Source organism: Aedes aegypti, chromosome 2, assembly GCF_002204515.2.
Source record: "Aedes aegypti strain LVP_AGWG chromosome 2, AaegL5.0 Primary Assembly, whole genome shotgun sequence".
NCBI lineage: Eukaryota > Metazoa > Arthropoda > Insecta > Diptera > Culicidae > Aedes > Aedes aegypti.
Window position 1 is genome coordinate 285,404,794 of NC_035108.1, and position 144,179 is coordinate 285,548,972.

General features: G+C 37.2%; 1 protein-coding gene, 3 long non-coding RNA genes and 1 pseudogene across 13 annotated transcripts; 2 read left to right on the forward strand and 3 right to left on the reverse strand.

The window, feature by feature from the left end:
• Positions 1 to 3,987: 3,987 nt before the first annotated feature.
• LOC5564854 lies at positions 3,988 to 15,606 on the reverse strand. Its single transcript, XR_002500583.1, has 4 exons — positions 15,282 to 15,606; positions 15,191 to 15,227; positions 14,296 to 15,084; positions 3,988 to 4,161 (listed from the first exon to the last, which is right to left on the reverse strand). It is a non-coding gene; the product is annotated as an uncharacterized LOC5564854 (long non-coding RNA).
• A 1,479-nt stretch (positions 15,607 to 17,085) lies between these two features.
• LOC5564855 (RB1-inducible coiled-coil protein 1) lies at positions 17,086 to 102,274 on the forward strand. Of its 10 annotated transcripts, none has more exons than XM_021845257.1 (16): positions 17,087 to 17,228; positions 36,616 to 36,748; positions 36,823 to 37,194; positions 37,255 to 37,460; positions 44,662 to 44,950; positions 45,010 to 45,451; positions 45,542 to 45,831; positions 45,893 to 46,082; positions 46,145 to 46,337; positions 46,399 to 46,633; positions 46,694 to 46,847; positions 54,017 to 55,120; positions 55,188 to 55,476; positions 63,598 to 63,971; positions 91,277 to 91,331; positions 101,777 to 102,274. In XM_021845257.1, exons 3-16 carry the CDS (start codon positions 37,127 to 37,129, stop codon positions 101,782 to 101,784), a joined length of 3,897 nt encoding a protein of 1,298 aa, XP_021700949.1. In that variant the 5' UTR covers positions 17,087 to 17,228; positions 36,616 to 36,748; positions 36,823 to 37,126; the 3' UTR covers positions 101,785 to 102,274. The 10 variants fall into 10 exon arrangements, with proteins under 10 accessions (XP_001649174.2, XP_021700953.1, XP_021700949.1 ...); XM_021845252.1 differs by lacking the exons at positions 17,087 to 17,228; positions 91,277 to 91,331; positions 101,777 to 102,274 and adding exons at positions 31,673 to 31,910; positions 31,978 to 32,094; positions 90,553 to 90,865; XM_001649124.2 differs by lacking the exons at positions 91,277 to 91,331; positions 101,777 to 102,274 and adding an exon at positions 90,553 to 90,865 and having other exon boundaries at positions 17,086 to 17,228.
• Positions 85,237 to 86,405, reverse strand: LOC5564818. Its single transcript, XR_002500584.1, has 2 exons — positions 85,818 to 86,405; positions 85,237 to 85,739 (listed from the first exon to the last, which is right to left on the reverse strand). It is a non-coding gene; the product is annotated as an uncharacterized LOC5564818 (long non-coding RNA).
• A 10,326-nt stretch (positions 102,275 to 112,600) lies between the features above and the next one.
• On the reverse strand, positions 112,601 to 113,126 carry LOC5564819 (annotated as a pseudogene).
• Positions 113,127 to 124,040: 10,914 nt separating this feature from the next.
• Positions 124,041 to 124,855, forward strand: LOC110675684. The gene is made up of 2 exons (XR_002499710.1): positions 124,041 to 124,388; positions 124,450 to 124,855. It is a non-coding gene; the product is annotated as an uncharacterized LOC110675684 (long non-coding RNA).
• The last annotated feature ends 19,324 nt before the right edge of the window (positions 124,856 to 144,179 follow it).

A 144,179-nucleotide genomic window follows, 5' to 3' on the forward strand; every position in this document is an offset into this window, starting at 1 on the left:
AGATAATAGACATCGAATGTATTCAAAAAGTCGTGAATTATGGAATCGAATCACAGCACCAATTTGTTGAGGTTAGGTAAGAAGCCGGAACTATGCACAACCTAAGACAATCAATTTGTTGCCGATTTTCAATTCCTTTCAGAAGTAACGAGCTTAAGGAATTCCTCATATAAAATCATAATGTAAATGGTTTGGATGTTCAGGGTGATGAATTGGGAATTGATAAACAAAAATATGGACTGGAAAGGGAGCTCTCATTCAAAGCTTAAAAAATCAGCAAGTTATGGTAAACAAATAGGTTTAGTTTACCGAAAAATTCAGTAAATGGCTGTAGAAAGTTTTTACTGACTAAACCAGCATTTTTTATGACAGCTCGAGAATCTTGTCAATTTACGGAGTTTTCAGTTCTTCAGGAAATTACCGAGAAAACCCTGCTGTTCAAAAACCCAGTAAAATTTTACCGACTTCGGTAATAAATTCTTAGTGTGTATGTTTACGGTACACACTTAAAAACGACATCGCTGTTCGGTAAATTATTTTACGGTCTTTGATCAGTAAATCATAAAAAGTACTGAGATTCCAGTTTCTCTTAATAAAAGTACTGGTTTTTCGGTAACATTTTACATTATTTACAGAATACAGTAAACTCTGGTGCTGATAGCACCGTAAAATTACAGATTGCCGAAAAGTCAGTAGAATGTTAGTACTGACTTATCAGCATCGAATGAATTGTACCGAGTTTTCGTTAAACTGCAACGAAAACAATTACCTAACCACGTTTGTTATCTGCCAGCAGAAAATGTTTTTTTAGTAAGAAGCTCTTGCTAAAGAATGTCTCTCCATGATATTTTTTTTTTTTTCAATATTTTCATCCTGCCTTGTCGCTGCTCATGGTAAGTATTGGAATATCTTTCGACGGACCAGAATTGTAACGGTCAGCCGTTGCGCATCGAAACCCGCACTGCATTGATCGAACTAGCAGGAGCTTAGATAGCACATCTGTTCTTGCAAGGATTTGTTACCTTTCCGTGGTATGTCCATATTGAACACAACACTAACAGGTCATTCCAGCATAATAAACCCTTTATTTCAAACTTCCGAAAGGCCGCTCCGATTCTGGTGGAAAGATATTTGATATTCGTCATAGCTTTTAGTTCTATTCGCGGTGACCCAACTTGTTAGAGCCTAAATCGGACTGCATTATTAGGTGAACTTCCAACAGGCCAGACGCCGTAAAAACGGTGTTTGGGATGCGTTTCAATTGAACACCAGACTCCAACCACGAGCAGTCGACAGAGGCGAAAAATGAAAATAGAGTGGAAATCAATAAAATTATGATCAGATTGGGGATATCCTGAAGGGATTGGGCCGTTGAAAAAACTGTAAAAATCAGCGAACTAAAGTAAACAGAAAAAAACTTTACCGAAAAAGACAGCAAAGTATTGGACAACTTTTTACTGACCTCATCGGTACTTTTTTGACAGCTGAATATTTTCTAGTTTGCGGAGTTTTCGGTACCCATAAAAAAATACACACTTAAAAACGACATCGCTGTTCGGTAAATTATTTTACGGTCTTTGATCAGTAAATCATAAAAAGTACTGAGATTCCAGTTTCTCTTAATAAAAGTACTGGTTTTTCGGTAACATTTTACATTATTTACAGAATACAGTAAACTCTGGTGCTGATAGCACCGTAAAATTACAGATTGCCGAAAAGTCAGTAGAATGTTAGTACTGACTTATCAGCATCGAATGAATTGTACCGAGTTTTCGTTAAACTGCAACGAAAACAATTACCTAACCACGTTTGTTATCTGCCAGCAGAAAATGTTTTTTTAGTAAGAAGCTCTTGCTAAAGAATGTCTCTCCATGATATTTTTTTTTTTCAATATTTTCATCCTGCCTTGTCGCTGCTCATGGTAAGTATTGGAATATCTTTCGACGGACCAGAATTGTAACGGTCAGCCGTTGCGCATCGAAACCCGCACTGCATTGATCGAACTAGCAGGAGCTTAGATAGCACATCTGTTCTTGCAAGGATTTGTTACCTTTCCGTGGTATGTCCATATTGAACACAACACTAACAGGTCATTCCAGCATAATAAACCCTTTATTTCAAACTTCCGAAAGGCCGCTCCGATTCTGGTGGAAAGATATTTGATATTCGTCATAGCTTTTAGTTCTATTCGCGGTGACCCAACTTGTTAGAGCCTAAATCGGACTGCATTATTAGGTGAACTTCCAACAGGCCAGACGCCGTAAAAACGGTGTTTGGGATGCGTTTCAATTGAACACCAGACTCCAACCACGAGCAGTCGACAGAGGCGAAAAATGAAAATAGAGTGGAAATCAATAAAATTATGATCAGATTGGGGATATCCTGAAGGGATTGGGCCGTTGAAAAAACTGTAAAAATCAGCGAACTAAAGTAAACAGAAAAAAACTTTACCGAAAAAGACAGCAAAGTATTGGACAACTTTTTACTGACCTCATCGGTACTTTTTTGACAGCTGAATATTTTCTAGTTTGCGGAGTTTTCGGTACCCATAAAAAAATACCGACTTAACTCTGCTGTTCAAAAACCCAGTAAAATTTTACCGACTTCGGTAATAAAATCTAAGTGTGTACCGACTTAACTCTGCTGTTCAAAAACCCAGTAAAATTTTACCGACTTCGGTAATAAAATCTAAGTGTGTACAATCCACTTTAAATGGTAAAATTATAGAAATGGCATTAGTTGTTGATGTTACCGCAATTACTATGGTATACAAACAGTAAAACCGTTCACGCTTTGTGTAACTGTTCACGAAGATAATCGAACCATAACGGCTAATGTATCTGTCTGAAATAAACAATACGGCTAATTTGCGAAGTGTTCATTTTTGTCCGCGAAATTTTGTTAATAATTTGTTCCGATCTCGATCCTAAAAGGATGGAAAAGTTCCATACAATGATTTGTGGTAATCAAATCCGTTCACGGTAAGTAATTAAAGTGATTTTCTAATAGTTTTCTTGATAAATACTCAATCTCTGTGTAAATTGCTTCCAGGAGAACAAAGGATCATTGAAGGTAGTTTTTGCAAGTGCTCACCGCATCAAAACAACGGCGCCACCACAGACAAACAGACGTAACACTTAGATCAAATCCCGATCAAAATCATAGTCACGATGACATGTACGCCCAATGCTAAAATCGGTGTGTTTGGAGGATGGACCAACAGATGGCGGTAGTGTGTAAACGTCAAACGCGAACAAAAACGATGCGAGCGCAGCGGGTGGTGGATTGGCCACCTACCATATATTTGAATCGGCCGTTAAAAAGGTTGTCGATGGGCATCGGTGAGAGTGTGACGTCTGTTTGTCTGTGGCGCCACTGTATATGGGATTAAACATTGTGACAGCATTTCTGTTCTGCTACGCTCGTGGTTACCAATGGCTTTTAGGGCGTTATCTCAGAGTATGCGAGAACTGCACCAACGATTTTCAACCGACTACAAAAATCTGTTAAGGTTACTATTATCTGGTACAAATCACTGAGCAGTGCAGTAAATGTGACCATGTCCATAGTAGCATCCACTACACAGCAAAAAAAGTTGTTGAATATTACATCGAAACTGCTGCAACCAAGTCGTTCCCTCGGTTGTGGAATATTACACGGCTCGACGTACTCGCGGGCAATTGGTGTAATAAATGCGATCGATGTAATTTTTCCGATGTAATATATTCAACGTACGCGATATGATGTAATCGATGCGATGTAATATGAAAGCTATGTAATCAAAACGATTTAAGCAACAAAATGATTGCAAATTCTGCTCAATGGTTGATCAAATTGCCTTTTTATCCATTTTTGCACCTAAATCTCATTTATGATATAAAACGCGTTTTACTCGGAAACAAGAGTTACCAATTAGTATTTTTTGCATATTCAAAAATGGATAAAAGGTAATTTGATCAGCCATTGAAAAGAATTTGATGATATAAATAAAGAATGTTTAAACGAAAAGTATTAAATTGTATTTATTTGTTATATATTATCGTTTTTAACAGTAATAGGCCTTCGTATCGATAACCAGAGTGATGATAGCGAGAAGACGCTCGATCTTGTGTGCTGACTTCCTGAGTAGACTGTGAACCATTTTGAGCTGGTCGTTTGAGCCTGTACAAAAAATAAAATAAAATATAACGTTAGTAAAATGTACTGTCTGGTATTTTTTTAAGTGTTAAATGTGACATTTAATAATAAATTGTATTTAATATAATTATGCAAAATGTTTTTAATTTCTTTGGAGATCGACGCGTATCCATAATCCAACAGTGCACTTCTTAGTTTAGCTTTGTGCACTAGTAGCGAGGTTAAAATAAGAAGATTGAGTCCATTTGCTGACGGATTAATCAGTTCAGTGCTTCGGAAAACGTAAATAAGGGTAAAAGTTGGCCATTGTGACGGCCATCTTTGGATTTCGAGATGTTTCACTATAAACATCTCAGGCTACAAAATTTTTGTCATGTTCGGTTATTCGTTTTTCAAAACTAAAGTAGAATATGAGACAATTGTGAGAAAATGAATCAAATTGGTATCATCTATTTTGAGCATTTATTTTTCTCGTAAACCAACTACTAATCTGAAAACTCTAAAATAGATAATTTTGATAATCTTGAAAACTCTAAAATACATGATTATGCAATAATCTGAAAATTAGACTCAACGATATGTAGGGGGAAGGCGGGGCAGTATGGTCATATGGGGTATTATGGGCCACCCTTCATTTGAGCTTAAAAACCGATTTGGATCCCGATAACCTTTGGACCTAATAAATTATGCTTCAACTAGGCACAACTGTGAAAACCGTGCAAAAATTTTGTTTTATACTTCATATGGAAAATCTGAAATGCTTATACTACTACGAAAATCTTATAAGATTTTGGATGTTAAAATAAGCTTTGCATAAAGTTTTGTCTATTGTTTTCAATTTTTTCACAGCAGTTCACTCTTCCACTATATATAGGCATGATGTGCACGAAATTGGATTCTAAAAACAGAACTTATATAAAACATGTAGGAACGGGGCAATATGGTCATTCCCAGTGAAAGCTACTTTATCACAAAAATAAACAATCAATACATGGCTTTTTTGGCAGTTTCATTGCAATATTACATAACCGCACGTGATTCCCTGGGCTTGGGATTATATTTTCCAGGGAGCAATGAATTTCAACTAGATTTTTTTTAAACAACAAGAGAGAAGCTTTACGTCAAAGAAAAGTATATTTGTTTTGATTTCCTGCATTATTGATTCTAATAATTATGCATGTAGCATAAAAACTGTCCCGCCATTTTGTTGCTCAGTAGAAAACGGTGAACAATGTAATATTTCCGTTACACTAAATTATATTGAAGTACATGGCGTTAGGATAAATTTTGTTCAAGAAGTTCACTGCCGTTCTACGCATATTTGTCCCGCGGTCCATAAGGTTTACATAGAACATGGGATAAGTAGGTGTAGAAGGGCAGTTTAGGTCATCGATTTTTCGTAACAGTTTTGGAGTATTCGAAACTACGATCATAATTAATTTTAGTAAGTTTTGACCATCTTTGCTGCCTAAGTATTTTTCAGTATTGTAATCAACTTCTACAATAGCTGATGACCTTTTACATTGTCGCGGTTAAATAACATTCTTCTGTTAAATGGATTGGCGCAAGTTCCCTGTACTTCTTTTTACATAAAAAGAAAGTAGAAAAGTTGTTCTAAAGCGATTATTGTTGTTTATTTTCTAAAAGGAAAAACAAGTTCAAGAGAAGTGGGACCAACAAAAAAGTGCTTTTATTTCCAACAAAAACATTATCACATCTAAAATAGAGTATTTAGTTTTTTTTAAGGAAGATTTTATTTCAATGCAAAAATGTGTTGTTTCCAGTTGAATGTCGTTTATAAGCATTTGATAAATTGAAAACATTCAGATTTTTTTTTAAATGTTTTTTCGTCTATTTTACAAATATAATAATCTCTGTAGGAATAGAGCAAAAAAACACTACAAGCACGAAAAATAGTACGTTTCTTAAGTAAGCGCATTTTTTAGAGTTTTGATCTCTATTAATGCAAGTATTTTTTTTGGTTAAGCTCTCTAAAGTCTCTGTTTAAATAAAAATTATCTCTAAAGTTACTTTTTGGATATGATGCAAAATTCTAGAGGCTCCAGAGAAATCTACAGAAACTATTACGCGATTATTCCACAAGTTATGATATTTTTCTCAGATCTCGAGGAATGTTTCAGGAATTCTAGTAATTTCCAGATTTCTTCTTGAATGCTTTCAGGAATTTCTCCAGCGATTTTTCAATGGATGCCTATAAGAATTTCTTCTGAATCCTTGAGCACTTCAACGCTTCCATGAAAATTTATTCTAGAGTTTTTGAAAAAAAAACCTTTCGACATTTTTGCACGAAATTCTACAATAATTCCTAAGTCGATTTTTTATTTATTCTAGACATTTTCATAAAAATTCCTTCAAATATTCATCCACGATTACTCTTAGAAATTGCTCCAACAATCCTTCAGACATTGTTCGATGATATATTTTATAAACTATTCCCAAGAATTTCTCGATAAATTTGACCTAGCATTCCTCAATAAGTTCCAATTAACTGCGGTTCAAAAATTTCTCTAATAATGTTTCGAATAAAATTGTTTGATCACCATGGATTCGTCAAAACTTTATTCAAGGTTCAGGGATTCGGTCCAAATTTCTTCTATTTATTTCTTCAAAACGTCTTGTAGGACATTATTTAGAGATTCTATTTTTTTAGTTATCTTAGCAATTTATCAAGAACTAGTGGTCCCGGCAAATATCGTCTTGCCATCAAGTAGGCTGTTGGAAAACGCTATGAATCGTCCCATACAAAATGACAGTTCCGTTCACGCTCGTTTTTCCGACTTTCCCGGTGAATACTCTAGGATTTTTATACGCACAAACACGTCGGAACACTTGACGAACAAAACGGAAAAATAATCATTCATATTCGTTGACCCGTTCGGAAGCCATTTCGTGACATACAAACACCATTCCATTTTTATTTATATAGAAGGTATTCTAGGAAGAATTTCATCAAAAATTTAGAAGGTCTTTCAGAGATCTTTGTAGGAATTCAGGCGTGCTTAGAACTCTCACAAGTTTAATCTGAGGTTATTCTAGGAATTTCTTTCAAAATTCCACGCAGTTTTTGCAAAACAATCTAAAAAAATTGCTTGAAATTTCCCTTGATGAATTTGAATGAAATGAACAAAGCAAAAATATTTGAAGACTTCATGGAGAAATAAAAAAAAAATGAGGAGTACCTGAAGGAATTTTAAATTCTCGAAGATGCTCTAAACGGGAAGCCTGGTGGAAGTCATAGGGAAATAATACTAAAAAAATGGGATGGATGATATCCATAGAAAAATTCCAGATTGAACTGTTGAAGATATCTTAAACGAAATTCTTGAGAGAATTACTCAGAAAGTTAGTGAGAAATATCGAAACAAACTAATGAAGAGATCTTCGGAGTAATATACAGTCAGTAAGGTAAGGTAAAGTAAGTTGTTTGAAGTTGGTGTGTTCTGCAAGCTTGCGTAACTTCTGAAAGTGAATAACTTTGCCGAACAAACCACCCACCCTCAACTTACCGTTTTTAAATTAAATCAAAAACCTCTTGGTTACTTGCTTTTGTTTTTGATATTTCAGCTCAAGTACTGCGTTAGGAAAGTATCACAGACAAACATACGTAACACTTAGAACAAATTTCTTCAAAATCCATCGCCCAGTTTACACCATCATCATCTGGTGAGCATGTTGCACGAAAAGGTGTTTCGTGCAACAAGACCGGCAGATGGCGGTAGTGTGAAACGTCAAACGCGAAGAAAAACGATGTGCGCGCCTCTGGTTGTGAGGTTTGTAACATAGCGAATTTGAAATGATCGTTAAATGAGTGGTCGATGGAAATTTCTTCAGTGTTACGTCTGTTTGTCTGTGAAAGTATTATGTTGAAATCAATTTCTGAAGGATTATTCTGAAAAAAAACTATAAAGATTCTCTCTGGGGCCTTCCTTAGCCGAGTGGTTAGAGTCCGCGGCTACAACGAAAAGCCATGCTGAAGGTGTCTGGGTTCGAATCCCGGTCGGTCCAGGATCTTTTCATAATGGAAATTTCCTTGGCTTCACTGGGCATATAGTATCCTCGTACCTGCCACCAGTGTTGTGAAAAACTCAATTTCTCACAACTCACGCTTGAGATTTTTCATGCGTGAGTTGTCAATCATGCAACTCAGCAGTCAAAAAATCATGGATGAGTTGGCTCATCTTTTTAACTCATTGTCTCGTATTTCCACAGTTTACCCACACACGGCAGTAATTTCTTGTTAGTCTGGTAAAATTATGTTAATCCTTTCTAACGTAAACCACAACATTCGGGTTTCACGAGTTTTTGCCGGGTTTTGCGACTGAATCATTTTTTACGGTTTGAGTTGATTGAGTTGATTTTGCATCAAAATCTCAAGCGAGAGATTTGCGAAGCAGATCTCTAATGAGTTTACTCCCACGGGAGAGCGTATTGATTGAGATGTTGAGTGTGAGTCTATCAACACTGCCTGCCACACGAGATACGAATGCGAAAATGGCAACTTAGGCAAAGAAAGCTCTCAGTTGATAACTGTGGAAGTGCTCATAAGAACACTAAGCTGAGAAGCAGGCTCTGTCCCAGTGGGGACGTTAATGCCAAAAAGAAGAAGAAGAAGGATTCTCTCTGAGAAATTGTAGAATTCTCGAAGATTTTTAAATATATTTCTTTTTTAATAGAAATTTTGGAGATATATGAGAGAATTTTAAAATAATTCCTGGCACCAAGAGAACAATGTTAGGAGGAGTCCTTGAAGCAATTTCTAGGCGTTCTTGAACAATAAACTTAAGCGATTTCTAGTAGTGAAATTACAGTTTTTTGCAAGACCTAATTGAGACATTCCTTGAGTAACTACTGGAAAAATCGTTTTCAATTTTCTTAAGGGTTTTTCTTACGGGTATCCAATAAATGCAGTTCTTAAATTTTTTTCCCAAAAGTAATCTAAAATACAACTTGGAATATTTAAATGAATACGTGGAGAAATCAATATAAGAACTAAACTTCTTCTTTCTGGCATTACGTCCCCATTGGGACAAAGCCTGGTTCTCAGCTTAGTGTTCTTATGAGCACTTCCACAGTTATTAACTGAGAATTTACTGTGCCAATGACCATTTTTGCATGCGTATATCGTGTGGCAGGTACGAAGATACTCTATGCCCTGAAAATTTCCAACCCGAAAAGATCCTCGACCGGTGGGATTCGAACCCACGACCCTCAGCTTGGTCTTGCTGAATAGCTGCGCGTTTCCCGTTACGGCTATCTGGGCCCCCTGAACTAAACCTTTTTAATTAATTAAGGGGAGGGATTGTTAGAGTATGTTTAAGAGAAAAAAAACTACTAATTGAACTTTAACACTTTAACAGCTTACTAGCGATTTTATAATTTTTTTTTTGCAAAAGTGAAGTGTCAAAGTTTAATTAGTAGGTTTTTTCTCTAAATAAATAAAATTTTTAAAATCATTCCTGGTAAAATTTTTTAAGAACTCTGTTGATAAATTGTGTTAAGAATTTTAGAGAAATTACTGTAGATAATCTAAAAAATACTAGTAAACCCTGAAAAGAATTGCACGAACCTATTATGACATTTTAGGAAGAATTTAATTCTTGGCGGAAAGTTAGGATGAATTTCTGAATGATTAATCTGAAGAAATCACTATAAGGATTCTCTCTGAGAAATTGTTCGAATACTCTGATTTTTTAAAGATTCACAATATAAATTCTAGTGATATCTGAGAAAACGTAAAAGAATAATCTTATAAGGAATCCTTAAAGCAATTTCTAGAATTTCTGACACAAACATCTTTAGCGACTTGTAGAAGAGTAACAACTTAAGAATTAACTGAAGAGTCACTTACAAATTTTCCATTGTAATTTGTAAAAAAAAAACGTTTCAAGTTATCTTGTTGTCTGAAGAATTTTTCTTACGGGTATCCAATGATCGCAATTCTTATGTTTTCTTTTAAGCATTTAAAAAAATATACAACTGGGAATACCTGAAGCGAACTCTAAAACAACAATTTTTGAAATCATTCCTGGCGGAATTTATTATCAACTCTGAGGAGGAATTGCGTGAGAAATTTTAGAGATATTACGATATAAAATCTAAAATTACTCATTAGAAATTCTGGTGATATCTGAGAGAATTAAAATATATTTCCCGGAACAAATTTTATTGACCAATACTAAGGGGAATTCATGAAGCAATTGCTAGGCGCTCTGAAACAACAAGTTCAAGATACATAAGAATATTGTTTTGCTAGAATTTAATGTTTTCTGAAATAAAAAAACGTTTTAATTAAAACATACATTAAAACAACAACTGAAAGAATACTCGAAGAAATCATTCCTGGTGGAACATGAACAACTATGTGCAGGAATTGTGTTGTAAGAAATATTTGTTAAAATTCTAGTATACCTATAGATTATACACACTTAAAATAATTCGCAGTATCCTGTGAAATAAATCACCGAATTTGAACTGTAAACAATAAAAATACAGATTTTCTTGTGAAATCTACTATTTTACCGACAAAATCTGTGAAATTAAATATTTTACCGGAGAAAATCGGTGAAATCTAATATTTCACCGGAAAAAATCCGTAACTGTAACCCTGTGAAATACTAACGAACAGTTCGGTAAAACATTATTTTCACCGAACTGCTGCGAAATAGTGTGACAGCTGCTCTGGCAGGCATGAGCTTCCTTTTGTTTCAGTTTTTGCCCACCACTAACAAGCAGTGAATTCTGGCTTAGAGGTAAAATTTCACCGTAATCCGTATTTTTTTTGAGTGTGTTCTTAATAGAAATTCTAGAGACATCTAATTTTAATAACACCTTAAAAATAATTCCTGGAATCATCTTTGGAGTACAATCTCAGTATTGATAGACTCACACTCAAATCTCAATCAATACGCTTTCCCGTGAGAGAAAACTCATTAGAGATCAGCTTCGCAAATCTCACGCTTGAGATTTTCATGCAAAATCACTCAATCAACTCAAACCGTAAAAAATGGTTCAGTTGCAAAACCCGTCAAAAACTCGTGAAACCCGAATGTTGTTGTTTACGTTAGAAAGGATTACTATAATTTTACCAGACTAACAAGAAATTATTGCCGTGTGTGAGTAAACTGTGGAAAAATGAGACAATGAGTCAAAAATATGAGCCAACTCATCCATGATTTTTTGACTGCTGAGCTGCGTGATTGACATCTCACGCATGAAAAATCTCAAGCGTGAGTTATGAGAAATTGAGTTTTTCACAACACTACTTGGAATCAACTTTAGAGACAAGAAGAGTAGACTAGAAAAATTACCATCGGTGCACAATATTCCGCTTATTTAAGACATGTTATGTGCTTTCGTAAAAATAACTGTTTAGGGAGTTCAAGAAAAAATCGTCTTAATTCTCTTAAGGATTTTTCTTACAAGTATCAAATAAAGTGAATTCTTTAGTTTTCGTTACAAAAAATGTAAAAATAACAATGAAAGAATATTTGAAAGAATCTTTGGAGAAATCTACAAATTTAGAAATTTGCAAACTCTGTGCAAGAATTGCGTTAGAAATTTTGAATGGATTGCGGTAAAATCTAAGAACTACTGGAAGAATCCAGAAAATAATTGCATTACCAAACTGTTATAACATTTCTGGAAGAATTTAATTCCGAAATGAATTTCTTAAGGACCATACCGAAAAAATCACTAAGAGGATTCTCTGTGGGAAATTTTTGTTTAACTTTCCTAAGATTTTTGAAAGATTCCTAATTATTTTTTATTTTTTTAGATATCTTTAGAAGTTTTGATCTAAAGAAAATAATCTACAGTGGTCACACTATTATGGGTCACCCATTGATATAGGTCATTTGCATTTACATTGCATGTGGAACAGAGTGACTAATAATCGTGACTAGGTGACCCATAATAGTGTGGCCACTGTAATTAAAAATAATAATTCCTGGAACCAATATCAGAGATCTTAAGATGAACCATTGAAAAAATTTCTGGGTGTTCCTGTCCAAAATTCTTAAGCATCTTCTAGAAGACTTATATAACAAAAAAAAAACGAGAAAAAAAGATTTTTTTTTGCGAAAATTACATACTTGAGAAATTTGTTGAAGAATTTCTAAAAAATATCGTGGATAATTCTCTTAAGATTTTTTCTTACGAGTATCCGCAATAAAAGCCACGCGAGGTTTTTCTACCAGTGTTGCACAAAATACAACAGCGCGTCTACAGACGTGATAAAAAAAAAACCAGAAGAATATTCCAATGAATCGCTGGAGGAAGCTATAGAATAAGTTCCCGAAATCATTTCTAGTCGAATTTATAAACAACTCGGTGTAGGAATTGCGTTACTAATTTTAGTGAAATTACAGGAAAAAATCTAAAGATACTGAAATAATCCGGAAAAGGCATTATCAAACTATTATGACATTTTTGAAAAAAAAACTTCAAATGAGTTTCTACAGGATTATCCTGGAAAAATGTCCAAAAGGATTCACTGTGAGTAGTTTTCGTCCGAAGATGATAGAAAGATTTTTAAAAGAAATTCAAGAGACATCTTGAAGCATTTATTAAAAAAAAATGAAAAATAGGCCTTGCAGCAATTTCTAGGCGTTAAAAATCATAAGGGATTTCCAGAAGAGTTAGAATGATCAAAGTATTTTGGACAGACCGTTACGCGTATGTTATTTAGCCACTTCCATTTGATTTTGCCCTAAATGTCCAAATTATATACGCGTAACGGCCTGTCCAATATACTTTGATTACCCAACTTGAGAAATATATGAAGTATTTTTTTGCTAGAATTACTTTAGATATTTTGAAAAAAAATCGTTTTCAATTATCTTAGGCATTTTTATTACGGGTATCCAATGAATACATTTTTTGAGTTTTCCTTAAAAAATTACATTAAAAACAGCTGGAAGAATACTTGAAAGAATCTAGGGAAAAATTGCGAAATCATTCCTGGTGGAATTCATAAACTTTATTTAATAACTCTGTGGAAGAATTGCGTTAGGAATTTTAAAGGCATTGTGGTAGAAAAGCTAAAAATTACTGAAAGAATCATGAAAATAACTACATTAGAAAACTGTTGATATTTATGGAAGAACTTATTTTTTGGTCAAATCCTCAAATGAATGGACCATCCAAAAGGATTCTATGTGAGAAATATTTGTTTGAATTCGAAAGATTCTTAATTATTTTCAATTTTTATAGATATCCTTAGAATATCTATCAAAAAATATCTGAAAATAAAAAAAAATCCGCAAAAATCAACAATACAAAACAAAGATCTTAAGAGACTTCTAGAAGAATAACTTGAAAAATCCAAGGAGAAATTTTACTCAAGAAATTCCTTGAGGGATTTCTGAAAAAAAAACATCGTGGTTAATTTTCTTAAGGGTTTCTTCTGACGAGCATCCAACGAATTCAGTTCTTGAGTTTTCTCAACTAAAAATCTTAAACATCAACTTATAGAATACTTGAAGGAATCTCTGAAAGAATCTAAAAGAAATCATTTCGGGCGGAATTGTGGATGAATTGCATTAGGAATTTTAGAGGAATTACGTTAGAAAATCTAAGAGTGCGACTTGAGTGGACGCGAAACGCATAGCAAAGCGTAAATTGCATGGGAACGAATAACAATGATTAAATAATGAATTATAAAGACAAATGCTTCTTCTGGGTAAAGTCTCTTCAAACAAAAAAAAAATCGCCAAACTCCAATGGATTTTTGATTAGCTTTGCGTGTCGCGTCTACTCTAGCCGACACCTAAGATTTACTGTAAGAAGCTTTAAGGTGAAGATGCATTGAAGCCAAACCTGGAACTTTCAAGAGCACAAGTCTAGAGAACCAGACAATCGTTTGTGCTGAAAATTTAATTCACTGGTTACTCGGTGGTGGTCTGGATCTGCATCTTCACCTTAAAGAATTGCATTAGAAAACTGTTGATATTTTAGGAAAAAATTGAGAAAAATATTTTTTGGATTCCAGAAGTTTTTTGTAAGATTCTTAATAAATATTCTGAAGGTATCTGAGAGAATTTAAAAATAATTTCTGGAATCAACTATAGAGGACAATATTAAGAAGAATCCTTGATAAGAGTATAAATCTGGAGAATGTTATAAAATTGACTTGCTTACCCAATACACCAAAGGTGTCTCGTGACATCCCATGCAAAACGGTATTACGGTCAGGGATGGTACTTCTTCTGCCATGTCCGCAGCGCTAAACCGTGGATCCTTGTCCGACTGGTGCACCAACCCGAACAACTCGCGCTGCAACATCCACTCGGCGCTTCGGTGGATCTATATGACAAGATGTCCTTATGGGCCCCGGAATGGTATATAAACTTCGGCTGGATTCCTGATTCTCCTGCCTGGTGACGGTCTCTGTTCGGGCACGTATGTCGGAGCAATCCCGTTGTGGTTTTCTTTCCGAATCCATCCCGATGAAAGGTTTTCAGTCAGCAGGAACCACCGCCTTGATTCTACGATTCGCTTTGACCGGTGCTATTGCGATGGAATCGTTATCTTCATCCAAACGGGTTGAGTTTCCCGGTATCTGTTGACGGAACGTTGCTGTGGGGGAAGTTGTTTACATAGATATCTCCATCTTCCAGTGATACTTTCTTTTTATTTGTTCTTCCGGATGATTCGAGGTCGAGAATTTGTTACCGCAACATGGTACAGCGAGCGGCTACCGTAGCACGATCTCCGATCCATCGCTGGTCCGAAGTGCAGCAGGCGGGACGTAGTTGGTGCCAACGCATTTGGTGGACTACCTGCTGATCTGGTGTTTGTGGCGGTTTTTCGTACTCGAACCGTTTTCCTTTCGCTCGATCTGGCATTTTCCCGATTCTCGCAGATTCATTCCTGACGGCGTTCTCTATGGCTTGTAGGCTGATTTAGATGTTTCTTTATTTAAGAATGCTGAAATTTAAAAGAAAAAAGTTTCTAGACAACATATTCCCAATGAAGGAAGGGGGATGGCAGATTTATTTCAATGTTCTAAATAAATTATATACTATTTACTTACCTGATTACAATGTATAACATTGCCGTCGATGATTTTCCTGCAAAGTAATGATAAATTAATTGAAATAACAACATAAAACGCAAAAACTTACCAAACAAACAGCATTCATCGGTTGCGGTAAAATAAAAATGGCAGCTTGTTAGTCCGAGCCGTCCGAGCACAACAAAATCAGAACTGTGTTGCTAGATTCAATATCGCATTTCAAAAATATGCGATCATACATCGATTTCGTGTAATTCTACCCAACTTAGTCGGAACCACTTGGTTGCAGCTGTTTGTGTGTAATATTCACATTCCTTTAATGTAAATATTACATATTCCCAACATAATGAAAAAAATTTAATTCAATTTTTGTGTAATTTCAGAATGATGTAATATATCATCGAACCGGTGTGATTGTGTATCTGGAAAACACGATTACATCGGAATTTTTTTACATCAGCAGTATTACATCGAGCCAAATTACATTATTTTTTGCTGTGTACAAAGCATTGTATTTCAATCCGTGACACCCACCGTACAACACAGTGTGGTCAAAAGTACAATGCGAAACTTGTCTAATCAAGCATGTTTCTAGTCATAAATACTGCAACTGTGGTTAAATAAACCACAGACAAACAGACGTCACACTCTCATCATTGTCCATCGAGCACCTTTTTAACGGTCGGTTCAAAAATATGTTAGGTGGCCAATCCGCCACCCGCAGCGCTTGCTTCGTTTTTGTTCGTGTTTGACGTTTACACACTACCGCCATCTGTTGGCCCGTCGGCCAAACACGCTGATTTTAGCATTGGGCGTACATGTCCTCGTGACTATGATTTTGATCGAGATTTGTTACGTCTGTTTGTCTGTGGTAAAACTATACCCCAACCATTTTTTTCCATTTTTGGTTATGCAATTACCAACCATATGTGGTAGGCTATTGTTACGGTCGTCTTTCAAATTTTGTATGAGAAGAACTTGATTCTCGAACGGTAACATTCTTAACAACCCGTTGTTGATGTGGTCGAATCTCTGAAAACATTATTCATTGAGGTTTAAACATTACCCAGGAATGGTTCAGTTATGGTTAGTAGTACCACATCGAATATGGTTGTTAATGGAACATACACAATAATGGGTGATGTTTTGGTAAGGTTCGGAGGTATGCGGGTAGTCGCCCCCGTTAAAGATGCTCGAAGATCTCGAGAGAAAAATTGTTGTGGGGCTCATTCACAAATTTCATAACCCTGAAGGGGGTGGGTGGGTGTCCTTGCGATGTTAGGATTCGTACAAAACCAGAAAAATATCAATACAAAAAGCGTCACAAGGGGGTGGGTGGGTGTCCAAATTGGTCATTTTTAGCGTTATGAAATATATGAACAAGCCCGTGGTTCTTCTCAGGTTGAATCGTGTTTCCGTGTAGATTTGAACAAGAGTGTCACCATTTAAGTTACAGGGGTTCCTGTTCATCGAGTAAATGTCAAAATGGACATCCCTTTTGATCGAGTCTATCCGCGCACATTCACAACAATCGATCAAAATCAGCTGTCAGCATCGGTTATCTCACTCTCGCACATAACGGGCTCTGCTGTTTTGCTTCCCTCTCTTTCTTGTATTTTTCTGCCTTTGTCCGTTGATACGAGCAGTGCTGTCAGTTTGCGTGATAGAGGATCGCATTAGAAAAAATAATACAACTAACTTGTTCAGGTGATTTCAATTTGATAAGAACAACTTCTTCGAATTTATGTGTTCTTGTAGTTTTGGGGTCTTTTTTGATCATTTGAATCTATTAATCATAAATTATGTTGGGTGTTTCATTCATCGTGGGAGTAATAATCGTAATATGGCTTTATATTTGATTTTTCATCCTTACCCGCATAACTTCCAGCACTGTCAAACTGACGGTTCACTGCGACTTGGCTGGATGTGGTTCATAATTTATTTTTCCTGCTATCCATTTTGAAAAGCAAAAGTTTGTGGTGTTATTGTTGTGCGAAGAAAATTGAAATTTTCGCTTCCAAAATCGCAGAATTTCGGTGTTAAATCATTACTAACAGTAAGTTGATACCGTGGGTGTTCTTTTGCGACAGTTCGTTTGTTCGGTAGTACGTTTTCCCGAGCGAAATCGTCGAGTGAAAAAATAGTATTTTCCATCTTTTGTCATACTGCTGCTGATTTGTGGTGCTTCTTCCTGCTTCCTTCGTTCGGTTTTGGTGTTCATCCGGAGGTGCGAGTTTTCCGCAAGTGGCCTGGCGAGGTTGCGGCGGGGAGTTTTGGCTCTGTCTCGCTCGTTCTTGTTTGGCTGGTTGAAAATTACGGATTGTACGGAATACGGTCCGATACCTGAGCCTGGTGCTTTGATCAGTGTGTCATACGAGCAGGGGCGAAACACCATCTGCGTCTTTTTTTATGTGTGATTCGGAATCGTGTGATGATGATTGTGTAGATTTTTAAAATATTGAATGAACTGCAAAAATCATTCAAGGTTAGTGGCAGTAATGAATGGGATTACATACGTAAAGAGTTCGACAGATATTAGCAATTTGAAGATTGTAACAAACTATTTAATGATTCATATCCCATTTTTAAAGAAGGCACTCAAACCTCATGGAAATTTGTCCATATTTTTCACCTAATACGAGATACTTCATCTTGTGTTTTGCTTCCTGTGAATACATCGCCAAAAGTCCCTGAAAAAAGTGTGTTTTCGTTCGAATGTGCGTCTGTGCGAAAAGCAAAAAACAAATTAAAAGCCATAAACATCACAACTACCAGTAACCGGACCAGAGCAGAAAAAAACTTTGAAAATCGTCATGTGCTAGCTCAATAAAAGTGCATAAAACCGGGGAGGAATCAAAAACTTATCAGGATATCAATTGACGTAGTTGGATTACCGAAGGCAGCTTATCGCGTCGTGGAAAGACTCAAGCCTTGGGAAAAGTTGCGACTCGGGTAACGTAATTAGATTCCTGTTGCCATACACATATGTAACGAGAAGGTACGTGTGTTTGTGAAAGGTAGTCTATTCACGAACTGCGAATTAATATTGTCCATTCAGCATGAGGAATATCGATTCAGCGGTGTGTTTCGGTGTTTACAAATAAAACTAAGTTTCGTCATTCTATTTGTCATCAACACCGTTGCAGCACAGTGGTCCGAATGCGTGCCCTAAGTGAAAAAAGTCTGGTTTGCATAAAGCTTATTTTGTAAGTATGAACAATATCAGTATCACCTATACCTATATCATATCTTAGAGCTGGCCAGCGTACGGCCCACAAAGAGCAAAGAGGCTGTTCTCAGAGGCGTCCCGTGAGGAATTTGATTACCTGTGCACTGACTCGCACAAACCGTTTATTTTGAATTATGAATACGAATTTTTCAATTGATTTTTTAAAATGTATTTCAGCTTGAAATGTAATTTCTTATTATTAACACCTTAAAATGTAATTTTCAATACTGTATGCAATCTTGAAGTGTCTGGAAGCTATTATATTTGTAGTTGTAGTTTTAAGTTGTAAGTTTTAAGAATTTTGGATGATTCCAATATACAATGTTTAGGGAAAAGGAAAATTCTCAATATTTCGCTGATACCAAGGCGATGAAAGAAAAATTTTGCGTATTAATCGCGGTCCCATAGTTTGATAATATTTGACATAAAAATGTATATTTACAGCAAAAATGACCTTTATATGCATAAATTACAATCATTTTTCGTATTTTGCGAACTGAGATAATAAGTTTAATATCATATTATAAAATTTAAAGCAAGAAGAAAGACGTTTAACTTGAAACTAAACGATTAGCACCTTTTTTGTATGAAACTCGGCTTACAAATAAATAAACCATTCTTATGAGCAAAAATATGAACTTTTCTGAGATTATCATATAAACCTTCAGAATTCAACTATTTACGCGTTATTTTCCAAGTTTCGCGATGAAGTTGTGACAGTTGTCGGTCTGTTGAGCAGGAAAAACTATATTCACACATAGTTTATAAATCAATTCAAAGCCACATGAATTTTGTGTATTTAATAAGATAAAACATAATGAATTTGGCCAATATGTTCATAACATCTAGTATTGGTTCAAATCAATATTGCGTCTACTATCGCGCGACACCTGGAAGCTCCATGGAACATATATACACACAAAGCATGTATGGCGTTGACGCTTTCTCTTCCAACAGCAGACGTCGTGACGCCAGTTGCGCGCGCTTTCTCAATTCTTGCAAACCAATGCGAGCGTCATGGTCAATTTCTCTCTCGGGTGCACAAATTGGAGTGAACCAGATTTTACCTATACAACGCCACTGTTGCTTTAGAAATGTCAATACAAATGCACATTCCTGCTGTGTCCATACACGCTATTTTCGTGCACAAGAAAGAGTGCACGGCTGAAATGAACATTCTCAGCAATACGATGGAGACGCATGGCAGTTTGTCTTGTTTGCTTCGCTGTTTTCGCTTGCTGGTTGAGCAAGACCATGGGGGGGAAAATCAAACGGTTTGTTCACTGAGGGCGATGGACCAGTTGAAGGTAAAGAAATCAAACAACATTTTCAAGCAACTACACATTATGAATGTTGGAAGTATTGAGAATTATAATATATATATTTAATTTGTTAGTTTGAAATCTTTGACTGTGCAGTGCACCAAGTGCACCTTAGGACGGGACGCCACTGGCTGTTCTATTTATTTAAATTTAGGACACACCAAGTCTAATAATTTCCACTTTTAGGTCCATTTCAAGAAAGATTTGCGATTAGGTCTTATCTAACAATTTAATCACAAAAGAAAATAACGAATGAAATTTGCTAGTATAATTTTAAATCCCAATTGGCTTCTTTAGGAGTATTCTGTTTTTTACATATTCTGATTCCACGTTAAAAACTGAACCAGAATCCAAAGTTTTATAATTTTCCGTGTCCTGGAACTATTTTTAATACACATTTGAATTTAGTATGGAAATCGCGTTTGAATCACCCCTCGGCAAATTTTACTTTGGGACGAGCTGTTATTATGTAAATTGAAATGTCGTTTAGTCGACGGAACTAAACCTTTTTAATTATTTACTATATTAAAATTAAGACATTCAAGCGCAATAAAATCGTGTTACACTTAGAAAAATGTGCTCTTTCGATCAAGTTACAAAAAACTGTGAATTTTTCATCCCTATACAACCCAATTAAAAAACTTATCCTCAAACATAAATCTTTTTAGGAAATTCACATTTTATAAATCTATTTTTAAAACTTCTGTGAATACCACACATCTCCTTTATAAGTGATCAGACATTCCTTATTTCTCGAGACAATCCCGCATTTTGACCATTTGTCCGGCACTGAGGCAAACAAACTTAATTATTTCTTAAGGAATAATATGATTCGCACAGTTGAAAACCGGAATTTTCGACACGCGAAAAACGGATGTTCTCCAAAGCCATGCGTCGGAGCTACGTCGGGCAAGGTGCGCTGTGTAGCACACCAGATCCGCTGTCCAGCGCACTATGCCCGACGTGGGTTAATTGCATAGATTTAGAGCAAAATCGGATTTCGCGTGTTGATGATTCCGGCTTTCAACTGGAGACGCGATAATGATTTGGCGCCACAACAATTACTGTTGAAATTTTTAAGTTTTACTTATGAGTTTGGTGAAGAATTTTATTACTAAATTTCATAAGTCAATCAATGAAAATTGATAATAAACGTGGAGGCTCTTTGCAGAAAAAATAACGACACTGTAACTGAATTTTGCACGTTTTATTACCACTCTGTGGCACTCCTCAACTCAGACTGACAATCGTATTCTTTTTTGGAGGGAAACCTAACATTCAAGGGGTATAACAATGATCAATTACTTTTTTGCTCTAAATACAAGGGGATATCAAATGCTCTCTTCTTTCACGCTTACAGCTCGGCCATCCTGTACACCTAGGAAACTAGCCAACTAACTCATCTTCTTCCTCTAAATACTCTACATCTTCGTATTCAATATCCGATTCCGTATCTTCGCTTTTTTCTCGATTCTCTGCCTTTCGATAGAGTCGCATATTTAGTGGATCAAAAATTCCTTCAAAACGTATGTTTGACACCTGGTAATTATCTAAATCAGCAACCACGTAACGATTGTTATCGAGGACCTTCTTCACCACATATGGACCTCTAAACTTCGGTTTGAGCTTATTTCTTTCTCCTACAGTGTTCATCCTTCGCAACATCACCAAATCTCCCTGCTCATACAATGTATTCCGTTTGCAATGACTGTCATAAACACGTTTATTATACAGTTGCTGTTTCTGCATAGTTCGGCTTGCTTCTTCTCGAAAACCTTCCAAATCTCTAGCGCTGTTGTTCTGATCCTGCAAATATTGGGTTAAATCATAATCGATGCGTTTCCTCTGATTAACCCCAAACAATAGAGTTGATGCCGTCTTGCCAGTAGAACGATTCGCTGTATTGTTCAAAAGAAACTCCGCATCAATAAGTACTGTGTCCCAACTTCTACCTGATTCCTCAACCAATTTAGCCAGCAGTGGTACCAACGTTTTGTTGTATCGTTCCACCTGACCGTTTGACTTAGGGCATGCGGTAGCAACCTTTACGTGTTTAAACCCATGATCTTCCACAAACCTTCCAAATGCAAGGGACGTGAACGCGGTTCCTCTATCCGAAACCAGCACCTTCGGAGTCGAATAAGATTGAAAATATCCTTTCAAAGCTTTCATCACTTCTTTTGTGCTCGTGGTCTTAGTTGGGAAAAGTTTCACAAATTTTGTGCAAGAATCAACGACTACAAAAATGTGTTCATTTTTTCCCTTACTCCGCTCTAATGGGCCCAGATGATCTACATGAACTACTTCAAAGGGTACTTTTGGCTTGTCGATGTCTTGCAGATTTCCGTCAAACCGTTTGTTTTTGGGATTATACGCAATGCACGTTATACAAGACTTTGCGTGTTGTTGTACGTGATCACGCATTCGTGGAAACCAATAAACTCTTCTTATCAGCTCACACACTTTATCAACACCGAAATGTCCCATTTGGTTATGGAACTTATTAATAACCGATGGTACCATTTTCTCCGGAACATATACCAAAGATTTTCGTCCCACTAGTTTATACAATATAGCATTTCTTACTTCGAAGTCTTTTGCTTGCTGCTCTTCGACAGAAACCACAATCCTTCTTACTTCGGGATCTTGTAGCTGCGCAACACACAAAGCATCATCAAACACGTTTGGACCGTATTTTTCCTCTACTAGTGTATGCACATTCGAACGAGAGAGTGCATCCGCATGCTGCATTCTGGCCCCCGAACGGTGAATGATAACAAACTCATATTGTTCGAGATACATGGCCCAACGGGAAATCTTCGGGTTGATATCCCTTTTCTCCAGAGTTTGCTTGAGAGAATTGCAATCAGTAACTATGCTGAACTTCATACCGAATAAATAGGGCCGAAAACGCTGTAAACAGTAGATAATCGCGAGGGTTTCCAATTCGAAACTGTGCAACTTGGACTCCGGTACGGTCGACTTCCTGCTATGATACATGACCGGGTGCATCATACCATCATCACTTTGTCGTTGCAACAATACTCCGCCGAACCCTGATGACGAAGCATCGGTGTGCAACTCGGTTTCTGCATTCGGCGAATAAATACGTAGAACAGGTTTGGATATTAACGCCTCCTTCAAACTCTCAACAGCGTGGAGATGATCAGCGGACATTACAAACTCCCTATCTTCCTTTAGTAGTTCATACAGTGGGCCTGCTTGTACATTAAAACCTTGGATGAACTTTCTAAAATAGTTGACAAGACCCAGAAAACGTTGCAGGCTTTTCCGAGTGGTAGGGATTGGAAAGTTTTTAATTGATTCCACGTGTCGGTCGCTTGGCTTAATTTGGTTGCATTGCACCTCGTAACCCAAGTAATCCAAATGTGTTTTGACGAATTGGCACTTAGCGAACTGTAGCTCCAAATGGTTGTCTGCTAACGTTTGAAACACTTCGTCTAGCGTTCGAAAGTGTTCACTCAATGTATTCGAAGCGATGAGCATATCGTCAATGAAAACTATTACTCGACCCTCTTTGATATAACGTTCCAAAACCTTTGTAATGAATTTGACAAATATTGCCGGAGAATTGGCATAGCCAAAAGGCAAACGATTAATCTCATATTGTCCACTGTCAGTCACAAAGGAAGTGTACTTCTTTGATTCTTCGGTTAAATCCACATGATAGAACCCATTTTTCAAGTCTAACGAAGTGAAGTACCGTTTACCCTGTAGTTTTGCCACTTGGTCCTCAATTACTGGCATAGGGAAATGGTTTCGCTCTACTATCTTGTTCAAAGGCTTATAGTTCACACACATCCGAAAGGTGTTGTTGCGTTTCCGCGTCAGAATTACTCGCGACGTGTAGGGTGAGTCACTTTCACGTATAATTCCCTGTTGCAGCAAATCCGATACTATCTTATCCAACTCCTTTCTTTCAAACACACTAAGGCGTTGAGGAGAAGATGAAAACACTTTGTCCTCCTTCAAACGTATTTCCGCTTCAAACGTCACCAAAGGCTTGTTGGGTCGTGGTCGATTCAAATAACTTCGCTGCAGTAGGTTTTCCAACTGAACACGACAAGACATCGTCTCCTTATCATCGCCTACATCTAAATCCATCCCCAACGCAGAGTCATCGCGTAACATACACTTTCCATCAATATTGCCAAGCATAAACCATTCATAGTCTGCCGCATGAACGGTATCGTTAGGTTTTAGGTATAATCGTTGTATACGATTCACTATCAAAAAGTTTCTCCCCAAAATAACGTCTATCTGCATGGTATCATCAGACACAACCAAAAATCGCGCTTGGAAAACTTTACCTAACATATTCAAAGCAGCATCGAACTGTCCTAGAATCCTAACTTTGGAACCGTTCACACCTACAACTTCCTCACTGTTTACATTTAGAATCAAATGCTTAGGTAGCAGTTTTCTTTTGATTAAATTTGTATAGCTACCTGTATCGATCAGAGCCATCGATCGAAAACGCTCTCCTGCTGCCTCGATCTCAATTTGCTGCTGCGAAGCCTGGTCCACGGTGATTTGATCGTCCGCTTCTTCGCCCTCGAATACCGCATGTGTGGTGGATCGTTTCACTCCGTCGAATCTACTGGTGACATCTTGCTGTGCCGGTCGTGTAGCTGCTTCGCGGGCTGTACAAACATTGGCTGTATGACCAACACGTAGACACTTGTTGCACCGTTCTTTGCGCTGTGGTTTTGGACATTCCAGTGAGCGATGACCTACTTCACGGCAGTTGTAACAAATCACTTCTGTTCCCGGGGCTGGTGACACTGAATTTGCTTTCGGTTGTTTGTAGGTGTTTGTGGGAACCATTTCCATGTTTGAGGCAATCCACTTTATGTGTTGCAACAACTCCAGCGTAGACGTATACTGCTTCGCAAGCAAACTGCTGTAGACCTTATCGTGACGTAACCCTCTAATCATATACTTCAATGTAGCTGACACACTGAAATCGCTCTTCTGTGCAATGGCGTCTACACGGTACACGTACGACTCATATGATTCTCCTTTCTCGATTTTGACTGCTTCCAATTCACGGTGAACATCGGCCTCATCATACGTTTCGGGGAAAGCGATAACGATCCTATCCTTAAACTGTCGCCAATTGAAAATCCACTCCTCATGCCGTCTGTACCAATTTGCAGCCGCACCCGCCAATCGTGTTGTTGCGTACAGCAGGCACATTTGCTCCGACCAGCCATAGATCGCACGGAAATGGTCGATTCGTCGCAACCACTTACACACTCCATCTCCCTCTGCATATTCGGGAATTAATCGCCCAACGTCGTAGGGATGCAGGTTCAATGCTTGCGTCTCGTGTCGTTTGGCAGCTCCAGCCACTTGCGTCTTGGGTACAGTTTGATCGTTGTTCTCCTCGTCTTCCACGTCGTCTCTCTGCTCGTCGTTTTCAGCGTCATAAAATGGCGGATCGGTTTGCTTTCCGGTCGCGTCTTCCGCCAGCTTTGCAGCCATTCGTCTCGTCAACGGCATCGTCGCAAAACTCGTTGAAGCGCCAATCAATCCGTTTATTCGTCGTTCTGGTCGTTCCGCAGCGCTTCAGGACATCCGGATCCCACTTCTGAAGCTGGAGGCTCTTTGCAGAAAAAATAACGACACTGTAACTGAATTTTGCACGTTTTATTACCACTCTGTGGCACTCCTCAACTCAGACTGACAATCGTATTCTTTTTTGGAGGGAAACCTAACATTCAAGGGGTATAACAATGATCAATTACTTTTTTGCTCTAAATACAAGGGGATATCAAATGCTCTCTTCTTTCACGCTTACAAACGCAATGATAATTGCTTAAATAAAATTATGTATCATTACTAATGTTTACCTTTTATTTCGGGCGTTGATTGATATTGACATGTTTTGATAACATGTGATCTGCTCTCAAAACATCGAAAACGGAGCAGTTCTTCTAGCGATTGTTATGAAAATTATTTCAAGTATAGTTCTTATATAATTCAAAGCTCTAACTTATGAAACTTATGATCCCATTTTCGAAATGGTTAAGCGTTCAATGAAACTATAATTTGGACGCTCCATAAGTCAAGAATTATGGAAAATCTAAGTGTTTTTTCCTCAGTGCGCGAAACCTCTCGCATTTCACTAATACAGGTCTGACTCGATTATCCGGTGACTAAATTATCCGGGATTCGATTATCCGAAATATATATTTTGATATTCTTGTTTTTCAGCTTTTATGTATAGTTTTGAGATAATTTAGCATTGTAATATACAATATGAATGTTTTAGCAGTTTTGGACGTAGGAAAGAAAAGGGGCGTTTGAAAAAGGTTTTTTTTTTGTGTATGCCGGTCAAAAATTTATAATTTTGTGGCTACGCCAAAGCATCATATAATTAAAACAATAAAAACAGAAAATATTTAAGTTCATTTATCGCAGATTTTAATATTTTTTGTAGTGATTCGATTATCCGGAGTGAAAAAAAAATCGATACTCCGGATAATCGAGCCCGATTTCTATTATGAAAATATCCCTCATTTCAAGAGAAAATTGTATTGATGCCTATTTTGCTGCTTTTATTTTGAAATGTATTTTAAAAATGCTTAATATTTCAAGACATTATCATACATTTAATATGTATGACGTTCGCCTTCTTGACAGCTACCAAATAAATATTTTAGCAACAGAACAGTTTTCAAACTTCAGTTATAAAGACAAAGTAGGGACAGTGTACCAGTTATGGTTATAGTGGTTTCCTATTTGGCCATATTTGTATTCTCGAAAACTTTCACCATTTGAATACTTTTGTATGCTTTAACATCAAGATATATTTGATATCAAACTCACTACTAATTTTTCTTCTGGAAAATTAATTAAATTGATTGAAAATCGGAATTTGACCATTCTACGCAAAGGCGCATATTACGTTAAAATAAACATTTCAACGATAAGCCAACAAAACTTCAAAACAAAGTTTGTGAGGGCTGCTAACAACATATGTGTATCCCCGATACATGTGTTATCATCAAAATTCGAAAAAAATTGCTCATTCAGTTAAAGTAATTCACTCCATATTTCTGTGATTACACGTCCAATTGAAACTCTTTAACCCGCATTCGAAAGGCAAAGAGTTATTCTTACTTCGTATGTATTTTCCCAAAACCATTCTTTGAACTTTGTATACTAAATTCTTACTTAAAATTGTGACATTTTTCAAAAAACACACTGAAAAATTATATCTAATTTCCTCAGCATTGGATCGACCAAAATTTTAAATCAAAGTGTCATTAGAATCGTGATCTTATATTCTTTGAAGAGACCCCACGAAATTTTGCCGGCAAAATCTGGAAAGTATTTAAAATCAATGAAACATTCAGTCAAGTCATCGTGCAAAAGTTTGGGTTCACCCCTCAGTATGGTGTATCGTGCAAAAGTTTGGAGACACCTGAACTTATTTAAATCTGTGAAATTTCAAATCAGCCATGTACGCGCCATTATTTGCGCTCAAAAAAGCTTTAAACTATTAAAATCGGTTGAAAAATGGCAGAGATATTAACAAAAATGATGAGCGTGCGGCTCTGGTGCACCCAAACTTTTGCACGATTTGCATCATACTGAGGGGTGAACCCAAACTTTTGCACGATGACTTGACTGACTGTTTCATTGATTTTGAATACTTTCCAGATTTTTCCGCCAAAATTTCGTTGAGTCTCTTTAAAGAATATAAGATTACGATTCTAATGACACTTTGATTTAAAATTTTGATCGATCCAATGCTGAGGAAATTAGATATGATTTTTCAGTGTGTTTTTTGAAAAATGTCACAACTTTAAGTAAAAATTTAGTATACAAAGTTAAAAGAATGTTTTTTGGAAAAATACATACGAAGTAAGAATAACTCTTTGCCTTTCGAATGCGGGTTAAAGAATTTAAATTGGACGTGTAATCACAGAGATATGGAAAGAACACTTTTGTATGTTTTTTAGGGAGTGAACCCAAGCTTTTGCACGGGAGTGTATAATATTCATTTGCGTAACTTAAACTGAAATCTAGTGGGGGCTTGATACATTCGAGGAAATAAATATCTTAAGAATACATACTTAGAATGAGAATTTTAATTTTCTAGGGGGTGCTCGAACTTTTTAAAGATAGGAAGGAAGGGGTACTAAGACTTTCCTACTCATCCACCCCCTATTTACGCTAATGATTATATTGTTAAGAAATTAGCATGCATATTCGGATTCAGGAAGCTCAAATTAAGTTAGTGAAGTTAGTTTCAAAACTAACAATTATCGCGTTGATAAGTGATCAATTTCACCCCGAAATTGGATCCCCCGATTTTTTTTATTTTAGAGATGATTTTTAGCATTGAAAGTACATTGTTTAGAGAATATGTATATATGAGCCATGAGGTTTATCGTCGTACTTGTTTTACTGCACTCAGATGTTTGACATTCTTCTTCTTTATTGGCATTAACGTCCTCACTGGGACAGAGCCTGCTTCTCAGCTTAGTGTTCTTATGAGCTCTTCCACAGTTATTAACTGAAAGCTTTCTTTGCCAAGGTTGCCATTTTCGCATTCGTATATCGTATGGCAGGTACGACGGTACTCTATGCCCAGAGAAATCAAGGAAATTTCCATTACGAAAAGATCCTGGACCGATGGGCAATCGAACCCAGACACCTTGAGCATGGCTTTGCTTTGTAGCCACATTACCAACACAATACACTGAAAATATATATTGTTTTATACTACGAAATCGTTCGTTTGAACTACGAAATTATTCGTTGTTTTCTGCAACGAAACAGTTTCGTAAATTGTATGCAACAAGCTTCGTAATATGATTCAATAATGTACTAAACATTTATAATAATGTACTAAACATTTCGCAAAATGTTGAGAATTGGTTTGGACGTAATCAATAAAAGACGTTTATAGAGGAATTCTAATAGCGAATAAAAAAGAGCTCATGTTCAAAAGACTTTGGACATGGTTAAAAAATTTCTGGTTCCTTCCTTCCCGTCGCATTTATCCAATATAGATATTTCCCAAGTAACCATGGAGCATTATATCATTGCATATATAATGCAGCTGCATTGCCGTAAGCCTATGTTGATATGCAGTAGAATACGTGCAATGTTATAATGCTTGTGGTTACTTGGGTTGTCGATAAGGGCATATAGTCAATGACACTAGCCCTTCACAGCGCGACAGACAGTTTGTCAGTCGCGACCAGAGTTAAGAAGAAGAAGAAGAAGGGTTGTCGATAGCTAAGTTCAATCCCTTGAAGCCCCACGTGTCCTTAACATCCCATGTTAAGGTATTTTGAACAATAGTTCTATTGTGCTTACTTCACTGTTATAAAATTTTGCTCAGCATGGTGTAGGTATCCCTTCCAAGATTCTGCGATAAACTTGCTTAGAATCCTGTGAAATTAGGTCCAGGATTCCATCAGAATCTCGTCTTTTGAAAACTCTCAATGACTATGTGAGAATGCTGTGTAGGATTATTTGGAAATTCGTCTCACAATTTTGTCTAGAAACCATTGGGATATAAGTAGAAATCGTTGTCTGATTTATTTTGTAATTAGGATGACGGTACCAATGATAGTAATGTATCAGTAGATTGAACTATGGAATAAAACGTATATTTTTCGATGAAAACGACGTGCGCTATTTTTTGGTGGATTAATCGCCTCTAGTTTAGTCGATTTGCCAAATATCAGCTTTTTATCTTATCAAAAAGTCACATAAATAATTCGGGTTTTGCAAAAATGTATCTCCCTTGCACCAGTAGTTGCAAGGATTTGGTTGCTGCTCCGAGGAAAAAAATTAAACCTGTGCAAAAATCAGTTATTTTGTTCCAAAATGCTTGCATCATTACCGAATGGCTATTACTGGAGAACTAGTGCAACTACCAACTACTAGAGCATGTATACCAATAGTGGCTCAAACAATTTTATACTCTAAAAATGATTTTATCCCAATTTTTCTATATTTTTCCATTGTAGTAGAAGTTTATATCTTACGATTGACGCTAAAAACCTCATTTAGATCTTTCAGTTATACAGTATGGCCCATAAAAAAAATCGAAAATCGTCATATCATGTTTAATGGTAATTTTTACATAGAAAATGTGAATGAAACATAAATATTATTCATTACTTGTATTTTTTGATCTATTTAGACTCAGTTTTTTGCTTTGGACATGATTTTTATCTGTTACTTTCACCTTACCAGAGAGGAATTGGAAGCATACCTTCAAATTTTATCATGCGGACGTCGAGTTCAATACCTGTGTGATGAAAGCGTCTAAAACATCAACGAAGGCTTGAGATTCTTCACAGACCTTGTCTCTAGCATACGCCCATATCAAATGATAGAATTGGTTCATACTTGGGTCATTAGAGACTTAAACATATTTTTGAAAAAAAAAAAACGGCTCATTTTGGAGAGCTTTCATTGAACCTCCATATAAGTGTGATAAGCGGCTCCGTTTTGCTCAAAACCTATGAGCTAGTATTTATATAAGTTGTCTCTAACTGAAGGAACAAATTCCATCCTCAAAAATCTGTTATAGGCCTCCGTATTTATTTTTTACTAAACTTTAACAAAAAATAAAGGCATATCAAACCTATAAGACGCAAATGCCCTAAAACTATGACCCTGGAAAAATATTTTATTGTAACCATGAAAAATACGTTCTCTAAGAACTCCTCCATCCTCTGATACCAAACAAACTAAAATTTACAACAATAAAGTGTGATTTTTGAAGGTGGAAAGTTTATCACCAGAGTACACGACAATCAGACGCTGTTTCTAGCTTTGGTTGGACAAAACTTTTGAACTTCTTTGCTTTATTACATTATTTAGGACAGTAAGAAAAATATGACAAAAATTGTTCTAGATAGCGTAGTTATGTTAGAATATACTACAATAAGCAGAAATTACATTCACTAGCAAAAACAATGAAAATAGCGCTTGTGGATGCTAGATTCACGTTCAAACAATTTTCGCATTTTTTATGGGCCATACTGTAATGTTATGACTCTTTTTGGGTTAGGTAATCCACTATTGGCACCCTCACCCTATGTCAGGAATCATTCCTTCAATTTTGTGGAATTGTTTGGTGATTATTATACACGAGAGATAGTTGATTCAAAAGAATCATAAAAACAATTTCTAGTCATTTAATCGTAAAAAAAACTGTGAGGTTTACTTTGAGTTTGTAGCTTCATAGAAGTTATTGGCATTTCTAACAAGTTGCAATCATTTTTGTATCGTTACACGTTAGAAACAAAAATTGACGCCGTCAGAAAATTTTCAAATGCAAACAAAAACTTTTTTCAAATTTCTGAACTAATAGTGTAGAATTTCTTCGGTTTTCCATTGTCATTCCGTTGATTAGACTATGGGCAAGCATATTATACAACCAGTATCGTGGACTTTGTTACCAAACGATAAAAAATGCTGGGAGTCCAAATTGTCAAAAATAATGAAAAACAGTGCTTCACAATTCAATTATTTTATAGACGTTTTTTGGATCCTTCATGATTATGGACATTTTTATCTCGTAGAGGAAGTTTTTCTCTACATTTTAGCATGTCCTTTGAGTTGGTTACGCTGTGCAATTAATTAATTGGGACATTAAACTAAAATCACTTCCTTAGGGGGTCCAAAATACGACCGTTACCCTATATCCTACATAAAAAACGCCATAGCCAAATTCTGCTACTCGAATTGGTGTAAATATTTTCATATTTAAATGAAAAATCAGGCACATTGATCGATCATGTTATTGAAATTAGCGAATTTAGTTGCAAAAAACACGAAAGTAAAATGGTACAATTTTTTCGTACTTTTGCGCCACTGTCTGCCGGCCGTATGTCGCGCTGTGCTATTTTCACATCGTCATTGTGGTTTGTAGTGCTATACCGGATGGTGAAAGGAAAGCAGACGGACAAAGACCAATTGAGCGCGTTGTTTTATTTTGTTACGTGTTCTATTCATATGCAGTGACAGTCTGGAACAGTTACTTAACCAATATTATCAGGATCAGCTGATGTTAATGCCCATCTAATGTTAATGCCACATCTAAAACGATCGTGAATACGAGACACCAACGAATGACAAGTCCTAACCAACTGTTCCGTCAAGGTGAAATGTGCTGTTTGTTTCAGTAAGTTAGTCCAGCGGCCGCTTCTGCGTTGTGTCTAACAGTCTGGTGTTCTCATTGTTGTGATTAGGTGTTTACTTTCAGTTCAGACGAACTTGAGCCAGGTGTGTTGTAAATCGAGGATCATCAGCATTTCAAATTATACTCAACTCCACGTGAGAAAGTCATGGCTAAATGTAGCTATAAGGTAATAATTTATTCCTTATTAACTGTCTTAGTGCGACTATTATTATTATCATAAACGGATGTCAAAATGGGTTAAAGGCAAGGTTGCTAGAAACTAAGAGCACTAGCCTCGTCAAGCAGTAGTCCTAAGAAGTTGAAAATACCTCTCCGTTGCTTAGATACTCTATCCAAAACAGCAATGCAAACGTTCGTAAAATCTTCCAATTTGTGCACGGTACAATATTGCAATGTGAAGGAGTGTGTTGTTTTTATAGACCACAGTGATTTAATTCATCGATTTAACGACCATAATAGATTAACTTCAAAATTATTGGTTCTAGATCTTTGATATCTTCGATTAAGTTTCTTGATATTGAAAGGTGTTATTAGCTTTATTAACATATTTTTTGACGTTTTCATAACGTCTTACGGCAACATACTGGGGTACAATTTCGAAAAACGAAAAATCGCTCGCGTCACGAAAAGTGGTCAGATTTTGACTGTTAATAACTTATTGACGTCCGGATAGATTTTCAAGATTCTTGCACCAATCGATTGGAAATCTTTCTACGAATCTACTTGAAAAAATAAAAACTATTGATTTTCATAGCTAAACTATTGAAAAATTGGGAAATATCGGGGTACGTCTTATTTTTCATAGAAAAGCACATTTTTCTTACTGTCATAAGGTTTTCACGTTTTGAAGTTCGCATGCACCGTAATTTCGTGTGAAATTGATAATTTTTCATGGTTTTTATTGACTGTTTTCAATAATGTTGAAAATGCTAAACAACTGAATGCAGAAAAACAAGTACGACGGTCAGCCTCTTTGGTTCATGTGCCAAAATTTTATAACAAATGTGTGTTTAGTGCAAAAAATCATCCCTTAAATGAAAAATCGAGGATCTCATTTCGGGGTAAAATTGGTCACCTGCCAATGCGATTATTGTTATTTTTTTCAACGACTGTACATGATGAATATGAGCTCCTTGAATCCGAGTAATGTAATATTTAAAGAATATAATGAATAATGAAATAATGAATAATGAAATAATAATGAATAGTTAGTTTCAAGAATTGCAATGAAAACGCCTAAATGTAGGCAATTTCCTAAGAAAATCTCTGATATCTACCAGAAATTTAATTATTTTAACTGTATGAACTAATTGGTACGAGTTTAGAAGATGAAATCGGGCTCGGGATATATTTTAAGCATCCTTACAAACTTTACTTACTTTGAAAAATGCCGTTGTCGTCGTCGCTACCTACATGTATGCATGTAGAGCGATCAGAGTATCAACTTGTCAAACAAAGAGCTAAAACTAATCAGCAACAGTTCCGTTGATGTTCTGATTTAGTAAGAAATTGTCGATCGAATCGAAATATGCACACAGAGAAGACTGCAAAAATGTCGGGGGTTTGTCATCTAAGCCGAAAGAGACATGGAATTACGAAAAGAGACGTGTTAATGCAATGAGATTATATACCGAGGTGTGGAAGAAGACATTTAGTGTGCGTGACATTCGTGTACGGTGCAAAATGTTTCACAACTACAAACGAGTGAGCTCCCGTAAGAAGCCGTGTAAATTAGTAACGTAGTTAAGTTTTTTCTCTTTACTAATACATAGCCATTGCTTCTTCTTCCACACCTTGGTAATATATTGTCATTGGTGTTAATGGTTTAATAGGTATTCGGATTCAATTTGGTTTTCTATTCCAGAACCATAAGATGTTCTGTAGCCTAGTTGGTTAAAGTGCCGGTCTACCTACACGGAGTCGTGAGTTCGAGTCTCAATAAAACGCGTATTTTTTTTCGCAAATTCATGTCTCAATTTGTCAAACAAACACACAGTGTCTTCTGATTGCAAGTTCCCAAAAGTTAGTATGACTAGTATATTTGTCAAAAAGTTGTGTTTTGCAATTGTTCATTAAAAATATTGAATATACAAAAATTTCCATTTTATTATTTATTGTCTTCCCCACCTCGCCTCGACACATTCTGATGGAGAGTGCAAAATAATAATAAAAAAAAGATTTATTCCGACCTTATTGATCAATTATTCAACACAAAAATCTCCGACAAATCTGTATAATTACGTATTTATCTCATATAGCTATGTTTATTGAATCTGTAAATGTTGCCTGGGGAACATTCTCTCACAAAAAATCTTTGAAATAAATTTTAAAACGCTGTCTCTAGCAAGGCGTCTATAGGCACACGTCTTACAAAATTGGCAACAAATACAGGCGCCATTTAGAATAATTCAGTAATATTGTAGGTTTATACCGAGATCAAGAGCTTCTCTAATTACATAAAAAGCCTTGAAATGGCTAAACACATTGTGTAGCTTGTCAGTAAAAATGATCCTGATGATGTTTTGTAATAAGTTTGATAAATATTTCGTCTTTCGAAATCAGCTGATTCAAAAATTGTGGGTAATTCAATTGTGTGAGGTGACTGTAGTCATTTGTTCAGAAATTATATAAACGCTCAGCATCTTCCAGTTGAGATGTTTTATCAAAACTTGACCAATTCCTCGATATGTCCTCTCGTTTTTTGGATGAATCTTGAAATTCTTATCTTGCATCTTAACTTTCTTCAACGGGTGGAAACTTAATTATCGTGTTATATGTGGTGACTCAGTAGCTAATTTACGCCGTTGAATTTGTTGGAAGACTGTTGCGGAAGCATTTATAATAGTACCACATTGATTGCATACTAACCGTTATGCACCTTGTCTTAAAGCTACGCTAAATATTGATTGTAAAATGCTACACATAGGTAGGTATATCTGATACACACACCGAAACAATTTGATCTATTTTCTTGCTGATTGGCTTGAGGTACACTGAGGAAAGCAAACGTAAGACTGTCATAAGATTTGCTTATGGAATTACGACACAAGAAAAATCTTTGAAATTCATAAGACCATCGTATGGTTTTCGGCAGATGTTGTTTCCATAATACACCTCGAAGGAATTTCGTAAGATGATCTTATGAACCAGCATTGACTTGATAACAAAATCCATAGATAGTCTTATGAATTACGTTCTGATCCATTCTTGGTTCCATAAGACTGTCTTGTGTAATTTGAGCTTTAGATTATAAATTTCAATGAATGAATAATACTAATCCGCGTTGAAAAATAGGTTAACCAACTTGGGAAAATAAAATTTTCATCCATTTTGTCATGTCGCAATTCGCTTAAAGCCCTTTACTGTAAGCATCAGAATCGATTTGCGATACGACAAAATGGATGAAAAATCGATTTTCTCTAGTTGGCTAACCTATGTTGAACGCGAAGAAGTATATTACAGCAGCGAAACATTATTGAGAAAAGTTGTGAAGAACGCCTGAATTGGTGCAGGTTTACATTAGGGGCGGATTAATGGATGAGGGGGTTTGTGATTTCTAACGCGTCATACAAATTGTTTTGAATTTTCAGTCAAAAATCTTATTCTTTGGATCCAGTTCCTTAATCTGATCGAAAGAAAGTTTTAGTTACAGCGGAATTGATGATAAATAGAAAATATTTACCCTTTGATGCATTAGAAACGGAGTCAGCCAGCGACAAATCAGCAAACACGTCCATTTCGGAAGCCATATTGAATTTCTGATAGTACCGAGAAAATTTGCCTCACGTGGTTCTTCACAATGATGAGCAATGGGGTTCATAAGCGTTCTTATGACATTGACAATTGATTGTTATGAAAAAATTACACTTGTCTTATGAATCTCAATCTCGTCGAATGAAATACGCAAGTGTCTTATGAACCAACAAAAAAATAATAAAAAAACGCGTTCATTAGTGTGATCTTATGAAAATCATGCGAGAATTTTGCCTCAGTGTACGAGTTCCTTTCGGTTTCCCGTTCATCTGAGATTCACTGTTGCTTCTTGTGAACAAAGAAAGACAACACATTCGATCGCGTGTGAGCTATGGATGGCTGAAACTGCAAACAGTGAAATTCTTGGTGGTGTAGGAGGACTGGGTATTTACAAGCTTAGTGATTAGCTAGAAGCACGAGTAAAAACAAAAATCCAGTGGTCGGGTGTTGATGAAAACGGCGTGGCGGTACGACAACTTCGATTTCCCTTTCGCTGATGCCAGGGCTGATGAGATGTAAAATAATAATTGTATCATCGGAGGTTGAGGTGATTGACGTCTGGAGATGTGCATAGTATACATGCATACGAACAGCTAGAGCGAAGCCGGAGAGTAAAATTCTAGAGGAAACAACCTCGAGCGAGGTCACACGGAACTGCTGTACGCCATGCTTCACTAGTAGCGCACGGTAATTGAATGATCAAGAAGGCGGATCGAGCTCTAAATCAACTGTCTCGAGCAGTGTTGATCTTCGAAATCACATGGTTTTTATGTGCACAGTGATATGCACAGCAGTTCGATGAACAAACTTGAGTATCCTGAACGATTAGTGACGGAGTGCGTGAATTATCTTCCATTTAATGTCAAACATACTTTTACTAGAGTAAGTTTCAATCTAATTGAAATATGTATTCCTATTTTTTATATATTTTCAGCTTGCAAACACCACAGTCGTAACGATAATAGAGGATAAGCCTATAAATAATCATACACATTCGTGTGTTTCTGTATGACTGCATTGTATATATAGTGATAATGTGAGACTTAGCTAAAGGAAAGAATCTTAAGGTTTGTTACCAGCAAACATACAACAATACCCAGATAACACTCAGAGCTCAATCGTTTCCATTCACTTCGATTAGATCTGCTTTCAACGTTAACTGCTGCCGCTTATCGTGCTGGACGACAGGTAGCTGGTCGATGCTACATTCGAGATAGAACCCTGTCTCCCAGTTCCGACAAACGGTTTCCTATGAATCGATGAGCCTTGCCTAATGCAGAGCGAAGAGTGAACAACCAGTGTCTCGGCGGTACGACTGACATCATTCCGCAACCGAAATTCAAGCGCAATAGATGTCGCTGAATACTCTATGGTAGCCATCGTATTTTCGGCTAATTAGTTCCACCCCTTTTTGCAAAAGAAAAGTCACACGACTAGTTGCAACCATGCTGTACGTTTTCCATGTCGACATTGGTCGGATGCTCAATTTTGAGATGAGCAAAGCTTTCGAGAAGTATGATTGATACACTAAGAACAGTAGCAAAATTCTAACTTCTCCCCTTTCTTTTTTTAGCGTGCGCTCTTTAAAGGAAACAATAGAACGGCACTATGGAATCCCGAGCAATAGCATTGTGCTTCTGGGCAGTGGCGGGGAACAGCTGCAGGACCACAATCGTGTGTGCAATTATACAGCCGGGACGGATACCAACCCGATATACATGTTCAGCACCTGCACAACGGAGGCCAGAAATCAACCTCCATGGCCTAGTATAGACACTGGTGAGTAGGTTTTGGAATTGGAATGAGTCGTCAGTGCACGTTGAAACACGTTAAAAAAGAAGATGATATAGTTTTAAATTGAGTTTTAAACAGCTAAGAATAGACAAAAAGAGTCAATGCATTTTTTTTTGTACAGGATTGGAGCAAGACGCTTATTAGAGATTCAGCCCCCTGCATCTCTTGAAAAACTTCTTCACCATATTTTTCTTAAGAATTTTCATCTGAGATTTCTTTAGGCTTCCCTTTTTCCCAGACCGGATTTTTTAATAGAATTCTTTCAATAGTTCAAAACACACTTTCATTGACAATTCTTTGGAGAAATACTTGAAAGAATCTATCAATAAATTCCTTGTGAAAGTTTTTGAGGAATTTTGGTAGAATCTGTAAGAACTTTTACAGGAATCTGTGACGAACTCACCAAGGACAAATAGCCATTTTAACAAAGATAAATGTCTAGTAATTTTCAGCGTAGTTCCTGGTTGAACTTATGAGAAGTTCTAAGCAAAAAAAGGCAAACGCTTGCTGTATGCGCTTGTTGGACAGGATTCATAGAGGATTCGACAAACTAAGAAATAGACGATTAAAATGTGGAAGCAATTTCGCTCCATTTTGAATTCTATTTGGCAAAAAATGTGTTATACAGTGAAAACTCCATGAGTCGATGCTCCATGACTCGATATCGACTCATGGAACCATACTAAAAACAAAATTTCATGGTTACAATAATGGTCCCTTCAAACGGATTTCCAAGGCATTTGTTTCCACGACTCGATATTTCCATGAGTCGATGATCCCTTCAGATATCGACTCATGGAAGTTTTACTGTATTTCTACGAATCACCATTATTGTTGAATACACGAACAAGCCTAATAAATTTCTTTTGAATTTAAATTGAAAATTTGCTTAAAAATGAACAAAAATCATAGTGAAACTGTTATGCAAATATACACAATATAATATACCGTCGATGGGGGTGACAATGGGTCTGGGGGGTGAGATTGGGTCAAAACGGAAAAATATGATTTATGAAATATTTCAGCTAATAACGGTGATATTAGTAAAATTAATAATTCATATGTTAGGGAACATATTATTACACATAAATCATCACAATATACATTTTTAGAAATAGTAGTTTTTGTTTACTATATCAATAAACTTGTATGTTGAAATTAGATAAAATTTACAACATTAAATTTCTCCTGTGCAAAGTATCACGCATGTACTTTAACCTCTACCGTTATATTGATAGAAGGTTTAAAGTCTTTTCATTACACTTCATACGTATTTTCCGGAATCTATTTGATTTTTCAACAAAAATTTTATTTTTTTCGGTACGGTGTCTAAAACATCAAAAATGGGGGTGAGATTGGGTCAAGCAAGAACGACAGTAAATGAAATTGCAACTTCACTTTTTTGACATTTTACGGTGCTTGTAGTTCTCTTTTCCATTAAGATGTGTTTATTCTTTCTAAATACAGCATCTCTGAAACATCAAACTAGTCTACTTGAGGATTCCGTACATTGAATAACAATGCAACGCATTTTGACAACTTCTCAATCCAGCTACTGTGTTTCGTGCGCAGCAACATCGTAAATTTTTTATCAAATGGATTGTTTTTTTTTAATTTAATTATTTATCAGTATTTTCATATTATAGAAACATCTTCTGGAAGTACAAATGAGATGGAACACTGAAATATCGTGATTATGACGTCAACATCTGCCTGAAATGTATTGATCGTTGAATGTCGCTCCGAAATTTAACTATTTGCGAAGAATTAAAATAATCACTGTTTCAGTACACCTTTGGGGAAACTGAATAGGCTTCATGGCAATGGGGATGAGACTTTGAAGACAATTCGAGGGAAAAAAAATAGAAAATTTATGTAAACTTGACGATGAATGTTGTGTTTACATATTTTTTCTCATAGCTCTTCATTTTTTTGGTATAATCGTTCTTTTATGGTCGTTTATCATACTTGTGAAACACCTTAGATATCTTTTCATCTTGTTTGCATCGCATTTCATCAATATTCTTCAGCTGTGAATGGTTTTACATTCAATATATGCGGTACCAATATATACCTATGCATATCAGTCCCATTGTGTTCGTGTGAATCGATAAAATTTCATACAAGTGTAGCCACAAATGTTTCTTATAATTTAAGCTGAATTGTCTCCGTACGTTGAGTTCAGTAAGTTTTGCATCAATCACAATGTAAAATTTATTAGAAAATATAGAATTTCAAAGAAAAGCAACCTTTTTTGTAAACCATTGCATGTCCTCTGTGGTCGGACACCTTTTGTCCTCTATGACCGGACAGTGAAAATGTGACTCCCTGATCTCTACCTTATCCCATTAACCCAATATACTTCCCATGACAACTGTGGAGTTGCAGAAGATACTTCGGTCTCTAGTAACAATGGTTGTCTAACTAACATTCCTTCCCTTCCCCAATGACCGTGAGGACGTGGCCGGCGCCTTTATTGATTTTAAATATGCTCTCGATTTGTGCACATTGAGGAATGGTTAGCTAATCCCAAGCCCCATTCATTAAATCTGTGCAACCTCGATTGCTCTGGTCAATCACGGAGTAGTACTACGAATTGTACGGTCATTTATGCTCATGCTCAAAATAATGTGTTATTTTTACATTGTACAAAAATTGACGATAAAACTAATGTAGATTTTGAAATATTACCGAAAAACAAAAAGTGTCCAGTAGACCTGTTCATATTTAAAAAAAATGTCTGGAAATCTACCGGTCAAGCAGTATTCGGAATTCTCATGCTAAGAACAATGTCTGGTCAAATTTTCAGCTCATTTGATAAAGATTTCAGTATGCTTCAAGTTGAAAATGTGTTTTTGGGCTTATTTCAAGGTTTGAAAAACCATAACTAGCATGTGGAAAATCAAAACCACTTACTATTACCATTGTTTGAAAGCTAATTCTATTCTGTTAAAGTTTGTCGAACACGCTAACAAGATTAAAGTGAGTTTTAACCTTGTTTGATCCAAATTTGTACTCCGCTGTACCCGGAAACTACAGTTTTCTCAATATATATGGTATATAAAACATGCATTGATATTATTTTTTCAGGCCCTAGTCAACGGGAATCAAACATAATACATTTATGAATTCATTGACCATCAACAGATTACATGTTGCTAAAGGCAATAAATTATAATAAATGCCCAAAGATCGAGCACCGCATCGCAACCTGATGATTGTTAAATCATGCATGACACATGTACCGGAAACGAATGCATTGAACAAGTTAGCATTGCTTTTCCTTTCCGAGTGATGATTGTTTTGATCGCATTTCGCTGATCATTTAGAACAATTTGAAAACAATCATCATCATCGACTGAGAAAAGGCAGTGCTAACGTGTTCTTTTTTTGTATTCATTGAAGCTCACGGTGGTGCTCTTGGCTCACACACAGTGGATTTACAAATGTGCTTCATAATTACCTATTTTTTACAATTTATTTTCGTAAGATAAATGGTTACTTTGAACGGGATTGACTTTTAGATATGCATTGTCATCATGTCTGGAAATTAAAAATCCGAAATTTTTATGCAGGCATGCTGTTCAGTGAAAACAATTCCCGAAAAAAGAGATTTTCAAGAACCTCGAGATACAAACCTCAACCAAACTATGTTAAAACTTGCTCCAACCATAAAATTGTGTTCGGCAAAAGTTCGTAGAATTGGATAAACTACTATGTAGAAGTATTTCCGATAAATTTTGATGTTTTGTTCGGTAGTTATGATTTTTTAAAGCTTGAAAATAGCCCAAAAACACATAATTGATTTGAAGCACAACCAAAATTACTCTTAATTGAGTGAAATTTTGGCCAGAAGTTCATTTTGCAATGAAAAATCAAAGTATTGGTTGACTGGGGAGTTTCCAGACATTTTTGAAAATACGAATAGGTCTAGTGTCCAGGCATAGAGGACTTCCCCCTATACAAAGTTGGAATAAAATTAAGAATTAACTGTTAAGGAACAAACAAATTCCTTATTTATTTTTATAGCCCCCTCGTATAACACTGTATGATTGATTTACCTTTACTTCGCTACACATCAGTGAATTACTATTAGTACCGAGTAACCGAATGTAGTACTAGAAGTGGTACCCATTTTGAGCCCGACTACTATGTCTTTATATCGTCTTTGATGTGACTGTTATACGAATATTTTAAAGATGGCACAACACAAGCGATGATTTTAGATATTTGATCGCTGTATTTTGTAATGTTGATTAGAGTTAGAATGAACTTCAAAACAGGGGCAAAGTTTTTATGTTTATTGAAATCATTTCAACGCCAGGAAAATATAATTTCAAGTTAGGCTGCTTGGGCACGTCAGGAGTTAATCATCAATATTAACCTCCTTTTTCTGAGCAGCCTAGATATTTAGTCGCGTAGTGTCGGTAGCGGTTGTTTCAACTGGCTAAGAATTAACACTACAGACTGCTTGTTCCGGTGGTACAAGTATACCTCACAAAAGACTCCTAATTTATGGTGTGATGCGTACCAGGGCGCCCTCCACAGTATTGAGTCCTTCCTGTGCTACCAGGAGCAATGGTGCAGATGATCTTGTGTTTCTCCGAGATAATCGGCTGCCCTTCTTCAGTCTCTATCCTGAGGCTAATAAGGGTTGGATTATGAATATGTTGTTATGCAATTTAAAATATCACCTATATAAAATCGCATTATGCGTTTTACACAGTGTATTCTGTGCTTATTCGCACATTAGCGATTTTTAATGGATACCGATCTGGTGTTTTCGTTGTTAGTCTTTTTTCGTGCCGAGATTGCAAAAAGCTTAACCCCAATGTGATATACAATGTGTATTATATCACATTGGCTTAACCCTGTCTAGTTTAGGTAGTGGCAACTGTTGGGATAGCTCAGATCTATCTTCAGCATAAAAGAACAGCAACGATCAATCTTTGCAGACTCATGCCAAATGGTACAGCCCATGTGGCGCTAGTTCAAGAACCTTACTTTCGTTACGGGAACTTTTATCTAGGTAACCTTGTGGACGCAAACATGATGGCGAAACATGAAATGGCGAACTCGCGTGCCATTCCTCGTGCATGCGTGCTCGTTGATGCAATCGTTGCTACACTCATTTCTGAGTTAACAATCAAAGAATTATGTGCTATTACAATTGATGTTTCTGTTGCTGACTTCAATAGGAAATACGTTTATACCATCAGTGCACCAGATTCCGCTCATTTAAGGGAAGTTATGTGTTCAAATGTTTATTATATGACAACTATTGTGTCTATCAATATTATATTTTTGTGACAATATAGCTCCAAGTATAGGAAATCAGCGCCAAAATAAAAAGAATTTGAAAAAAAATCATAAAACAATATTTAATTGCATTTGTTACTGCATTTAAGTGTTCCTATTTCCGCTCACGATAAACAGATTTCGTGACGAACTTACTAAGAAATGCATTATTTCAAATTTCGTTATTTATCCTGGTAGGTATTTTTTATGGTAAAAAAAATACTTCTTGGAAACCTCACATTGATTTCAGAGTCAAAAAACTTGCATGGCCTTCGGTCAATGCCGGCGAACCCTTGGGTAAATTTTGGGGCCTCAAACCCAAGTATATCAAATGAATTTACGCAACAGTTGTTCGACCAATATTGGCACATGGATGCCTTGTGTGGTGGCAAAAGGATGAAGAGAGAACAATCCAATCAAAATTGGGCCATCTCCAAAGGATGTGCTTGATGGCGATGTCCGGTGCGTTATTTACGACTCGCACAGCAGCGCTCGAGGCTCTTTTCGACGTTGTGCCACTACAAATACATCTAAAACAAAAATTACTTTCTTGCTCTTACCGTTTATGGGTATTGGATCTACTGGAGAAAAATCCAGTGAATCGTAGATCTACACATCCTTCGTTGTTTTCACTTTTGGTGAATTGGGACAAAATTGTCCTTGCTCCAAGTGATCTCACAATTGCTTGTCACTTTCCTTACAGTATATTCACAGACAAACAGACGTAACACTTAGAACAAATCTCGATCAAAATCATAGTCACGAGGACATGTACGCCCAATGCTAAAATCGGTTTGTTTGGCCGACAGGCCAACAGATGGCAGTAGTGTGTAAACGTCAAACGCGAACAAGAACGATGCGAGCGCTGCAGGTGGCGGATTGGCCACCTACCATATTTTTGATTCGACCGTTGAAAACGTGGTCGATGCACAATGATGAGAGTGTGACGTCTGTTTGTCTGTGGTACATTTATCACATAATTCCCTTCAAGGGGAAAGTGGACGTCTGGCTATTGTGACATTTAAAAAGTAGTATATCAAACAATATAGTACCTATGTTACAATGATGGCAAAAAGATCATTTTGGCGTAATTATATTTAACCATGAGTGATAATCAGACTACCGTACCTCAACTGTTTTCAAATCAAACTAATATGCTTTGCCACAATGATGTAGCCTTCCTATTCTTCTTCTTCTTTCTGGCCTTACATTCTAACTCGGGCAGAGCCAGCTTCTCAGCTTATTGTTCTGATGAGCACTTCCACAGTTATTAACTGAGAGCTTTCTGTGCCAATTGACCATTTTTGCAAGTGTATAACGTGTGGCAGATACGAAGATACTCTATCCTGTGAAGTCAAGAAAATTTCCTTTGCGAAAAGATCCTCGACCGGTGGGATTCGAACCCACGACCCTCAGCTTGGTCTTGCTGTATAGCTGAACGTTTACCGCTACGGCTATCTAAGCCCCTAATGATGTAGCCTCTAACTGTGTAAGATAATTGAAATCTTTCGGATCCTTATCAACTGAAAAAACACTGTAGGGGGTTAGTGGGTGGTATCAAAGATGAAATACTTGGGTACCTTTTGCAGTACCAAGGGATCAAATGCAGTACTAGAAGTGGAACCCATTCTGAACCCTACTAAGTACTATGTCACTATTCGTCTCTGGTGCTCTGTTGTTCCAGGTACACGGAAGCTCGAATTTCTATGAAAAATAATTGCTTGTATTGTTTGAATAAATCGAACTATGAATCAATGGGTCTCAAATGAATCAAATAAATTTAGGCATTATGAAAAAAATGTCACAGTTTATAGCCAAACATCCGCAAAAAGCTATTAGCTAGGGCAACTATAGGGTGACCGTATACCAACGTTTATTTTAATTGCAGATAACGACCTAAACGCTCAGGTGGAAAATAGCCTAAAGCTGCCAGCCACCTATGGTACGGTTGTGACGAGAGCCGCACTAGCTCAAAAGATGTACGAAATGGCCAAAGAGGAGGCTAAGACTTGCGAAACGTTAGTCCACGAGCAGCACTTACAGCAGCAAGGCTGGGCGGCAGTCGTTGCCAACATGGAAGACGTGGTGCAGGAGTTCCAGGAGAGGGTGACCGATTTCTTCCGGCGGTACGAAGAACACCAACAGCGATCCAAGGATCACGTGGACATGTTAGAAACGTAAGAAAAAGAGATCAGGTATTGACGAAAAACGCTGTTAATATATGTTTATTTTACAGATTCGATGAAGATCTAAGGCAACTTTCGGCCATTCCAATTCTGCCCAATTTGATGGACAACGCAGAATTGCGACCCTTCGGAGCCTTCAACGAGATGTACGCTGATGTTTGTAATACAGCAACTAGCACGTCATCGGGCAGTGTCAAAACAAGTGGCAATCAGTCTAGCGCCGGAAGCGAAAAAATGGAGGCTTGCACCAGCAATACGTATAGTGGAGACGGAACGAATGACACCATTGCTGTCTCTGAGCCTAATGAGACTACGATTTCCGAGAACGATAGAATCGGAATTTCCTTGCTGGATTGGATTTCGGCAGACAAGGGTCAAAATGCACTGAAACGTTTGGCCGCCGAATGTAACCGTGGATTGGATCAGTTAGAAGAGACCAACATGAAAACCCTGAAAGACAACGTCAACAAATCTGTAGGATTTTTTCAGAGGGTGCGTTTTTAGATTCTTTATTACTGAAAGTCGTTCAGATTAACCAGATTGCTCCAGTACCTAATATTAATTGCAAACTTTTCTCCGCAGGAAGATATGAAAGAAATTAAAGGGCTAGAAAGGCGACTGTATGACTTAGAACGTAAAATGGTTGATGTCAGAAAATTGGTTCAGGAACAAAATGAGCTTGCACAGTCAATCCAGCAGAATCAAAACCGCGCTAGTACCCTGGGAGATACGTCGATACTGCCGGATCTGTGTGCGTCGCATCAAGGCCAACTGAAGGTAATTCTAAAAAACCAGAAGGAACTGCATGAAATTCGACGGCAGTGTGCTAAATCAAAAGAAGAATTAGGAAAAAATCTGTATATTCGGCTTAGGTATGCGGTATAACATTCAATCGATTAAGGCAGTCATTCTAATATTGAAATCCGTTTTCAGACATTGCATAATACCCGTGCAAACAAGAGTGTACGAATTAGACAATAGTCTACTATTCTATCATACCTCTCTGAAGCGTCTACAGAGACATTTGGGAATCATAGAGCAGATTCATATGGCGCCCAGCATGTACGTTGGTGCCGTAACGGAAGTGGTTCGTCGAAGAATATTTTCCAGTTCATTCCTACGAGTAAGTACAAAAATATTAAAACATTCCGAATGCTGTTTTTCATTTGATGCTTTTCTTTACAGTGGGCTTCCGATTTAGCTTGCCGTCTAATGGCGATATACAACGAAGAAGTCATGCGGCGGCACGATTTTGCCTCGCAGTTCGAGGGCCACTTTCTAAGTACGTTGTTTCCCGGGATGGACGATTTGCCACCGCCCTTCGCAATTCAAGCGCCCTCAATTTTTGATTCTAGTCTACCGGCGTTGAATGAGCAAGGTGAATTATACAAACCCTTTCATATATTTTACATATTCTAAATATTCAATATCCTCTATAGATCTGAAAGAACTTGCCCGATTTTTACCCGAGCTAACGGAAAAGATCCAACTACCGAATATAGATTCTGTGATAGACTTCTTTTCATCTAGATTGGTGGATGGTAATCAAAGCAAGAGCAGCGGGCTGCAAGAGTTCCGAACGGACATGGGTGAGGTTATAAGTGGTTCGGGTAGATCGGGCAATGAGGATAAAACAACGGATTCGGCTAATAATGCACAATTGCCCATAAGAGAGTATGACAAAAAAACACTGGAAGATCTTTACTATTGAGTATGACAATTCTGTAATTTTAGGGGTTGCGAGTCTGAAACTGACACGGAAGAGTTCGAAAAAGTAGGCCAAAGCCCAATTGATCGCCGGAGGAAACTACGTTCGAAAGTGGAAACTTGCAGCTTGGGTACATCGACCGAACAAGTGCTGCAAGCTAGCGCAGAAACACTGACAGAGGTGCGATCAAACAAAAATACTACCACTACTAACCTAACTTGTACTACTATGTCAGCTATTACTAGCGCAGGATTGCAAAACTGCAACAATATCAAAATTACTTATAATCAGGAATTACTTTTAATCGACAATTATCATAAAAAATCCGTATCTGGTGAAACAAGCCAATCTTGTTCTGATGAATTGGCTATGCCAGTTGCATCGCAACAAGATGATTCGCGTCAATTGCTCCAAGGCAGTGGTAGTGTTTTGCCGTCGCTGCCTATTGCCGGCAGTCCATGCGCCGACGAAAATGTATCATGCTCGCGGAAGCCTCTCTCATTCAAATCTACTTCGATGATGTCCAGAGCGGCATCGTCGTCTTCGGAGCGGTCAACCTCCCAAGATCGACTTGGTGGTGGTAGCTCTTGCTATCCGGGTGACGATGAGTTCATAAATTCGGAGTTTTATATCGATGAATCATTGCCTTCCAGCGGCACAAGCGCAAACCACCAGCTCCAAAATCAGCTGCAGATACAGCAATTAGAAGTAAGACAGTCTTTAATTGGTACGCTAAGCAGCTGCCATCAGGCGGGCAGCTTTGATGAAGAAACCATCATTTTGCTGCTGCAGGTACTATTAAATCAAAAATTATACTTTTATTTTCAAACCTTTAGATAATCCTTGTTTGTATAAGCAACAACCTACAAAGTAAATCATCTATTACTAGAATAAAATTATCAAACTAATTTTACTTATCTCACAACCAGACTATCAAGCTTTTGTAACATTTAAAGACAAAAGACAAAGACGGTTGCAAAAATATGAAGATAATCGTCGTGATTTGCGCCGCATTTTCTTGAGCAAGAAATTTGTTATCCGGAAGACCTTCAAAGCTGAAAATGTTTAAACTTGCTTACATACTTGCTCAAAACATTTTATAAAGAACTAAGCTGTAATGCTTCCAGTAGACGATAATGTCTTTTGTGAGAAGCACCACATTAGATAACTTTCTGATCGCGGGAATTGAATCCACACTCATTGCCAGATCACTGAGGGTCGAATGCCACCGATCAAGGAACTTTTCGGGTTGGAAAACGACATGATTAGTGTAACCATAGTTACCATAAGCACTAGTAATAAGTCCCAAATCAGCATCATAGATGTATGCAGACATTATAATAGCACTACAAATGCTAACACGCCTAATGACAACAGTTTCACGTATAGAAACCCTATTACTGCATCATTAATGCTTCTAAGACTGATGCTTACATGCATTAAAAAAGCACTATGTTTGCTCTATATTCGCATGTAGGGAATGCTACTATGCTATCCAGTGTTCTGACGAATAGTGGTTTCTGCGCTCGCGTACATAGGGGGTCTGTACCAGTGATAGTGGCAATAGTAACGGGTTGAGAAATAAAAAATCGCCTGTCAATAACGGAAGCTCGTTTTTCATATCTGAATTATACGAAAGCTTTTCTATTCTATTTTATATAAAAAAAATAATCTTAGAAGGATAAAATCGTTGAATCTTTCAAAAAAGCATTTCCTCCATTACTGGAACATGTTCCAGTAATAGTGGTTTTTGCAAACGTCTGTTCCTATAATGGTGGTTTACATTGATTTCCCATTGAAACCCACTATTATAGGAACGTCCCACTATTACTGGTGCAAAGGAGCAAAAAAGTTAAGGTTTTTAATTGTTTTCTACTATTTCCTTACTAATTTCCAAAAAAATTTTATACACATTCATATCAATTTTACAAGGGCCATGTTAGAAAAATACACATATAATTAAAAATTACCAATAACACGTTTGAATCCCCACACAACCATTATTATTGGTACACACACTACCATGGGGGTGACGCCTACAGAGTGGTAATGGCTAAGACCAAAGGAGCCATAGCGCCCCAAGAGAAATCGCCCGAGTTGCTGCGATCGATAATCGATGTACTCTTCCCGCACCATCCCATAAGCCCATGGCCCCCAGCGCCGTATGCGGCAGATGAAGAAGAAGAAGTGGCGAGAGTGACGAACGAAGAACTGGCAGAAGTCGTGAAATCATTCGCGTCAAACAAGGCACCGGGACCCGATGGTATCCCGAATGTTGCCTTAAAAGCGGCAGTGAACACGGATCCGGACATGTTCAGAACCACGATGCAACGCTGCATTGATCAAGGAATCTTCCCGGATGTATGGAAGCGACAGAAATTGGTGCTACTACCAAAGGCGGGGAAACCACCAGGTGATCCGTCGGCGTATAGACCTATCTGTCTACTAGATACGACGGGCAAGTTATTGGAGAGGTTGATTCTCAACAGACTAGTACCGTATACGGAGAGTGCGGACGGCCTGTCCAACAACCAGTTTGGATTCAGAAAAGGTAAATCTACTCTGGACGCCATCCAGTCGGTCGTTCAGACAGCTGAGGTGGCAATCGAGCATAAAAGGAGCGGCATCCGTTACTGCGCGGTTGTCACTCTGGATGTGAAGAATGCGTTCAACAGCGCAAGCTGGGAAGCAATAGCACACGCGCTTCACCGCCTCAAGGTACCGGTGCAGTTGTGTAAGCTTCTAGAAAGCTATTTTGATGGTAGGATTCTACTGTATGACACAGAGGAGGGGCAGAAAAGCGTTCGAATTACCGCGGGAGTACCTCAAGGTTCAATCTTGGGCCCGCTGTTATGGAATGCGATGTACGATGACGTACTGAGGCTGCCCCTCCCGAAGGGTGTTAAGATTGTTGGCTTCGCCGACGATATCACCCTAGTGGTCTATGGTGAATCGATGGAGGAAGTAGAGTTGACAGCAGCGCACTCTATTTCCCTGGTTGAGGAATGGATGAAATCTAGGAAACTAGGACTGGCCCGTCACAAGACTGAGGTGGTGGTGGTCAACAACCGCAAGTCCGAGCAACGGGCGCTTATCTCGGTAGGTGATTGCACCATAGAGTCCAAACGATCCCTTAGGCATCTTGGGGTAATGATCGATGACAAGCTGAGCCTCGCTAGCCACGTTGAATATGCCTGTAAAAGGGCATCTACGGCTATAGCGGCGCTTTCGAGGATGATGTCTAACAGCTCTGCTGTAATTGCCAGCAAACGCAAGCTGCTGGCAAGCGTGGCGCTATCCATACTAAGGTATGGAGGACCAATCTGGTCAAAAGCGCTTAGAACAAGAAGAAACCTAAAGCGGTTGGAAAGCACGTACAGGATAATGTGCTTAAGAGTAGCAAGTGCATACCGGACGGTATCTAAAGAGGCCGTGTGCATCATAGCCGGGATGACGCCCATCGGGCTCATCATCAAGGAAGATGTTCAATGCTTCAACCAAAGGGGTACCAGAGGAGTCCGCGACACGTGTAAAGAGGAAACGCTCAGAAGCTGGCAGCAGGAATGGGATAACTCCACTAAGGGTAGATGGACCCATCGGCTAATACCAAATGTGTCAGATTGGTATGGTAGAAGGCATGGGGAAGTGAACTTCCACCTGACGCAGTTTCTGTCAGGACATGGTTGCTATAGACAGTACCTGCATAGGTTCGGGCACTCAGAATCTCCTGCGTGCCCCAATTGTGCTGGTGTAGAGGAAACAGCGGAGCATGTCGTGTTCGATTGCCCCCGTTTCACTGTTGTGAGAGGTCGCATGCTCACTACATGCGGAGGGGACACGTCCCCCGACAATATTATAGAGAGAATGTGTGCGGATGCCGAGTGCTGGAATGCAGTAACTACGGCTGTCACTCACATTATGTTAGAATTGCAGCGTCTATGGCGCGCCGACCAAGAGTTGGCTGCAGAGGATTAGCCCTGCCGAGGCTGGTCCCTTGTAACATTGTTTAAGTCGGCTAGGAGAAGCAGTTTGCCTAGGCTACTTCTGCTACACGTGTTGTGCTATATGCACTGGTCCCTTCCCGAAGAAATACCGTAAGGTGGTTCCGGGGAGATGAGGGTCTGAGTCCAAGGGTCATGTCGATGCACTTTTCACCACTTGAGCAATTCTAAATGAATTGCTCATGCACAGTGCATAGGCTGGTTTTAGCGGGTCGTCGTTGGTGCGTCATCCCCGCATTCCCTGAGTTATCTTCTCAGGGGATCTGTTTGCAGATTTCCCCCTTGTAAAAAACAAAAAAAAAAAAAACACACTACCACTGGATCAGCCACCCTACACGTTCCATGTCACCAACTTTACTTAAGGGGGCAGAATCCGCCATTGATTTCGGAATTTTCAAAAGCCGTTTTTTCGTTCAAAATCAAGAAAATATACAGAACAATATGTTCACTGTATTCTATTCTCCAACCGAAACACAGTGAACACATTTTCATCGAATAATTTTTAGTTTTGAATAGAAAAACTGCTTTTGAAGTTTCGATGATTACGATGACGGAGCGTTGATCGTTAAAGAGTGCTGGTGGAAAATATAAACAAAGATCAGCTGTTTTCAGCAAAATAAAACGGCAGTATTTTCCACCAGCAAATTTTCGCATGTGTACGTGTCAGTGCTCGGCGAGAGCTCAATAAACCACGTGCTTAGTGTTTGCATGGAGTGGTAAGAGAGAGCACAACATAAATATCGCGTTACATATCTAAAAGTAAACAAATCTAGTTTTGACACCATAGCATCTCCCCGGACTCACTAACTATGGAAACATTGTCAACGTAATCATAAAACTTACTCTTTATAAACCCGATTTTCAGAAGGGTTTTTTTTTCAAATCATTCATAAGCTCCCTGTTTATCTGAGACCTGTTCTTCATCCGAATATGGGATCGATTCAGGGAAATAAGTTCTCATCATTACTTCCAGTGTTTCAGAAGAGTCAACACTGTTGACTGTAAAACTGCCGTCTTCTTTTTTAAGGCTACCTAGACCATTTGAATGGTCTTTTGAAAGAACTTTGTCCAGCCTTGCAGCTGCAGGAGCGTTGTTGATGCTTTCATATACCCGTCTCCAGTCCTTACGTTCGGCGTGCCTTAGTTCTCTGTTGTATTCTGTTTGGGCTTTTTTGTATTCAACCCAATCTAAAGTGATCTTTGCACTATTGTACAATCGCCTAGAACCGCCTTCCTCAATCCTGCCAGTTTGTCATTCCACCAAGGCACATCCCTGTTAGATGACCTTTGTTGAATAGGACAGCTAGCATGATAAGATAAGACCATTTGGTAAATGATCCCATTCGAGGCATTTTCCAGTTGTGAAACAGTCGTGAGCTGTTCACCGTTATACGAATTCCTATTCGTTAAATGAAAAAGATAGAGATCCCAATTGGTTTTCTTTGGGTTTCTATAGCTTTCTGTTATGTCTGATCCAGCTTCAAAAACGAAACGGATTTTTTATTACCTAACAATGATTCTTCATCAGAGACATACCAGTCCACAATCTTCTCCTGTAGCTACAGATCGTGAGATCAAGAGCCACTTGTCGGGTAGAGTTTACAAAAGTAGGAGGATCCCCTCTATTACATATGTCTATGTTGTTAGACGACATGTAGTTTAAAAGATCTTCTCCTCTTTTATTAATATCGGTGCTGCTCCAATGGGCGTTTGCATCGCACCGTCCCGGGATCCATAATAGGGATGTTTATTTATTTATTTATTTGACGTTTCCTATTATGGACCCTCCATTTGATTCCCATGTAATCCGGCTCGCTGCCGACGTACCTATTATGGACTTACCTGGAAATGCGTATTATGGACCCTCTTGTGTAGTTTCATTTACAAAACTGTTCGAATATCTGTATTTATGCGTCTCAAACCAAATATTTTGTCTGCAACTGCTGACTAACAATGCGATCGAAGTTCCCCCGGTGGATTTTCATAGGAATACGGTGTTAATTTTATGTTTTTCTGTAAGGGGTCCATAATACGCAAAGGGTCCATAATTGACATCGACTCCCAATATGATAACTCTGCGTTATCAAGCTTTCAAAACACTAAACTTTTGAATGGCGGGTGAAGATTCGGATTGTACAGTTTGAATTACCTAAAATAAACAGAAATTAGTGATCTTTCCAAGATTCTTATTCCGGACGCAACCTCACTTTTCTTCCATATTGCTGACACTTTGTTTCGAACTCCGGACAGCTCACAAAAAGCAAATCTAAAATAGTTAAATTATAAATTAAACTATCTCATCCGTTAGACTCTAACGGTTAGAGCAGGGCTGCCCAACGTAGGCCCGCGACCTCATTTTGTGTGGCCCGCGGATGGTTAAAGATTTTTCTCATATTTGGCTTGTTGATTATTCTACCAACCCGAAGTTAGAACATACCAAGACTATTTAATTTTCAATTTAGTTTCAACTTAATATTTTAGCTTGGTTATTATTTAAATTGTTTTTTAATCATCTTAGTACTCAATTTTATGAATGATCAAATTCTAAATCTCAAATTCTGGATGTTTCAACAATGTTCTACCATGATTTCCATCGAAATTCAAAAAATGCTGCCTCAAAAAACTTATGGACGAAAGGCTAAATTTTCGTATATAATTTCACTGAATTAAAGACTAACATTCTCTCAGAATCATAGAAATAAATCTGAGAGTCAGAATACTTGACAGTATAATAGGTTTTCCAAGAATTCAGGATACGAGATTGTTACAGAACTTTCACTATGATCCTATAGACTTCTGGCCAGAATTTTCAACAAATAAAAGACGTGATTTTTGGAAATCCTAGTCAATTACAATGTAATGCTATGTACGATTTTGCAGAACCTTAAGCAAATTTAAAATAAAATTTTGAGCAGGCTTCTTTTGAAAAACTTTTAGCATTCTGAAAGATTTCAAACGGTACTTGGCTAGATCTACAACCTGCAGTAGACAAACCTCGGTTGTCGATTCTTCCTTATAACATAGTGTAATTAAACTGACTACGTTATGATTTTCAAGTCTTTTTAGTCACTATTTTCTTAAATCATTAAAATAACTAGTTTTTGAATTAATTTTGGCTACCAGACCTTATATATGTTGCAGCAATGGTATTTAAACAAAAAAGACACGGACACCGTCTTCGTCCATTTATTACAGACTGTAACTTAACACTAGCATGCTCCAGTGCCACATTCATAGAGAGTTAATGGCATAGAAAATATCTTATTTGAAAATGCTCAAAAATAGTCCACGTTTTACATAAGCCGCCTCCTATCAAAATTAAAACTACAACATTTTTCTTTTTTATAGGAAAATCTTGGCACCACGCGTCTGGAGGTTGAGCAGCTGAAAACCACCTTGCGAAATGTGTACCAGCTTTCCCAATCTTCGATCTCATTTCTGCGGGAACAGTTATCCGCCCTTAAGTCCGAAACTGCTGCTCGTCAAGTAGATTTTCGCAGCAAACTTGAGGCCATCAATAAATGTTGGACGGACCTGCAGGACGAAGCCCGCAACCGAGAACGGGAAACGATACAGCGCATGACCGTGGATCACGAGCTGGAGATGAATGATCTGCGGAAAAGCATCCATCTGAAGGACGATGAAATCCAATCTCTTCGATCAGATAACGCCACGATAAAGTCCAGTCACATTGACACGGTATCCAAGTATGAAAGTGAGAAGAAGGAACTGAACAACAAAATTGATCAAATGAAGGAAGTGGTTAGCAAACTAGAAAAGCAACTGGCTGATGTCGACGTGGACAAAAAGAAAGCGATTCAGGAAGCCGTAGAGCAACTAGAACATAAGCACAAAACTGAGATCGAATCATTACGATGTAGATACAAGTTAATGACAAGCATGGATAGATCTCCATCGGACACCAGCTTGGAGAAAATTGAGAAGCCTGACATGATTGATATTGTCATCCATGATCAGTTGCTAGCACAGGCTAGAGAAGACTTTAATCGCGAAAAGGAACGTGCAATCAAGGCAGCAATTGAAGAAGAACGACAACGATGGGAGTCTGTACAAACGCTGAAACCGCAATCCCGTTCAATGGCTAGTTCACCAGGTACACCTACGGGGAGCTCTGACATTTATAGGAGGATCCTTGAGGAAAAAGAACGACAGCTAGATGAACTAAGGGACAAGGAAACACTTTTGTTAAGAGAAAATCAACGATACAAAGAGACTATTCAATCTCTGACGGACCCAGAACTGTGTTCTAACCAATCAAATTTCAAAGACCGAATCGAAGCACTAGAGAAGGAGAAGCAACAGTTGACAAAAGAACTAGAGAAACAGCATAATAGAACCGCCAGTGGCGGAGTGTCCATCCAGTCCTGTGCTAAAGGAGACCTTGTGATGTTTGTCTACAATGCTACTTATGATCAGTACACCATTGTACAGGTAATTGAGTTCCTACGTCAATCTAACGATGTTAGTAGTGAATAATACCGCCTCATTTTTTTTTCAGAATGCACCGGTGTTGTATTTTCTTCATGCTGATAGTTACGCAGCTTTTAGCCTCTCACAACTGGTACCGGGCATAGTACCAAGGATAATCCATTGCATAGGCACAGTGGTAGACAAAGAATACTGTCATGCTCGCAAGGATGAAAATCGGTACAAAGTGTCTCGTGGTACGCGTTTCTATCGCGTAAAAGTGAAACCAGTGCCTAGTAGTAGTGGAAGTGGCACGAGTACCAGCAGTAGTACATCGAAGAGTGTCGACCCAGATAAGCACTCTCAAAAGAAAGAACGAAGTAAGTTTTGTAGTTTTATGATAAATTTCTTTGGACTATTTGTGTTTGTATATGTATTTGTATTTGTATCTAAAATAATTTATCTGGCATCATTCGTCTTAATAAATAAAAAACGTACCGTGGGGCAAGTGGGTAACGAAGATCGTATAGATGAGGTTCTTTGAATCATAAAGACTCTAAATATAAATGAATAAGGTCGTGTATAATTTTAGATAGACTCCCACAAATTATAAGCGGTATTCTGAATTTGTTTTTTGTGCAAAACTTCAAAAAATATATAGAAAAGGTTTTGAAAAACGTCTCCTCCATTTTCGCGTGCCCCAAAAGTGAGACTGTACGTAGGAGACGGCTCCATTGCCCGTCGCCAGCTACGCTTTCTGTGAAGGGTCCGCAAATCGTCCTCAATTTGATCGACCCATCTTGCCCGATGCGCATCACGTCATCTTTGCAAGTCGAAATGTTTTCGAGAACCATCTTCACTGGATTGTTATTTGACATTCTGGAGACATGCCTGGTCCACCGCTAGCTCCCAATTTTTTCGAGGTGGGCGATAGTTGGTTCTCCCAGCAGCTGGTGCAATTCATGGTTCATCCGCCTTCTCCACGTTCCGTCTCCCATCTGCACTCCGCGGATGATCCGCAACACCTTCCGTTCAAAAAAAAAAACAACCCAAGTAACACCAAGCATTATAACATTGCACGTATTCTACCGCATATCACCAATATTGGTGCGACATTGCTTTTATTCGACAAGTTACAAGAGCTGTCAAGCAAAAGAGCATTAACGCTACATTACAAATGTATCAATGCTCTAATATTACTTTATGAATTGCTTGATTGCTTTATAAACATTTTTGCATTAGTTCGACTATATCAGGGCCTTTTTCCACTTTTAATCTACTTTAATGGCAGGCTTACGGCAATGCAGCTGCTTTATACAAGCAATGATATAATGCTCCATGGTTACATGGGAAGGGCGCGTTGACGCTCTACTCGAAGGGTCCATGTTTCGTGCCCATAGAGGAGTACCGGTCTAATCAGCGTCTTTGGTTAACTTCGTGCGATGACGAATTTTTACTCGATCGAAGAGTTCTGCGGAGTCCATAGTAGGCACGATTTCCAGCAACGATGCGTCTCTGGATTTCTCTGCTGGTGTCGTTGTCGGCCTTCCGTTCACTCCTCTGGTAATGCTTCCTCCTCCCAAATCTTGGGAATAACCCATTGCAGCGCTTTGCCAGTGCATCACCACCGTATTTCAGTAGCTCACATAGTATATTGGTCCACTCCAGCGGCTTTGTTGTTTTTCAACCATCCAATCTCCGTTTCTACCTGTTGGAGATCTGGAGGCGAAAGTCTTTCGTTCTCCGCACGTTTCATTTTATGTATTTTCTCTATACTCGGTTCTGCCCCACGCTCGCTAAATCGATACGCACTTGATCCGCCCACCTATTTAGCTGCGCTAGTAGAAGCATTAACCTAAGAATGCTAATGTCGCTGCTGTTCGTGTTACCAACATCTAGTTTGCCACGAATTGACAGCCTGAGTACCGGGCATCAAAGTGTCAAATCAATTATAAAAACATAAACAACAACAAGGCATTGAACAAACAATGAAAAACCATAATTAAAGGTAATAATAATTAAAATCAGTTTTGTGACATTAGCGCTACTAGCGTTCTACTACTAATATTTCTATTGCTGCGCTCCACGCCTTCTTGTAACAACCGAATCTGACGCGAACACTATCTTTGCAGGGTTGTTGTCCGGCATACCCTGCACACACCGTTTTCCTGCACACCGCCCAAGATCATCCTAAGCACCCGACGTTCGAAGACTCCAAGTGCTTGCAAGTCCTTCTCGAGCATCGTCCACGTTCCATGCCCGTAAAGGACTACCGACTGTATGAGCGTTTTGTACATGATACATTTGGTGTGGGCGTGACCGCAGCTTCTTGTGGAGGCCATAGTAGGCCCGACTTCACTGATGATGCGCCTCCGTATTTCACGGCTAGCGTTATTGTCAGCCGTCAACAAGGATCCAAGGTAGACGAACTTGTCGACCACCTCGAACTTATCCCCGTCTATTGTAACACTGCTACCTAGGCGAGCCCTGTCGCGCTAGGCCTCACCAGCTAGCATGTACTTGGCTTGGTCGCATTCACCACCAGTCCAACTTTTTCTGCCTCGCGTTTCAGGTGGATGTACAGATCTGCCACCTTTTCAAATGTTCGGCCGACAATGTCCATATCAATCGCGAAGCAAACAAATTGACTGGATCTCGTAAAAACCGTACCCCGGCTGTTAAGCCCAGCTCTCCACATAACACCTTATAGTGCAATATTGAACAACAGGCACGAAAGTCCATCACTTTGTCTTAGTCCCCGGTGGGATCCAAACGAACAGGAGTGTTCGCCTGAAACCTTCACACAATTTTGAACACCTTCCATCGTCGCTCTTATCAGTATCACGAGCTTCCTGGGAAAGCTGTTCTCGTCCATGATTTTCCATAGCTCTACGCGGTCGATACTATCGTATGCCGCCTTGAAATCAATGAAAAGGTGATGCGTTGGGACCTGGTATTCACGACATTTTTGGAGGATTTGCCTACAGTAAGGGTCTGGTCCATTGTAGATCGGCCGTCAACGAATCCGGCTCGATAACTTCCCACGAACTCATTTACTTCATGTGACAGATGACGGAAGATGATCTGGGATAATATTTCGTAGGCCGCATTTAGAATTGTTGATCGCTCGAAAGTTCTCACAATCTAGCTTGTCGCCTTTCATGTAGATGGGACATATCACCCCTTCCTTCCACTCCTCCGGTAGTTGTTCTGTTTCCCAGATTTTGCCTATCAGCCGATGCAGACAAATGGCCAGCATCTCCAGGCCCATCTTTATGAGTTCAGATCCGATACCATCCGTATCAGCAGCTTTATTGTTCTTGAGCTGGTGAATGGCATCCTTAACCACCCTCAAAGGTGGGACTGGTCACTGAACCAAGAAATATCATAGAAAGTATTAAAAATCTCACATACCCTTGCAATAATTGAAATCCGATTCATGTTATGTGCTTCCATTGATATTCATTTAAAGAACACATGAAACACATTATGAAATTTCATACCATTCATTTATCAACACTGTGGATTGTATATGAACAAAAGTCATGTATGTTATACGATGAATGCTATGTGATTTGCCGATGGGAAAATCCAGTCTCATTTTCGTACTTTCATGATGGCGGTTTGGCTCTCAATATTTAATTGTGGTGGTTTAAAAAAGTTTTAATTTAAACTGAACATGAACTGGAATTGTGAAATAGTTAGCGAATGTATGAAAGAAGGGTAAGTTAAATATTTATTAATTGAATGTAAATAAATGTTAATTAATTTAGACTTGTATTTACAGGAGATATCACTTTCATTGGAAGTTGGCTGGCTATCCGACGTGTTTAATGCATCACTTATTCACACATTATGATGATAATATTGAAACATTATATTTTCGAATGAAACCTAGGACAAGCTCAATTGATTGTAACTAATCCCTTAGGTCAACGCAGATAATTTATCAAATAAACTTTTCTTCAATTATAATTATATTGTTTTCTTATTTCTATTAAAAAAACTGATAAGAAATCATCGCAAGCTTATTAAACTATAATGTAAAAAATCACTGACAATACTAATACTTGTCATCGGAATTCAACATAACATTGATTGACAACATCCAATGGTTTTCATTTTCAGTTTGCATAAAGGGTATGTGTTTTAACAGATGAATTTGATTAAAATGAAATCTCGCAAATTTATGTGATAAATTGATGAGCGTTATGTGAAAAGCTATATGGAAAAAAACTATATATGTTTTCAGATAGATCTGACATGAATAATCGGTTCAGTGGTTGGTTTCCATCGCCTGCAGTACTGACGAAGGTACCGTAAGGACGCCATTCACCGCTCATTTAACAGCATTTCAACACATTAAATTCTGTCAAAAATCGGTTTTTCGATATTTTTAGCAACTTTTTGCGCTAGACGCAAGATAAAACATTTGTTTTTGTAGGAAAGAAGTTGAAATGTTAACAACGTATAATGGTACCAAATAACATGTATGCCAATGATACATGTGTAGGGCGCCATTCACCGCTCATCCTAAGTATGAGGCTCTATATACACAACTAGTTGGAATTAATTTACTTTCATTAGCTAGTTGATATCTTTGTACTATAGTACAATAACATATTGAAGCGTGGCAGCTAAGAAGCATTTTTCGATCTGTCATAATAAAATCATTGTTCAACTCATGTTTACCGCCTTAAACAGCCTAAAATTATTTTTTTATAAATAGTATATAAAACTAAATCATATGAATTTCATTCTGATACAATCCATTATGGTATACTGATACATGTTGATGACTTTTATTGCGAAAATATGTTCAGATTTTTCAAAATAATTCAATGAGCGGTGAATGGCGTCCTTACGGTATTTCCTTCTGTCCCGTCCTTCATTACCTGTGCCCTCAGCGCCATTCAGGTGTTTGTCACGCTCGTCCGTCAAAATGCTCCCATTTTTATCCCTGCACATCTCAGCTCGCGGTACGAAGCCGTTTTTTTTTCTCGGCATTTTTTTCTCCTGAAAGAGGCGGGTCTGCTGTTGCCGTTTCCGTCTATAACGTTCCACGTTCTGTCGGGTCCCTTGCTGCAGCATGTCCGCTCGCGCTGCATTCTTCTCCTCCAGAACCTGCCTACATTCGTCGTCAAACCAATCGTTCCGTCGACTCCGGCTCACGTACCCGACGTTGCTCTCAGCTGTATTGTTGATGGCTGCTTTTACTGTTATCCAGCAGTCCTCAAGACGGGCTTCATCCAGCTCATCCTCTTGCGGTAATGCAGCCTCGAGGTGCTGCGCGTACGCAATTGAGACATCCAGTTGCTTAAGCCGCTCTAGGTCATACCGGGGCGATCGTTGGTACCGTACGTTGTTAACGATGGAGAGTTTTGGACGCAGTTTAACTATCACCAGATAGTGGTCAGAGTCAAAGTTAGCGCCACGATAGGTCCTGATGTCGATAATGTCGGAGAAGTGCCGTCCATCAATCAGATGGTTGCCGATTTGCGATTCTGTCTGCTGTGGTAATTTCCAGGTGTATTGGTATGGAAGGCTGTGCTGGAAATAGGTGCTACGAATGACCATATTCTTGGAGGCGGCGAAATCAATTAGTCGTAAGCCGTTTTCGTTAGTCGACCGGTAGGCGCTCAACTTTCCAATAGTCGGTCTGAACTCCTCCTCCTGGCCAACCAGAGCGTTTAGATCTCCTATGGTGATTTTGACGTCGTGGCTTGGCCAGCTGTCATAGTCGCGTTCGAGCTGCGCGTAAAAAGCGTCTTTATCATCATCAGTGCTTCCGGAGTGAGGGCTGTGTACGTTTATTATGCTGAAGTTGAAGAACCGGCCTTTGAGCCTTAACTTGCACATTCTCACATTGATCGGCCACCACCCGATAACGCGCCTCTGCATATCACCCATCACTATAAAAGCTGTTCCCAGCTCGGGTGTGTTACCGCAGTTCTGGTAGCTGGTATGGTTACCTCTAAACGTTCGCACCATTGATCCCTTCCAACACACTTCCTGCAACGCTACGATGCCGAATCCGCGGTCCTTCAGCACGTCGGCGAGTATGCGTGTGCTCCCAATGAACTTGAGAGATTTACAGTTCCACGTACCGAGCTTATTTTCTGGTTGATTATTCGTTGCTCGATTTTTTACCGCTGGCTTGCAGGGCGTGACACCAACCCCCTAAATTTCCGGAGGACCATTCCCCCTAAATGTTGGGTGGACCATAGTGCGCTGGCACTCGGACAATGATCAGCCGCCCCCTCATTGATCTAAATGCGTTCACTTGTGTCTCGCAGATACAAGTGTATTGGTATTCATTTCTCTTCGTGTTCCTTCCGGTTTTCGCTTTTACACAATCGGTTTCGACGCTTCCATGTTACACTCCACTCAGTATGGTTCAGCTATCATAGAATGTTCGGTAGCAGCAGATTTTTTGCTATATTTTATTGGTGGCGTTCGGATCAGTTAGTGAGTTTTCTCATGCTTGACGTCTCCGAAAATGTTTAATTTGCTTATCTCAGTATGAAGCAATCATTTCGAGATTATTTAAAATTCTATTTTGTGTTAAGGGGCAATTACGTTAGAGATTATATGGGGAGGGCATGTCTGAGATTTCTTACGCACCATACAATTTATTTTTCATTTTCATTCCAAAAATCCTTTGAGGGAGGGAGGATTGAAAAATTTTAAAAATTATCTACCTTCAGAAGTACACGATTGATCGATTGGTACATGCGCTCACTTTCATGTTTGAGAAAAGCTCGACCGGCATCTCGTTCTTCCCAGCAACTTTACAGTTCTTCAGCTCGATCGTGCTGAGCTCGACTGTCATCATCTATGTTCATCCTGTTTCTGGCTCATGTTTTCAGCTCTCGCTGCCCTGGACCGATCTCTATTTTGTCGGGTACCAGCCATAGAGCTAAGTGACATTTTAACGAACGAAGACTAGCATACGCTCGTCATACACAGTTTGTTTTTGTTTTCCTCAAAGAAACTTGCACACGCTTTCCAGACTCATCAAAATGCATATGGAAATATTACCCAATTTGAAAAATTTACACCCGGATTGTGGGTGTTTTTCGAGACAGAGTGCATATTGTTTTTCTCTAAGGTTCACAACCACATCTAAACTACGGCACCCATACCATTAGGCGTGATAACCACTTTTGTCATCTGTCTGTCATTCTCTGGCACTCTTCATCGAAACAGTCGTCTTCGTCGTTGTCCAGTGCCAATCGCATCCTCCATCGGCGTGGTCACAGTTTCGCTGATAGGGTCCCACAAGCTGTTGGAATCTCCAAAAACGCTGATTCTTCTCAACTGCTCGTTTAGCTGCAGATGGTACTGTACAACCATACCATCCCTTGACAAGCGCTGGGCCTCGGAAGGGCCTTACATTAATCGTAATTATGATGTGCCTACGAACTGCTATTCTGGATTAACATTCACAGGATATCTACAAGAATATTTTTTTCAAAATACATCTGTATAGATTGAATGGAATAAATATCATTATATCTTTAATTTGTTTCCTATTCCTAAACCTATGAAAATCAAGGGCGGCTTCTATAAATTTATTCCGATCAATAGCAATGGAAAAGCATCTGGGATCTATTGAAATCCTTCGTAGAAGCTACGGGAAAATCATGTAGTTGTTACGTGAAACATTGATCAACCGATGAAGCTCATTAGTTCATGCGTTCATTCAGTGCTACCTATGATTCACGTAAGTGCTACGTGAAAAGTGTGATGGAAAAAAACCACGTATGTTTTCACGTAACTGTGACGTGTGGATTATTTTGAGTGTACCATATATTCGAATCGATCGTTAAAAAAGTGGTCGATAAACAGCGATGAAAGTGTGACGTCTGTTTGTCTGTGGTATAAGTGTAAATGTGACACTTTGTTACTGTTTGTGAATGTACCGCTTTGATGATATCACACTAAAAATAATCTTTTCTAATGCTCTATTTCTCGATATATCAGACACGGGAACGTTCATCAGAGCCACAGGACTAACGAAGGACCGCGACAATTTCCAGCTAAGTAGCACAACTATCCAGCCAAACAGCCCGATTTTGTTCAGACTTAAACAATAATTTAACATTGACATTTAGGACTATAATCTCACATAAGAAAATAAGAAACTCTTAACTAACGAAGACACTTAATGACAAATAATTTAAAATTATTTCAAATAGACAGTACAATAGAGACACTACTGTTTCAAACAAATTCTGTATTGGCCGATTATTACAATGCTTACCTTTTTTTTTTCTAAGAAGCAAGGGAATATGGATATTTTTCAAAAACTACCACGTCATAATACTGATGAAAAAACAGTATTCAAATGGGCGCCATTGTCTTATCCTGGTAGAGGGAAAAATTGCATTAGTAAATTAAAAATATACAGCATGCTCAAGACATGAACAGTCCTGACTATACTATTTGCATTATCATATTTTTGTTTTAATTCTTGTGATCATATGTTCTCTTTCTAGGTAAACCTTCTGAACTGAGCCGCTCTTCGTCGACGATTACAGATCAGAGCACGACGGCTGGTACCCCAGGACTTCTGATCGATTCGTTCGCACAAACCGAACAAATTATCTCCCCTTTGATGGAAGATTCTGCGATCAAGAGTAGCACTAGTCGAGATATGATTGACTCGGGTGTCGTTGAGCAGCAGAAAAGCACCTATAAAGAACGAAACATCAGTGTAACTGACGACGAGGACGTGGTATACAGTGCGAGTGGCAGTTTGGACGACGGAGATCATCAGCAACAACGACTCCGCTATGAAAGTGTCTGTGAGGAAGAACACGATAATCCATCGGATCCGTCACAGCAGGATAGCAACAATAGTAATACGACGGTAAATTTCTATTTGTGATAAGTAAAAGCAATCACAATGTCACTCCTCACCCACCAACTTACGTACATCTACTTCTCAACCACTGGAACGCTTACAAAATTTGAACAGCATAGCAGTAGAGTTGATACGCTTTTTGAGAGGGATTTTTTGGATAATTGCTTCCATTAGATGCTTACTTCATGAAATTTGATAACGATCGCATTAGACCATTCATTATTTGAAACTACTACTAATTGGAATCATCAGATAACACTTCACATGAAGCGGTCCATGTTACTTAGATTCTATTCATTATTACTTATTCATAGTGGCTTACTGAAACGAACGCTTGACTTCGACTGGCTATATCATTTGCATATTTTACGTGCGACTTTTGAACATCTAAAATTATGACAATATTATCGTATATTTTGATATTCATTATACTATTGTCCTCTAAAATATGTTTGCTTAACAGCATCTTAAACGCAATCAAAGCTTTCTTGCTTCATTGTATTCTTCTTTTTCTTTGTACCTTTTTGGCGCGCGCCTTGCTCGATGCCATGATATCAAACAAACCCAATCGAAACGAACTGAATCAAGCTGATGCTGTTGAGAGCTTTTCTTCTTCTTAACGACGACGAGTGAATGGGATACACACATACACGCAGGGAGAGTGAATGCGACTTTGGCGGATATATTATGCTTTTTATTTCGCTTCTATTTTAAATTACCATTTGTAGGCAGGTTGTACCATAGCTGACGTGAGCATAATGATCAACAAATCTCATATATTGTGAGACACGGTTTATTAAGGGAAAGGACTTAAGAAAACTTTATATGTTATATTTAGACCAAATTAAGGACAACAAAATAACGAACGGCAAAAACTGTGAAGAATATGCGAATAAAGTTTTGAATGTTTAGAAAAATGAATCGAAAATTGTGTTATTAATTCTCAAAGTCCTTTTGCTTAATGCTGCCCATCTTCATTTCGTTGTGCATGGCTTCCATATGTTCTGTTGTTTGGATACGTTAGTTCAGAAGGTTGTATTGTGTCTTTGTTTGTCCCCTAATTGTCATGATTGTTTAACAGAACCAATTAACAGTACACGAAAAAGCAGAAGCACCTTAGTCTGGACAGTTTCAAACTCCAACTAAAAGTGGCAATTGTTATACTGTGTCTCACTGCCTGCCACTGGCACAAAAATTGGGAGTAAAAAATTCATTACTTTTGAGGTTGTGCATCCACACTCGGGAAAACATGTTGCTAAATGAGCATTTCAGCGCCTACAAAGTTCAGCAGTTATTTTTGAAGATGATTTTTTGAATTATATTGAATTTGCACTTTAGTATTTGAATGGTACTAAACTTTCCAAGATTTTGCGCCATCAAAATTTGGCAGACTGCTTGGTCTGCAATTTCGTAAAAAATGAAATTTACATCGGCTTTTGACCGCGGGATTTCAAAATAATCTTTCAGGATCAGGGGTAGTTCATAAACCATATGGTCAAATTTTTAGATTTTTTAACTTCTCCTCTTGCCCTTCCAGGTGGTCTATAAAAAAATAGTATCTTGTAGTAATTCTTTTGGGAAATCCCCCTGAATCCTTCTAGGAATCCCTGTATCAATCAATTTGCATAAAGGAATTGGGGTGGTATATGTAAAGTTTTATGAAATGGGCGGGCTTTAACATGCGAAGCGATCTTCAATAAATCCAGCCAGTTCACTTCAATTTTGAGTTTCCCTCTTTATGAGCATGATCAGTTTTTTTTCCTCAGAGTAAGTATCCCTAATTGTTCACATCATATCATGAATGCTATTGGTTTTTCCACGATTATGCCAAATGTTAAACGACGTGTGCTTAGGACGATCTTTGGCAGAGTACGTGAAAGTGGCGTATGAAGGAACAAAATGAACCACGAACTTACGCAACTCTCCGGTGAACTCAGTATCCAGAAAGTCGTCAAAGCTGGAAAGGTACGATGGGTGGGGCACATTGTGTGAATGTCCCGCAAAAATAATGTTCACCTCGCATCTTAAGCTAGATGGTTTGACCAAGTGGAACAGGATCTTGGAATTGTAGGACGATCGAGAAACTGGAAACAAGCAGCCGTAGACCGAAAAATGGCTGTAGTTATGGACATAGTGGTTCCTTATTTCGCCATACGGGATTAATTGAATGTTTTCACACTTTGAAAGATTTTTCGTGTAGTACCGTCAAACGGGGCTTCTTTTGACATTATTTCCACATTCTTCAACTTTAAGGATTTTTATCTCGAAGAATTATGGATAAATTTCAATAATTCTCGAAAACTTATTCATACAGACTCAAGTGAAAAAAGTTAGTAAACTTACTTTATCAATCCTACGTATTTCGCAGACGAAATTGTACACGTTCCGCTTTAAACCAACTTGATTTTTCACTTTTAGAACGAGGATTTACAAAACGGCGAAAGAAAGATTTTCAACTTTAGCAACGAAACCATTACTTTCGCTACTCCGTTGTATGGAGTGACAAAATGGCTTAACCTCGAATCAAAACAAAACACTACTTGAGTCGATTTAACGCTGATACAAAAACGTTGTAAATAACTGAATGAAACGGCTTATCATTTTGTCATACAATTTTTGTGAGAAATGATAGGAACTAGCTAGTAGAACTAACGCGAGCTGATTGCATGCAAAATTTAAGCGATGTACACGGTAAAAAAAATGTTGAAAAGGGGATACAATTTAAAACAGTTTTAGAACCCAAGTAACATTTTCAGCTGTATAACAGTTTATTCAGCTAAAGTATACTCATTTAAGCTGACTAAGCTGTTACTCAGCTACTAATGTTACTTGGGAAGACAGATTGTGATTCTTCTTAATTAATTTTCTCAAAACCGTATGAAAGTTACTTACGTCGATTTGAAAGAGTAATCGAGAATTCTTGCATATATTTAAGTTGTATATGTACGTAACAAATGTGCAAAATATGAAGCAAATCCATCAAGAAATAAAAAAAAATGCTTGAATAGCGAAAAATATGTGTCCTTCAAGACAAAACTGGGGCTACTTTGGACACTTTTAAATAGCAATACGATTTAATAATAAAATGATTATTTTGCATAAGTTTTGAACTTATTCTATAGATTATCGTCTATTATGATGTTATTGAACGTTTTTCGTTGATAAACATATTTAAGGCTAAGTAGCCCGTCATTCGTTTCGGCAACAATGATGACTTTTCAGCTTGCAGTTCAAAGTGATATAATTCAGCCTTGATAGTTCATATTGACTCGAAAAAGTATCACTGTACGCGCTAACATACATAAAGTATGCTGATACTTTTTCAGCTGTGTCAGTGCAAAACCAACTGATTTTCTTTGATTCGAAATTGTGAGATGAAATAGCAACAATCATCAACGTCGCGTACAAATTTCAATGACGGCCTACTTCGCCTTAAGAAAATTGTACAGCGCGAAAAACCGATACCTATATAACACTTTTCCGCAAAACATGCTTTTCATAGTTTTTAATTTCCAGTTTGAAATTTCAAGTTTACTTCCTTTTAAGTGAAACTGTCAGGTACGGATGCTTGATTGTTTAAGTTGATCCAACGAATGATGTAACTACGATTAATAAGGTCTGATTAATACTGATCAACATTCGTTATGATTCTTAATGTTATATGTAGAAGGATCCCATTAATTCATGTAACTTAGACCAATTATTATTTAAAGTGCAATTCATGAAGTACAGGTCGGACTCGATTATCCGGAGTATCGATTTTTTTTTCACTCCGGATAATCGAATCCTCCGGATAATCGAATCACTAAGAAAAACATTGAAATCTTCGATAAAAGAACTTAAATATTATCTTTTTTTGTTGTTTGATTTATATGATCCGGTGGCGTAGCCAGAAATTATTTCTAGGAACAGTAGGGCTCTCTACAAGAAAAAATAAAATTTCGACCAGCATACACAAAAAACCACTTTTTTAAACCCCCCTCTTCTGAAATACGTTCAAAATTGCAAAACCATTCATATTGTATATTGAAATACCAAATTATCTCAGATTTATGCATAAAAATTGAAAAGCAAGAACATCAAAAAACAAATTCCGGATAATCGAGTCTAATATTCCGGATAATCGAATCCCGGATAATCGAGTCCCCGGATAATCGAGTCTCCGGATAATCGAGTCCGACCTGTATAAGAATAATGTTTCGCAAGATCGTAATCAATTAAAATTTTACTTTTGTTAGAAGTATTTTGGTTCTCAATAGATTTGAGATGGCTTAAGGGTAGTTTATTTCTAGCAGATGAAGGCTGCAATTGCTTTGTACTATAGATTCATGTAAAATATGACCGAGAAATATTTTTCAAGGAATATGTTGTGAGATTACTATTTATACGTATTGAAATACACATGTTTTATGACTATTGACTTTTCTGAATTATTGGTTAATTTTTTTGTGTTGTACAATACACTAAACAACACTTTAAAATTAAATAAAAGTGGTTAAATTAACCCCTTTGATCAATTATTTTTGCACAACAACAATTTTTAACAACAAATCATCACAAATTTCTATGAAACATGACGATTTGATAGTTTTACGACGCTTTCAACAACTTTCCATGATATGTGAAAAATTCGAACAATGTTTACATAGCAAATGTTTTGTTCCTTGTGAATATGTGTTCGGAATTTTTAAATATATTTTCTTGTTTACCTGCTATTGTTGATGTTTTTAAAAAAAATCATGTCTGATTGTAGAGCATGTATTGAACAATAAAAGTGCTGAAGACACAAAATAGCTCAGATTAGTATTTATGCTGCAAATAAATCATAAACGTGAGTGTCCAAAGTAGACCCCCAGAATCGAAAGTAGCCCCGTATCACAGTAGTAGTAAGATTTAAGATATATCTTGATGTTCGAACATTCAAAAAGATTTAAAATGTGAAAGTTATTGAAATTTCCCATATGGTCTAATAAGGAACCACTATGGCCATAACTGGTACACTTTCCCTATATTGTTATATAGATATAGAAAGTGCTGGGATAAGATTGGCTAAATTATTCAAAATAAGTTAGTCGATTATTTATCTATACAATTATTGTAAATCCACTTAGTCCTGTATTGAATGAGATAGGTACTTTACAATCATTATTAAACTATCGTAACAATTTGATTCAGTCAGTATTTGTCAAAAATTGGTGGATCACCTGTGTTATCATGAGAAAGAGGTTAACCTCCCAAGTAACATTATTAGTCGAATACCAGTCAATTCAGCTGAAACGTGCTTAAAAGAGATTTGTTTAATTTGTATTTACCAAAAATGTTTGTTGGGCTGATTACTTCAAGAGGTTATTTGATAATAAATTTTCAAGCTGTTTACTGGAGTGCCTATAACTAAATTTTAAGTTATTTGATTTGTTTAGCAAAACTCTGTAATATCTGGAAAAGAGTACATTTGAGCCCATTTAGCAAAAAGGAATAGTACAGTCACCCCACAGTTATGGATAGCACACAGATATGGATCAGAGATGGATTAAAACGGGAATATCTCGTCAAATAGAGTTGCAATTACGCAGAACACATTTTTCCTACGTGAACCATAGATCTGTAAAGCATCGAAATTAATTGTAACATGCTCAAGCATTTTTTCCCGTCTGTAGTAAATAAAATGTCAATCGTATTCCCAGAAGCGTTGATTCATAACTGTGGGGCACTGAACACCATACCACAGTTATGAATCAAAGATAAGACGATTCCGAAACAAACGCCAAAAAGTATGCTTTCACTAGCACACCATTCGATTACCTCGCAGATAAATTGCTGTTATAGGGGTTTGATCCATAATATGAGTCGATTTGATCCATAATACAGATCCTCCTCTCCCTCTGATCCACATCTGTGGGATGGACATCGTTTGAAATTTCTATCCAAATCGACACTTTTTCATACATAACCGCAAATTTTGAGGTGTATTCTCAAAAACAACTATATTCTGCAGTACCAGGGAGGTTATTCTGTTTTATACAGCGTCACCATGTTTTTGAATCTTATTTTGTTCTGAAAAATGACCCTTAGTTGATCCATAACTGTAGGGTGACTGTACACCAATTTTAAGGCAAAAAAGAGTACATGTACTCTAAAAAGAGTACGTTTGGTAACCCTAATCGGAATCAAAATACCACTCTTGGTCTTCACGTCACCGAATGCTACACAGTCCTCTTTGCTTTCTTACCTTCATCGACGATTTCTTGGCATATGGACACCTCGCTGCGAAATGTCCCGGCTTCTCGCAGTTGTAGCAAAGCTTATCATTCGTGCTACCTACTTCCTTTTGGTTCGAACTTCTTTCCTACTCGTCTTGCTGTACAAGGCAGTTTGACATCTTGTAAATTTGTTGCCTTCATTGCGTCCGCTGTCAGTGCTGTCCCGGAAGCTACCAAACACATGACTATCAGGAGAATCGCTGCGAGCCAGGAGTCGTGCACCTTGAAACCCACGAATGCAAGCTTGTGGCTCGTGCATCGACGTACGCCTGGACGCTGGAACAGTCGAGCAGCCGCACGAATGGAATTTTCGTAGCAGGCCAAATTTCCTTGTCAATCCGCTCTCCTGGAATGCGGACCGTACTCCTCTGGACTCCTTCGGCGTGACCGCATCTTGCACAAGACTGTAGTTATAAGTCTCCAGACTGAGGCAGATCGTGGCCAAGGCTTGTAGTCTTACGTCCTCAGGAACGCCATTGCCGTTTCCGTCCACGACAGACCAGCTTCCTTCGCGGATCAGGATCATCCACATCGCAAACGTCGACGTGGAATAATTTTCGCTTCCTTTCAGCTTCTCGTTACGGTTCCGCCGGTGGCCGCTCCATCCTCTTGCTGGTCAAAATTTCTTCTTCTTGACATTTTCGATAAAAAAAAATCTTGAATTCTTCAGATTAGAAATCCTGAGCCCATTAGCTATTGCAAAGTTAGTAAAAGACTTGTAACTTGGTTAACGTCTAACGAAAAAATGAAAATTTTATTTCTGACAGTCGCTTATGGGCCGATGCACGGGTTCACTATTTGACTTTTGAGCAGTTCCATGTTATTTACGTAACCATGACAACGAGTGAATTTGGCACCGCTCAAACGTCAAATTATTGAACTCGTGCATTGGTCCATATAGTGCGGCACGGATTACTGTGATCCAACCGACTACTGTGATTTACAATACATTTTTATTCGCGAGCTGAAGGGTGCGGTCTAGAACATTTTGGTCATTCAATTTGAACACATTTTTTTCCACCAGTGCTAATCGCTGTTTGCTTGTATCGCAGGAAGCCATTTTCAAGATGCACACTTGAAATGCTTCAAACTGAGCTTCTGAAATTTGATGAGGGCGATAAGTCTAATGAATCAGCTGAAACAGATAATTTCTGACCGTCTGTTAGCATAAATATATTTCACAAAAGTTCTGAAAATATTACGCATCAATAAGACCAAGTAAAACGTTTCTTCAACAATTGATACACGCAAACAAACTTTGTTGTATAATCTACCGAATCCATGGTAGCATTAACCCTTATCCTCTCTTGATACGTTTTTAGCATTCGTAAAAAGACTCAAAAAATCATATCTCCGTTATTTCTGGAGCGATTTTGAAAATTTTACCACCAATGCAACCGGTCACTTCTCTAGTTTCCATATGTCATACCGAATATGATATTGGCCACATGGTTCCGGAGTTATTCCGGGGTGCAGTGGGGTAGGTTTTTCCCGGATGATGATCCACTTACAAAGTGCTTCAGAAACTTGGACTTCGACATGTCATTCTTCATGATTTATCAAGAAGAGGTCACTTTGAACCACTTTGGGCCTTTCTGGCCACTTTGGCTGCATTCCGGTAGTCTTCCGGTCACTTGGTTCCCCTGGGGAAGTGGCCATTTACGGACTGGTTATGAAGTAGGGCTTGCGGCATATCAATCTTCAAGATTGAACGAATCAAGTATGTTGAAGACTATATCAATTGATTTTGGTCACATTGGCCACATTCCGGAACTCTTCCGGGCACCTCGTTCCCTCAGGAAAGTGGCCATATATGGAACGGTAATAAAGCAGGGCTTGCGACATATCAATCTTCAAGATTTTACAAATCAAGTATGTTGGCGACTATTTAAATCATTTTTGATCACATCGGCCACGTTCCGGAAGTCCTCCGGGCACCTGATTCCCTCAGCAAAGTGGCCATATATGGACCGGTTATGAAACAGAGCTTGCGACATATCAAACTTCAAGATTTCATGGACCAATTATATTGGTGACTATTTCAATCGTTTTTGGACACATTGGCCACGTTCCGGGAGTCTTCCGAGCACCTGGTTCCCTCAGAAAAGTGGCCATATATGGACCGGTTATGAAGCAGGGCTTGCGACATATCAATCTTCAAGATTTTGTGAAACAAATATTGTGCAGACTATTCCAAGTATTTTCGGTCACTTTGGCCACGTTCCGGAAAGCTTCCGGATACCTGGCCCCGCGGGAAAGTGGCCATACATGGATCAGTTATCAGATATGGCTTGCGACAAATCAATCTTCAAGATTTTGTGAATCGAGTATAGTGCAGACTCTTCCAAGCATTTTCGGTCACTCTGGACACGTTCCGGAAAGTGATACCTGATCCCGCGGGAAAGTGACCATACATGGATCAGTTATCAGATAAGGCTTGCGACATATCAATCTTCAAAAATTTGTGAATCAAATATAGTGCAGATTATTCCAAGCATTTTCAGTAACTCTGGACACGTTCCGGAAATCTTCCGGATACCTGGTCCTGCGGGAAAATGGCCATACATGGATCAGTTATCAGATATGGCTTGTGACAAATCAATCTTCAAGATTTTGTGAATCGAGTACAGTGCAGACTCTTCCAAGCATTTTCGGTCACTCTGGGCACGTTCCGGAAAGTGATACCTGATCCCGCGGGAAAGTGACCATACATGGATCAGTTATCAGATAAGGCTTGCGACATATCAATCTTCAAAAATTTGTGAATCAAATATAGTGCAGATTATTCCAAGCATTTTCAGTAACTCTGGACACGTTCCGGAAATCTTCCGGATACCTGGTCCTGCGGGAAAATGGCCATACATGGATCAGTTATCAGATATGGCTTGTGACAAATCAATCTTCAAGATTTTGTGAATCGAGTACAGTGCAGACTCTTCCAAGCATTTTCGGTCACTCTGGGCACGTTCCGGAAAGTGATACCTGATCCCGCGGGAAAGTGACCATACATGGATCAGTTATCAGATAAGACTTGCGCTATATGAATCTTCAAAATTTTATGAATCAAGTATACTGCAGACTCTTCCAAGAATTTTCAGTAACTCTGGGCATGTTCCGGAACTCTTCCGGATACCTGGTCCTGCGGGAAAATTGCCATACATGGATCAGTTATCAGATATGGCTTGTGACAAATCAATCTTCAAGATTTTATGAATCAAGTATAGTGCAGACTCTTCCAAGCATTTTCGGTCACTTTGGCCACGTTCCGGAAATCTTCCGGATACCTAGTCCCGCGGGAAAGTGACCATACATGGATCAGTTATCAGATAAGGCTTGCGACATATCAATCTTCAAAAATTTGTGAATCAAATATAGTGCAGACTCTTCCAAGCATTTTCGGTCACTCTGGGCACGTTCCGGAAATCTTCCGGATACCTGATCCCGCGGGAGAGTGACCATACATGGATTAGTTATCAGATAAGGCTTGCGACATATCAATCTTCAAAAATCAAATATAGTGCAGATTATTCCAAGCATTTTCAGTAACTCTGGCATGTTCCGGAACTCTTCCGGATACCTGGTCCCGTGGGAAAGTGGCCATAAATAGATCAGTTATCAGATATGGCTTACGACATATCAATCTTCAAGATTTTGAGAATCAAGTATAGTGCAGACTCTTCCAAGAATTTTCGGTCACTTTGGCCACGTTCCGGAAAGCTTCCGGCTACCTGTCGATGTAATGTGAATGAATGTACACTTTATCTGTTTCTTTTTCAGTTTTATTTTATTTTGTTTTATTACATTTCCATACAATTATTACCCAACAGTCTTACACATCAAGACAGCTATAACATATGTTGTAATGAACAACAGTTTGTAAATGTTTAGAGCACATAAATATACCGCAGTTGTGGCAGTATACCGAGGTCTTCCTGTCCTTTTTTCTTGCGCACAAACTGCAACGTTTACTACGCTCTGCAGTAAAATTGTTGTTTTTGGCAGTATTTATGCATTTGTCACACTTATAAAATTATCGTTGTTTGGAGTGCTTACTGCAGCATGTAGATTTGCATCTATAACATTCATTGAGGGATTCTTTACCTCTACATATATCACATGCTGCAGTAGGCCGTGTAGTGTGTGAACAGTTCTGTTGATAGTTGTCAATAAACTTATCGATGATATCGACCATATCTATGTGCAGCTTGGGATCGCTTTTCCTTCTTCTTACGTTATTTATGGCTAAATCCTTCGCCAACCATTCAATATATTGCCTTTTCGATATGTTGTTTTCGGGGTTTGCCCAACAGAAAAGCACATAGGAATTATTGTACTGACAAATCAATTAAGTTTTCGAACGTTGCCTTCGACCATCTTCTGGTGGCTCGCTGACAGGTGAATTTTCCAGTAATTTGGATCAGTTGCGTCCACTCCACCTTTGTATTTATTATACAGAAGTATAACTGCTGGTTTCTAGGAAAAAAAAAAGAAAAAAAGAAAAAAAAGAATGCACATTGAAAGAAATGATTTTGAAAAATATAGATAATATTAAATATATGGGTTAGAAATATATATTATACTTTACTTGTGTTTCTTGATTCTCAGCAGCGGGTGTATTGGTATGGGCGATGGAAGGCATGACCTCTGGATCTGTAGACAGCATGAGAATGTGCTTGCCTTTTTTGGCTATCCACGAGGTCATCATGATCTCGTCTCTGTAAACGACGACACTCGATCCGATTTCTCGTTCTGAATTGAGAGCAGAATTGAAATCTACCGGAATTTCCCTTTTTATTTTTCCGGAGAGTTCCAACGCAGCGCAAATTCTGAGAAAACAAGTTCTTCAGCCAGCGGAATCGAGGTGAAAAATTGTCGAAAAAAATCCGACGACCGGAATGAGAAATATGGTTCAGTCAGTTGCCAAAACGACTCTTTTCCTTGTCCTACTTCCGGTGCACCATTTATTTTTCCTGAAATAATTTCCAATACATTGTATTTCAATTCTAACATGGTTTTATTCTCTTACCTGCATATAATTCGAAATTCAGAAAATAGAAATTTTCTGCGTCGGAAATGCCGAATAACTTAAGTCCGTACGGATCTGGCTTGTTTTTGTTGGTATACTTTAAAAACTACATCTACCTCGGAAGCTAATCATTCGCTCATCGACCGTTGCAATTTTCCCCCTGGGGCGATATTTGTCACGAAAATTTTTTTTGAAAATTTCCAAGATTGGTCGGATAAGTTCCAGTCGATCTTTCGGACGCTGGTAGTCTTCGGCCTGCGTCTGACCTACTTGTCGAGGTAACCTTCTGGCCACAGAATCGTCGAAACGAAGTTATAACGACAAATCGATTGGTATTGTTTTTTGCTCATGACCGCTCTGTAGAAACCAGTACCATTCACGGGTATCGGTGGTCCAAAGAGCGTCAACACTTGTATGGTTTGCTCGAATAGGCCCAGCATTCAGCGAGCATGCGAGCCATGCAAAAAGCAAATCTCCATCAATCGGTTTGAATTCTGTGTCTCCCGCTGCATCCGCTTCCGTATTCGTGTAGTCTATTAATCAATTTGCACATTTACCATCTACGAACTGAACAAACGCATCTTTGGGGCTTCTTATGTTCCTTGCATCGACCAAAAACCCTTTGTCTTCTGATCAAACTTATTTCGCGATTCGTGCCATCCGGTTGAATGGTAAATCGAGCTCCATGCGATATTTTCGGCTTTGTTCAAAAAACTCGTTCGTCACTTTCATCATCATCCTCAGAATCGTCTTCTCCAAACGGAAGTGGTTCGTCAACTTCGTCCTCCAAATCATACTCGATCCTGCGTTTCCGCTTCAACACCGGAGAATCTTCCTCGGAGCTGCTTGAATCCATCACTCACTTTTATTATTACACTACAAATGAAGCATACGAGTAGCTTCGTGTGATCGTTTGATATACGTTTTAACATGTAAACACGCAAACAAATATACTTTGTTGCATGTTTCTCGCACACATACGCAAACAGCCTATGCTTACAAATGCACTCCAATTTTGAATAACTATCTAAATATGAAATGATTCCGTAACATATATGGCTTGAATATAATGTGTTCTTCTCCAATTGGTTGAATTGTTAATTCAGAATCACGATATTTTTGTGGGCAATGAAAAAATGAGTGTGGAATAATCTGCACTAAATTTGATTCACAAATATTGAAGATTGGTATGTCGCAAGCCATATCTGATAACTGATCCCATGTATGGTCACTTTTCCCGCGGGGACCAGGTATCCGGAAGATTTCCGGAATATGTGGCCCAGACTGACCGAAAATGCTTCGAATAATCTGCACTAAAATTTGATTCACAAAATTTTAAAGATTGGTATGTCGCAAGCCTTATCTGATAACTGATCCATGTATAGTCAGTTTCCCGGGGGGCCAGGTATCCGGAAGATTTCCGGATTGTGCCCAGACTGACCGAAAATGCTTCGAATAATCTGCCACTTAAATTTGATTCACAAAATTTTAAAAGATTGGTATGTCGCAAGCCTTATCTGATAACTGATCCATGTAATAGTCAGTTTCCCGGGGGAGGTATCCGGAAGCTTTCGGCCAAAGTGACGCGAAAATGCTTGGATGAGTTTACACTATACTTGAATCACAAAATCTTGAAGATTGATTTGTCGCAAGCCATATCTGATAACTGAATCCATGTATGCCATTTTCCCGCAGGACCAGGTAACGGAAGATTTCCGAAACGTGTCCAGAGTTACTGAAATGCTTGGAATAATCTGCACTATATTTGATTCACAAATTTTTGAAGATTGATATGTTCACAAGCCATATCTGATAACTGATCCATGTATGGTCACTTTCCCGCGGATCAGGTATCCGGAATGAATTCCGGAACGTGCCCAGAAGTGACCGAAAATTCTTGAAGAGTCTGCACTATACTTGATTCATAAAAATTTTGAAGATTCATATAGCGCAAGTCTTATCTGATAAACTGATCATGTATGGTCACTTTCCGCGGGACTAGTATCCGGAAGATTTCCGGAACGTGGCCAAAGTGACCGAAAATGCTTGGAAGAGTCTGCACTATACTTGATTCTCAAAATCTTGAAGATTGATTTGTCACAAGCCATATCTGATAACTGATCCATGTATGGCAATTTTCCCGCAGACCAGGTATCCGGAAGAGTTCCGGAACATGCCCAGAGTTACTGAAAATGCTTGGAATAATCTGCACTATATTTGATTCACCAAATTTTTGAAGATGATATGTCACAAGCCATATCTGATAACTGATCCATGTATGGTCACTTTCCCGCGGGATCAGGTATCCGGAAGATTTCCGGAACGTGCCCAGAGTGACCGAAAATTCTTGGAAGAGTCTTGCACTATACCTTGATTCATAAATATTTGAAGATTCATATAGCGCAAGTCTTATCTGATAACTGATCCATGTATGGTCACTTTTCCCGCGGGACTAGGTATCCGGAAGATTTCCGGAACGTGGCCAAAGTGACCGAAAATGCTTGGAAGAGTCTGCACTATACTTGATTCATAAAATCTTGAAGATTGATTTGTCACAAGCCATATCTGATAACTGATCCATGTATGGCAATTTTCCCCGCAGGACCAGGTATCCGGAAGAGTTCCGGAACATGCCCAGAGTTACTGAAAATGCTTGGAATAATCTGCACTATATTTGATTCACAAATTTTTGAAGATTGATATGTCGCAAGCCTTATCTGATAACTGATCCATGTATGGTCACTTTCCCGCGGGATCAGGTATCCGGAAGATTTCCGGAACGTGGCCAAAGTGACCGAAAATGCTTGGAAAGAGTCTGCACTATACTTGATTCATAAAATCTTGAAGATTGATATGTCGCAAACCATATCTGATAACTGATCCATTTATGGCAATTTTCCCGTAGGACAAGGTATCCGGAAGAGTTCCGGAACATGCCCAGAGTTACTGAAAATGCTTGGAAGAGTCTGCAGTATACTTGATTCATAAAATTTTGAAGATTCATATAGCGCAAGTCTTATCTGATAACTGATCCATGTATGGTCACTTTCCCTGGGGGCCAGGCATCCGGAAGCTTTCCGGAACGTGGCCAAAGTGACCGAAAATGCTTGGAAGAGTCTGCACTATACTTGATTCATAAAATCTTGAAGATTGATTTGTCGCAAACCATATCTGATAACTGATCCATGTATGGCAATTTTCCCGCAGGACCAGGTATCCGGAAGAGTTCCGGAACGTGTCCAGAGTTACTGAAAATGCTTGGAATAATCTGCACTATATTTGATTCACAAATTTTTGAAGATTGATATGTCACAAGCCATATCTGATAACTGATCCATGTATGGTCACTTTCCCGCGGGATCAGGTATCCGGAAGATTTCCGGAACGTGCCCAGAGTGACCGAAAATTCTTGGAAGAGTCTGCAGTATACTTGATTCATAAAATTTTAAAGATTCATATAGCGCAAGTCTTATCTGATAACTGATCCATGTATGGTCACTTTCCCTGGGGGCCAGGCATCCGGAAGCTTTCCGGAACGTGGCCAAAGTGACCGAAAATGCTTGGAAGAGTCTGCACTATACTTGATTCATAAAATCTTGAAGATTGATTTGTCGCAAACCATATCTGATAACTGATCCATTTATGGCAATTTTCCCGTAGGACAAGGTATCCGGAAGAGTTCCGGAACATGCCCAGAGTTACTGAAAATTCTTGGAAGAGTCTGCAGTATACTTGATTCATAAAATTTTGAAGATTCATATAGCGCAAGTCTTATCTGATAACTGATCCATGTATGGTCACTTTCCCTGGGGCCAGGCATCCGGAAGCTTTCCGGAACGTGGTCAAAGTGACCGAAAATGCTTGGAAGAGTCTGCACTATACTTGATTCATAAAATCTTGAAGATTGATTTGTCGCAAACCATATCTGATAACTGATCCATGTATGGCAATTTTCCCGCAGGACCAGGTATCCGGAAGATTTCCGGAACGTGTCCAGAGTTACTGAAAATGCTTGGAATAATCTGCACTATATTTGATTCACAAATTTTTGAAGATTGATATGTCGCAAGCCTTATCTGATAACTGATCCATGTATGGTCACTTTCCCTGGGGCCAGGCATCCGGAAGCTTTCCGGAACGTGGTCAAAGTGACCGAAAATGCTTGGAAGAGTCTGCACTATACTTGATTCAAAATCTTGAAGATTGATTTGTCGCAAACCATATCTGATAACTGATCCATGTATGGCAATTTTCCCGCAGGACCAGGTATCCGGAAGAGCCGGAACGTGTCCAGAGTTACTGAAAATGCTTGGAATAATCTGCACTATATTTGATTCACAAATTTTTGAAGATTGATATGTCACAAGCCATATCTGATAACTGATCCATGTATGGTCACTTTCCCGCGGGATCAGGTATCCGGAAGATTTCCGGAACGTGCCCAGAGTGACCGAAAATGCTTGAAATAATCTGCACTATACTCGATTCACAAAATCTTGAAGATTGATTTGTCGCAAGCCATATCTGATAACTGATCCATGTATGGCCATTTTCCCGCAGGACCAGGTATCCGGAAGATTTCCGGAACGTGTCCAGAGTTACTGAAAATGCTTGGAATAATCTGCACTATATTTGATTCACAAATTTTTGAAGATTGATATGTCGCAAGCCTTACCTGATAACTGATCCATGTATGGTCACTTTCCCGCGGAACCAGGTATCCGGAAGATTTCCGGAACGTGTCCAGAGTGACCGAAAATGCTGGAAGAGTCTGCACTATACTCGATTCACAAAATCTTGAAGATTGATATGTCGCAAGCCATATCAGATAACTGATCCATGTATGGCCATTTTCCCGCAGGACCAGGTATCCGGAAGAGTTCCGGAACATGCCCAGAGTTCTGAAAATGCTTGGAATAATCTGCACTATATTTGATTCACAAATTTTTGAAGATTGATATGTCGCAAGCCTTATCTGATAACTGATCCATGTATGGTCACTTTCCCGCGGGATCAGGTATCCGGAAGATTTCCGGAACGTGCCCAGAGTGACCGAAAATGCTTGAAATAATCTGCACTATACTCGATTCACAAAATCTTGAAGATTGATTTGTCGCAAGCCATATCTGATAACTGATCCATGTATGGCCATTTTCCCGCAGGACCAGGTATCCGGAAGATTTCCGGAACGTGTCCAGAGTTACTGAAAATGCTTGGAATAATCTGCACTATATTTGATTCACAAATTTTTGAAGATTGATATGTCGCAAGCCTTATCTGATAACTGATCCATGTATGGTCACTTTCCCGCGGGACTAGGTATCCGGAAGATTTCCGGAACGTGGCCAAAGTGACCGAAAATGCTTGGAAGAGTCTGCACTATACTTGATTCATAAAATCTTGAAGATTGATTTGTCACAAGCCATATCTGATAACTGATCCATGTATGGCAATTTTCCCGCAGGACCAGGTATCCGGAAGAGTTCCGGAACATGCCCAGAGTTACTGAAAATGCTTGGAATAATCTGCACTATATTTGATTCACAAATTTTTGAAGATTGATATGTCGCAAGCCTTATCTGATAACTGATCCATGTATGGTCACTTTCCCGCGGGATCAGGTATCCGGAAGATTTCCGGAACGTGGCCAAAGTGACCGAAAATGCTTGGAAGAGTCTGCACTATACTTGATTCATAAAATCTTGAAGATTGATTTGTCGCAAACCATATCTGATAACTGATCCATTTATGGCAATTTTCCCGTAGGACAAGGTATCCGGAAGAGTTCCGGAACATGCCCAGAGTTACTGAAAATTCTTGGAAGAGTCTGCAGTATACTTGATTCATAAAATTTTGAAGATTCATATAGCGCAAGTCTTATCTGATAACTGATCCATGTATGGCCATTTTCCGCAGGACCAGGTATCCGGAAGAGTTCCGGAACATGCCCAGAGTTACTGAAAATGCTTGGAATAATCTGCACTATATTTGATTCACAAATTTTTGAAGATTGATATGTCGCAAGCCATATCTGATAACTGATCCATGTATGGTCACTTTCCCGCAGGACCAGGTATCCGGAAGAGTTCCGGAACATGCCCAGAGTTCTGAAAATGCTTGGAATAATCTGCACTATATTTGATTCACAAATTTTTGAAGATTGATATGTCGCAAGCCTTATCTGATAACTGATCCATGTATGGTCACTTTCCCGCGGGATCAGGTATCCGGAAGATTTCCGGAACGTGCCCAGAGTGACCGAAAATGCTTGAAATAATCTGCACTATACTCGATTCACAAAATCTTGAAGATTGATATGTCGCAAGCCATATCTGATAACTGATCCATGTATGGTCACTTTCCCGCAGGACCAGGTATCCGGAAGAGTTCCGGAACATGCCCAGAGTTCTGAAAATGCTTGAAATAATCTGCACTATACTCGATTCACAAAATCTTGAAGATTGATTTGTCGCAAGCCATATCTGATAACTGATCCATGTATGGCCATTTTCCCGCAGGACCAGGTATCCGGAAGATTTCCGGAACGTGTCCAGAGTTACTGAAAATGCTTGGAATAATCTGCACTATATTTGATTCACAAATTTTTGAAGATTGATATGTCGCAAGCCTTATCTGATAACTGATCCATGTATGGTCACTTTCCCGCGGGACTAGGTATCCGGAAGATTTCCGGAACGTGGCCAAAGTGACCGAAAATGCTTGGAAGAGTCTGCACTATACTTGATTCAAAATCTTGAAGATTGATTTGTCACAAGCCATATCTGATAACTGATCCATGTATGGCAATTTTCCCGCAGGACCAGGTATCCGGAAGAGTTCCGGAACATGCCCAGAGTTACTGAAAATGCTTGGAATAATCTGCACTATATTTGATTCACAAATTTTTGAAGATTGATATGTCGCAAGCCTTATCTGATAACTGATCCATGTATGGTCACTTTCCCGCGGAACCAGGTATCCGGAAGATTTCCGGAACGTGTCCAGAGTGACCGAAAATGCTTGGAAGAGTCTGCACTATACTCGATTCACAAAATCTTGAAGATTGATATGTCGCAAGCCATATCAGATAACTGATCCATGTATGGCCATTTTCCCGCAGGACCAGGTATCCGGAAGAGTTCCGGAACATGCCCAGAGTTCTGAAAATGCTTGGAATAATCTGCACTATATTTGATTCACAAATTTTTGAAGATTGATATGTCGCAAGCCTTATCTGATAACTGATCCATGTATGGTCACTTTCCCGCGGGATCAGGTATCCGGAAGATTTCCGGAACGTGCCCAGAGTGACCGAAATTGCTTGAAATAATCTGCACTATACTCGATTCACAAAATCTTGAAGATTGATTTGTCGCAAGCCATATCTGATAACTGATCCATGTATGGCCATTTTCCCGCAGGACCAGGTATCCGGAAGAGTTCCGGAACATGCCCAGAGTTACTGAAAATTCTTGGAAGAGTCTGCAGTATACTTGATTCATAAAATTTTGAAGATTCATATAGCGCAAGTCTTATCTGATAACTGATCCATGTATGGTCACTTTCCCTGGGGCCAGGCATCCGGAAGCTTTCCGGAACGTGGTCAAAGTGACCGAAAATGCTTGGAAGAGTCTGCACTATTCTCGATTCACAAAATCTTGAAGATTGATATGTCGCAAGCCATATCAGATAACTGATCCATGTATGGCCATTTTCCCGCAGGACCAGGTATCCGGAAGATTTCCGGAACGTGTCCAGAGTTACTGAAAATGCTTGGAATAATCTGCACTATATTTGATTCACAAATTTTTGAAGATTGATATGTCGCAAGCCTTATCTGATAACTGATCCATGTATGGTCACTTTCCCGCGGGATCAGGTATCACTTTCCGGAACGTGCCCAGAGTGACCGAAAATGCTTGGAAGAGTCTGCACTGTACTCGATTCACAAAATCTTGAAGATTGATTTGTCACAAGCCATATCTGATAACTGATCCATGTATGGCCATTTTCCCGCAGGACCAGGTATCCGGAAGATTTCCGGAACGTGTCCAGAGTTACTGAAAATGCTTGGAATAATCTGCACTATATTTGATTCACAAATTTTTGAAGATTGATATGTCGCAAGCCTTATCTGATAACTGATCCATGTATGGTCACTTTCCCGCGGGATCAGGTATCACTTTCCGGAACGTGTCCAGAGTGACCGAAAATGCTTGGAAGAGTCTGCACTATACTCGATTCACAAAATCTTGAAGATTGATTTGTCGCAAGCCATATCTGATAACTGATCCATGTATGGCCATTTTTCCGCAGGACCAGGTATCCGGAAGAGTTCCGGAACATGCCCAGAGTTCTGAAAATGCTTGGAATAATCTGCACTATATTTGATTCACAAATTTTTGAAGATTGATATGTCGCAAGCCTTATCTGATAACTGATCCATGTATGGTCACTTTCCCGCGGGATCAGGTATCCGGAAGATTTCCGGAACGTGCCCAGAGTGACCGAAAATGCTTGAAATAATCTGCACTATACTCGATTCACAAAATCTTGAAGATTGATATGTCGCAAGCCATATCTGATAACTGATCCATGTATGGCCACTTTCCCGCGGGGCCAGGTATCCGGAAGCTTTCCGGAACGTGGCCAAAGTGACCGAAAATACTTGGAATAGTCTGCACAATATTTGTTTCACAAAATCTTGAAGATTGATATGTCGCAAGCCCTGCTTCATAACCGGTCCATATATGGCCACTTTTCTGAGGGAACCAGGTGCTCGGAAGACTCCCGGAACGTGGCCAATGTGTCCAAAAACGATTGAAATAGTCACCAATATAATTGGTCCATGAAATCTTGAAGTTTGATATGTCGCAAGCTCTGTTTCATAACCAGTCCGTAAATGGCCACTTCCCCAGGGGAACCAAGTGACCGGAAGACTACCGGAATGCAGCCAAAGTGGCCAGAAAGGCCCAAAGTGGTTCAAAGTGACCTCTTCTTGATAAATCATGAAGAATGACATGTCGAAGTCCAGGTTTCTGAAGCACTTTGTAAGTGGATCATCATCCGGGAAAAAACCTACCCCACTGCACCCCGGAATAACTCCGGAACCATGTGGCCAATATCATATTCGGTATGACATATGGAAACTAGAGAAGTGACCGGTTGCATTGGTGGTAAAATTTTCAAAATCGCTCCAGAAATAACGGAGATATGATTTTTTGAGTCTTTTTACGAATGCTAAAAACGTATCAAGAGAGGATAAGGGTTAAGAACTGCACCAACGATTTTCAACAGACTACAAAAATCTGTCAAGTTTACTACAATCTGGTAAAAATCACTGAGCAGTGCAATAAATGCGACCATGTCCATGGTTGCATCCACTACAAAACATAGTTTTTCAATCCGTGACCCCCACCGTACAGCACAGTGTAGTCAAAAGTATAATGCCAGCCTTGTCAAATAAAGAATGTTTCTAGTCATCAATACTGCAACTCTGGTTAAATATACCTAACATATTTTCTTGTGTAGTGATGTTGACTATGTTTTAGTAGAGTTGACAGATTAATGTAGTCGGTTGAAAATCGTTAGTGCAGTTCTTAATTCTACCATGGAATCAGTAGTTTCTACAATAAAATTCATTTCAGTGCACTGAAAACAGCATTGTGGTAAAAAATACCATGTTGATGGTTTAAATTAAATGCACAGCACCACTTTATTTGTGCAGACTTCCCAATGCATTCATTTCGAAAACCTTGTGTCGTTGTTTTTACCATGGCGGCAACGCAAGACCGAAACAGTCAAAATTACCATGTTTCATAGTTATATTGATGACGAATAAAAGTTATTTGTTCAACCATCTCTTGCATTAAAAATTACTACAATCGTGTAGTAATTTTTAATGTTGGGCCATGGTAACTATAAACGCAGCTATAAGTGAAATTTTCAACCATCATTTGCATTTAAAGTAATAAGAGTTGTGTAGTAGGTTTAACTGGACGCTTCTTTTATTGAATATCATCAAGTGCGATGCCGAGGTCCACGCATGATGCATGATATAGAATTGTAAATATGTGTATAATAATAATTAATTTGAACTGATCAATGGCAATTTGTACAAATTTCAATTCTAAATAAATAATGAGTTCACGCAAATAAATAAATATTTTGCACAAATAAAATTTGCGTTTTGTCAGATCCGGAGATATGATCCGGATACCACTGAAGGCAGTTGGCCATCCACGGTCGCCGGCATGACTCTTGGCTGACCTTCATGTACAGTGACTGGCTGTCATGTTCAGACTGATGCGATGCTGAAGAAGATCTGCCTTGAAGAGCGCTACTCCCGGCTCGATGAATCCGTTTTCCGTCAGCTTGTAGAAGCGATGTTAAATCAGGAAGAACGCTGGTTAACGCTGATCTTCCGTTGCCTTCTTGATGGATAATTCACTGAAGATGCCAGAGCATGAAAACCGATCCGAGGGATTTCTGTAATTCACGATAAAGCACACGAATTCACAACATAACACCAAATCTCTTAAAATAACTATTTCAAAACAAACAAACCTGCAACATGCATTGAAGAAAACGAAATACATCCAACAGCAGCTCAGTCAGCTCAATCTTAAAACTATTGGTTCATGAACTCGAAAAACAAATCACCATAAATTTCTGTATTGTTAAATGTTTCCGATTGTTCTATTCATTTTGGATATACCAATTCTAGTTTGCTTCCAAATAGCTACTGTCTTCGTTACTAAATCAATGTACAAAATGGCGTCCTTCAATGGGAGTTAGGGATATAAATGCACGGTAGTAAAGATTACACATTCTCTGTTTTTATTATTACCATGAGCATGGTAAAATCGAAAAAAATTTGCTGTTGCTTGTTACTGAACATGTGGTCAAGTCAACTTCAAGAAGAATATCTCTTGACTACATAAACATAGTTGAAAGTACAGTGCTATAGCTTTGTGAACATGGTAATTTGAACAACATTGTTTTTATTAATATGATTATTTCATTCAATTTAACAATATTTCGAAATAGTTGTGGTAACAACAATGTCGTGATTAAAGTTACTACAACATTATTTTCAGTGTGTAGTTTCTGTGACACTTTAACCCTTCAGCCGTCGCGCGGTTTGTCACCGTCAGAACCACAACGCTGATGCTGTGTACGATAAGCGAGGTTTTTTCATGATTGTTGTACAAAATACAACAGCGCGACGACTGAAGTGTTAAAATGTATAACATTTTTTAGCGTGACGAAATAATGACCGCACACTTCTAGGCATACTCGGATCATTTTGACGAAAATTTGAGCTTGACAGCAGCCTGGCACCCCCAGTTCGCGAGTTTTTGAGTTTTGGTTTTTGATGTTTGATAGTGATCCTTTTTCATTTTTTCTCTATGTCATTTCTGGTTACTGATTTTGACAACGATAAAAAATAAAGTTTTACGGTACTCTTGAAATAATAAATTTTTAATTTTTGTTCTGGAACATATTTTATTTTATGTGTAACTGAGGGCAAACAAGGTTCGAAATTATTTTAATACCACCAGGTTTTTTCAGTGATAGGTTGATCGTAGTTGAAAAAATGAAAATCGTTCAAATTTCCGAGCTACGAAAAAACATACAAAACTTTAAAGTGCATCCAATCTAAAGGCGAGGTTTGGTCGTCTACCAGGGTTATGTTCACTTCCATTATTTCCATTATGTAACGTTCATTTATAAGATTGAGCTAGGTACTTAATAATACATTTTTTTATCCTTTATATTTGTTTATATTTATTGCGAATTTGCCAAGAAAAAATGCTATGTATGATAAAAAAGCAAATAATAGAAACAATAGTGCATTGCATATCTCTACATTGAGAATAAATTGAATAATTTTCTGCTCATAATAAAACATAAGCGCCGTTATTCAAGATTGCTAAGGCCGAACAATATCCTCAGATACATAAGCGTAAGTATAGTTACTTAATGCTGACAGGGTGTCCATTCAAAATCAATTTTCCAATTCTCGGATTTTTCCCGGATGCTTAAAATCAGATGACAAAAGGTTTCTGCTTTTGATATTTTCTCATTTTGATAGAAAATGGTTAAATTTAGTGAAGTTTAACTAAATTATTTGGTAAATTATGTTTGATTATATTTATAAAATACTGGTAGCTCCAAACAGAGTATCGAAAGTGTTTTGGAAAAAGGTATGTATCTATATCTTTACTAGCTGTCCCGGATTCAAGTAGGCCATTGAAAGACGCTATGTAAAACTCCCATACAAAGTGCCAGATAAGTTTTAAGATGATTTTCCAGCTGTTCATGAGAGGTTTCCAAACACAAACACGTCGCAGCACTTGGAGAATACAACAGTGAAAGAGTCATGTAAGTCCATTGGCTCTTTCTTATGTCATTTCGTGTTATACAAACACCATTCCATTTTTATTTATATAGAAGATAAATAGATAGATATAGATAGATACATTTCTATTTATTGATCGTCCAGCTGCTAGAATTCATATGAAGTTTAGAGAGGTTTTGAAATTATATGAACAAATATCTGCTTTGTGTATCTTAACGTAGACTAAATTTTCACGAAAGGGCCAATTCATTAACTTCTAAGAATGCCTTCGAAATTATGCGTTAGACATGGTCCATGGCTGATTCATGAAAAAAATCTTGATCTGGTGAAATTCATGTTCATGGGACATACAATGTAATCCTTGAGACACGCAAAAATGTCGTTTTGTTACGCTGTGTAATCTAACATTATCCTCAGTGTGATCCACAATGGGCGAGATTCTCACAAAATCAAGGGCAGGATTCTATGCAGAGCTCTTGCTTTATCTTGACCGGTCTTTCACATAATTATAGGTGTGATTCTGACAGAATGTTGTGCAATTTTTGAAAACTTTGACCATTTTTTTCAAACTATTTTGCAATAAAACTTTTAGAGAATATCTTGACTAAACCTACACGAAATTTCTAGAAAATATCCCTAAAAATCTTAGAGAGTTTACTTTGATTTCTCTATGAATTTCCTGAAAAATTAAATTAAACAATTTAACCATCCTATCCTATCTCAGAACCGTCCTATCCTGTCTTTGTAAAACATTCTTAATTTTGTAAGAAGTTGCTATGACTTTCGGATCGTATTTCAGGCAAAAGCTCCTAAATTCCTTCCAGTTCTTCAGGGCAAAAATTGATTTTTAAAATACTACCTGGAAACAAATGGTTGTGTAGGAGAATTTCTTTAAAAACATATTTATTCTGCAAAATTTGCAACGAAAAACTTTGTTTGAAACATCTAGTAGGTTCAGTAGATTTGTTTCTAGTCATATTAACTGTAAATTTCTTCGGAATTTTTTAAAGCATCTTTCAGATAACATTTAAAAGTTCTCAGATAATTTCCATTAAAAAAAGAATATACATATTTTCTAACAGAAGTTTAGTCAGTAATTTATTGTGTTCTAAAGATAAGATAGTGTTTCATTTATTTATGATACTTTTGATGATTTTCATATAAATTCTTGTAGCTCAAAATAAATAAAAAAATCAAATTTTTATGATATGTTTCGATAAGCTTTGACTGAGAGGCGCTGAAATGGAGGTTCGCCAAGGGCGCCATGAGGCCACGCTACGGCGCTGAGAACACCCACCCACCCCCTTCAGCGTTATGAAATTTGTAAATGAGCCCTATGATCGAAATTGGCAAGAAATCAACCAATGACTGCCCGCCCAAGAATACCCAAAAGACATCGCTATTAAATTATCCATAAAAAATTTGCCATGAATTCACGAATAATTTTACAAGAAATGTTTGGGATTTCCAACTTGGTAATGATTGGAAGAATTAACTGTAAATCTGCAGAAATCGACATAAATCTTATCAGGGACCTCATAAGAACTTTGTCATAGATCTAGGACTAGTTAAACTAGCAATCCTGAAGAGGCTTCACCATGAATCAGTATCATCAGTAAGTCCAATCCTGCCAAAGGGAATTTTCGATGAATTTGTCTAAGAATCTAGTAAATATTCCAAGAAATTTGCTATATATGTGTTGGCTCTGCTTTTCGCCAATCTCTACGAATCTAATAAGAATTTCAAGAAAATATCAGTCAAGAATCTTTCCTAGAATTTACTAGAATGGTGAACTCGCCTTGGGCGAAAATATACTTAAATGAAGATAAATAATAATAATATAATCCACTAGAAACTTTATTGGCAATCCTCTTATAACAGGTTCAGTTATCTTTCGAAGAAATTGGTCAATTATCGCCTTTATTCCCGTTAAGATTACTGCAAAGATCTCATAACAAAATTGTCATGAATCTAAATGGAAATCTATCAAGCATCCTACCAAGAATCTTGACAGGAATCCCTGTGTAACCCTTCTAGAGACGTTTCAAGGATCTTATTGATGTTCCATAGAATCTTCTTTGATTTTTTGTTTTTCAATAATTGGCCGCCAAAAATCTACACAACATTTCACAAGAAATAAATAAAATTTTTCAGAAAACACAACAATATCCCTGGAAATCAACGATTATTTTAAAGGATTTTGGTAGAGAAAACACTAGAAATCGTTAACTGGTACTTTGCATAATGACTAGTTGGACTGATTTGGTAGAGAAATAGACCAAGTCAGTCCAACTTGTCATTATGCAAAGTACCAGGCAGCCTTTTGAAAGCCTTCTGTCAAAATATTGTTTGGAATTGAAGCAAACCGGTATTCTTATGTTCAAAACACATAATTTCCCGGTGTCTTCTCCAAATTCACGGGTATTTCCCGTATTTTTCCCGGCCATTTGTAATTCCCGGGTTTTTCCCGGTTTTCCCGGATTTCCCGGATGGATGGACACCCTGGACTGATGTAACACGTACCAATGCTAGACTGTTTATTGATAATAATTGACAGAATGAAATAGGGAATGCTAATAGCATTTCAGAGCCAACCAAAAACATCCTTGAGTAAAAAAAAATAATTTTAACAATTTTATTGTTGGGCTTGGATAAATTATAGAATACATGATAGAGGAAAACAGGTCCATGTAATTTAATGTAAATATAGGTGATCTCTTCTTCCAAACATCGGTTTATCCATAAGGTGCTCATCTTGCCTCGCTCTACCTTAGTTCATTATCGCCTGATTTGCCATACCGTTATATCCTTTTTCACTAATGTTACAAAATTCATTTTCAAACACATACAATTTTCTGATTACTAACAGCATTTGCTCTCTAGTCTATAATCACTCCTTACCACTCATTACCATTTCACATCACCAACTTTTAACAGGCAGCAACACAGCACAATCAATGCCCAACCATTGCCGAAGTAACTGATGTAGTTGATGGTGTTATGTTGAACACCAGCACCGGTAGTATTGTAGTGGACATTCCCGCCGCCCCGACTGGACTGGTCAATGTTGGCTTCCGTGGCACTGCGGAGGACATCAGTGGTGCAATGGCCATGTTGTCGGTAGTAGCTTCCAGTGATCCCCTGTCAGACGACGTGAGCGACTCGGCTGAATCGGAATATCGTTCACTTGAGACCAAGGACGACGATAGTGATAATCTCAACTAATACACTGATATCTTGTTAGAAGAGAGCGCTTTGCGAGTTATTTTAAAAATCGTGTTTTACAGAAAAGCCCTTTACTCGTTTCTTGAATATCGTAAACCACTATGTTTCGTGCTACTTGATCATATCGAACTTTTCGTATTAGGAAACCATATATTTAAAATGCAGTTTTCATAAATCATGCTTTATAAGTGAAACTAGAGAAATGGATTGATGAATACCAATAAATTTACTTATTTTTGCCAAACGTTCTTTCAATTTATATTCACAGTTTTGATATAAAAGTTATATAACAATTCATTCGTTCATAAATTTCTGATCCATTCAAACAGTATCCAGTCTCCATACAATTGTTTAAAGTTACACAACAAACCCGATCACTATTGTTTCAACGGTGATACTGATTGCAATTTTATTAAATCTTGTTTTCAACTTCAAGGGATCACCATTATCATTTGGAGGGCTCGTACTGCATTATCTCATGCTCCCAAAATGTAAGTTGTACTGCAGTGAAGTGAGTGTGCTGTGTATTTGCTTTCTAACTAATAACTCCGTGTCATACTGAAAACCAACTTTTCCTATCAGCTTTCGACCTAGCTGGAGGCTAATTTTATTTATGTGGTGAAATTAACGGCGAAATTGTTATTGACACAAAAACGAAAGAAAATTTTAAAATTACTCTAGAGTTTCTGTTGAAGCTCCTAGAAAAGTTTCTCAAGAAAAATTGGTAAAAATAATGGAAAAATTTGTGAAGGAATCCGCTTTCGGAAATTATGGATCATGTTCCTTGGTCGAATTTGTGGCTAAATTAAACTGGTAGAATTCCTTATGATTTTTTACAGAGAAAACCTTGAAGGAATGAAAGTGGTCCAAAAACACGGTTGCGTTCGAAAGTTCTTTCTTTGAAGAATCCCTCGAGAAATTTCTTGGAGAATCTCTGGAGGTTTTCCAGAAGGAATACTTGGAGGTTTTTTGAGAGCTCCATCTGAACCGGTCCCAAAACTGCGGTTGTGGTCAAATGTTTTAATTATTCCGCGATTCTCAATAATCAGTTTTTGATTTTTATATGAGTTGGAAATCTTCGACGAAGATTCAGATGATAAATGAGCACCGATGAAGTTTTTCCGATTGGATATAAATCAATAATCAATTACTGAGTCGTCCAATTTGGAAGTGGTCTTCGGCAAAGTTGTAGCTGACGAATGTATCTAACATAAAGTGACCAGACGTCCCGGATTATCTGGGACAGAGCAATTTTTAACTTGACAGTACAGTGTCAATACTTTTTATTTCAACTAACTTAATATGAAGTACATGTCCTAGATTAAATATGAATGTAAATTACACATCAAACATAGGCAGCGCTTAATTGGGGATGAGATCTGACAAGCGTTCCGGATTATTTCCGGGACACATCTGGTCGCATTAATCTAACAGTATCAGCATAGCTCTAACCCTCAAGAGTACATGGGCAAACATTATGACCGATTGAATGAATTACATGCTTTTCATATAGTAATTCCCTTACAAACTTTGAAGGGCTTGTGCAGTCTCAGTTTTCATCCAAATGAGCTCAAATTTTGGGAGGTTACTCAAAAATTGGTTGAAGGGCCCATCTAGCGAATAAGGAGTTGTGGGTTCGATCCCCACCGGAGTTCGTGGTTTCTTTTCGCAGTTTCAATTTCAATTTGTACATTTGACACGTGGTCGTCGTGTACATGTAAACCTCAAAAGCTTACAAAAGCAAAATTCTTTAGACTGGAATTGCCTAGTGATCCTTTATAAGAGAGATTCGCGGAAGCTGATATTTCTGTCAAAGTGTGAGCCAATCCAGCAGCTAGAACTGCCAAAGCGTCTTTGGAGTGATGTAATCCACTTGAAATTATTTCGGTAAAATTTGTTTTACATAGAGAAAAATATATGAAATATTTTTCTTTTTTAGTATTTTGGTTATGCGATATTTAGTTGTTGTTTTTTTTCTGCTGTTTATTAGTTTAGAAATGTAGCTCAAAGATCTACAACGAAACAAAATACACTTTTCCGCAATGAGGAAGTCATGTTTGTGTTACAATGTTATTCTCGAAGCCGAGCAAACTCAGCACTGCTGGTCTGTTGCCAACTCATTCCATTTTACTTCCGCTTATCTCTCATACAAAGGATCACTAGAATTGCCTTGAGCTTGACAGTTTTAACTGTGTATTTTAAAAATATGGCCTAATTTATAACAAAACTTTTTAATAATTTTCAACCTGGCTAAATTTTCTTTAGATGGATGAAAGAAATTTAACCTGGTGTGGAAAAGTCCAATAAAATCGATAATAGTTTTTTTTTATTCCAGCAATAAGGCTGATACAAATATTAATTTTCATTTATATGGTACCGTGGGGTAAGTGGATACAGAAAAATCAATGGTTAACTTCATTGTTATGTACAGCTAACGTGAATAATGTAACTCAAACTTTTTTCTGTGGATAACAAATTAGGGACTATTATACTTCAAATCGTCATTTATTTCGATTTTTCTGATTGTTATGTATTGAGTATGGGAGACTTAAAAATTTTCGCCAAATGATCCACTTGCCCCACCATGGTGGGGTAAGTGGATCACCATTAAAAAAATCTGTTCTCGAAACAAATGTAGTGTGATTATGTTTAATAAGAATGATATTACCCTCGTTCTTGTTATTAGTGCTAGTAATGTTACATTTTAATACTTTAAAATTAAAAAGTATATTTATTTAATCAAGATATAATAAAAAGTATGTATGTACTAGTTCATACTAATTTGAACAAAAAAAAACATTGTAACTAGAAAAATTTGGAGAAAATTCATCCATTTATACGCATAAGTTATACAGAAGTATTGTAGGATTATTCCTAACGATATTTTCGAAAAACACTTTTGGTTTAAAATATTAGTTACATTTACTTTTGAATACCAAACTGAAATCCTACTATTTTATTTATGAATATATGTGTATCATCTGTCTAGAACAATTTATATGGTCAAATAAGGTACGATACTATGCTTTCGATAGGAAAATTAGTATATTTTGCTCTTTTACAACTAAGCTTAGATAAACCACGAAAAGTTTCGTGTAAATTTTGAAATTATTATTCTTTTTTATATTTTTTTATACCAGAAAGGTTGAAAAAGCTTTTAGGTGGATTAATTCAAATTTTCTATGGTCAATTTGACAAATTCAAGCTGGGAACGGAACAAAATAAAGGAAAACAACATTGTCGGATATTAAAGCTTATTAAAATTCACGTAAGCAGTCTGCCAATAGATGATAATTATTCTTGATCCACTTACCCCACCCCATTGAAAAGTAGGGGTAAGTGTACCATTAGGGTGGGGCTTATTTCCAAAAATCTTCCGTAGTCTGGATTTACAAAGTGGAAAATAATCATCGGTCCCAAAATAACATCCTGTGAAAAAATGAGAATTTTTGGTGAAGGTTTAGAGGTGGCGCAAAGGGCGTAATTGCAGTTTTCCCATTTTAGTGAACTCTGAAAATTTTTGGTATGCTTTTCAGCTTGTTTTGGTGATTTCAGGACCCTCAAAGGCAAAAAATCACCTCAAAATTGCGATATCTCCACTCCTTTAGATGATATTTGATGAAATATATTTATGCATGCGATTTTTGGCCCTTGAATAGGTTACGCTTACTGATTACTATGAACCCGTATAAGCATATGAATAGCTGAGGAGGATTTCTATGCTAGTAGAATGGAACAAAGAGCAAAGAAGAATGAGAGAAAGAACAAGAACACAGAAGAATGTAAGGTGGGGTGGGTGAAACAGGTGGGAGGGTTTAACTGATTATATTATATTAGATTGAACTGCGGAACCGTGAAAATGTCTCGGTTGGATGTATGAGATGTGATTATATGCAAGTTTAACACTAATTTAGTATTTTAGAATTTCTGTTTAATATAAATCCAGCAATTGCTTTTATAAAATGAAAAAAATACAGAGGAGGGGCTATAGAGGCTCAAAATCCGTACACTTCATACAAATAAAAGGCGTTTTATATGAAGTGGAAGGGTTTAGATTCATTTCTTAGGTGTACGGATTTTGACCTGCACGATATTTCCTTATTAGGTAAATCCATAAACGATTTCTGCTCTCTAGCAACAACAGTTCCTCTTAGAATTCCCACAGGAATTTCTGGATTATGATGCCATTTCAGAAATAAATTTGGGCTTCCAATACTTCACTTTCGCCACAACACCTTCAACATAGCTTCGGACAAACAAATGCAGTTGCAATACATCGTTCTACACCTGTATTTGAAATCGATGTATATACACAACAGCAGAAGGAAAAAGTCGGTAGTCAAAATTCAAATTAGTGCACGAGCTTCTATAGGGTGCAAGAAATAAAGGTTGAAAACCTCTCGAATAAAACCAAATCTCCAGGATGTATATTTTGCAACGATCCCTTTCCATAAATTGCTATCAACATTCAGGAAAAAAAAACAATCAAACGATTATTGAACTAAAGCAGTGAAGTGTATTTATTGACATGCATTTATTTATATCTACCAGGAGAATAATGATGAAACTTCGCATATGGAGTTGATGACATTTTAGCCGTTACTGCAATTTTTCCATAAAGAGTAATCTAAAATCGTATGCATGGGTTGAAAACTAGAGATGGGTCAAAAATTGGTGCTCTTCCCCTACTTGAAGAAAAATTGCTCGAAATATTTCTGAAGTAGAACATATTAAGAACTCAATATTATCATCGTTTTCTACTGGAATTTTTCTACATTGCGTAAAATCGAGATTTTTCAAGATTCCTCAGTTACACTCAAGATATCACCTCCCTCCCCACCTTACATTCTTCTGTGTTCTTGTTCTTTCTCTCATTCTTCTTTGCTCTTTGTTCCATTCTACTAGCATAGGAATCCTCCTCAGCTATTAAAATGCTTATTCGGGTTCATAGTAATCAGTCAGCATAACCTATTCAAGGGCCAAAATTCGCATGCATAAAATATACTACTTCGCGACTTAAAATGGGTGAACCAACGTGCGAAGTTTGATTTTCCACCAATTTCACGGCGTCGCAACTCGATTCTTAATAGTGCGCATAATGCACACGGTGGATGGCATAGATGCGCACTATAGCGAAGTGACTCGCGACACGGCAAAGTTGGTCAAAAATCGAACTTCGCACGTTGGTTCACCCATTTTTAGTCGCGAAGCAGTATATATTTCCTCAATTAGCATCTACAAGAGTGGAGATATCGCAATTTTGAGGTGATTTTTTGCCCTTAAGGGTCCTGAAATCACCAAAACAAGCTGAAAAGCATACCAAAATTTTTCAGACTTCACTAAAATGGGAAAACTGCAATTACGCCCTTTGCGCCACCTCTAAACCTTCACCAAAAATTCTCATTTTTTCACAGGATGTTATTTTGGGACCGATGATTATTTTCCACTTTGTAAATCCTGACTACGGAAGATTTTTGGAAATAAGCCCCACCCTAGTGTACCATGTCCAATATATTTGTATTTATTTACATAAATTACATATTTTTCATTGTGAATCATTCAATTAAAAAAAATAATAGAATTCGATTTAAGACAGAGATACAATGGATTTTTGATTGATGGAAAACAATTTTCAAATTTATTACTTTTTGCAGCTAACAAGTTTGCTTGTGTTAGTGTACGTGTAGTAACAGTTTTGCAATAGTATCAGTGTGGGCGTAAGAATATAACCTAAAAAGAAGCAATGGTGCGAAAACTTTCATCATATTCAAGTATTTATGCTTAACGATCAACGCTCCGTCATCGTAATCATCGTCATCATCGAAACTTCAAATGCAGTTTTTCTGTACAAAACTAAAAATTATTCCATGAAAATGTGTTCACTGTTTTTCAGTTGGAGAATAGAATACAGTGAACAGATTTTCCTGTAAATTTTATTGATTTTGAACGAAAAAACTGCTTTTGAAAATTCCGAAATTAATGACGGATCCTGCCCCCTTAATATTGACAAATGGTCCACTTACCCCACTGATACACTTCCCCCACCGTACCTTACTCTTCTTTGAAAATTTAGAAATCTAAAAGGGGAGAAAAAAAGACCCATTATTTTTTTGATTTTTTGTAAGGTATTTAATATTGTTCAAGCTAAGAAAAATATCGCCCCTCATACCTTCCAAGTTGTCTTGAACATAAAAGAACATTAATATTTGTATTAGCCTTAATTATTTCTATGATTTTGCTTATTTTTTTAAGAAAACTTCAACTCTAAACTACATTTTTCCAATAAAAAACTTGTGTTTTTTAATTTATACATATTCTAAAAAATATTTAATTTACTTCCAAGAATATTGTAGTAAAACTTCTGAAGCCACTCTTTGACATATAATGAGGAATTTTAGTATAATCAAGTTCCACAAGGAGTATCAAAGAATGGCTTCAGAACATTTTCTATAAATCTCTTGAAAATTAATCAAATGATATAGTGACACTTTCAACGTGAATTCCTCCTGGAGGATAATTATTTTTCTATGTCTTATTTCTATCCAAAATAGATTCCGGAATATGTTTCAAAGTTCAAAAGTTTTTTGTTATATCTCCTCTAGAAATCATTAATTCAGTCAAATCTGAGATATTTCGCTGCAATTTCTACAAAATATTCCACTGTAAAAGGAATTTAAAATAGTTTTCCCAAAAACTTTACTTTCAAAATTCTTCGGCGAGTTTATCTCAAGTTTTTCCGAAATATTTCCAAAATATTGCGTCAACAATTTTCTTTATTTTTTTTCTGGAATCTTCAGAGGTAATTTGTTGAAAAAAAAAACCGGAATAAATTTGTTTCCAAAGGTAACATAGCGGTAAAGGGAACTTTGGAGAAACATTTAGCAAAATAATTGCGAATAATTGGATGTAGCAAGATATTCACAAATAATTTGTAAGGAACTTCCTTGAAACTTTTCTTCGGAAATAGTTTTATTCAATTATTGGCATAGCCCATATTTCTAAGATTTCTTTCTCAATTCCATGGCGGAATTTGTTTATGCTTTCTTGCAGAGCTATTATTAAGGAACAGCTTTTCGTATTCATTAGAGGTTTTAATTATCCTAAATCATTCACATTATAAACATTATAAATAATCACTTATCTTTCGTTGTTTCGACACTATTTTGAGGAATCTCATACAAAAATCTTTTCATGCTCTAAAAATAAATACTTTAAAGAATCTAAAGAAAATGGTAAATTCTAGGATTTTTTGAAAAATTGCAAGAAATCTTATACGTAAATCCCGATGTTTGAAATTCCATCAGGAACTCCTCAGCAAATTTCCAAAGTAATGCAAAAATTTCCTCTAAGATGTACTTAAAAAAAGGTCAATATTATCGCGTTAATTTTCTACAGTTTCTACCACTATGATAAAAAAATAGTCCCTCCAAAACGCGTTTGTTTGGAATTTCTGCAAGTAGGAAAAAAAATGGTTTCTACGTCAATCTGTTCACCATGAAAATGCAGGCTTCATACAAATCATATCATAAGATGATATATACAAATACCTTTAGTAAAAATTACTTTTCACCGTCGATAATTAACCATTACAAAAGACTAAGAAATAAAACAAGATTTTTTGTAGTAAATCTTACAAAAATCACATAATTCTTTCCGTCAGGTATATCGTAGGGAATTTTATCGAAAAGTTTCTGAAATTTTACGCTGAAGTCTTGAATTTTCAGACATTTCTTTCCGATTTCAATTTAAGCTGAACTTATCTATCAAATTTCTCAAGAAGTTCTTCCAATACTGTTTTTGTGGAATGGTTTGTGATCCTGAAAGAATACCTGATGAAATTTTTGAAAATGTCAGGTGGCAATATGTAGAATATTAGGAGACATCCGTAGAGTAACACCTGGATTATTTAATGCTTTTTTTTTGCTTAAAATCCTCGATATTTTTGATGCGAATTTTTCAAAAGTCCTTGAGGAGGTTCCGTGAGACTTTCTGCAGAATTTGTTGGTGGAATCTGAAGAGAAATTTTAGTTTTATTTAGCCTAAATGGCAAAGTTGGACAAACTGTTGGTGAACCTTTTGAAGAATTTATGGAAATAATACTTGCTTGGTGATATGGAAGACAATTTCGGTGAGACTCCTAGATTTTTGGTACTATTGGATGATATATCAAACTAACAATTGGAATTTATATGTTTTGTGTATGTAGAGGGCTTTTTGGAGCTATGCTTTAAAGAACTTCTGAATTCTCTAAATTATCTGACGGAATTCTTCATGAGATTTTTACAGCAATTAAATAGAGATTCTTCGAAAAAAAAAAATATTTCGGTAAAAGTGGTTTTGCATTGAAAAAAAAAAAGAATATTTGCTATTTCAAATTTTTGTTAATGCGATGTTGAGTTGTTGTTTATTTTTTGCTGTATATTAGTTTTGAAATCAAGACGAGGACAACTTAAAATTAGTTAAAACGTCTCAAATAAAGACAATTTACTAACAAACTAGTTTTGAAATGTAGCTCACACATCTATAACTAAACAAAATACAGCAATGAGGAGAAAGTCATGTCTGTTTTACAATATTATTTGTGATATTGACCAAAATCGTCACTGCTGGTCTGTTGAGGCTGTGAACCGTTTCACTAGATTGTTTAACTTTTAGTTAAAGTTTGACAGCTCGATAGTTATTTCCCCTCCGGTTAGAAATGACCCCGCTTTGGAGCATGGTTAAACTTCACATTTCGAAAGTTATTTTCTGCTCCCGTGAATTTGAGAATAACTAACCATCTGTCAACTTAGTTCTGAATAACTACTCGACTGTCAAAGCTCGAATGGGTCGACCACGACGTACAATTTAACCATTTGAGGGGAAAATAACTACCGAAATGTTACATTTTAACTAATAGTTAAACGAACTGGTGAAACGGTTCACAGCCTGACAAATCATTGAACTTTTCTTCCACTGATCTCTCGTATGGAGGATCCCTAATAAAAAGGTTCATGGCTGTTTGCTTCGTAAATCTTTAAATGATGGCACTAAGGCACATATCTGTATCTCCCTCTTCTCATCCCCCGTTCTTTGATGGTTTTCATGTAGGGATTAGAAGCTTATTTGAGGGATTCGAACTTCTTCTTTTCCTTGGAATTACGTTCCCATTGGAACAGAGCCTGCTTCTCAGCTAAGTGTTCAATGAGAACTTCCTCAATTATTAACTGAAAGCATTCTTTGCCAAAGTTGCCATTTTCGCGACCGAGAATTGAACCTAGACACCTTCATTTGATTTGAGTAATTTGTGTTAAAACGATGCATCTTTATCAATTCTATCTTGGTGAAGGTGGACGTGAATGCATTGTGATTGTTTGCCTTATTGTTGGAACCAATCAGCTAAAATTCCAAATGAGAGGTCCAACCGTATAGGGGTGTAAGTGACGTAGTGGTCGGTTTTGAGTTAAGTTTACTGAAAATTTTTACTGTTTTCAAGCTCTTCAAGGGTATTTTCACGTAATTTTGTCATCCAACAGAAAAATAACATAAGTCATTAAATATTGGCTTCATTTTTTGACTCTCATACAATCATACAAGTCTATTTTCTCAGAACTAGGTGTATGTCACTTACACCAATTCGCTTCTACCCACTTTAAATGTTACGGGTAGATCTCAATTCTCGCGGCTTTCCATGTACAGGGTGGTTCGAAATCATAAAATTTTGAAAAAACCAATCTCCCATACTTTTCTTACCATCCGTATGATAAAAATAGTGTTCTGGTAAAATTTTTCAACTTTTTCGGTACTGATTTAAAAGTGGCCCAAAGACAATGTAAGCTTATACTAGAAATTAATATGGAATTTTTTGAAAAAATATTATATACGTGTTAGTACTGTAATGTAAGTGTAAACTTATCACTCCATAGTGAAATTCATTATTCAAACCTTAATAAAGGAAGTTACTGAATAAATAAATTCTTTTTAAGCTGATTTGTTTAGGATTTTGGCAGAAGTTTGCAGGGCTATAATCTCATATCTGATAGCTTAATAATAGCAAACAATTTGGTGGAATATCTTTTAATTAATCTTAAATTAATCTTATTCTTAATACGAATGCGAAAAGGGCAACTAAGGCAAAGAAAGCTCTTAGTTAAATAACTGTGGAAGTGCACATAAGAACACTAAGCTGAGTATCCGGCTCTGTCCCAGTGGGGACGTTAACGCCAAGAAGAAGAACCATAAGTTTTAATACAATACTAATGTGTTAGGAATATTTGTCAAAATTTGTCCATAGTAATTTCCATATAAATCTTCATTGTCTTTGAGCCACCTTAAGGTGAATGTGCATCGAAGCCAAACCTTGAATTTTCAAGAGCATTAATCTAGAGAATCAAACCGCCATTCCGCTGAAAATTTAATCGATTGATCACTTGCTGGTAATGACCAATCGATTGAATTTTCAACGCCAACGGTTGTCTAGTTCTCTAGATTTGTGCTCTTGAAAATTCAAGGTTTGGCTTCGTTGCATCTTCACCTTAAATCATTACCAGAGAAACTGAAAAATTTCAGAGAACACTATTTTTATCAAAAGGATTGGTAAGAAAGTTATGGGATAATTGGATTTTCATTTTTTTTAATTTTGAACCTAATGTACACGGTACCAATTACCGTCCCATATGTATTGTTGCCTAGCTTAGTGTTTAAGTTTGTGTTGCTTCAAATACCTACAACTAAATGCACCCCAGAGACTGCGTTGAAAAGTCTTATGGAAAAGTGTTTTTGTGTTTATAGCTTGATACAGAAATCATTGATTTTTCTAATTCGATGTGTGCGAAATTCATTTGAAACCATTACATTTACTTCATTGCACTAAAGCATCACTATAACACTTGATTAAAGTTGTATTGTTGACAATTATAGCATCGCTAAATTTAATAATGAAATCAATTCGTTTCAGCTCACTGAAATTATTTCTAGGGACTTTCGATTTTAGTTTGACGCGCATTTGTTTTCAACATCAAAGCCCACCTGTATATCGATGACAACAAACAGAACGCAGGTTTGAAAAAAAATCGAAATATGTATAAAAATACGATCATTGGCACTTCGTGATAATCAACTATATCGTAAAAGCTACGTGTAGCAATTAGACTTTAGTCTTTTAGGCTTGAACATGAACTGATTAACATTGACTAGAAAGAAAAAAAAAACTAAACTTGAATATCTACATCAAACATCATCTTTAATCTTAAAATTCTAAAACAAAAGTGTCCTGCAATTGAATTGCAACACTCTATTTACATATTATTTTTATATTATAAAAAAACACTTTATATTATAACAAAACTGCGATCGAACGGAATGAATGGAAGTATGCAAATATGTATGCATAAACATAAAATTGAAAACGATTTCAAACAATAACATGGGTCATTTTATTAAACGTAGCAAACCCGTTCACAAAAAAAAAGAGATCAAAAAGTCAATTTTTTTTTCTTCTAAAGTGGCAAATTCGGGTGTTGAATTTCATCATTTTCAAAAAGTTAAGTCAGACATGGCCATAGAGAATCATTTGAAAGATATTGGCCATCAAGATGACAGGTCCAGTGACTAAGTTGTGAAGCAGGCTTTTTTTTGTATGAGGAAAACTATCTGAGGGATTCTTCTTCTTCTGGCGTTACGTCCCCACTGGGACAGAGCCTGCTTCTCAGCTTAGTGTTCTTATGAGCACTTCCACAGTTATTAACTGAGAGCTTACTATGCCAATGACCATTTTTGCATGTGTATATCGTGTGGCAGGTACGAAGATACTCTATGCCCTGGGAAGTCGAGAAAATTTCCAACCCGAAAAAGATCCTCGACCGGTGGGATTCGAACCCACGACCCTCAGCTTGGTCTTGCTGAATAGCTGCGCGTTTACCGCTACGGCTATCTGGGCCCTGATCAGGGGCCCTGAGGGATTATTGCCAACTATAACTAAGTGCAAGGGTATTAGAAAAAAAATAAAATTGACCATACCTGGGCCGGTTCGAAAGAGGTCTCATAAATAACCGAACCCAAAGACGAAAAACTACACATCCAGTCGATTCTATTCGAGCTAAAACGAAGGCAATCTGTCATTCAAGAATAGCAGAAATGACCGAAATTTGCACTTTTTGTTTAATTTGCTGGGCGGTTACGGGTTAATCCCGCTACTGCCGCAAGTCAGCCCTACATGTATAGAGTAATCGTAGCAAAAATGTAATGAGAAGTTCACCAAGCTCTTATTATAATACAAACATAAATAAAACTGTGATTGGAAATTGTTTTCAAATGTTTACAAAATAATTTAAATTGCATTATTTTTTGTGCGGCTTTCGAGTACATCTTTAAGTTTACTTTGACGTTATTAATTGGTGGCACAAAATTGAAAAACAAATTCTCATAACAAAAATGGAAAAAAACGGACTTCATACAAATCGTCCAACGAATTTCAAATGAATTGTGAAAAGCCCAAACGTAGGCAATTTGTCACGTAGTGTAACGAAGAAGTGATATCGTCCCATGAACATATAAATATTGGGATTACTGAAAGCGCTTAGTTGTTTTGTGCATGTAGTGAATGAAAAAAGCCTTTGTAAATGTGAACTAAAGATAAAAATAGCGCTGATCAAATATTGAAAATGATAGAAAATTCCACGTTAGTATAACGTTGAATTGTGAACACAATATGGTTCAATTGTGGACCACTTATAACAAAGAGGCAAAAGAAATCGCTTACAAATAAGAATGAGTACTAATCACATATTAAAGTTAAAAGATCTTCAACTATTGTAAACTATGAACGAGACATTATTGCAAAGCGATAAAAAGCGAGACGTTGTAAAAATAAAACAAAATCAGAAAGTTAGAATAAATACGTAAATTATTGCGTATTGCAATTTTGAACGAATTGAATGTGTTTAGATTTATGGAAAGAAAATCCCTGGTGTCAGATGAGTATGATGCTGTATCTACTAATAAAAAGCCTTGAGGCACTAATGAACTTATTACATCAGTCATCGTGTTTAAAGCTTCTTTATATTCTAGACTCTAAAATACTCTGGAATGCGGATAACGAATCTAAAGATTCTTCAGAAACAATAAAGAAAAGCTTTCAGTACACCCAGAAGGCCTCCGTGGATTCCAAATATGATGTGCAGCAGTTTGAGTATCGTACGCCATTCAATCTATTTTACATACACAGGTATCGACCGTGATAATTATATATAATTTATGTACCGGCATATCGGTCTACTTTGCTCGGAGTAAGAGGGAGCATGGAGAAGAAAGCAATGAATACTACACAGCTAAAAATATGTTGTAAATTTAAGTTTATTTTCATGCACATATTTGGAGCATCAAAATAAACCTAAATTTCAACGACCAATCCATTATTTTTCAATCAAATTCACTTTAAATTTACACGATCATGTAATATTCAACCATTTTTAGTTGAAAATTATATGTATATTCATTTAAATTCACATGATGCTGTAAAAACACACCAATTTGATTTATTTTTACAGTAGACTTCAGTTTACATTACATTGAAAATTAAATATTTTTTTCTGTGTAGATGGATAGGTACCGTAAGGGAACCGCGAGAAATATTGGATTAGATGTTAAAGAGGGCATACCATACGAAATAGTATTACTTGAAACGTCCTCCCTTATGGTTAACGCCCCCTATGGGAACGGCTTGGCGTGTTTTTCGAATAACACTACCAAGACAGCCAAGACGGGCTTCCTTCTCATATACCTCGTTTAATCTGTCCCGAAGTGTGGGAGAGATTGTGAGTCTACGAACTTGCTGCTGACTCATTTTATTTATATTCATCACCGGAATAGCTTCACTATTAAAATCGACTAAATTATCCGCGATATCTTCACTTTCTAGGCTATGCGCCATTTGTGTCTTTTCACTGCAATTGCACTTTTCTTCTAATAAATTGACGACGAAACGATTACTTTTGAGATCGGCCAATCTTTTCATTATCCTAAAAACTGAAAGTGTATTGAGATATGGAAAAATGTATGGAAATTCAATGAAACGTAAATAAAAATGGGAAAAAGTACTTAAAATACTAGTAAAATTCATACATTTTCCACTAAATTCAATTCATTAAAACATATTCACATATTTACAACTCCTTGCCAAAACTCCAAAAATGCAAGGCCTAATTCAAATTTCTGTATATATTCCATTTAAGAAATTCAATACAAATTCAAAAGGTTTAATTCAAAGAAAACTATTCTATGTTTACGAAAGGCATCCTCCATTGCACATGAAAATTCAAAACCTGCTTTATTATAAGCGAATGACTCGATGATCGAAAAACTTCGTCAAGGGGGTTATCCACTGTACAGCTGCATTTACGTTATGCGACATTTGTCACCTCCTCGCAAGAAGGACGCATGAGATGGAGACAAAGATGGTAGAAAGGAGAAGCAGGGACATTGGTTCCTAAACTCATGAAACAATCAGCCTTACTGACCGACATTCTCCATATAAAATGTCTTTGGTGGCGATTTTGTTTTACGTCAATTTATCAAAAAACTAAAATGTGGGCTACACACAGCTAAGTGATAAGGAGCTACCCTGAAAAAAAATCATACAAATCGGTTAAGTATTCTAGGAGGGTTGGGTGACAAAACGTCGAAAAAATAAAACGTGACAACATGTCGGAAACTAAAAATGCGAGTATATCTGACAAATGTCAACCTATATGATTAATAAGGAATACAAAGATAACCGATAAAAGTGTAACATAAAATCGTAATACTAAACAATTAAAAAAGGTCAGACATTGCAAAATATTTTGTTTTCCATTGTGATCACCGAATAACGTAATTTTTAACTAGTCTTCACACTTAAATTATTTTACGGATTCCTGTAAAATCTCAACAGCTGAACAGTTCGGTGAAATAAATTAACGGAGTACGGTAAATTTTTACAGTATTCCGTGAAAAATCACCGGAATCCGTAAAATTTCGACGGAATTACGGTGTTTTATTTCACCGAACTGTTCAGCTGTTGAGATTACGGTGAAATTCACCGTAAGAGCTCAGTGTGTTGGAGGTGGTAATAAAAAATCGAATTGAAAATGTTCAAATTTGTCTTATTTTTTTATATTAAACTTCAGGTTATAAAAAAATATTAGTCTCTTATTAAAGTACTAGCACCGTGTGGGTTCTCATGGTTAGAACGGGAGTCAGAAAACTAATCCATGACTATCCAGTGCCTATTCATAACGTATTCTTGAAGCCTGCCACATTGTTTTCATTATTCTGGTTTTAGTTTACTGTAAAAATCAAAGACCAAAGACACCCTTACGACCCAATGTCACCCCGCACGACGGTAGTTTTAGTCAAACTTTTAAAGGGTGAGGGGGATACAAGGGTCGAGTTTTGAAACAAAACTATAAGTGTTATTATTTATTTATTTATTTATTTCTTATAGATCGTTGTAGAGTAAGGCAAATTCCTTTTAAATTACCACAACCGGTTTTGATCGATTAATTCAAACAATCTTATTTACTAAAAAAAATCATAATCTATTTAATTTTGCTGAATCTCCCTATTATAGAAGGCAATGCAATCTCGCCGAAATCCAAGCAATGTAGAATTTTGTTTAATCTGTGTTGGTAGCATGTTCCAAATAGCTATTCCCCTCACAAACAAAGTGTTTCCATAATGCGATGTATTGTAACGTGGAATAATCAATTTTCTGGCTCTGGAACTACGAAATAGCTGCAATTTCTCATACAGGTAATTGGGAGACGAAAAATTTATTATTTTGAAAACTGTTAGAACTGTACGCATTTTCAAGAAGTCTTTTAGTGAGCATCCAAGCAGCTGGTTTTGTAAGTGTCTAACACTAGAAAAACGTGAAAGATTGAAGACGTACCTGACATAGCTATTAAGAGCAACCCGTAAACGATCGATGGATCTTGCAGAAGCGTTTAGTAAAAATTCCGCTCCATAAATGAAATGAGGCAAGACAAGAGATTTAAAGAGTTTCAGCTTAATATCCCTACTTAGCATGCTTGAAGACAATTTTAATTGACGTAAGCTACCATAAACTTTACTACAAGTGTGATTAACCTGACTATCCCATTCAAGATCACTTGTTAAGACAAATCCTAAGTTAACTACCCTATCGACATAATCAATTAAGTCTCCACCAAGAAAAATGAAAGGCTTTGGATCACTTAGTCGCTTGCGAGTAATACAGATTGCTTTTGTTTTTCCAACATTTATGGGAAGCAAATTATTATTGGACCAATCCAAAATTCGTTGAAGATCAGCATTTATCATTTGAACTAATTCATTTATATGCAAGCTTGAAGAGCAAATGTATAGCTGTACATCATCAGCAAACATGTGTATCTGACAATGCTGAATTACTGATGGCAAATCATTTATGTATAGTGAAAACAGCAAGGGCCCCAGAACTGACCCTTGTGGAACTCCACTAACTATATTTATGGACTGGGACAAAATTCCATCTATTGACACACATTGCGTCCGGTTTGTTAAGTAAGATTGAATTAAATTGATGGCACTTCTCGAAAAACTAAAGTTATTAGAAAGTTTACGCAATAGTTTGTTGTGGGATACCCGATCAAATGCTTTTGAGAAATCTATCAATAACAGAAGAGCAATTCCTTTTTTATCAATCTCCTTATGGATGTCATCATGGATTTTTAGAAAAGCAGTAGTAGTATTATGACCTGATCTGAATCCGGATTGAAAATCACTTAGCAAGCCATTATTTTGAATGAAGTACCGTTTTGACTCATATTCCGAACACTTAAGGCCAGCAGTGACTTCAAATGTATCTGGCAGGCATAAATTAACTGATATTTGTAAAAGTTTTAATTTCTTCGGAAAGCCTAACTGTTAGCTGTGTAGCGTGCTGATAAAAATGTTTATTTGAACTTGTTCAGTATTGTGTTAACGTAAAAGTATGGAACAACATTTTGATTCAAATGCCGAACACTGCGTTCATTCTGTCTCGTATTCCGAACACCTTGATTCAAATTCCGAACAGCACGAATAAAGCGTATTCAAATGAATAATTTCGCAAATAAATTTATTCAAGCTAGTTCTACTGGTCTTGAACTAAAGAATCATCAATACTCCCGAGGTATAAAATACATTTAAAGACGTTAAAACTCAATTGCAATCGACTGTCATTTCCTGGTTATTTGATGACATATTTCAGCGAAACATTTCAACCGAATCGCCATACAAAAACGGAGTGTTCGGAATATGAGTCTGTTCGGAATTTGAGACAAAACGGTATAAAATTTGTTGTTTCAAAAGCTTTTCAAAAACTTTTGAAAGAGCAGACAAAATGCTTATAGGGCGTAAATTAGACAAATCTGAATTGTGTGGCTTTTTTCTAATCGGTATAACTTTTACAATTTTCCATGAGTTCGGAAATTTTTCGGAATCAATACACAAATTGAATACATAACAAAAAATGGGCGCCATCATTGGGAATACTATTTTTAAAAAGCGTAATGGTATTTCGTCCAGTCCAACTGCATCTGATTTTATTGAATGCATTGTAAGCCAAATCTGATCTGCTGTGACATTAGAAAACGTAAAACCATTTGCATTGAGAGGAGGTACAGGAAGCGATGATTCACTATTTGTGAAATTTGCTCCAAAAGAGGCATTGATTTCATCAGCAGAATTATTGAACTGATTATTACCTAGAGCGGAATTCGAAACCCCAATAGTTTTCAATTTTTTCCATAGAGTTTTGCTAGAACTGGTATTATTTATTGTCTCACACGTGTAGTTTTTCTTCGCAATGTTTATTAAATTTGTAACTTTGTTTCGCAATCTCTTGTACTGATTCAATGTCTCCGTCGATTTATGGCTTTTCCACGATTGATATGCGATATCTCTTTCAATTATAGCAATCAAAATACTATTATTTAACCATGGGTTAGTTTTTGGTTTAGAAACGCTAACCGGAACACAGTGATCGAGCAATTTTAAGAGGCATAGGTTCAAAAAATCTAAAGCTATATTTGGATCGGTCATGCTATACAAAAGTGACCAATCAATTGATTCTACTGCTGTTTCAAGTATCGAATAATCAATTCTATTGAAATCTCTGTAGGTACGGGTAACCATATCACTCTCATTACGCGAGATATTCAATGACCCAAAAATTATGTCATGTCTGGAAAAACCTGGTGATGAAACTTGGTTGAACTTAAGTACAAAATCTGGACTACTAGTAAACATAAGATCAATAAGAGAATAACCTGCAGAATAGTAATGAGTTGGTTCAACACTAACACAATTTAGACCAAAGATATCCACAACACTATTCAATTTAGCCGCCAAGGTGCTGTTTGTTCTTATATCAATATTGAAATCGCCAAGAATTAACGTTTGAGAGTAATTCACAAATGATTCCTGAAGCCTTTCATAAATGATTTCGGAGCAATCATTTCTTGGTGGATTATAAACAGTACCTAATAAAAACTTTTCATTGCCATAAGAAACTTCTAGAAAAATATATTCAACACGGTTAAAGTTATCAATCAATGTTGTGAATTCAGATCTAGATAGCATTTTACACTTCAAATAATTTCTGAAGTATACACAAACACCTCCTCCTTGACTATAAACACGATCATTTCTAATCAAATTATAACCATCAATTGCAATTACTTCGTCAGAAATAGTATTATTGAAACTACAAATGAACTTTAACACTTCACATTTTGCAAAAAAAAAAAAAAAAAATAAATACTAAAATCACTAAGGTGAGCAAATACAGTCACCCCACAGTGATGGATAGCACACAGATATGGATCAAAGTTGGATTAAAATGCAAATATCTCATCAAATAGAGCTGCAATTACGCAGAACGCATTTTATCTACGTGAACCATATATCTATACAGCATCGTAATCAATTATAATATGCTTAAGCATATTTTTTCCGTTCGTAGGAAATAAAATGTCAACCGTATTCCCAGAAGCGTTGATTCATAACTGTGGGGCATTGAAAACCATACCACAGTTATGAATCAAGGATAAGACGATTCCGAAACAAACGCCCAAACGTATGCTTTCACTAGCACACCATTCGTTTACCCCGCAGATAATTTGCTGTTATAGTGTTTTGATCCATAATATGAGTCGATTTGATCCATAATACGGATCCTCCTCTCCCGCTGATCCACATCTGTGGGGTGGACATCGTTTGAAGTTTCTATCGAAATCGACACTTTTTGGTAAATTACTGTGGGTTTTGGGATGTATTCTGAAAAACAACTATATTCTGCAGTGCCAGGGAGGTAACTTTGTTCTGTAAAGCGTCATAATGTTTTTTAATCATATTTTGTTCTGACAAATGACCCTTAGTAGATCCATAACTGTGGGGTGACTGTACCTTTAAACTCTAATAAGTGTATTTCTAATAAAGGTATTTGCTCACCTTAGTGATTTTAGTATTTTATTTTTTTTTTGCAAAAAGTGAAGTGTTAAAGCACAGAGAACAGACATGGAGGCTCGAACGAAATTCCATCAAAATCATGTGTAAAGGTTAGAGTCAATCATCAGCGCCGCCAACGCAGGCAGCGCGACATACAAACTCGTTTTGACCACACGATGGCACTGGCGAACGTCAACATACATTGGCACACAAAGCAACGCTAGCGACAAGTGGCAATTTCTGATTGTGACACTAGCGCCAAAGTGTAAAAAGCGGCAAAATTGAAGCTCCTATATTCTGATGACAGCGCCGCGTAACAGGAGCATAACGACATACTTTGAAATGACCAGTACAAAGCTTTACCACAGAGAACAGACGTTTATCTTGAACCGTCAGCGTGTGTAAAGCTTTGTACTGGTCATTTCAAAGTATGTCGTTATGCTCCTGTTACGCGGCGCTGTCATCAGAATATAGGAGCTTCAATTTTGCCGCTTTTTACACTTTGGCGCTAGTGTCACAATCAGAAATTGCCACTTGTCGCTAGCGTTGCTTTGTGTGCCAATGTATGTTGACGTTCGCCAGTGCCATCGTGTGGTCAAAACGAGTTTGTATGTCGCGCTGCCTGCGTTGGCGGCGCTGATGATTGACTCTAACCTTTACACATGATTTTGATGGAATTTCGTTCGAGCCTCCATGTCTGTTCTCTGTGGCTTTACACACGCTGACGGTTCAAGATAAACGTCTGTTCTCTGTGGTTAAAGTTCATTTGTAGTTTTAAACATACTCTAATAATCCCTCCCAAAGTTTAATATAAAAAAGTGTAGTATTATTGAGCCAAGTCTCAGAGATACAAATTATATCAAGTTTACTATCTAACACAGTATTTTTCAGTTCATTAAATTTACTTAAGTGACGTGCACATAAGCTTTGAACATTCAAATGACAAATGTTCAACTTATCTGTCAGTAAAGCACAATTCATAACAATTCGAGGAATATTAGAGGAAACACTTGAATTTGCAGGAGCAGCTACTCTATCATCCAACATCTAAAACAATCATGAAACCAGGATTGAAGCGAGAAAACAACACCCTTCCCAAAGGAGAATCAGCAAAATTGTAAAACATTGAGCGAGGAATTAAACTACAATTACTATCATGATTACTTATTATTATCAATGGTTTTAGTTGAATAAACAGGATGCAGCAGAAATAAATCGCCAGAACAGTCATTGGCCAGAAGATGTATTATCAGCAACAACAGCAACAGATCAGCAACAACAGCAGCAGCAACAGTTTTTGAAGCAACAGCAGCATGACTTTTAGGAGGGAAGAATACATGGAGCATAATCAGGAGAGGTTTCAAAGGAGTACAGTGAAAGGAGTAGAAAAAACTTGAACGGTAGGGTTCTATTTATTTACTTTCAGGACGGAAGAATTCATGGATGCAACGGGAAAAGATTCATGGAAACTTTAGGTAGGATTAAAAGAATAATTATAAAGGAAAAGGAATTTATAACGGCCCAAGTTGATCCAGGGAGTCGATCATTTGAGGTTCAGCTTTCGCATCGGATTTCACAAACACAGCGCCGTCTTTTGTGTAAACAGAGTGTAACTTGCCAGACTTTTTTAGATTGATCGCTTGGGTTTTGATTTTCCGACCTAACTCCGTTAGATTTTCGTTCAAATACACTCTGCTATTAACGTTGAAACCAATATGCTGCAACGACAGGTTACGAGCTTTCAAGTAACGAATGTAAAACTCGTCTCGTACAAACTTAAACGCAAACTGCAGCGCGATAGGTGGTGTTGATCCAGGTTTGATAGGGATCCGAGCAAGACGTTTAGCAGTACCCAACTAACAATTTTAGCGCTATAAGACAAGATTATTTGCTTAGTGCTGTATAACAGTTGAATTGAAGCAGCGAACGCTGCAAAAATTGAAAGCTGTCAAAAATAGAACTAATAGCGTTAATACAGCTGTATTGCAAACGATTTTCAGCTTTAAATATTAGCTGAATAAACTTCGTCAGTTATCGCTTTTGCTGCTTTCACTAAGCTGTAACACCGTAAAAAGTAGCAACCCAATGTTTTGAAATAAAAGTCCCCATCGGTAATCTGGCTGCTTCTATACAATATGATTAGTTATGCTGCTCAATATATAATTAAGAAGCGCTTTATCGCTAGTTATACAGCGAATATACAGCTGTAATTTTCGAAGAATCAATTCAGGAGCAGTGACCATCATTTAAAATAAAAACTTCCGCTAGATTTTCACATTTTATTTTTCGCGTATGCCAGCATCCGTCTGCCAATCTGTGCCTGATTTTTATCTTCCACAAGGGACCCTCCGGATCTTGCCAAAATTATTCTCCACGGACCGCGCTTTCCTAATAAACTGTGGATAGGTTCCGCTTCTCACTGCCCTGCTTCCAGGGTGCCTTCGTTTAATGGTACTTGTAGTTCCTGTGGTGCTTCCGTTTGCCGCAGTTGATGGCATAGAAGAACACCATTCCGCCGACGATGACCTGGAAGAACGGGACAATTCCCATCCGCTTGGGTTTCCAGTACTTGTGTTGCCATCTCCAAAAGGCACGGCTCACGGCTTCTGCGGCAGCCTTGGGTTCTTGTCACGGTGGCCAAACCAAGCACCCAGTTCGATCAATTTCCCCTGGCTCAAGGGCGTATCCGGCTTGCCGTAGTAACGGACGGGATCTTCGGGTTGTACTCCGCCGGATAATCACCGAAAGCCATCGCGCACTCTTTTCAGCAGCAGTTTCACTTTATCGAAGAAGATTCCGCAAACGGGAGCACAAATCTACACAGCATGTTGGATGTAAACACTGCGTTTGACGTTTCATACCCTTTTACATCCTGATGAAGTGGTGTAAGCGTGGCTATAACATCTTTTACCGTCATTATAGAATATTATATGGACTGTTTTCGATGTAGAACAAAACGGTGTGTTTTCCTTGCCTTCGATACATACTGTGGTGGCAGCAAGAACAACGTCAAGAATTGTGGATGCAGAGATCGTGAGTTCGATTCCAAGCGGTGGCAGATACTATGTGTAGCGTTGGGAACATTGAATTCAGATACTTAAGATTTTTCTGGAAGCTGTGAAACAGCTTGGAAATAATATTTAATCGATAATACAGCAAAGCTGTATAAAAATTATTCAACAGTAGCGAAATAATTGAGAAAGCGCCTTCCAAAGATGTAACACAGCTACATGTCATATAACTGTCGAGTTAGTGCAATGATCGGTATGAATAAGAGCTTGCCAACACAGCTTAAAAATAGCTGAGTAGATTCGCCAGATTTGTTGGTAAAAGGATCGCATAGAAGTTTTTGTTCGTATGTACAGCGCCTTTACTCAGCATGAAGCCGTATGAAGAGGGCTTAGAGAATGTTTACATTTGTACTAAATGTTAGTTGGATAGTGAGAGGCACATTATCTTCGGTATAACCCAATGCAGCAGCAATCATGCTCACAATGCGACTCAAATTTTCACCTGCAACATACGGAACTCCAGAAAGAAGGAGATCGTTGGACCTTTCATCATACATGATTCGTTCACGGTCCAAAGCAACATCGGAACGAATTTCACTGACAGAATCCGATAGCTGCTATACTTCGGAAGTACATTTCATTTTGAAATCCTGAATGTCGGCACGTAGCGTAGATATTTCGTCCTTCAGCTTGCTGGTACTTTGTTCGATGTTTTTATCGGTTTCATCAAACCTAGATTGTAGCCGCGAAAATAGATCATCCAAAGACTCAACTCGTCCATCTCCTCCAGTCGACGACAGAGATGATGTTGACTTCGTTCTTTCCATTGTCTTCACAGACTGAGTGAGTGACTGTTGTTTACCATTCCCCGATCGAGTGTACATATCGCTTGACGGCGGATGAACCGGGTAGGTACACAAATGGTAGCTTGCGAAGGTTGTTTGGATAAAAAAGTTTGATAACGTTCCAATGTTTTTCGGCCTTCAAACTTAAGCACTTCTTTCACTACAGTTTTGCAATATTCTTATTGATTAGTAGCACGCCAAAGTAACGATAAAAAAAGAATAAAAACAGGGATTTTTCAACTAAAACGCAGGACTAAGAGGTTCACTCGTTATCCACGCACATCCCTTCAGAAACGTTGTATTATTGTGTGTATTATTGAGTGTTTATACGATAATTTGTCTTTGATAAAACTGTGATAAAACTATATACATGTTCAATAAACACATAATCAATATATAGAAGTCAATTCACAATTACATACTAATAACTTGATGAAGAATATTTGTTTTTCAAAAAGGAAATTAATAATTATTTTGGAATTATTCGACAAACGAATGATTTTTTTTTAAAGAATAAAGAATTCACTAACTGTCAAAACATGATTAAATAGATATCACTAGTTCGTTAAAAGAATGAGTGTATTTAATAAGAATAAATAACACACTAGATGGACAGTACAGGTCGGGCTCGATTATCCGGAATATCGATTTTTTTTTTTCATTCCGGATATTCTAATCCTCCGGTTAATCGAATCACTAAAAAAAAAAATCAAAATCTGCGATAAAAGTACTTAAATATTATCTTTTTTCGTTGTTTTATTTATATGTTGCAGTGGTGTAGCCAGAAATTATTTCTAGGAATATTAGGGGTTTTGAGAACAAAAAAAAAATGTTGACCAGCATATGCAAAAAACCCCTTTTTCAAACTCCTCTTATCTTACCTACGTCTAAAACTAAAACATTCAAATTGTATATTGAAATACTAAATTATCTCAAATTTATGGAAGAAAACTGAAAAACAAGGATATCAAAAAACATACTCCGGATAATAGAGTCTAAAATTCCGAATAATCGAATGCCGGATAATCGAGTCGCCGGATAATCGAGTCGCCGGATAATCGAGTCACCGGATAATCGAGTCCGACCTGTATAATCCAATTCACCTATAAACAATTGTTGCATCGATTTTTGAGAAGTTTTTTTTCCTGAAAGTACCTAAAAATGGGAAATGGTTAAGCTCGTTGAGGTAAATTGATCTTATTTTAAATAATAACAAATAAAGCAATCACCAAATGCTTACACTTCAAATATACAAAATTGTTGGAATTCCCACATTCTGATGCATATTGTTTTGGTGGAGTAGAAATGTTGTTACTCCCTTCATCTATCTCCATGTGGGTCAATGGACCCGTGCATGCGTTCACTCGTTGACGTTTGAGCGGTGCCGTGTTATTTATGTGACCATGGAAACGAGTGAATATGGCACCGCTCAAATGTCAAATTAGTGAACACGTGCAAAGGTCAATGGACCAATGCATGAGTTCACTACAGCGGGGATTCGCTGGTTGGAACAAGACTGCCTTCCATCTAACGAATCCGACCCGTTAGTTCGAATGACTGACAGCTGGTGAAAATGCTCCAGACTAACGTATCTGGAGAGCAAATCGTCACGAAACGCACATATACATACACATTTATTCCATATATGGAGACTTTAATGCGACTGTATTCAGAAGTTGCAGTCAGTTTGACATCTTCTCTTGACATTCAAGTGCTTTTTAGTTGGATATTTTTCCAACCAGCGAACATCCAACCATCAAGTCACTCCATGTAGCGGACCTCCAACGAGCGAATCCCCACTGTAATTTGACGATTGAGCGGTGCCGTATTCACTTGTTCTTATGGTTACGTAAATAACACGGCACCACTCAAACGTCAAGTAATGAACTTGTGCATTGGTCCATAGCTTAACTATCTTTATTACACCTGATGTAGTAAACATATTCCAGGCTTCAATTTTCTCCTTGAAGTGCTGCACTCTCTCTTCTCTCATCAGAAGTAGAAGTAATAATGACATTTTTCTGAAAAATGGCTTCATGCTTACTGCGATGAAAATTGTGAATTTCGCATCGCAACCATTGCACAATGGTCGGAAAAAAATTAAGTATGGCCAAAACTAGTTTTATCGCCTTAATCGATGGAATAAATAATCTGAGTATGTAATTTGGCGTTTTTATTGTTTCAGAAGGGATTATTCACAAATTACGCAACTTAAAAAAAGAGTTTTTTTTTGTTGAAAATGTTAGCAAACTGGGCTATACGCACAAATTTTGTTTGTATTTGACTGAGTTTGATCCAAATATGTGTGAACAGAAATTAAATATATTTTAAATAAACTTTGTATGAAAAATATTGTCAAAATATATGTGAAATATTGTATTATTCAAATAGCTCTAACTTGCAAATCAGCAAATTTCTGCAAAAATTTCAAACGTTTTTTGTAACATCTAAGGATGCTTTTTGATGTGCAATACTCGAAATGGCGGCGACATGACGCGACAAGAGTTGTTTTTCATGTTCAAAATCATCAAAATTACTAAACTGTAATATTGAATAGTATTAAAACTTCAACCAAATATTTTTTTCCATCCTCTTGCTTGATAAAAGTGTTGAACCATAAGCTTTTAGATAGTGCGTAACTTTGGGGAAATATTGCATTTCTAAATTATAAATTGTGCACTTTATTTTATTGTAACATTTTTCAATTTTTTGACTTCAACCGTTTTGCCGTCATAAAAGCCATAGAAATTTAAATTTTAGTTGAATTTCAATTAAGGATCATAATAATATAACACATGAGGTATATTTTAAAATGATAAGACGCATAAAAGTTTCAAATAAGTTTTTGGTAGTTATGGCCGCCCCTTTATATGGAGCACGACCATTGTGCATTGTTTCGTTACCAACGCTAGGTATCTTCAATAATAAAATCGTTCGCTAGAAATATTACTGCTTTCGACGTTTTGGGATTCGATGTTTTGGCATTCGACGTTTTCTTTTGCGACATTTTGTCCCTAAACCTTCTAGGAGATATCTGATTTTTTGAAGTTTTTAAGATCTTTATTTGGCCAGTGTGGTACCAGCCACATGAATGCTCATTCCTCAAAGACGGTTCCACAAATTTGCTTCATTTTTTCACAACTTACTCTCATTAATGTATTGTTCCGATGAGTGAATATCCTAATACGATAAAAATTCTGTAGCCTGAGATATTTACGTGGGTTATAGCTACGCGTCGGTCCCCCAAGGAATTTCGGAATACCTCAGGATCCAGTTGACTAATCAACAATATTGACACAGATTTTAAAACTGTAATAGTTTTTTGAGAACTTGTGAAATAATGGTGCAAAAATATTGAGCAATAAAAAAGTTATCGAGGTTTGAATATTTTTATTACGATAATATATGAAGCCGCCGGTAGAATGGTTAGACAGAAGATGCGCGCGAAATAAATCTTGCTCCGGTGGATTTAAATCTCAGCAGCTCTTGAAGTTGTATTTTTTGAAGATTGCAGCATGTCCATAACTGCATATTTGTAACATTCGACAAAAGTAGGCATTGAGTAAATGGGATACCAATGTGAGGAAGTAATGAATTGTAATTGAATTGATAAGCAGACTTGGAGATAAGTATAAAAAAGTAGCAGGCTTAGAAAAATAAGAAAAAATAGATTGTCAGTTATTGGTCTAATCTTGGCTTTAACAGAAGTTCTTAAAATTACTACAACCAAGTGCGCATTTTATGGTAGTATGGGAGGAAACTAAAACTTCTAAAAATTACCAATAACTCAAAAGTGCTTATTTGAGGCTGAAATTTTGTACGACTCATATCGCATACTGGGAGAAGGGTCGGAAAATAATTCTGATAGAAATTTCATTGCTACTACATTCCGAGGCTCATGTATAATTTCAATGTGACTGTTATGCGGTTACAATGGATCATTAAAATAACCAAAACGGCCGCTATGGAAAGCATATATAGCGCCAGCATTGAGCTCTCGCCGAGCGGTGTCACGAACACATGCGCAAATTTGCTGGTGGAAAATACTGCCATTTGGTTTTGCTGGGAACAGCTGATCTTTGTTTATATTTTCCACCAGCAATTTTTAAGTAGTGTTGGTGACATGTACCGTGTATGTACACGAGCGCAGAAACCACTATAGCCTTGTGTGTTTGACAGAACAGCAAAGCTGTCACAATGTTAAATCCCATATAGGCCTTTTCATGTGACAGGTCCGTCTATGCATTTGTTTACATCGGTGGAGGACCGTTGCTAACACGGGCCTGTCATTTTCATAGAAGAACTGTCAAAGAGCTTCCAGATCAGCTGTTTTGAAACGTCACGTGAGTAGGCCTATACAGTGGCGCCTTTGTTTTGATGCGGTGAGCACTGACAAAAACTACCTTCAATGATCCATTACCAATGTGACGAAACAACTTTTTTTCGAATTTTCTTGAATTATCTTACAGATTTCATCGAAAGTATTTATCATTTCATTACACTCCCCGGTATTAACTCGAAATTGTCAAAAATGTCGAATGTGACTGTTATGTAGTTATGGGAAGTGCAGCCGTGCAATGATCTATATTGAGATTATTCACTCACCACGTGATTGTTCTATTGTTCTCAGTAAAACTTGCACTGTTTTACACTCGTCGCCAATTTAAAGTATTGGGACGGAGGACGAAAAAAAACCACTTCTTTCACTTGAGTGTCACTTGAGCACTAACATCATTAATTTAATTTTAATTAAGGATACTTTTTTCACTTGCGTCCGTTCTGTCCAACGGTCCAGACCAAAGAGACTGATCGATAAAGAAAGCTACGTGCTATAATTAAGTTGTCTACTGCTATAATAGTTATCTAGATAATAAACATGATGGTCTTCAATCAAAAACGCAAGAAAATAATTCATGAAACTTAAGAACTTTCAAAGATTATTCCTAGTATTTGTCAGGGAGGACTTCTTCACATGGCACCTCCAGGCAATTGTTTACACATTATTTCAATTTTTTTAAGTATCGACTCCGGATTTGTCGAATAATTACAATCGGAAATCTTAAAAAGATTATTAAAATTTCTTTCAGCTGCCACTTCAAGAAAATTTTCTGGAAAAATATAAGAGGATTGTTGTTTTTAACTATGTGTTGTCCAAGTAACATTAATAGCTGAATAACAGCTTATTCAACTGAAGTTAGCTTGGGAGTGATTTGTTCAACTCTTATTCGACATTTTTTTTTTCGGTAATGCTTCTGGGATCGAGTTTTGAATTGTTCCATGAATTTCCCCAGGAATCCCTGGAAATATTTCTAAAAAAAAAATTCACATAAAATTCTCATTAATTGCAAATTGTAACTCATTACAAAATCCATCCAAAGATATTGCGTTGTTTGATATTGTTTTCCGTATAAACTAGTTTAGCTTTTTTTTTTCTTTTTTAATTATTATAACATTCATTTTTTTTATCTAGGTGTTCTGTGTTGTTAGACAACACTATCATCCTAATTTGGGGTCTTCCTTAGCCGAGTGGTTAGAGTCCGCGGCTACAAAGCAAAGCCATGCTGAAAGTGTCTGGGTTCGATTCCCGGTCGACCCAGGATTTTTTCGTAATGAAAATTTCCTTGGCTTCCCTGAGCATAGAGTACCATCGTACCTGCCACACGATGTACGAATGCAAAAATGACAACTTTGGCAAAGAAAGCTCTCAGTTAATAACTGTGGAAGTGCTAATAAGACAGCTGAGAGCCTGCTCTGTCCCAGTGAGGACGTAATGCCAAGAAGAAGAAGATCATCCTAATTTGGTAAAACAAATATAAGATTTTATTAAAACTAGTTTACCTAATATTGACAACTTTGGATGGTTCGAAATCGAGTGTTGCATATTTTCGTCAGCACAATAAATTCTAATATTTTGTCCCAAAATAAAGAAAGTGTTTCGTATAGCGGAAAATCATATTTATAAATGATTTTTTTCAAAACAGAGTTAGCGAACCTTAGTGTGCAGTTGAAATGAAAAACTCAAAAGCTAGGGCGTCTGAGAATGTTCGAGCAGCCGCCGTACGCTGAGAGTGAGTGCCCCATTCACAACAGGTGCGCTGAATCGGCGTTCTTTTCCCATACAAATCCGGTCCGCCGGTTGACTTCACGAGCAAATGTCGATTGGACCTACTGTCGAGTGGTTTGTAGTCCGCTAGCTGGGCCAGGGAGTGCGTACCGGATGGTTTCAGTTTCGTTAATTCACAGACCTCATCCAACCTGAGTGAGACTGCGTTGCTATTGTTGTTACTGGTTTTTCGCACGAACTCTCATGTCTTGCCGCGCAAGCACTTTGCAGAGATCCTCAGTACCTACCGGTGGGATCAGCGCCAGTGTCTCGGTTGAATGCCAGGGACTCCAGGGAAACGAAACGAGAGGTAAAAGCGAAAATGGTGAATCGAGTCAAGATGTATCGATAGAATGTGAGTGGAACAAGTGGAAAAATTTTAATGCCAGGCGTGGAGATGAAATAAAAATTAAGTTCAATGAAAGTGTATAGTGTGGAGGGAAAATAAGAAGCATTTAATGTGATATTGGTTTTCGATATTGTTCCGCCGCTCAAACGAAGGTCCCTATACTGCCAATGTTTGCATGGTCGACGTAAACACATGCACTAGCATTATTGGGAAAATGCGTTTTTGTGTTTGGGGCTGTAATCTTGCATTTGTTAATAAATGATACGTGCATTTGGTAAAGATGGAAACATACATCATTGTATGCGACCATTCAGTAACTTTGCTAAAGGGTCCATTACTAGCATTGAAACCCTAGATCATGCTTATGTGAACGCGTTGTCTAGTTCCAAGAACGTTCATGTAAACATGATAGTTTTTTTTCTGTTTCTGTCCGGGATAAACCACTGCGACCAGTTTTCTTCGATCTTTTGTGGTATACCCGTGTCCTTTGTTTAGTGCATGTCGTTCTACTCCATTACTATTGAGAAATAATGAAGTAGTCGTTTTTTATACAAATATCATTCTTTACCATTTTGCATAGAGCCTCTTTAGAAAAAGATACCGCTATTTATACCTTTTGGAGAAAACAGTTCGTCACCATTAAACTCTCAAAAGCGCGCCCCTTAATCAGGTTCGGCCACTAAGCTAACATGATGGTTGTTCATGGTGTATTTTTGACGGTTCACGTTTTCCAGAACTCTTTTTTGAACGTGCAGACATGAGAAGGGTCTGCGGCTCGCGGACCGAACGTTGGGGCAGGCCTGGCTAGCCAAACAAGCACTAAACAAAATATGTGTTTTTTGCATAAGTTGGTGTATTGACTTATGTCAATCCGTTTTCCTCTTATAATTCCAATATTTTCATACAAATAAGTGCTGTTCACATGCACAACGCGTGTATTTTTGGGTAAAGAATGCAATAAAAAATCGACTATGTGACCCTGAATAGTACAGTTTGGACTTACCTCGATTATGCGAACCTGGATAGTATAGTTTGGAGTTTATTGGAATTAAGGTAAACCTCACGCCACATATCTGGAGAACCAAACATCCGCTTACGCTGAAAACTTAATCGATTGGTCATTAGCTGGTGGTGACCAATCGATTAAGTTTGCAGCTCAAACGGCTGTTCGGTTTTCCAGATTTGTGCTCTTGAAAATTTGAAGTTTGGCTTCGATTAATCTTCACCTTAAAAACATAGCTCATAGCTACTATAATCTACATCTTAAGAAAATAATGTGAGCCATCACACACTATTCATCAATAATGGCATTGATTCCTTTCTGAAATGTCAGATCATATTCTTTTATGCCAAAGGCGTGAGGTTAACGAGCTTGTCGTTATTATCGTAAGGAATAATTATAGATCGATTTTCCATCAGCAACTGAGCTTGAAGCTGAAGCCATACTTCACCTTACGGAGCCGCTGTGGGGCAAGGAAAAGCATTAGTCTATGGAGTGTCTATATCAATTCATTAGCTAATAACAGTAATACATACAAAGTGTTTTCCCTCCATCGTGGCGTGATCGGGTACAAGTAGTGTGCGAGACAAGCGGCAATCTACTGATTAATATCTACTCACTCCGAGTGAAGGGCTGTTCTGACCGGGTCGCATGCCAGCGTTATCATCATATTTGCTAGCCACGTTTGGGTGGCCCTTAGTTTTTGGAAAAATAATAATAATTAAATAAAGTTGTTTAAGACTGTCTGCGTTATAAAATAGAATAAAAAAGTCAGGAAATATTAGTATTTGCAATTTCTCATCGTAATGGGCGGTTTTTCATCACGCCAATCTGTCATGAAACGGCCTACTTTCCTACACTGAAGTATGCAGTGCGGGAATTATCATTACGCAACTGAAACCAGTGCTGTAATGATTCATTACGTAACGCTTTCTCATTACGCAACTGTTTTGAGTTGCGTAATGAATCATTACACAACCATTTTTCAGAAATTGTAAAATAATGGTGAATGCATTCCGATTTAATTTCTGATACCCTCAAGTGGTCTTCTACGAAATTGCAAAAAATGTTGTACGTCACTCCTTGCAGAACTCGATTTTTACATCACTCGTCGTCATTATCCTACTCAGCAAGCCTTGTAGGATAAATTTACGACTCGTGCTGTAAAAATCATCATTCTGCAACTTGTTCCGTAAACTACTTTGATATCCTCATGGAATTTTTACGAAATTGCTAAAAATGTTGCAGGCAATCCCTTGCAGAACTCGAAAGAAGTTGCAGTTCATGAAAGATCTGCGTAATGGAAAGCAGTCTATTACTTGCATAAGTAGTTTTCTTTTTACGTTTGAACCGTCGTTTGAATTCGCACGTTCAACTAAGTCATCTTCAAACTTTCCGGGACTAAAATAAAACATGTTCTGAATATTTTCCCATGTTTGTTTCATTCAATTTCAATTTCATATGCATATGCACGATTTTTTTCTGTTCATAGTACTTATAAGGTCGTGTACAACATTTGGACTAACATTTTTTTTTGTGCGGTCCATTTTTTTCTTCATATCTTCCTCCAATTTCACTTCCGAAGTGCCTGCTTCATGATGGCCCAGTACTTTTCTGTTGACCACACTTCAGGGGCGTTCGGGGAGTTGAGATGCTTTGGCATGAAATTGACCTCCTTAGCCTTGTACCACTCCAAAACCTCTTTAGAGTATTGGCACGAGGCCAAATCCGGCCAGAAAATCGTAGGACTATCATGTGACCACAGATGAGGAAGTAGACGCTTTTGGAGGCATTCCTTCAGGTACACTTGCCCATTGATTGTTCCAGTTGTCACGAAATGGGGTGCTCCGCTTTCCACACGAGAAAATTGCTTGCCAAATCATTTTTTTTTTTGACAAACTTTGACATCTTCTGCTTTCTAACGTTCTCAGGGACATCGAATTTATGATGAGCAGTGAAAAACTGGAGCCTGCCGGAAGTCTGCTTTTACATGCATTTCATCATCCATAACAAGACAATATGATTTCGCAACATCTGGGTGTAGGGATCTAATTTTCGACCCATTGATAAAAAAAACATTATTTTAACTACTATTTGAAATTTTCAAACATTTATAAATCACTGGAATATGCCATTGCTGTTATATCTTTCATGATCCAAAAAAAAGTTGCATATATATAACGAAATTTTGATCCTAAATTGATAAATCCTGATTTTCTGGTGTCTGAATCAGTCCTTTTTCTGAGGGGACGGACCTGGTGTAGTGGTTAGAACACTCGCCTCTCACGCCGAGGACCTGGGATCGAATCCCATCCCCGACATAGTCACTTATGACGTAAAAAAGTTATAGTGACGGCTTCCTTCGGAAGGGAAGTAAAGCCGTTGGTCCCGAGATGAACTAGCCCAGGGCTAAAAATCTCGTTAATAAAGTCAAATCAATCAATCAGTCCTTTTTCTTCCATTGATGAAAATACGTCACATATTGAAAAGGCTCAAATCAGTATAAAAACTGATCAAAGTGATGCCTAATCGATAAAGTTTGGTGAAACCTGATAAAATTTAAGGAAATTGTAATTAATTTTGTGCATCTATAAGCGAAAATAAACTTTATTACGCGTTTGAAAATTTTCGACCGGTCGAAAAAGCATGCCATGATTTCAGCAGGTGATGTGTTTTAGTTTTCGACCCTTCATCAAAAGTAAACATCGTTCATAGTGGTGGTTGATCTTTCGTGGAGTTGAATTTTCTGCTTCAACGGTTTTTAACCAAAACGGTAAGAAAAATACTGATCTTGCTTCAATTTTATCAAAATTATATGGATTAACATATTATAGAGCCCAGAAAAGTACAGACAAGTCTACGCAGAAGCCGACATCTAGCAAATAGCATCTAAGGTAGTCAACAAGAACTCGATTATGGAATTCCGAAATTTCATATACATATTCAATTCAGGATTGGCGAAGAAATATCTATCAGTCCGTTATTCGTCCTGGACCGACCACAATGGAGGAGGAGACCGAATTTGAAGAGTTGATATTCGGCAGTCAGCGACGGGGATGGTTAGTGAAACGTTGGAGCATGTTGAAGGGTTTCTTGATACTGCTGAAAGGCAAAACTATTTTAAAGACAACCATCCAGGTGAATTGATAGAGCAAGATAAATAATATCGCAATATTCTTAGAAAGGAGTTGAAGAGAGAATCCGAAATGAAGAAACAAGACCACGCTGAAGCAAAACGAATCGAGCAAAATTTGTAGTGAAAAAACAAAGAAAACAATGTACCGAAATGACCCATAAAATAAAAGTCAAAGCCTAAAAAAGCAGTCAAAGTCGAGAGCTAAAAGAAGAATTTGAGTTTTGACATGAACTATTAAATAATGAAATGAAATAAATGTTTTAAACAAAATGGTTTTACATGTTTAAATGACAATATCCCATTGCTGTACTATATCCTATCGCAACAGTAGAATATAATGTAGTTTGATCCAAGTAAAACCGTTTAAATGGTAGAAAAATCGATCAGTGTTCATGAATGTCGCTTTTCCTTGGTCTTACAGGTTGTACATAAGGATCAATAATCCATCATTCAATCATCAGCAATCATCAAAAATGAAAAAATCACACATTGAACATTGCTTAAATTTTGAGCAAAAAAAAAAAACGTAAAACGATGATGGTTATTTTCTTCTCAAATTATGACTTCGTAGTTCACAACTTAATCACGCAATTCCACAAACAAACTATTAGACTATTGACGAAACGTTTTACATTCAATATCTTCAAAGGATGTGGCAGGGATACAAAACCAGTATTTATGGTATTCAGGAGTCTTCCATAGATCTATCAGATAATAACTGTTGAACTGCTTATCATAAAGTTCGTTACGGAAATGGGAAGCATACACTGTTTCCACTGGAATGTAATTCTAAAAGAAAAATCATCGAAGAATATTCAACAGTTTCAAGTTTTTTTAATGGGCTGCGAAGGTGGACAGTTCCCGGTTTTTGCTCTTTAAGAAGCAAGCGTTCCATTTGAGAACTCTGGTGATTCTATCACGATCGATATTTTGCGATGATGGTCACGGCGCTTATTGTTCTCGCTTAGAGCGGCATGTTCCCAGCCACTCGAACAAATTCAGGGTGAGCTCAGTGACTACTTCCGGGGGTAGAGGGATCCATCGTCTAACGCAGTGCTTCCCAAACTTTTTCAACTTTCGCCCCCTTGAGGCCAACATTTATCTGGAATCGCCCCCCTGATGTTTGATTTCAATATTTTATTTTATTAGCTGCTGTTTGTCAAAAAATGTCTTCGACTCGCATATCTACAGCATCATGATACAATAACTATTATGTACATTTTAAAATATTTTCCTAAATATCGATATCCCAAAATGGTTAGAAATGATTTACTAGATGCAATTTATAATAGCAATTTTAATAATATTTTGCGTGCATTACAGGCTACTGAATCAGTTTTCGATACAAGTTCGGCCCAGTTTAAACAAATTCAATGCAACATATGCATAGGCGCCAACTTGTGGCGTAGTTGGGGGATGATTCATCAATAATGGTTCCATACTGATTTTTCTTTTATTTCTAAAATTACTGCAATAATTTTCAGAATATGTGAATAATTAATATTTGACGTTTCTGGGAACGATTTATTTTTTTCATATAATCCGAAAACACTGAACAAATATATGACAATCCAGAGGGTTTTCCAACTCATATTTTTTCTTACAACAAGAAAAATTTGTATCTAAAATGATTTGTACCATAAGTAATAATAAGAATGCGTGCAACCAAAACATCAAAATGGGTACTGTAGGTTTTTTTTCTGTAAAACAGCTAGATGCCAATGACAGAAATATTAGCTTCCTAAACTCAAAGTTCCCACATAAAAAAAACCTTATATAAAATATTGGGCTTTTGCAAAAAGTTACAAAAATTCTCAGATTCATGTTTTGTACATTCAAAATATGTTGTGTTTTCAATGTTATCTGTGACTAACCATCCGATTTTGTGAAATTCTCGAATACCGGCCATTCTTAAAACCCACATGATATTAAAAAACCTGAATGCATAACATGTGCTTGACAATTATCAAGTGTAGTCTATCTTAATTTTAAAATTATCCTGATTTGAGATATATCGATCCACCGGAATTGATTATGTTTGGAATTGATTACCCGTCATATGTGCGTCCTTAAAAGATTATGAGTAATTATTTCCAAAAGCTTCCGTGTTAGCCTTTTCGCCCCCTTTCGGAATTTTTCGCCCCCCAAATTCTGTTTTACAAATTTTCGCCCCCTTAAGCCTGAAAATCGAATTCGCGAATTCGCCCACTTTGGGAATCACTGGTCTAACGGATCGACGGTTGGGGAACGTCCCTAGTTGGACCTGCCGGGAGGTGGGGTGGTTGGCACGAATGGGGATGCCGCGGCTGTCACGAAGCATTACTGGACGGATGGCTTGTAGCGGCGGTAGGCTCGGTGCTTGCTACCGGAGCCACAGGAAGTTTTCCTCAGTGAATGGGAGAGGAGGAGGACGCTTTTTACGCCCACGCTGCTTCGTGGAGGATGCCCCCTTGAGGATTACGATGTACTCGGCCCACTTTGGGCAGCATCGTTGGCTGCCGACGTGCTGTGTTCCACAGGTGACGCACTTCGGCTCCGCGATCGCATCCATCGGGACGCATGTTACGGTTAGGTGCACGCCACTTGCCGCATTGTAGAAGCATGTGGCAGTTCTTCGCTCCATGGCCGAACGCAAGGCACTTTCCACATTGCGTGACATCCTTCTTCTTTGGTCGGTATTTCTCCCATTCAACCACCATCTGGAAGAGGTGCTAGAACTTCTTAACGTATGCCATTGTAACGGAGCCCTTGTCGAGGTGTACCAGGTACAGCTGATCTCGTGATCCCCCTACTGATTTGGAACACCTTCTGGAGCTTTAGATTGGCCAACATCAGCTCGCTGATGATTTCTTCTGAGGGAGTATTCTGGCAAGCCGCACCTTGAAGACTTCATGATCATATATTTTGTTGGCAAATTTTGACATCTTTCGCTTTCTAACGTCCTCAGGGACATCGAATTTATGATGAGCAGTGAAAAACTGGAGCCCAGGAAGTCTGCTTTTATATACGTCTAATCATCCATAACGAGGTTTATGGATGATGAGATGTAGTTTCATCAACATCTGGGTACAGAGCTTCCGTGCACATGTTTTACCTACCGTATTCTGCCGTTCATCGCGATTAGGCGCCTTTTGGACTTTGTGCGTATGTAGTCCTTCACGTTTTTCCGCATCTTACACGAATGTTTTGAATAGTTTCAGTTTCATCGCCACATCTCGAACTGAACTGTTGGGATTCCTTTTGAAAGCTTGAACTACCCGTTTGTGATCCTTAACACTATACGGAGATTTATTTTTGACACTTTTTTCTTTCCAATCGTTGGTCAAACGTTCGTGGTACCAATTTAAAACACGAGACATCGTAGAATGTACCATTCCCAGCTTTCTGTTGATGGCACGATGAGATAGATTCGGATTTTCGAGGTAAGTGCGCAGAATTTATTTGCGCCGCTGCTATTCTTCCGACTCCATCTTCACAACGATTGCGCATCTGCTAGGTAAACTTACACAGCGTAAACAATTACACATTGAACAAATTACACCCAAAAATTCAATAGAAAATACCCAACGGGTAAAACGTTGCAGTCATTTAAAAGTGGTACAATTCAATTTCGTACACCCTTTATGAAACATTACACAAAAGTTTGGGAAAATTGTAGAACAAAATGTTATGTATCTTGATATGATTTCCGGTATCCTCAAGAAAAATTATAAAATAGTAGAATGCAACAAGGCGCAGAATGATGATTTTAAAGCACGAGATTGCACAAAATGTTGTACGCAACCTGGTTGTTGTGATAGCATTTCGCCACTTTTGCCATTAACGATAAGTGGATACGTGAGAACCAATATCTGAAATAATTCATAGAATAAGAATTTGCATATGTGAAGAAAACAGGTACAACAAAAGTTTAAGCCACTGAAGTCAGCACACGGCTAGAGAGCTGGAATAAATCAAATAAATAGTCTTAGTTTATATTATTAGCAAGTAAGTATATTCTAGTTAAGTGTTTAAAGTATTGCAATATAGTGTTTTGAACAATCACAGCAGGGACCGAGAAGATCCGGCAAAGCCGATGCCAACAGAGTTTGCTGATTTGGATGATAGGGCATAACTAGTGGTTGCGCTGAAAATTTGTAAGATGATGTAGAGCACGATTCATGAATTTAGACTAATAAAATTTCTATTCAGCTTTAGCTTATCGAACAATTACTGAGTCCGTTTGATTTGCTCAAAGAAGTTCAGCCCCCGACCAATCGCCCTAGCGGGATTTGTGGCAAGTGTGCCACCTTAAGCAAATTGTTCTCTAACTTTGTCTTAAGCTTAAAAAATCCATCAATTCAGCCTTATGATGATAGTTTCACATCTTTTCATAAGTACTGTGCCATTCAAAAAGAAAATAATTTCAAAAAGTATTGGTTTTGGAGCTCCTCAAGTATCATCCAAAATAACCTGATTTCCAACACTGTGGGGCAAGTGTGCCACTCTTATGGGGCAAGACGGCCACCGAATGAACATTCATATAATTCTACTTGTAATGAAATTTTCTTTATTTTTTCTTAATATTGCTAACAAAACAGAGCCTAATTGATAATTTTAAAAATATTTTTAAGTTTGCCGTCATGAGGGGATGCTTTATAACAAGGTTCATCACATGCGGAACTCTCTACTAGTCAATTCGAATAACTAAAATCGTTATTTTTGTCTCCATTCAGTACGATATATGAAATACTCTTTCATTACGGGGGATCTGTATTATATTACACTAGATCTGCACTAAATAACGGTAAAATATTGATAAAAATAAGTAAAATAGTTCTTAAAACGCCTAAAACCATGTTATTAACTAATATTTGGGGAAAAAATCACATTGGGAGCAAAAATGTTCGCTATTCCCTTTCTACACTTCGGAAACCACTACTGGTGCCTAATTTTGGTTCATTATTATGATTTTGTTGATGATGTTAACATTTTTATGAATTTCACTCCAACCATTTTTGTTTACCAAACAGGTGGCACACTTGCCCCAAAAAGTATAGATTTCAACAAAAATAGATTTCGCATGTAAAACAAAATATTTTTTTCGTTCAAATGCCTCAATTACTTACACATTTGTATAGCTTCACGATGTACAGTACGTTTGAAAAATTCGTTATTAATTTACCACTCACCATGCTATTTAGAAACAACGAAATTTTATAAAAAATCTGAACTGAAATTTGATGATTTTCACAAAAGTCGATGTAAATACGTGAAAAATAGAGCAAATTACGTAATATTTTAACCATTGTATTATGAACTATAAGGGAACATATTGTTAAGCTCAAATAAAGATATAGTTTGAAGTTTTTATAAAAATCAGGGGTGGCACACTTGCCCCTATGGCACACTTGCCCCAACTTCCGCTACCTTTTGACAACACTGGTGAAGAACTCGATTTGCATCGAACTCGTCGTAGTTATCGAATTTTTGATAAGATGTCGGAAGAGGAAAACTAAAAGGGACAAAAGGTTGAAAGTCTTCTTTGAAAGAAAGAAGAACTTTCTATTAAAGATATCATTTTCAAAATTTTGTCCTTCCGATCCTTTATCCCTAAACCTGCGTAGTCTACTATTAGTAGGACATCCAACTTAATTGAATAAACATAATTAATGTGAATTGGAAATCTAATCTCATTACCTAATACATATGGAAGGTCTTATCAGAGTTTATTGGTGCACCCTAGTAACTGCATTACGGCGTTTACATGCAGCAGCCCTTCTACCATCACGCTTACTAGAAGTGCGGGCACCCATCTAGTCTCACCTCTTCGTTACGACGAACCACACGCACGCACTGCATTGCACCATAATTTCCTCTCCGTGGTGCAGATTGCAGTTTACGCTTGGCTTGGTTCGACGTACCGTGAAGCGGGGTAGCTTTGTTAATGGGATTAACTCTGATAGTGCAGGATCCACAACATACTAAACAAAATTACATAACTTTTGTTAATCAGTTGAGTAAAACGTTGCAAAAGTAAAGAGTATTATAATTTCATCACTTATACTTGATAGCCTAGTTATTGTAGAACATGAATATAGGACGTAATTCTCTAAGCAATCGGTAGCTGTTCAGTAGGGTGCCAATGAAAATCGATTTTTCGAATTTCAAAAAATGGTAGGGCTCAAAAGTTTTGTCTCCTCGAAAAAAGTCCCCATGCAAAATTTGAGCTCAATCGGACTTCATTAAGTGGACCCCCAAAGCGGTCAAAGTTTGGCTTTTTTGACCCATGAAAAATCTCCAAATCGAATTTTTTTTTTGATGCCAGATGTCTTAGAAATGCATGAAACGTCGATATCTGGAGTTATTTGAATTTTTTTTTTGAAAAAAAATCGACCTTTTGGGACTTGGTAAATTTTTGAGTTGGGGGAGTGAATTGAATTTGAAATGAACGATTTGAATTCAATTGCTGAGAAATTCAAGGCAATAGTATTGAAACATATCCTATATGATTGTTGGCCACTGAAAGCATATGATATGTGATATTTCATTAGGGTGGTTCATTTACTTTGCATTAGGGTGGTCCTTTTTGTTAAAAAAAAAATAAAAATAGAATTTTAACTGAATATTGAAGACAATAGTATTGGAACATCTCTCACATTATCGTAAGTCATTTTCTACATTTAATATGTGGTATTTTATTAGGGTGGTTCACTTATTTTCCATTCGGGTGGGCCTTTCTGTCGAAAAATCATAATTTGAATGGGATATTAAAAACAATAGTATTTTATCACCTCTTTCATCATCGTAGGGCATTTCCTACATTAGATTCGTGATATTTCATTAGAGTGGCGCACTTATTTTCCATTGGTGTTTGCAGAAATTAAAAAAAAATCAAGAAATTTTGAATTTGATCCTTTTTTTTAGCACAATAGTATTTAAACACCTCTTTTATAATCGTAGTCCATTGTCTTCATTTTTGTTTAGAGAGGCTTTAAATTCCTCTGAAATCATGCGCCTCTAGTTCCATTTGATATGCGACATCATCGTAGGATACTGTTAACATATTTCAGTAGGGAGTTTCTCTTATTTTCCATTAGGGTGCATCATTTTTCGTATAGTTTGAAACCATGATTTCTCGAAAAAGTCTCGTCCACTTTCCTTAACTATGGTATCATTGTAAAAATTTCAACCTTAATATCTACAGACCGAAAGAATATGGTGTGGACTACTTGCTAATTTGTGATTTCAGATGCACTCATCTCAGAGATCAAGCATTGAGCCTCAGTGAACTTTCCAATTTAGTTTTGCGAATTCCGAAGGAAATTCTACAGAAAATTCTGAAGGAAATTCTAGAGGAAATACCGAAGGAAATTCCAAAGGAAATCCCAACGGAAATTCCAGAGGGAATTACGAAGTAAATTCCAGTGGAAATTCCGAAAGAAATTCCAGAGAAAGTTCCGAAAGAAAATTCCAGACGAAATTTCTCAGGAAATTCCAGAGGAAATTTCGCAGTAAATTCTAGAGGAAATTCCGAAGGAAATTCCAGAGGAAAATCCGAAAGAAATTCTAGAGAAAATTCTGAAGGAAATTCCAGAGAAAATCCCGAAAGAAATTCCAGAGGGAAATTCTAGGGGAAATACGGAAGGAAATACCAAAGTAAATTCCGAATGAAATTCCAGAGAAAATTGCGAAGGAAATTCCAAAGCAAATTCAAAAGGAAATTCCAGAAAAATAAATCCGAATGGATTTTTGAAGGATGTTCCGAAGCAAATTCCAAAGAAAACTCGGACGAAAATTCCGAAAATTCCAAATTGTAACCGTAAAGCGGTTCAATAAACCCTAGTCCAAGAGAAATGTAGATACTTGTGCGATTCTCACCATCTTGCTAGTTGTCCTAGATAGGACGTAAAGTTTAGAACCCTATTCGCGGGTGAGGCAATGGTAGCAAGCCAAATTACCCCTAGATGGCTTGAGCGGGTGTGGTTACCAACAGGTTTTGGAGGAAGTGGTGACCCTGCGAAGCAAATTTCAGAGGAAATTCTGACGAAAATTGCGTAGAAAATTCCAAAGTAAATTCCGAACAAAAATCCAAAGGAAATTCCGAAAACTCCATAGGAAATTCCATAAAAAAAATCAAAGCAAATTCCGAATGAAATTCAAAAAAGAATTTTTAAGAAAATTTCGAAGAAAGGATCACAGCTCCAAAAGAAATTCCAAAGGAAACTTCGATGGAAATTTTCGAAAATTCAAGGAAAATCCCGAAAAAAAAATTTAAAAAAAAATGAATAAAATTGTGAAAGAAATTCTAAAGCACATTCCAAAGGACATTCCGACGACAATTCTGAAAAATATCCAAAGCATATTCAAAAGGGAATTACTAAGGAAATTCCAAAGAAAATTCCAAAGCAAATCCCGAAGCAAATTGCAATGAAAAAAGAAAACTTTGTAGAAATTCCAAAGAAAATTGTTAAGGAAATTTCTAAAAATATTCCGCAGTAAATTTCAAAGGTCCAAAAGAAATCCCAAATGAAATTCCGAAGAAAGCTCCAAAGAAAATTTCGAAGGATATTCCAAAGTAAATTCCAATGCTTTGAAAGAAATTCCAAAAAATATTTCGAATACAATTCTGAAGGAAGCTCCAAAGATAATAACACAGGAAATTCCGAAACAAACTCTAGAAGAAATTCGGAAGGAAACTCCAAAGCAAATTTCGAAGGAAACTCAAAAAGAAGTTCCGAAGTAAATTTCGAAGAAAATTCCAATGAAAAGTTCAGAATGAAATTCCGGAGGACACTTCATAGGAAATTTCGAAGGAAATACCACAGAAAATTCAAAAGGGCACTCCTAAAGATACCGAAGAAAATTCCACAGGATATTCCGTACCAAATTCAGGATAAATTTCCGATTTTGATAAAAATTCCGTAGAAAAAAGGAAATTTCGCAGAAAACTCCAATAAAAAATTTTAAAAGGAATTTTGAAGGAAATTCTGATTAAAATTCCAAAGGAAACTCCAAAGAAAATTCCGTTGAAAACTCCAACGAAAAAATCCATATGAAATTCCGACGAAATTTCTAGAAGGAACTTTGTTACATCTTTGTTTCGGGAATGAAGGAGTCCAAGGCTGAGATTCTCTTTTGAAAATATAAACTAAACACTTTTGTTGCCCTTCATCGTCGCCCATCAAGCTATTGTCATAATTTGAATACGTCAAAAAATATTTCATTCCTTTTCTATCTGTATTTTGATTATGGCAGTTAGAGTTGTGCTTCACTGAATTCACTGATGATTGTTATTGGAACGTTTTATTTTAACTATTCAAAAGAAACCCTTAATGAAAATAGCTTAACGAAGAGTTGCATGCCAATGAAGAATCATGCTTCAAAACTATACAAACAAAGTTGATTTGTTAGATCTGTTGAGACTATTTTACAAATTAAATGATCACCCTTATGCAAAACTGAGGACAATAGCCCCAATGAAATATCACATATTATACGTTAACAGTGGCCTACGATGACATAGGAGATGTTTAATTACTCTTGTATTTACTATTCCATTCAAATACTCAATTTTTTTTAAAGGACCACCGTAATGGAATATAAGTGAGCCTTCCCAAAGAAATATCACGAATCTAATATCCCATTCAAATTATGATTTTTCGACAGAAAGGCTCACCGTAATGGAAAATAAGTGAACCACCCTAATAAAATACCACATATTAAATGTAGAAAATGGCTTACGATAATGTGAGAGATGTTCCAATACTATTGTCTTCAATATTCAATTAAAATTCTATTTTTTATTTTTTTTTATTTTTTAACAAAAAGGACCACCCTAATGCAAAGTAAATGAACCACCCTAATGAAATATCACATATCATATGCTTTCAGTGGCCAACAATCATATAGGATATGTTTCAATACTATTGCCTTGAATTTCTCAGCAATTGAATTCAAATCGTTCATTTCAAATTCAATTCACTCCCCCAACTCAAAAATTTACCAAGTCCCAAAAGGTCGATTTTTTCAAAAAAAAAAAAAAAAAAAATCAAATAACACCAGATCTCGAAGTTTCATGCATTTCTAAGACATCTGGCATCAAAAAAAAAAAAAAAAATTTCGATTTCGGAAATTTCATGTTGCTTTGGAGATTTTTCATGGGTCAGAAAAGCTAAACTTTGACCGTTTTGGGGGACCACTTAATGAAGTCCGATTGAGCTCAAATTTTGCATGGGGACTTTTTTCGAGGAGACAAAACTTTTGAGCACTACCATTTTTTGAAATTCGATGGCAAAATTTTTCCCATACATTCCATTGGCACCCTACTGTTCAGCAATAAAATTAATACCATAATCCGGGGGCAAATTGATCACTGGGGTAAATTTGATCAGGTTGGTACCAAACAGCATTTCCTTTCAAGGATGCTTAATACTTCGTTGGCATCACAGACATTCAATGTTTTCTTGTTTATAGATGTCTTATGATGATTTTGAACTATTTCTTTTTTATTAAGGTCAGTTTTGCATAGAAATATTTACAGTTTTTAAAGGTGTTAGCAATACTGTTGGAAATGCCGGTACTAAACAATCCGCTTGTGCTATGTCTGCATGCAAACTTTGAGTGTTGAAAATGTTGTGTAAGTTTCAGTGTAAACTGCTGCACTCATTTTTGAAATCGTACAGCATTACAAGAATAGTTTTTTGCTCATAAAATTGTTTATTGTTGAATAACGTGCTTATATCAAGGGAAATTGCATACATTTAGGCATATTACGTAGATTTACAAAGTTTAATTTAGCAATAAAATGATGATATACACGAGTTGTAAGAATTTTGACACCATTTTCAGATTTAGGAGACCCAAATTTATTAAATAGGGAAATTTTACTTTTTGAAATATGCTTTATTATATAGTGATCAATTTCGCCCCAATATGTCATTTTCAATTTTTGATATTAAACCTAATATCATGAAATGATAAACATTATTTCATAAAAAATCGATTACATAAACTTATAGAGGCCAATGAAGTACTAATTTTACGAAAATAAATTTGTCAATTTTTTAATTCCAAAGTATAACATGACAAAAAGTTGTGAAATTGTGATCAATTTGCCCCCGGATTACGGTATATAAAAATTTCGTAGACTTCTAATGAAGTTTGTTTCAACTTAAAACACTTTATTGTAGATTTTTTTTTTCTCAACATTCTGTACTCTTATGCATTAAATTCAATCCACGATCTCTATTAACATTGCTCAATTCAGTTGTAAATGCAATGATCCCAAACAAAAGTTTGTTTGAGTTACTCCAAAACCGGAAATCGACTTTCGTTTATGTGAAAAATTATAGATGCATTAAAAATAAATCGTTTTACAATCTTTCAACTGCAAATGATAACCAAGTACCAGTTCCTTTTATCTGGCATTAGATTTCAGTACTTGTTTTAAAATTATAAGGTAAAAATCTTTAAGACAAAATGTAGAAATAATCAGATTTTCCTTTACAAACTATTAAATTTACCTCGTTTCACGGTACTTAGGTCGTCATCGTCGCCTGGGTGCTAATGATGGGGTTATTTTCGCTGACTCTCCTGCGTGGCGGTATTTGCCTTTTCTTTTGCTCGCTTGTTGATGATGGGCGTCATGCCATCCTATTAATCATAACGAAATTAATTTATAGCGCGTGTGCAACCACATCATATTCTTAGGAAACGGATTCTGCAGTTAGAAGTACGATACTCGATCCCATGGTAAGTAAAAGCTAATGAAGTCTGGTTTTTCTCACGTGTTTAAGTTTATTGGTTTTGGCTAATTTTTTTCTGTCACATATGAAGATTTCTTAGGATAATCAAATATTAATATGTGAACTAATAAAAAAAATAAAATAAAATAAAATAAATTGAGTTCTTCAGAATAATACCTACTTACCGTGTTGATTCGAATTACCCTATTACTTTGAATCCCGGACACTAGCCTTAATTCATTCATCATTAACGTTCAACGCTCCGTCATCGTAATCATCGAAATTTCAACAGCAGTTTTTCTTTTCAAAACTGGATTTTTTCGACGAAAATGTGTTCAGTGTGTTTCGGTTGGAGAATAGAACACAATGAACACATTTTCATGTGAACTTTTACGATTTTGAACGAAAAACTGCTTTTGAAAATTCCCAAATTGATGACGGATCCTACCCCCTTAATTTATTATTTCGACAACTTTTAAGCTTGGAGAATGTGAAAGACGTTGCTATCACGGATTTCAGACGAAAAAATCGTAAATAAGTCCACAAACTTGTGATGCAAACCACTTTCTGGCTTTCGAAGCGTCCGTGAAATTCGAAACAAAATACAATATTTCATATTCCTTTCTTGTACCAGATTAGGTTTTTTTGCGAATCTAGGCCCCCTTCCCTTAGTTCCTAAGTAATAAAGTAACCTGCCTTTCTATAAATCTAAGTCACATTGCATGATTGTTTCGGGTCTCGATATTTCATAACTGTGTTAGCTAATATCTCAACGCCTGGTGTTGGAGATCTCATGTCATTCACACTTCATTCCTCCAACGGCTAACACTAGTTTGGGCGGTCTGGAATGGGAAACAAGCACGCCTCAGGTTTGCTCCCAACTCTTAAGAGATAGGGCATTATGACAATATATTTAAAATGTATGTATTTTTTTATGTAGATCGCATCCGATAAACGTAAACTGTTGCATTGCATGCGATCCGGTAGACATAGTACTCTCCGGTCCAACTCAGAAGAAAGTGAACTCTTTGCAAAACTGCGGTTGGTATCTAGTAGTAGTAAAGAGTAAACCGAATGTGTGGAAATGCATTCATAAAAAGTGACTCTCTGCATGAGAATACAAATAAGATGGTTTTTGTTCGTTCCATTCAGTAGCTTTCAGCGAACTGGGTTGATGCCGGGTATGTGTAAAGATGCAAAGGGCGAACCCCTAGAAGCAGGTGCGTTTCAATAATAAAAGTGGACTTGAATGAATACGAATGGCAATGCAGAAGAAACTGTTGTGCTTTATATGCATGAATGAGTTGTAGATTTGCTTTAAGATCGTATGCAAAAACCAGAAGCTTGACAATGCACAACGATTTGCTTACCATGCAAAAACAGGTGAGATAGGATGAAAATTTAAATCTTCTTTGGATTCGTCGCTTGATCCAACGTGCAAGTCTCCGTACTAAAAAATAATCCCTGTCAAGTTGTGCCAGCAACGATTTCGCGCTTGCAGGGCTGATAGCGGCTAGAGATTAAAATAGTAGGGAAGCAGGAAAGTAATGAAAGAGCTTATTCTTATATTCGTTATCTCATCATCAAATCTAAAAAAATGTGAATAAAGTAACTTAAGTGACTTTTTAATGACCAGGTTGCAGATAGTGACCAAGCCACTTCAAAGTGACTCACTGCCAGCCCTGCACTTGCGAACGCGCTCACCCAATGAACGAAGATAGGTAGGCAAATAATTGAGATTGAGACCCCAAGTCATGTCAGATTCCGTCCGTATAAATCGCCATTCATAGATGTAGCTTACGCATCAATTAACAGCTACCTACGTTTTTTTTTTTGCAGGGTAATCTATCATTATCTGATCCGTTTCCGTTCTTTATGTCTAGACGGTCAGGGTATTAACTGTTGCTTGAGTTTACTGAGCCGCCAAAACGCCAGGTCAAACCCAAGAAAGTCGACTATTATTCGAGCATTTGATTTTAACACAAAGACAGGTTGATTTTGGGTATGCAAATTCGAAACCGTCGACGGGTACCGTAAAATTACTTAACATGCCGCCCCTTTAATCTTGATCAACATTCTGTACACATCCCCATAAATTAATGTTCTTCACTCCAATGGGTCAAAATTGATTGAATATTATTAATGGCACGTGATGCATGAAGCTACTTCAACCACTGAGCGAGGAGCCTTGCGTTGAGCAACTCACGTCTCGTTAAACTACGTTTAGTTTGCACGCGTCTCGCCTTGCGGATGATACGGGGTGAGAAAACGGTTGTGATTCGAATCATGTTAACAGGCAATAAATCAATGTTCCCCATAAAACAAGATGTTCCATTTGCATTTGTGATCGGTGGGTGGTAAGCGCCGGTACCGACGAGAAGGGATAAATTATTGCCGACATCGAATGGTATGCGCCATATGCAATGATTGGGCTGCACGACTGGTGGTAATAGAATGTTCTATTTACTTTGTAATAATTTGTATAAGAAGGAAACAGGTAATTACATGTAGCACGAATTACGTAGAGGTCGAGGAATAACGGAACTAACGGTGTGAAATGTCATTCAACATTTCCTTAATAGCGCTCCTTTTATAGGGTTTCAATCTACTTCATCGCAAGCGTTAATATTCGTCGTATCAAACTTGAAATGTTCCCCTACGGCAGATATTCGAACTTTCCTACAGTATTGTTTCATAGTCCAAGTGTAATTTTGTGAAAGCTTTTATGATTCGTCCACCTTTCTTCTTCTACTTCTTCTTCTTCTTGACATTAACGTCCCTACAGGGACAGAGCCGGCAACTCAGCTTAGTGTTCTAAGAGTTATTAACTGAGTGCTTTCTTTGCCTAAATTACCATTTTCGCATTCGTATATCGTGTGGTAGGTACGATGGAACTCTTTGCCCAGGGAAATCAATGAAATTTCCATTACGAAAAGATCCTGGACCGACCGGGAATCGAACCCTGACACCTTCAGCATGGCTTTGCTTTGTAGCCATGGACGCTAACCGCTCGGCTAAGGAAGGCCTCGATTCTGTGAGTTATGTCGATCGGTTATTTCTTGTTCAGCAAAATTTCGTAAGACCCATACATTCTATTTTATTTTTTTTTGCAGATTTCTATCTAATCTATGAAAAATTATTCACTTTTTTATTTATTCTTAAATTTCGCACACCTTTTTGTTTTTTAACTTTGATTTTTTCATTACACTTGTATTTTTTATGATTGCATGACATTTGCCAGAATCATTCTGCCAGAATGGATCGTTTGTCAGTACACAGTTAAAAATAATGAAGATTACACGTCATGTAAACTTCATTTATGCGATGTAAACATGACGTCATGTAAATTTCAGTTTGAAATCATGTAAAAATGTGTTATATGTCATGTAATCACTCAGGATTCTGCTAGATTACATGACATATAATTGAAGTTTACATGACATATCATGTAAATATCCATGATATTCCACGCTCCAATTATGTGCATTATATGTCTCAGAAATTTACATGTTTCGTTCGAACTGTGTAGGAATCACTAAATTTCACGCAAGTGTTCATTTTGCCCCCCCCCCTTTTTACCAGCCTTGTTTTCGACCCAAATTTTCTATTTCGTTTTTCTGACGTTTGATATATATATAAATATGTTTTCAAGTTTTTCTACAATGACCGCAGCAATTTACAATAGAACTCATTGCCACGATTCTTGCAGTAGGTCAGAAGTAAATCAGCATTGGAGAACTTGACTTGAAATTCCAAAAAATTGAGATGAGGGTCAGAAAAATGTTTTGCTTTCATTGTAAAGATTTTATGAACAAAAATGTGTAATATTTCAAAATTTTCAATGCGACCAACTTTGTTTTAGGATGACTCTGTAACCAAAGTGAACAACTACTATAGTGGGACGCTTATTCGTCCTATCTAAATGAGACAAGTCGGAATCACATTTTACCAACAATTTCACAAAAAAAAAAACTCAATTTTCATGCATCCTTTTTCCTAAAAATTCAATGTAATTCATTATCAACACCTGCAAAATATCGAAAATTTTAGAACGCTCAATAAGGCAGAGATGCTTCCATCAGATGCTTTATGCATTCTGAGATTTTCAATCTATAAAAACCGAAAAATAGCTTCTTCGGGAATTCATATGCTCTGAAAGTCGTAAAATTTGACAAAGGCTTTTTGATGCTTCGGGAACTGCGTCAGTTTTCTGTTAAAAAGGTCCCCATATATCTGAATGTTTAACAAACTTCTCACATAAAGCCCTTAGTTTGTTTTCCATAAAAGGCAACAAAATTTCATTAATTTCGCATGTAATTTTAAAATTCTACAGGGGTCAACAAATAAAAAGAAAACACTTAAGAAGAATATACTGCCCATAACTGCAAAACAGTCACATTCGACATTTTTGACAAAATGGATTTAATACCATGGAGAGTCATCAAATGATAAATATTTTCGATCAACTTACTGAAATCTGTGAGATTGTTCTAGAAAACTCGAAAAAAATGCCAAGTTGTTTTGTCACATTGGTAATTATAACCGCATAACAGTCACATTGAGATTAAAAATGAGCTTCGTAATGTGATAGCCATGATATTTCTATCACAATTATTTTCTGACATTTCACCTAGTATGCGATATGAGTTGTACAAAATATCAGCCTCAAATAAGCACTATTGAATTCCTGGTAATTTTTTGAAATTTTAGTTTCCTCCCATACTGCCGTAAAATGCACACTTGGTATTCCATTTTCTCAATGCCTACTTCTGTCGAATGTTACAATAATGCAGTTATGGGCAGTATAACTGTGAAAACTATTGAATTTCACAATTTTAATTCAAACCAAACTTAATTTCTACTTCGTTGTTATATATATATATATATATATATATATATATATATATATATATATATATATATATATATATATATATATATATATATATATATATATATATATATATATATATATATATATATATATATATATATATATATATATATATATATATATATATATATATATATATAACAACGAAGTAGAAATTAAGTTTGGTTTGAATTAAAATTGTGAAATTCAATAGTTTTCACAGTTATACTGCCCATAACTGCATTATTGTAACATTCGACAGAAGTAGGCATTGAGAAAATGGAATACCAAGTGTGCATTTTACGGCAGTATGGGAGGAAACTAAAATTTCAAAAAATTACCAGGAATTCAATAGTGCTTATTTGAGGCTGATATTTTGTACAACTCATATCGCATACTAGGTGAAATGTCAGAAAATAATTGTGATAGAAATATCATGGCTATCACATTACGAAGCTCATTTTTAATCTCAATGTGACTGTTATGCGGTTATAATTACCAATGTGACAAAACAACTTGGCATTTTTTTCGAGTTTTCTAGAACAATCTCACAGATTTCAGTAAGTTGATCGAAAGTATTTATCATTTGATGACTCTCCATGGTATTAAATCCATTTTGTCAAAAATGTCGAATGTGACTGTTTTGCAGTTATGGGCAGTATATTCTTCTTAAGTGTTTTCTTTTTATTTGTTGACCCCTGTAGAATTTTAAAATTACATGCGAAATTAATGAAATTTTGTTGCCTTTTATGGAAAACAAACTAAGGGCTTTATGTGAGAAGTTTGTTAAACATTCAGATATATGGGGACCTTTTTAACAGAAAACTGACGCAGTTCCCGAAGCATCAAAAAGCCTTTGTCAAATTTTACGACTTTCAGAGCATATGAATTCCCGAAGAAGCTATTTTTCGGTTTTTATAGATTGAAAATCTCAGAATGCATAAAGCATCTGATGGAAGCATCTCTGCCTTATTGAGCGTTCTAAAATTTTCGATATTTTGCAGGTGTTGATAATGAATTACATTGAATTTTTAGGAAAAAGGATGCATGAAAATTGAGTTTTTTTTTTTGTGAAATTGTTGGTAAAATGTGATTCCGACTTGTCTCATTTAGATAGGACGAATAAGCGTCCCACTATAGTAGTTGTTCACTTTGGTTACAGAGTCATCCTAAAACAAAGTTGGTCGCATTGAAAATTTTGAAATATTACACATTTTTGTTCATAAAATCTTTACAATGAAAGCAAAACATTTTTCTGACCCTCATCTCAATTTTTTGGAATTTCAAGTCAAGTTCTCCAATGCTGATTTACTTCTGACCTACTGCAAGAATCGTGGCAATGAGTTCTATTGTAAATTGCTGCGGTCATTGTAGAAAAACTTGAAAACATATTTATATATATATCAAACGTCAGAAAAACGAAATAGAAAATTTGGGTCGAAAACAAGGCTGGTAAAAAGGGGGGGGGGGGGCAAAATGAACACTTGCGTGAAATTTAGTGATTCCTACACAGTTCGAACGAAACATGTAAATTTCTGAGACATATAATGCACATAATTGGAGCGTGGAATATCATGGATATTTACATGATATGTCATGTAAACTTCAATTATATGTCATGTAATCTAGCAGAATCCTGAGTGATTACATGACATATAACACATTTTTACATGATTTCAAACTGAAATTTACATGACGTCATGTTTACATCGCATAAATGAAGTTTACATGACGTGTAATCTTCATTATTTTTAACTGTGTACTGACAAACGATCCATTCTGGCAGAATGATTCTGGCAAATGTCATGCAATCATAAAAAATACAAGTGTAATGAAAAAATCAAAGTTAAAAAACAAAAAGGTGTGCGAAATTTAAGAATAAATAAAAAAGTGAATAATTTTTCATAGATTAGATAGAAATCTGCAAAAAAAAATAAAATAGAATGTATGGGTCTTACGAAATTTTGCTGAACAAGAAATAACCGATCGACATAACTCACAGAATCGAGGCCTTCCTTAGCCGAGCGGTTAGCGTCCATGGCTACAAAGCAAAGCCATGCTGAAGGTGTCAGGGTTCGATTCCCGGTCGGTCCAGGATCTTTTCGTAATGGAAATTTCATTGATTTCCCTGGGCAAAGAGTTCCATCGTACCTACCACACGATATACGAATGCGAAAATGGTAATTTAGGCAAAGAAAGCACTCAGTTAATAACTCTTAGAACACTAAGCTGAGTTGCCGGCTCTGTCCCTGTAGGGACGTTAATGTCAAGAAGAAGAAGAAGTAGAAGAAGAAAGGTGGACGAATCATAAAAGCTTTCACAAAATTACACTTGGACTATGAAACAATACTGTAGGAAAGTTCGAATATCTGCCGTAGGGGAACATTTCAAGTTTGATACGACGAATATTAACGCTTGCGATGAAGTAGATTGAAACCCTATAAAAGGAGCGCTATTAAGGAAATGTTGAATGACATTTCACACCGTTAGTTCCGTTATTCCTCGACCTCTACGTAATTCGTGCTACATGTAATTACCTGTTTCCTTCTTATACAAATTATTACAAAGTAAATAGAACATTCTATTACCACCAGTCGTGCAGCCCAATCATTGCATATGGCGCATACCATTCGATGTCGGCAATAATTTATCCCTTCTCGTCGGTACCGGCGCTTACCACCCACCGATCACAAATGCAAATGGAACATCTTGTTTTATGGGGAACATTGATTTATTGCCTGTTAACATGATTCGAATCACAACCGTTTTCTCACCCCGTATCATCCGCAAGGCGAGACGCGTGCAAACTAAACGTAGTTTAACGAGACG

Excerpts from the sequence above, each read along its gene's own strand:
- LOC5564855 (XM_001649124.2), top strand. The coding sequence starts at position 37,127 with ATGCTGTACGTTTTCCATGTCGACATTGGTCGGATGCTCAATTTTGAG. Across the intron at positions 46,634-46,693 it reads GCACAATTGCCCATAAGAGA|GGGTTGCGAGTCTGAAACTG; the intron begins GTATGACAAAAA and ends CTGTAATTTTAG. Across the intron at positions 55,121-55,187 it reads ATCAGTACACCATTGTACAG|AATGCACCGGTGTTGTATTT; the intron begins GTAATTGAGTTC and ends TTTTTTTTTCAG.